This window comes from Coffea eugenioides, chromosome 2 (assembly GCF_003713205.1).
Source record: "Coffea eugenioides isolate CCC68of chromosome 2, Ceug_1.0, whole genome shotgun sequence".
Classification (NCBI taxonomy): Eukaryota; Viridiplantae; Streptophyta; class Magnoliopsida; order Gentianales; family Rubiaceae; genus Coffea; species Coffea eugenioides.
In genome coordinates, this window is record NC_040036.1 from 22,502,494 (window position 1) to 22,603,549 (window position 101,056).

At 36.4% G+C, this 101,056-nt stretch overlaps 13 protein-coding genes and 1 non-coding gene across 18 annotated transcripts; 3 read left to right on the forward strand and 11 right to left on the reverse strand.

Annotated features, from left to right (window-relative positions):
- Positions 1-913: 913 nt before the first annotated feature.
- Positions 914-7,263, reverse strand: LOC113763904 (BTB/POZ domain-containing protein POB1-like). Of its 2 annotated transcripts, none has more exons than XM_027307900.1 (6): positions 6,789-7,263; positions 4,149-4,274; positions 3,069-3,190; positions 2,920-2,983; positions 2,423-2,702; positions 914-2,013 (listed from the first exon to the last, which is right to left on the reverse strand). In XM_027307900.1, exons 1-6 carry the CDS (start codon positions 7,045-7,047, stop codon positions 1,200-1,202), a joined length of 1,665 nt encoding a protein of 554 aa, XP_027163701.1. In that variant the 5' UTR covers positions 7,048-7,263; the 3' UTR covers positions 914-1,199. The 2 variants fall into 2 exon arrangements, with proteins under 2 accessions (XP_027163701.1, XP_027163700.1); XM_027307899.1 differs by having other exon boundaries at positions 4,149-4,295.
- Positions 7,264-12,051: 4,788 nt separating this feature from the next.
- On the reverse strand, positions 12,052-16,110 carry LOC113758062 (uncharacterized protein At5g41620). The gene is made up of 3 exons (XM_027301096.1): positions 15,418-16,110; positions 14,740-14,862; positions 12,052-13,906 (listed from the first exon to the last, which is right to left on the reverse strand). The coding sequence occupies exons 1-3, from the start codon at positions 15,799-15,801 to the stop codon at positions 12,476-12,478; spliced, it is 1,938 nt and encodes a 645-aa protein (XP_027156897.1). The 5' UTR covers positions 15,802-16,110; the 3' UTR covers positions 12,052-12,475.
- Positions 16,111-22,302: 6,192 nt separating this feature from the next.
- On the reverse strand, positions 22,303-25,269 carry LOC113761407 (F-box/kelch-repeat protein At3g61590). The gene is made up of 2 exons (XM_027304381.1): positions 24,819-25,269; positions 22,303-23,732 (listed from the first exon to the last, which is right to left on the reverse strand). The coding sequence occupies exon 2, from the start codon at positions 23,714-23,716 to the stop codon at positions 22,502-22,504; it is 1,215 nt and encodes a 404-aa protein (XP_027160182.1). The 5' UTR covers positions 23,717-23,732; positions 24,819-25,269; the 3' UTR covers positions 22,303-22,501.
- A 10,835-nt stretch (positions 25,270-36,104) lies between these two features.
- LOC113762099 lies at positions 36,105-37,665 on the reverse strand. The gene has a single exon (XM_027305370.1). It carries the CDS (start codon positions 37,495-37,497, stop codon positions 36,607-36,609), a length of 891 nt encoding a protein of 296 aa, XP_027161171.1. The 5' UTR covers positions 37,498-37,665; the 3' UTR covers positions 36,105-36,606.
- Positions 37,666-41,218: 3,553 nt separating this feature from the next.
- On the reverse strand, positions 41,219-44,286 carry LOC113761597 (rRNA-processing protein FCF1 homolog). 2 transcript variants are annotated; one of them, XR_003467151.1, is made up of 10 exons: positions 44,032-44,286; positions 43,870-43,935; positions 43,645-43,750; positions 42,966-43,008; positions 42,731-42,803; positions 42,233-42,320; positions 41,924-41,980; positions 41,759-41,837; positions 41,538-41,655; positions 41,219-41,430 (listed from the first exon to the last, which is right to left on the reverse strand). XR_003467151.1 is itself a non-coding variant. In XM_027304665.1 (9 exons), the coding sequence occupies exons 1-9, from the start codon at positions 44,100-44,102 to the stop codon at positions 41,642-41,644; spliced, it is 597 nt and encodes a 198-aa protein (XP_027160466.1). In that variant the 5' UTR covers positions 44,103-44,286; the 3' UTR covers positions 41,219-41,641. The 2 variants fall into 2 exon arrangements, 1 of the variants encoding a protein (XP_027160466.1); XM_027304665.1 differs by having other exon boundaries at positions 41,219-41,655.
- A 2,028-nt stretch (positions 44,287-46,314) lies between these two features.
- LOC113759256 (BAG family molecular chaperone regulator 6) lies at positions 46,315-52,246 on the forward strand. Its single transcript, XM_027301823.1, is given in 4 exon segments — positions 46,315-46,335; positions 47,908-48,090; positions 48,093-49,751; positions 50,281-52,246. Coding segments are annotated over 4 exon segments (3,723 nt in total). The 3' UTR covers positions 52,141-52,246.
- Positions 52,247-52,660: 414 nt separating this feature from the next.
- LOC113759257 (mediator of RNA polymerase II transcription subunit 21-like) lies at positions 52,661-54,596 on the reverse strand. Its single transcript, XM_027301824.1, has 2 exons — positions 54,484-54,596; positions 52,661-53,306 (listed from the first exon to the last, which is right to left on the reverse strand). The coding sequence occupies exons 1-2, from the start codon at positions 54,594-54,596 to the stop codon at positions 52,835-52,837; spliced, it is 585 nt and encodes a 194-aa protein (XP_027157625.1). The 3' UTR covers positions 52,661-52,834.
- A 436-nt stretch (positions 54,597-55,032) lies between these two features.
- Positions 55,033-66,675, reverse strand: LOC113762029. Its single transcript, XM_027305265.1, has 14 exons — positions 65,732-66,675; positions 65,397-65,483; positions 63,280-63,389; positions 62,900-62,950; positions 61,949-62,120; positions 61,074-61,391; positions 60,736-60,939; positions 59,464-59,949; positions 59,157-59,366; positions 58,351-58,539; positions 57,470-57,633; positions 56,685-56,837; positions 56,475-56,553; positions 55,033-55,847 (listed from the first exon to the last, which is right to left on the reverse strand). Exons 1-14 carry the CDS (start codon positions 66,170-66,172, stop codon positions 55,395-55,397), a joined length of 3,117 nt encoding a protein of 1,038 aa, XP_027161066.1. The 5' UTR covers positions 66,173-66,675; the 3' UTR covers positions 55,033-55,394.
- A 3,629-nt stretch (positions 66,676-70,304) lies between these two features.
- Positions 70,305-70,376, forward strand: TRNAG-UCC. Its single transcript has one exon. It is a non-coding gene; the product is annotated as a tRNA-Gly (tRNA).
- Positions 70,377-70,783: 407 nt separating this feature from the next.
- On the reverse strand, positions 70,784-73,836 carry LOC113762128 (UDP-D-xylose:L-fucose alpha-1,3-D-xylosyltransferase MGP4). The gene is made up of 4 exons (XM_027305417.1): positions 73,139-73,836; positions 72,737-72,898; positions 71,757-71,972; positions 70,784-71,237 (listed from the first exon to the last, which is right to left on the reverse strand). Exons 1-4 carry the CDS (start codon positions 73,646-73,648, stop codon positions 71,028-71,030), a joined length of 1,098 nt encoding a protein of 365 aa, XP_027161218.1. The 5' UTR covers positions 73,649-73,836; the 3' UTR covers positions 70,784-71,027.
- Positions 73,837-75,470: 1,634 nt separating this feature from the next.
- Positions 75,471-79,124, reverse strand: LOC113761430 (protein ABIL1). The gene is made up of 9 exons (XM_027304414.1): positions 78,722-79,124; positions 77,731-77,813; positions 77,324-77,474; positions 77,112-77,211; positions 76,887-76,976; positions 76,709-76,793; positions 76,547-76,599; positions 76,347-76,453; positions 75,471-76,077 (listed from the first exon to the last, which is right to left on the reverse strand). The coding sequence occupies exons 1-9, from the start codon at positions 78,815-78,817 to the stop codon at positions 75,919-75,921; spliced, it is 924 nt and encodes a 307-aa protein (XP_027160215.1). The 5' UTR covers positions 78,818-79,124; the 3' UTR covers positions 75,471-75,918.
- Positions 79,125-86,981: 7,857 nt separating this feature from the next.
- LOC113761057 lies at positions 86,982-89,661 on the reverse strand. Its single transcript, XM_027303874.1, has 2 exons — positions 89,048-89,661; positions 86,982-87,972 (listed from the first exon to the last, which is right to left on the reverse strand). Exons 1-2 carry the CDS (start codon positions 89,416-89,418, stop codon positions 87,474-87,476), a joined length of 870 nt encoding a protein of 289 aa, XP_027159675.1. The 5' UTR covers positions 89,419-89,661; the 3' UTR covers positions 86,982-87,473.
- Positions 89,662-90,630: 969 nt separating this feature from the next.
- On the reverse strand, positions 90,631-94,419 carry LOC113761135 (delta(8)-fatty-acid desaturase-like). Of its 3 annotated transcripts, none has more exons than XM_027303991.1 (2): positions 94,138-94,419; positions 90,631-92,484 (listed from the first exon to the last, which is right to left on the reverse strand). In XM_027303991.1, the coding sequence occupies exon 2, from the start codon at positions 92,132-92,134 to the stop codon at positions 90,788-90,790; it is 1,347 nt and encodes a 448-aa protein (XP_027159792.1). In that variant the 5' UTR covers positions 92,135-92,484; positions 94,138-94,419; the 3' UTR covers positions 90,631-90,787. The 3 variants fall into 3 exon arrangements, with proteins under 3 accessions (XP_027159792.1, XP_027159791.1, XP_027159793.1); XM_027303990.1 differs by having other exon boundaries at positions 90,631-92,577; XM_027303992.1 differs by lacking the exon at positions 94,138-94,419 and adding an exon at positions 92,722-92,990.
- Positions 94,420-97,502: 3,083 nt separating this feature from the next.
- On the forward strand, positions 97,503-98,838 carry LOC113762499 (probable membrane-associated kinase regulator 6). The gene is made up of 2 exons (XM_027305970.1): positions 97,503-98,485; positions 98,597-98,838. The coding sequence occupies exons 1-2, from the start codon at positions 97,720-97,722 to the stop codon at positions 98,611-98,613; spliced, it is 783 nt and encodes a 260-aa protein (XP_027161771.1). The 5' UTR covers positions 97,503-97,719; the 3' UTR covers positions 98,614-98,838.
- Positions 98,839-101,056: the final 2,218 nt, after the last annotated feature.

Below are 101,056 nucleotides of genomic sequence, written 5' to 3' on the forward strand. Positions count from 1 at the left end.
GTATGAGGGGAGCGTTGGATTGGGTGGTAAGAAGAAAGAGATTGTAAATCAAAAGTTCTATAAATTTAAAACCTCTCACTTAAAAAAAAAAATTATGGAATATCCGTCATTAGTGACGGGAGGTTGGTGAAAACAAAAATGCATAATTTTGGTGGTCAAACATGTGTCTTAAAATACCTTCTAACATTTGTTCTTGCTTTCTATTTGTTGTTAAAGAATATTTCTATTGCTAATCATGTAAAAATCTACTACCTCTTTTTTTTTTTTTGGGTCAATCGTGAATTCCTAGCCCCATTCTTACTATCAGAATTACCTTTACTTCAAGATGAAAGAAACCAAGTGACACACGTCGAAACACAGTGGAGAAGGAAGGAAGAAGAAAGGATTCCTTCCAGCCAACGAACCATTAATAGTAGTTCAACCTCGACTAGACAGGCACAAAAGATTCCGCGCATGATACGTTGGAATATGCTACCCAATCTGAAGAATAAGATTCAAGGGCAACGAAATTTCCAATTTTGCATACCTTTCTTATATGCATCTGTCTCTCCGTTTTACTGAAGAGAAAAAAAAGAGGCACACCTAGTCAAGCACATTTGGACATAAAATGGCCACAATAATAATGTATAATATGTCTCCAATCATAATCTACGTACACCAAGTTTGAGGAGGGAGGAAATGAGCATCACCAGCAGCAGCCCTCAGCCTTAAAAGTCAAAGCTACTAAACGGCAATCATATACCAGGCCAGGCAAAGGACACTACTAGCATCAAGAAGAATGTTCCGGCCTCGGCGGCTGCTAGACAGAATATGTAAAAGCAAGCGATCCAAAAGCACCCTCTCTCTCTTAACATGTTTTATCAGCTTCGGCAAATAAAAAACAAAAACAAGAACGCATCACGCAAACGCAACCTAATCACAAAATTCACGGTTAGCCTGTATATTTCTTAAAAAGCGTTCTTAACAGGTCAGACGAGACATTCCCAGTTCCAGAAAGATCATTTACAACCTTCACCTATAGCCTGGCTTGGCTCATAACGAGTGCTTACAATAATGTCATCCAAAAACTGATTCAGAGAAATGTTAGTGGTGCCAGCTTTGCACAATCTTCTTTGCCCTCTCCAATCCTGACTAATTGAAGTCTAGATCGGCCTGAGAGGCAAAAGTGCAGCTCTTTCTTGAATGCATAGGATTAGGAGTCATCGCTTCATGGTAAGCTCAGCCCTAAGATGGAGTATACCATTGATAAAATAGAGACTGTCTTCGGCCATGAAAGAAGTCCATGGCACACCAAATAAATTCCGGTACCCAACAGCTTTTCCCCCAGTAAAAGTGTAATTACCCTTATATTTGCTCATGTACTCCTCTGTTGGTTTTAATCTTGCAGAAAATTCATAATCTACAGCGAATGTCACTGAACCTTTTTCTTGCATCCCCAGAAACAGACCAAAACAATGGAAAGAACTCTGTTGATCCATGTTGCAGTGTGCAGATAGAAAAAAACCTTGCCCACCCAAGTGAAATGCCTGTGAATATACTCGACCAGAAGGAAACAAGTTCGCGCACTCCTCCCGCTTAAGATCCAAGTAGACAACACACTGCTGGCGGGGAAGTTCAAACTCAACCAACTTTACAGGACGGTACTTGTAAGCCCGCTCCACATAACGACGATTACTTGAGGCGGAATCCTCTGCTGCCTGAATGCGCTGGCGATGTGGTGCCTCAGCCTTAAAAAAGAGGGCCTCAAGAACAAACTTGGAAGCAAGTTCATGCTCAAAGTCATAGCAATTCAGAACCTTCCTAAGCTTTCGGCAGGTCATGTAAGGGAAGCGGATGTAGCGGCTAAGACGAGAGCCAACAATTTCCTGCCGCTCCTCTAGCTTGGGATAATGAGCTCTAGCCCACTTCAATACAAAGTCATAAACAGCATCCTCTGATGCCACCTGGAGATCATCACTGGCCAAAATTGCCTCAATTCCAGCCAGAGGCAAGTTCATAACATCATCTTGAAACCTAACCAAGGTGATTCACGTCAAAAAATAAAAGTTAAAACCGGACAATTTACTTCATCAGTTTATTCATATGATGTCAGTCCACTATCTACGTTAAGAAACACAACTTAACAAATATATCCAGCTTATTTGACATGCAGGCAAGGAAACCCTTTTCTTTTTAGCCAACATATGTCAGTAAGCATTAGCTGCAATAGCAAACTCATATAGAGTGAAAATCCTCAAGTTTTGTGCTTAACATGGCTACAAAAGGAAACCACGTGAAAACGGTAGGAGATCACAAAAAGTCACAACGAAAGAACATGTTAAAAAGTGACACAAACATTTTTGTTCTTTTCTCCACTATTTCTTTTTCCCATTTGCCAGAGGCGCGGGAGGGAAGTTACAGGTGTATTGACCAGGTGACTTACTTTGTTATATCTTTGTAGCGAATAGCTAAGAACTGTTTTGCTGCATCAGTCAAGGGCTGTACTGCTTCAGCCATCAAGACACTAGATGGAAGCTCCAGATATAGCAATGCAGATTCCGGTGTCATCGGCAAATTACGCAAAAGACGGCCACAATACCTCATACATGACGCAACTTCAAATTTGTCGGCGGCCATCAGCACATCCAGCAAAGCAGGTGCTGTGGTTGTACTTAAGCTATTGCTATACATGAAATTCAGGAGCTCCATAAGGGCAGCTTCCTCTGCAACACAACATGGAGAAACAAATAGATGGTAGTATTAATCAGAAAATAGTCACAATCTATATATACTCCACTATATATACTCCATTCAAAACACATGCAGTTATCCTTTGCAACCATTTCAAAGAAAGCAAAAGGAATATGACTACTTTTACACTGATAAGAACCCAAAACAAACATGATTCAGCTATTAAAAATGCCCAAATTACAACAATACCTGAGGCATTAATTCGCAGGGTTACATGTCTCTGCTCCGACTCCCTCATCCCATTCGAAAAGAGCTACATGTACTCAAATGCAAATTACCGATCATCCACCAATTGTAAAGCAATAACAAATGCAGCAAAGAACAAAGGCAATGGTTACCTTATAGAAAAAAGGGCTTTTAGCAGCCAAAATGGGCGAGCTAATATGCAGTGTCTTAACTCTTAAAATTCTTGAAGAGTCCATGTCACAACTTGAATCATCACTATTTGCAGCCTCATCTCCTATACAAGCAGCATGAAGCTTCAGACTTAATGGGCAGACCACTTTGCAATACAGAACTATTCTAGCTACATGGACAGAGACTTCAGAACATTTTGCAAGTTAAAAATAGGTAGCACTTGCACCACTAAGAGAGCATTTTGCAAGTTAGAAATAAGTAGCACTTGCATCACTACGAGAACATTTTGCAACATTGAACAAAATATCCTAGCAAATGAGCAATGACATCTATTCAGGACAAATTTATTCTTATGAAAGTCTAACATGAACAGCAAATCTTAAAACCATTTTCTTGCATGTGATACCATTAGTTTTTGAATATACTGCAAGAAAAAGTAGAAACTTCTAACTCAAATACATCTTCAGAAAGCAGCCGTAAACTGCAGCTCTCCCTTCACTTGAGCAACAAGCTGCACCAAGTGCACAAAGCAACATCATTACAGTACCTAAAGACATATAAGTTGTTTCACAGAAGTGATAAAACTAGTATTTCTTCTTCCTCCTTAACATGAATTACATCTACAACGGATCCCAGCCAATTATCAGACTTACAGTGAAATTTCTAAGCAGGAAGACTGATGGATATTTCCTGGGGGTAACCCTTACTTGTGGTATGCCTTTCACTTAAAACAATAGGATTTGTGTGTGTGTATACATATATAAGCATACACGTGTATGCAAGTAAACCTCTGAAAAACAGCACTTAATACCAAACTCTCCACGGTCTGCCACAGGAACTATAGACAGGACAAGGCAGCAATTACTTAACTTACTATTATGTGTTCTAACTTCTATATTTGAAATTTAACAACTAAATGCAAGATTTCTGTCTCCATAAGTGGATAAAGAAGGTGAAAAACATAATTTAAAAAAAATCAAAATGTCATTTACTAAATGGAAAGAATAACAGTCCTAAGATATTAAGGAAAAGAAAATGTGGAATTTCAGTGCATGTAAGACCTGAGGGTGATTCTTCAATCATTGCAAATTCTTCTTCATCCTGATTTTCGCCTCGTATTACATCGTCAGTATCAGGCTCATCACAGTTAAGAACCTGCTCCTCAGGACACACGGTGATATCCAAAGCTGCAAATGAGTGGCACATGTCTGATTAAATCAGCAAAACCCATACCAGCATAAGAAACTGTGTAAGTCTAAGCAATCTTATGCAGAATTAAAACGAAACAAAAGCACATTCAAAACCCAATATCTGATGAATTAATGAGTCTATTTGTCTAAAGATTCCAACTGGAGACAAACAAGTCAAAGAAAAGATAATATAAGTTAAACATCCAAAACTTCTAGCTCTGATGCACTCACCAAGCAATCTAATGTTAATATCAATACCACATTCAGAAGGATAAGCATTCAACACGTGTTAGCAAAGAATCCAGCCATTAAGAGAAATAAGCAAACTGTATTTACATTATTGCCTCATACAGTCTTACATGTTCAACATCTGTCATCAAATCATTCAGCCACTGAAAGCAACAATGACATTCTTTGAATTAACACATTAAATAGTGTTAGACATGCATTCAATATATTTTATTAAATCATCCAACCTGGAAAAGGGGAAAAAGAAAAAGTTCTTCCTTTTATAGCATCAAACAGTGCCAGACATCAGTTTAATATGACCAAAGGATGTAGTGTACAACTCTTATTCAAAAGAAATACGTTATTCTCAATATCTTCATACTATCAAGTTTCTATACTTCAAATGCATTCTCGACAGAGTTTGGAGAATACATACATCTAGAAGGGGCAATTTGGATCCATATCCAGTTATCCATCCAATTAAACATAGCTTAAATGGATTTGGATGAGTAAGAAACCCTAAATGATTTTAAATGGATAACCATTTAAACCCACCTAAGTTAGTGGATTTAAATGGATTATACATGTCATCCATGTAAAACCAATAATCGAAAAAACAAACCCAGTAGCATAAAAGTCCTGCTACTCAGCCATGCTAGCACACACATTCACACACTCAAATACTAACCCACACACTACACACTCATTCACACAGTCAAACATGTAATAACCGCAACTGCTCAAATTTTAGCCATTCAACCCGTTTGGAAACCCGGGCCTTTGAAATTCCAATTGCTCCTGTGGGAATGTCTAAGCTGCTGCTCTTTTGGCCACTACAACCATGTACATGACTTTGCTAAGCTTTTATATCTGAATTTTACATTTGTTTTAGTTTTCAACTCCAATTCAGGAATTAATGAAGGCAAGTTTTTGAATCAGCTTGGATGAGGTATTAGCTTTGATGATGATGATAATTGTGAAGCTGAGGCTACATGAAGCTTGTAAGTTGCAAAACGAGTGCAATCAGTTGGGGGAATGCAAAGTTAACTTGATTTAGTCGGGTTTGTAATCCGCCTGAAAAAGTGTTTGGACATGGTCATTTTCATATGCCGCAATATAAGGGGAAGAAGATCTCTCAGAGGGGTGAATCAGAAATTAAATCATAGCCAGACGTGCAAAACAGAAAGAAGAAAGGGGCTTAATGGTGACGACCGGCGAGTGGCAAGAGAGAGGTGAGTTGGGTTGAGTTTGACTCGGTGAAAGAAGAAGTAAAGAGCTAAATAGGCAACACAGAAGCTAGAGCTTGTTGGTGAACAAGCAAGAAGAGGACCACACTTTGGCCGGCTTTTGAGTCATTGGACGCAAACTTGAGACTAAAACAGAAGCTGCAGGCAGAAATGATATGGATCACTTGACTGAGTTAAAAAAACTAAAGGCATCTAAATTGGTATGGCTGAAGGAGGATGAATAAATTTAGTTGTAAGAGAATAAAATGGTTAACTAGATCGCTTAGATCCATTTTTCAACGGGTTGTAATTGGATTGGATTGATTTCATCCACAATCCATTTAAGTAAAACCATTAACTAACCAGTTATCCATTTTGCCACCTCTACATATATCCAAAACACGGTAGTCCTGCACTCTTGCTAGTCTCTAGTTACAGCAGCCTCACAAGTCAAAGGTAACGTCCAACCATGTAAATATCTGGTGTCGTAACCACCAGTAAACATGAGCAACATCAAAATTTCACGAAATAGTTATTTATTCTTTGACACCAACAGATTAAAAGGTCAAAAAATAAAAAAGTTCAAAAAGAACGGTAACCCTTCTTTCAAGTCATTTAATAATCAGTTTGCGTGATGAGTGATCCCTCAATACAACCTTGCACAGTCATATTTTCACTCCAAAAATCGAGAACAGAACAGAGCATAACGAACGGTGAAAGGTCTGCTTCCTCGGCTTAAACAAGGATTCAATTGTAGCTTTCGCAATCCTCTTCCAGCTTCTTGTTCCACCCATCCCCTTCTTTTATTTATATATTTGAAAAAAAAAAGCCACAACGACCGAAACCATCATCCCAAACTTGCATTTCTGTGGTACTTTGGCTAAGTTTCTCAGAGCCAAAATCCCCTACTCGGAAGTCCACGGTATCATGAGCAAGTTTCAATAAGAAAAGCATAGTGTTAACTTAACCATCATCGCCAGCAACAAGACCCTAATTAATCAGAAAATACTAGATGTAAACACAATATATCTAGGGCAAAGACAACAAGAGAGAATACCATTTTGCCTTTTGATGTCTTCTCTAGGGCGCTTACGATAGCGAGCCCAATCGGCAAGACTCTGGCAGGCGGCGGCGGAGGAAAAAGAATCGGGTGAATCGTCGGCCAAGACCTCGATCCGGAGAATCCGGTCGGAAAAATTGCTGTCGTTGAAAGCGAACCCAAAATCCGGGTCGCGGCTGCTGCTGGTGGGAGAGTAAACGGAGCTGTCCATCACAGCCGTCCTTGGGTCAAATAAATCCAAATTCGCATCCCTCATGATAATCAAATGAGAACAATTACTGACCTTATGTTTTCTTACAAAATAATTAAATTTCTTAGCTAACTTGTCTCTCTCTCCCCCCCACCCCCAAAACCCTAGGTTTGGAAGAGATTTTTTGAACTATAAATATCAGGTGGTAATACACTAGGAAACTGGGGAGGAGGAGGAACAGGAACTGAATTGTGGAGATATGGAGAGGGAATGAGTCAAATGTAAGACTGCGTGTTCGGTATTCCATTTATTGGACTCTGATTTAAATAAGTAATTGAGATTACAACTTTACAAAGAAAATAAGGAATAGGGAATACAATTTGCCGAACTGGACATAGGGGAAAACACAGAATACCACTACAGAAATGTTTTGTTAATTGATATTGAGGAGCATACCCAATTTGAAATTGCTTTACTTCCCTTGAATTTTAAAAATTTTGCAGCTGGAGTTTTACATTTTTGTTAGCTTATGAGTAGAATTAGTAGTTTCACATTAGTTTGAGAGATATAGAAAGAGGTTATTAGGCTTTGCTTGGATTGCTATTTTCCGTAGAAAAATTTCGTCATTTTCCGTGAACACATTTCCCCATTACCTTTTTTCCTCACATACATCAAATCGCTACAGTAATTTTTCCATGAAAAATGACGGAAAATGCAATCCAAACGGGACCTTAGAGTGCAAAATTTACTAGTTTAAATTTTTGGATCAAAGTTCGATTATTGACTTCTATATTAAGTCTCTATGGCCTTTTGTTAGTAATATTGTTGCATTTTATGTATGCATCTCATCCCAATTTGAATTTGAATTAAATTTTATGTTATTCACAAGAAAATATGGATTGAGATTCATTTTATACATAAGCAGGTATAGATAAATGCCACCTAATTTCAATATAATAAATACTTAGGATGCATTTGATAAACACGAAGTTTGAAAACTGAAATTTGAAGTCTAAATTTACATTTGAGTGTACATCATATTAAACAATAAATAAATAGCATAGTATAACTTATTTTTTTGGAGTAACTTCTGCCTAAAAGATTCAGTGAGTGTTTATCACTAAACGATGAGTAAATAGTTTATTACTTATTCTTTGGAGTAAGTTGTGCCTAAAAAATTCAATGCTATTTAAACAATTCAGATATTTCATTTTTTGTTATTACATGCGTCCAAAGATGTTAAAATGTGCACGCATTAAATTTAAGTGCTGAATTGAGTTATTAAATCGAGGCTTATTAAACTCTGTATCGAAAAAATATATTTAAAAATACTTAAACAAGTGCTTTTATTAAAAATTCATTAGGTGAAGTACTTTTCAATAGTTACCACAACCTGAAACTGGCCCTAATTCATTTGAGAAATTGCTAAGTTGGATCTTTGGCCTTTCTTCTCAATTGATTATCAAGATTTAATTTAAAAAAGAAAAAAGAAAACTATTTTATTGTGTTCTTTTAGTACATTAATTTTGAATTTTTTGAGTAAAAAAAAAAGGTGAAAATAAAAAAAATATTTATTTTGAATTTTTGAATTTTGATTTTCTAAAATCTACTTTTATGCAACCAGAAGCAAGTTGAGAACAAGACAAAATATTTAAACGGTTCTGAAAACTCGACATAAGGGAAAAGAAAAGGGATCAACACGATGTCAACTCCAACTTACGTGTTTAATAGTGCAAACAAGAACTGAAAAATGGCTGATGAAATGAAAATGGCTTAGTTTCAAAGTGACAAAATTATATTAAATGACCAACGAAGAATTGAACCGACAAACCTTCACCCATTCTAGGTAAAAGTCAAGGTGATTTCGTCCCAGCAGCCAAAATTCAGTTCAATCTTCTCCTTGTTTTTCATTGTTTTTCGAAAGACAGCCAGGATTGGAAAAACTTTTTTTTTCTTTTTTTTTTTTGTGTTTGGGAGGGGGGCGGGGGTTGTGTGTGTGTGGTGTTGGTGTGTGCTGGGTATGAGGTAACGTGCAATTCTTGTGTGACTTCCAAACAAGATGGTTCCAAAATTCCAATTATGAAAAACAAAAGTGGCAGCGGAAATGACTATGAAAGAGGACCACATTCTCCACGAACAACTTTGGAATCAATCAAAGAGTGGCAGGCATGTTTAGCTGGCCGCCTCAACGTTGGAAGCATATGCTGGTAGTTCGCGTTGAGGATTCTAAACTAATCATTTATTGGTCTATTTTGCTACACATATCTTTTTGTCTATTTATTCGCAGCCAATTTTGCAATCTCGTGAAAGACTTTAAATCGTTGACCAGAACGTGATTACCTTAATTTAACTTCTATAAAAAAATAGAAAGCAAGAGGGCATTGTGAGTTGTGAAGGGAACGAGGAGCCTTGTAACACTTGAGAGTGGAGTATGAGTCACGGGTTACAATTTTTAACGAGTCGAATTGAATCTAATCGAATATTTGGTGTTTAGGTATTGGTTATATATTATATAAATAAGATTCAAATTTTACGTGAATATTAACTAACTATAAGTATTGTTCGAATTGGATTCATTTATTTGTATAAATATTTGAATTCGAGTTCGAATTTGAGTTTGGAGATGATTTAATTATATTTTAATAAATAACACATTATTCAGAATAAGGTCCGGTTTGGGGTTGCAATGCTTTTAGTACAAAAGTAATTTTATGTGCTAAAAGTACTTTTAAAGTGTTTGGTGAATATCATCTCATGAAATTAGGAGTAGAGCTTTTAGTATTAAAAGCACTTTTTTGTAAAAAGTTGAAATTTGATGCTTTTAGAGTAACTTTTGTGATTTAAAAAAATAAAATATCAAATTTAATCATTTTATCCTATATTATGAAACAAATAAAGAGATAAATACTTTTAAAAAATTTCAAACTATACATTATCTAATACAATAAGTACTTATTAAATTGTGCCTCCAAATAATAAATTTAAAAGTACTTAAAAAATTGATAAATATTTTTATTAAAAACTCTAGTAGGAAAGTACTTTTTAATAAACTATTGCAACCCCAAACGAGCCCTAAGTTTAATTGTATTTCTTAGTTTTCAAAAACTAGATAATACTAATTTATGTATAATTACTTATTTTTTAGTAAAATATAATATATGTATATTTAATAATACTAAATGTATTTATATTTATATTCATTTATTTTTATAATTATATATGTGTTCACAGACTATTCAAATACTTTGCAAACAAATTCGTGTTCTATTCGACTACTAAACTATTCTAATATCTATTCTAATATCGCGTTGAAACTTGACTCGTTTATTTAACAATAAAACCTTTTTCAAATTCGAATGAGCTGAACGCGAACATGTTCCGAATAGTTCGATTTATTAAAAGCTCTATCACGAATTGATGAGTGCTGATATCAGTAGTGTTTTCGATGCACTTTTTTTTTTAAAGCACCATTTAGTACATTATTATTTATTTAACAAAAAATAAAGACCTGTAACAGTGTACAAATGTCGCTTGGGAGTTGGGAGATTGGGTGGGTTGATGATCGGGGCCCAAGCCTAAAGTCAGCCGAGATTATGTTTGATTCTTCCATCAATTAATACCCTAGTTCCTATGTAACTATAAGAAGGCTCTCCTGCATTGTACAATTTCTGCGAAACTTCAATTTGTGTTTCTAGCAGCATGACCTGTTTTTACCCTCAGATCCGATGCTCTAATTTAAATAGTCCTAAGGTTCCGTTCCACGAGCTGAATCCAAAGGTACTTTGCCGTTGCAATAAAACGTGGGAAACCTTTTCTCTTCTTTTGAACAAAACTCTTGCTCTTTCTTTCGTGCAAGAAACCGACCAAACCACTTTCGATAATGCAAATTATATACCCAGAAATTGTGATTCGTAAGGATAGGAAATTGCATATCATACGGGTATGTTTTGATCAGCTAAAACTTTTCTCCAACAAATTTCGGCTCAATTTTCACGAGGGATTCGAAAACAACTACTACTCCTATCCACCTATATTAGAGTTTTTTTTTTTTTTGGCCTGATTGTGCTTAATCGGTCAACCAGCGCAAGCCACCTAATTAGCTGGTTTATTTGGTAACTATGAATGGAATCCGCCCACCGATAGAAGGGGGAAAAGTAAATAAGACTCATGACAAGATGTCTTCTTCTATTGTTTTATGATCATGCAGGGGGAATTATAAGTAAAATCAGCCATCAACAATGAGGAAGATGAAAATCCAGCACCCAAGAATAGCAGTGAAAATGAACAATTTGCAATTGTTGACAAACATGCAAATTGTTCTTTCGAGATGACCACTAAGTTAAGGCTACACAAAAGATTTTGCTCATCACCTGGTACTGGAGAAACTTTTAAAGGCAGATACAAAGCATTCAATATCTGAATTAGTGCTATCATTTATCTTAACCATAACCATGTTTAGTCTCTAAGGCTCATATAGGCTGGCTATCCCCAAGAAATTGTGCTATATCATCTAGCAGAAGTATCACGAGAAGAGAACTAAATGCTGCTCCAGTAGTATAAAATAAGACTACAAATTAACGAGTAAATCCATCCTTTAAAAGCAGGAAATTTGATCTCTAGATGTGAATTAAGGGACACTTTAAGCAGAAGAACAAGCAAAACATGAAGACAAAATGTATCAATAGTTTCAGTATCTAGAAGGGACGTTTTAAGCAAAAGAGCAAGCAAAACACGAAGAAGAATGTATGATAGCTTCAGGGATGTTTGGGTAGATACCGAAACATGGTGAACAACTCCGATGCTTCATGAGACTCGAGGTCAATATGCCTCAACACAAACCCCTTGCAACATGTAACAGGACGATGCCCTCCAAACAGACACCCCCTTTTCTCTTGATGCCAACAAGTTTTATACAGATTATAAGAACAAAGTCGAAAAGCACAAATTAAATCCAAGAACTCAAAATGCAGAAGTGAGTTTGTGGGCAGTTATAGTTGGATCACCAATTAAAAGAAGTTTCTAGTCAAATACTAGATAAAATGGTTACAGAAGCACTGAAATAGCTGTCTATAAGGTAAATATTTATTAACTTCAATGGAATTATAAAATCCACAATTATTCCTTACTGCTCTCCTAAATATAGGAAGAGGAACCTTCACAAGAGCAATAACCAATAGAAGTTAGAAGGTTCCTTGAAGTAAAAATTTTATGCTCGTTTCTAAGGATACAAGTTGCACATACATATCAGAAAGAACCATATCCAAAGTGGTCTGTCTAAGATCCACATATCACTTTATAATTAGTGGACAAGGTTTCTCACATATCTGCTAAAAGACATACATTTCCCATTTACATCACCGCAAACCCAAAGTTACAAAGTAACCAATGTACGAGCTGTGTCTAATATCTGCATCTAAAAGAAGGATGAACTCAATATTGATGATGAGACGTTTTAGGGTCAAAGTTCAATTTGTACCTTTCAAATTTTCATGAACTAAAGCACTTTGGAAGCTCTGGAGCGGGACTGGCGACTTTCGAGCCTTGCTTCAAGAAGCTTTGCCTTCAAAGTATTTTCTTTAATACCTTGATGCTGTGAAGAAGATTCAGGGGCTTCAAGATCTGCAGCTTGTGCTTTGGACGTCCACTTTTCCACTGGGCTGGCAGGACCAGTAAATAACGATGGATCAAAAGAATTTTCTGCATGATTATTCTCCTGGTGTTGTTTAGCATTGCAGGACAAGCAAGGTTCACTTGCCGCATTCATTTCAACAGGGTTCCCCATCCTTGTTGGTGCTGGTTCCTTGTTCACAGGTTGGGTCCCATTCTCGTTGCCTGACAAATCACCTAAACTTTGTTCTTTAGACTGTAGTTCTGGGTGTAAATGATCAGAATCATCCATATGTTCCTGTGACAGAAGCTTTTTCTTGATATGATTTGATTTGACAATCTTTGCAAGATGACCAGCTGGAGCATTTTCACTTTGTTTCTTGGAGGAGCTATTGCTCTCTTTCTTACTTGAACCTCTTTTCAATTGAGAACAATATAAACCACTATCAACATAATCTTCTTCATCCGCATTCAGAGGAGCACTTCCAGGCTCATTCAAGTGAAAGGACTCTAAAGAATACCTACGTAAGTGACTTCCAGCAGGCATCTTTGATGACAACATATCATCATTTGTAGAAGAAACAGATTTTTTAGTTTGAAGGAAGGTTTCAATTTCTATGCTTAGCTTATCCACAATTGTTCTCTTATCTGGAAGACCAGAGCGAGTTTCCACCAGCTTCATCTGCATTCGTTCATCAAGCCAAGCCTCAGAAATGTGAAGAATCAATCGATCAGCATGCTCCTGTAAGGTCCAATCCTTGTCAGATCTTTTCTTTATGAGTCGGATCTCTTGTTCGTAATCTCTTATTCCCTTGGCAAACTCATCACACAAGTCTTCCAGCAGTATCCGTGCTTTCCTTTCTCTTTCAAGTTCTTTCACAGCATTTGAGAAGGAAGACTTGACATCTGCTAACTCTCGAGTTGACTTACGATGAAGGCTTTCTGAATGCTTTCTCAATTTTCTTTCATCTTCAATTTCTTTTCTCATAGACTGGAAAGTATCTTCAACATCATCTTCCTCCTTATGTTTCCTTATCAATTTATCTTCAGTCAACTGTCTCATCATATCATCCATTTCCCTACGGTGTCTTTTCTTCTCCTGTAATAATTCTTTAATTTTTGCATGTGCATGATCAAGTTCCTTCTTCATTGCTCTTAGCAATGAAATATTTGAAGTGTGCTGTTCTTCAAGGCTCCAAATCCTATTGAGTACTTTAAGCAACTCTGTGGATGTCTTGAGGTTGTAGCTTGATTCTCTGAGTCTACCTTTAAGGTGCAGAGCACCAGTTGGGGTGATATCCGGTCTATAAGGAGTCATCTGGCGGAAGTAAACAAGAAACATTGAACAGCTTGGTGTTACCGTAATCAGGTGAAGAAGATCATACTCAATGAATATAAACATAAAGTTCAGCAATTGGTAGTAATGGTCTGACAAAAATTTAAAAAGAAAAGGAAGAAAAAAGCAAGTTCCCGAGAGAAACGGGAAGAATTTGTTTGTGCTGAAAACCATCTAAAAAAGACATCACGTACATATTTAACACAATCTTTTTCTCTTGAATATGCTCTAGACAGCTACTAAATTTTGCTTCATATCCTCAGACTATACACTTCCTGAGACACTGCATGAGAGGTGGTCCAGGAAAATAACCAAGTGGTTGAATTTTCAGTAATTATCACAAGATCAGCAGCAAATATGTGTGTGTGTGTGCACGCGCGAGAGAGAGTCATAGCTTAATTCAAGAAAAAGTTGCAACAACAAGAAACACAAGTCAAATGAACTGAGACTTTAAATACTGTACAAGGGTCTCAGTAATACTGTCAACATATTTGATTCTCAGTTGTAAATGTGGATTACATCAGTTGGTTGATTCCGATGACAGGATCCTATTTGAGAGGATTGTAATCCTTTCTTATAGTCATCTTGAGGGGTTAGGCGACATGCAGGAGCAAACTTGGCCTATGTTGTCGCTCTACTTCTATCCACTACAGATCTTAGTTGGATGTATAAAACCCTTCCTTTCCCTGATCACATTAAGTGAACGATTCCACTTAATTATATGTCTTTTTCCAGAGGTTTTGCCTTCAGAGCAATTGCAAGATAAAAAAATATGTAAAAACGTGCCAGAAGTAAAATGAAAATAAAAAAAATACCTCCATAGAGCTGCTACTTCCAGGAGTCTCTGGTGGTAAAGCACGCCCATTTCTTTCAGCTGAGTGATCGTGTTGCATCAATGCCTTTGTAAAACGTTTCTTTAGCTCACTTTCAGTTGGTGGCTGCCGGAATGCAGATGCGAGGACCAGAACTTAAGCATTAAACTCTTTAATATTTCTCAAGATCAGCATAATCACAGAATGGTGAATCCTAAACAATAATGTGCAAATATAGATGCATTTAAAAGTAAAACCTAGTTCCTCATAAAGCAAAATTTTCTAACGCCATTTCCTCTACTTAACCTGACCATGAACCTTGCTCTTGTCGAAACATTTGGATCTTTTAAGAGACACTTGAAAGAGAGATCACTGGTTAAGTGGCCTAATTAAACACTGCCTTAAATGATATTCTTCCGTGAACACCAAAGTTTCCAGTAAAGTACCGCATATGAGTAAAAGATCAATTTTTTCTCAAAGCAAATCCTAACTAGTATGGTAGTAGGCTTTAAGAAAAAGGATAATGTGGTAAAACTAAAAAAGCCCTAGCAAAAATAGCATGGACCCAAAAAATCTAAGAAAATCCAAGGGCATCATAACTGAAATAAACAGGAAAAGACGGAAGAAAAGGACGGGGGTTGGTTTTGGTTGGGGGGAGGGGGGGAGTGGGAGCAGTTTTACCTGATGTTGGGGGCTATGAGGAGGCTGATCAAAGTGGGTCTTGGGAAGCTCAAAGCCCTTGTCCTTAACCTTGTTTTTGTGACGTAGAAGAGGCCTAGCAGCAGCTTTACTCATCTCGACCACTTCCATATGAGGCTGGACTTCCCACAAGTTGGCACCAAGCTGTCTGGCAGAAATTTTGGCAGGGAAATTGGAGGGAAAGCTGAAATCTTGAAGTCTAGAACCCTCAGCAGCCTGAGATTGAGTCAAACCACCATATCTCCATGTAGGCGAAGGAGTAGTATTACCCCCTCTTTTCCCCACCAACATCCCGCGTTTCAACTTTAATCCTAAAAATTCTTCCTTTTTCACATCCCTCTCTCTACCTTTTTCCTCTTTCTCCATGCCCCTGTGTCTCTCTCTTTCTGTCGAATTTTCAAAATTTCGGTGCTTTGTCTCACTCACACATCTCTGTCTTTCTTACCCTCGATTCAAGCTGAAATTTCAAACTCATTCAATGCTCTGTCTGGAACCCATATGCTGTTTCTTGCCTTTCTTTTCAGCAAACACCACCCTTTCTCCTCTTCTTTTTCGGAGTAATAGAGAGTAGTACTAGTGTACCACTCACTCATCATTAACCTCGTTACTTTTCATGGTGTACAAGCTTAGTACTAGTATACTACTACTACTCTCCATTCTCTCTCTCCATATCTCTTTTAGCAGAGTGTGTTGGTAGTTGCATTGGTGGCAGCTGTCATTCATGCGCATCAGTTCAGGTATACTAGTTTACTGGACCAGGGGTTGTGGTTCCACAAAATTTTATAATGAATGCAATTCACGGATGAGAGGGTACATCGGATTTTATCAATAAAATATCGAATGCCAACATTAGACATATTTAGCAAGTGTTATGCATGTTTAATGTTAATAATTTAGAGCCCTTTTGAATTGCCATTTTTTCAAGTTTTTTTTGAAAAATATATTATAAAAATTTAGTGTATGTGATGTAAAAGGATAATTAAAAAATATGTTTACGAAAAACGTAAAAATTTTTTTTAAGAAAAATGGCAATTCATACGAGGCTTTAATGCTTTTTTTAAAAAAATTGTATGTACTAATCTTTCTTATACTATATGTGCTAACACGTCTAGATAACTTGTTCGTGTATACTCTGTCACAATTAATTATATTTCAATAATAATAATAATGCCGGTTGAGATTCCATTCCTACTTAATATCCTCTTCATTTTTTTCCCTCTTTAATAATAATGTAAGAGTTTGATTCTCATTACTTTAATTATTTATGCTTTCTAGCCTGAAGTAGATCGTTTTTGTCATATCTAACCTGTAGATCCAAAACACCAATACCATCGTGCTGGTTTCAGTTTCAGATATCAGTACTTTCTCTAGTCCTCAGAAGAGTCGGCTAGCATGTACCAGTAACTAAGAAAGGTGAGTCGGGGAGGATTTTGACGGAAGCTGCAGTATATTTGGGGAAGAATGAAAATCTTCAAAGAGATTAAACTTTTTTAATCATGCGGTTTATGGAAGAGTGTGACAACATCGATCGTACACTCTCAAATGGTTAGGGAAAATCACGCCACCATTCTTCTTTTAAGAACTAATTACATAAATAGATTCCGTGTCCAGGTTAAGAACGAGTGGCCCTTTAGCTTCTATTCTAAAATCTTGAAGTCTCCCTTCTTTCTTTACGCTCTAAATCAATTTTAATTAAAATGCAAAGCTGCTCTAGTAACTTCGCATTACTAAAAATTAATTAACACATGATACCTTCTTGACAAAACAAAAATAACTAATGATAATCAGCACCTATACTACAGTCTATCAATAAAAGAGGTTAATAGTTTGAGTAAATCTTATATACACTGACAGTCTATATACTATCACCGTTGGCTAAATAACATGTGTGTAAAAATTGAATTTCAAATTCAAATTTTGTATGGTTGTCATTCATCCAATACTGACAGTACATACACTGTCTGTCAGTGTAGAAAAGATTAATTCTAATAATTTTCCTTTTTCTTTTCAGAAAATCTTGCTTCGAGGTGTAATTGAGCCGTATGATCTATATGCATGAAAACACATGCGCACATACTGTGATAAATGATAACTCCCTTCTCCCGTGCCAAAAAATTAAGCCGTCTGCTGTCCTCCCCGTGACAAATGATATAAATGATAATGGACCATACGTATCCCCTAAATGACACTTGATGAGGAGTTTTTTTGGTACAACATTTTGAGTATTGCAGTGACACAATGCATGCATTTTAGCAACTAAATAACTAATCTATGTCCTCTTTATGATCATGATAGCTTGATGGGGTATTCATTATTATTGTAGAAAGGAGGGGCTGGGAATCAAAGGAGGAAACGGGGACCCGTTGGACTGGTTTGGAATCAGCCCACTGGTGGGCTACTGAGTGCCTGCTGTTCCTCGATGTAAGTTGAAACTTATGAATCTTTCTGTCTCTCTTCAAAACCTTTTTGCACTCTTCTTGTTCTTTTTAGCCAGTTTTAACTCATTGGAAGGTGAACTGCTTTTAAGTTAAAGCCAAAACTTGCATGTAAGGAACTAAAAGCTCAAAAAGAATATAGCTTGTGGTCCACAGCCTAAGGCAGTAGATGCAGTGTGGTCAGCATCATTGTTGCTCCTCAAGATACATTTGGCCAGAAACCCAAATCTTCTTCACCCAATTTAAGGGGGTGAGTGTTTTAATTGGTAGTAAAAAGTAGTTTAAGAAGAGAGGGTAATCACCTTACTTCTGTATCAAGACATGTCACGAATGCATCAGGCAACTTACAAATTGATTCTCACATGTTGCTTATCAATGGTGATTTAGCTGGCAACACTTGTATTTCATTTGGTTTGAGGAAGTAAGGGCTAAGGGTGATATGAGAGGAGAGAGAGAATTATAACTAAATCCACACAACAAATTACACTCTTTTTTTCCCCCCTTTTTAACTTTGCCTTTCATTTCAAGTTTATTTACTATCAAAAAAGAAAGAAAGTGTTGGTGGTCACCTGGGCATATTTGTCAAGACAATCACAGTCCACAAAATTGCATTCGATGTACACCTACTACTTTTCAGTACATTGTACGTTAAAAAATAAAGCTCTAACTAGGGGTGAAATCCAGTCAAATTGAGCTCGAGTAGTATGTTAAAAAACTTGGCCTCGAACTTATCGAACTCTTAAAAGTCAAGCTCGAGTTCGATTTTATTTTGTCTTACTCGAACTCGTGTAAATCGAGATCAACTGAGTTTAATCGAATTTACTCCCTCCGTCCCACTTTGATAGTCATGTTTTCCTTTTTCGTCTGTCCCAAATTGTAGTCCACTTTTCCATTAAGAAATGTAGTAATCTTTCAAATTGTCTAAAATACCCTTATTAAATATCTTGTTATTAATACATTGTTATTAAATACTAACCCACTACATTGAATACATTGAACTTTTCCAATACTAACCCATTAGCTGTAACCAATATTAATTGGCACTCTTCGTGATTAGCATAAGGGTATTTTAGGAAATTATTAATCTAAATTTATGTTTCCAACCAAATTAATTACACTTTCTTAATCTGTGTGAAAAAAAAACCAAGACTAACAAAACGGGACGGAGGGAGTAATAAATATAAATTTGTATTTTATATAATTTTAAATAACGGACAATATAGATATTTCATACTAATAAATAAACAAATTATATGTGTATGTATACGTGAAGTTCGAGCTTCACATATTATACTTAAGTTTCGAACTCTTTAAACAACTCGAGCTGTTCAAACTTAGTTAATTTTGACGAACCAAACTCGTGAGCGACTGGATTGAGTTCGACATGTTTGCAACCTTAACTCCGACCACGTCTCAGTTCCAATTGAGCTCTTAAGAATATTAATCAAGGATGATAAAAAAAGAGATTATTAGTCGAGTAGTTGTAAGGTCTTTAATACGATACTCAAACCTTTCCCTTTTCCTATCCGGAGCGTCCCTTGGGGGGAAAAACATCTCCGCTAACCTTTTGCTTTTGAATTTTTTGCGTTTAAGGTGGAGAATTTTGGATAGGGATGTTTGGAAATGCAACAGCGTTGAGATCTTTGGGTTTGCAACAGTGACTACCTGTTGTAGCTGAGGGCTCGAGGCCCATAGGCCCTCCTACGATTGGACTCTCAAAGGAAACAAATTGTCGTAATACAAACCGCTGCGCATAATGGTATGGCCTTTTTTCATTGTAAACATTGGACCCAACGATGGCCCATTTCTCTTGATATCTTAATGTAGTTACAAATTTTTTTTTTTTTAATGTAAGTAGAAGAACTTTAACCCGAAATTTCTTACTTATATTTCGTTCACCGAGGTATCCAATTCATCCCTCCCCAGTGTTGCTGCAACTATATACTTAAAATTATTCTGCAATTAGTTTTTCTTTTTCCAACAAAAGATGGTATCCCAGTTTAGCTACATTAATCTACCTCCGAGCTTGCAAGTACAATACCATAGCGGGATTCGAACCGGTGATTTATGGGATATTACTGCATGTGATTTATGGGAGCATAAATCTACAATTTGTGGGAAACAGTAAAGCAAAGTCCAGTAAAACTGCGCAACTCAATGTCATTTTTGGCATGTCATTTTTTTTTTCTTTTATTGATAAAACACAGGATAGTTTCAGTAACGAAATCTGCATCAATCTAAAATTGAGGTTGTTTTGCCTTGGTATTTTCATTAAAGTAATGGAAGATAAATGAAGTACTTCATTGTTACACAAGTCATTTCCCAATAATTTGCGAAAAGTCGGTAGAAACAAATAGAGAATCATATTCTCAAAGCCCGGCCGCTGAAGTTTACTGGGACAGAACCACAACTTTATCCACTAAATAAAGGGTGGTGAAAATTAATAACAAAGTACCGTTTTGTTCTAACTGCGCATCCTTAGCTTTTTTGACCACTTTTTAGCACATTATTATTTATTTATTTATATAGTTTCAATTACTGATATTATTAACAAAATTAACAAGATAAAAGATGATGCAAAATAATGGCAATGTATTGTTTTATTTTTGCTATGAAATCTCGACATCTTTTGACCACATTAGCCATATTATCATTGGGTCATCAATAATGTTGTTAACTTTGCTAAAGTTATCATTGACTGGATTTAAATGGGACAAATTAGAAAGTTTAGAATAATATAAAGCGTCCAAAATTAAAGTTTAAAGTGCAAAGTGAGAAAATGATACACGTTAGAGGGTGCAAAGTGAAGTTTGTCCTATAGATTACCTTCCAAAATTCTTGGTTTTAATGCAATGGAATACCCAATTTGTTAATCCTCTCCGTCGCTGAATTGATATGTAAGCTAACAACAATAGCCTTTGCAACTTGCAAGAGGCAAAATACATTCTAGTTACAAATTTACGCAAACCAAAATCACAAAAAAGAATGTATTTGTTAATCCGAGATTTTAAACCCAATTTATAAAAAAGTAATTGCGAAATGTGTTAGCAGAAAAGATAAAAATTTTTAGGGAAATGTCCTCTCTCTCTTCGCGCACATTTTCTAATTCATGCAAACCAACCAGACTGCTAGTTTTTCTTTATGCCTTTGAATAGGCTTTATGGCATGTATTCTCAGATACTTTTCTATTCAGCAGCCAACAACATGTGAAAAGAATCTTTTCTATTCATGAAGCAGTTTCAAAGTGAAACTAATGGTTTTTATCTACAATGACCTCTCTTTCTGTCTTGTCTCATTTTTATTATTTTATTACTCTTATTATAATTATTATTATCATTTGGGTCTAATAAGGTAATCCCGGAACTGAAAAAAAAAAGAAAAAGAGAGTAGTGTAATTAAATCCGTGCTCATCTGGTGTAGCAAATAAGACATTAAAGTGGGGAACTCAGGCTACTGATTCTGCAATTAACAAAGCCAGTGTAGGCATTAAACACGTACAGCCCATGAACCTGACTATCCAATGGGAACTAATGCAATCTTGGCGTAAAGCTACGGCAACAACTCAGACCATTCAATTCTCTATGTGGAATGTGTGCTGGCATATAAAACAATCTCAGTTTAGTTATAGCTGTGGTCCAAACCAAGCCACCCTTCAAAGAAAAGGGACATATGCTTTTCAAAGAAAAGGGATTAGCATTAGCATTAGCATTAGCATTAGCATGTCTCTCCCCCGCATGGAACCCCATCTTCTAACTTTTCACTCCAGGTCCTAATTTACAAAAGCATATCCCTGTCTAGGGAAAGAGAACAGCAGCCGTAATCCAGATTTTGGTATTCAATGACAGCAAGGGTTGCTAAATCAAGAAAGCGAACAGGAAATATATCATCCCACGCCTTACCCTGAAGAAAATTGAAAGAGACATCTATAGCCCAATTGCGGAATCGGTCGGACTCATTCATCTGGAGTTGAGTGATCTCAGACTAAAGATACACTACACAACCAGTAGTTAAACCTGGGACCTTCGACTTGGATCAGTAACAAATTTAAAGTTCCTAAAGGGATACACATACACATTGTTGTGTCGAAAACCAGTGTACTTCAATCCAACGACTGACTCCCAACAATTTTTTTGGAAACCACAAAAAGTTCTGTAGCAGTGAGGTATTATTAAAGCTATTAAGCCAGAGAAAGGAAATCTTTAAGCAGAAGGCTACTCATCCTAAAGCTAATAAATATAGAGCGCTACATACAAAGAGTGGTGCAACTTGCAGAGATCAATTTTCATGCTTAAGTAGTCTTTTAACCAATAATCCCTAACAGGATCAAAGATGTAAAACATTTTCTGTTCCAGTGACCAAATGCAAAAGGCAGTGATGATTGAGGCATAACTCAGTGAAAACAGAAGTATTATGACCGTACTAACTAGCAGGATAAAGAATAAGGATAATTCCATTTCAGTGAACAGCCTCTCTCGCTCGTGCATCTATAAACATTTCTGCATACAGAGATCTGCAGAATTTAGAGAAATGCCCATAGATTGAAACAAAAAAAAGTAGGGAAAACCAATATAAATGGCACATGAACAAAAGATTGCCCTTGAAGCTAGGCAATTCCTATCAGGATAACAAAATCAGGGCACAATTTCAAGCCTTGGTTCAAAACAAAAACCAGTAAAGAGCTGGAGCGGAAACCTTTTCGTCACAGGGCATTTCTGTGCCCATCTCCATTGTTTCTGGTTCACATCAAAGACAAGAAGAGCAGGGGCTCCATAACTCTGGATATATATGAGGTCATCCGTACCACTGCTGGCAAAAACATCATCAAACTCACCAAAACCTTGAAAGAACTTGTGTGGCATACGCGCAATTTCATGCCAACCCTTTCCCTCAAGAGCCCAAATTCCAATCCCTTTAATAATATCAGATCGATCTTGTTTCCCGATTCCACCCACCATTATCAACTTTTCCTTAATGTTCATGAGGCGTCCACACGTAAGAGAACATGGAGCTGGGATGAAACTCCTCATTAACAAACCATGAGACGATCGGCTACAGAGGTTATAGGTGATTAAGCCATGACGACTTTCAGAAGCACCACCCCCAGTAGAGTATATCAAGAAGTACAGAATCCCATCACAAATTATACTCTCATCACCACCTCTCCAACCAGTCAAAACCTCTGTCAATGGGGTAGCCCACATCATTGTCTCTGAATCATAGATGTGGACTGAGAGATCCCACTGGAAGAAGTTTCCCGGCACTTGTTTGGATTTGACAATCGAAACACTGTAATTGTGAGAAACCCGGTTTACAGAAATAGCCAGTGCACTATAATCAGAGAATTTCAGCCCTGGGGGCTCTAAAAGCTTCTTGCATTCCTTCATAATAGGGTTGCAAACATATAACTGACTTCTACTGTCGTTGTCCATGAAGCAAACCAAGCCACATGATGAAGCAATAAACCAATTGGATGTCTCAATGTATGGGAGTTCAATGCCATACCACTTGCGAAGAATAGGATCAAAAGCATACCCAACAGGTTCATCAGAGCTTGTAAACATGAAATACCAAGGCTTTTGTGTCAGGACGTGTGACAAGTTCCATATAAACCTTCTTGAACTTACAATCTCGTGCCACCTTCTACACACGGACCCTGCCCTGAAAATGCTAGCAATTGGTAGGTTGGACAATATTCGTTCTAACAGATCATCGGGGAGTATCAGGTCCAGAGAAACAGAAGCTGCTTCCCTATTGCCTTCATCAGCGACCTCAAAAAATGCATCAAACTCGAATCCTCGGTGGACGTTGTTGAGGCCGTGACTGACCCATGATGTTTCCCCTTCCATGAAGAGTTGCCCAAACCTGGATTTAAAACAGATAAATCATATCAGACTAGAGGTACAAAATTTCCTATCCATCTCATCAGACAGAATCTTTAGGAAACATCAGAAGAAAGCTGATTAATCTAAATATAAATTATAGTAACCGAGGAAAAAAAATAAACTAAAAAATGCATATAATCAGACAATATTACCAGCAGAAATTGAACATGAAAGAAATGGGGGAAAAGCAAGAATTTTTATACATCTGCACGTAACATAACCATTCTAATCTTATCATGCTACTGGGGTGCTTGATTTTCAATATTACTGAAGTTGTGTACATTCTGCTGTCCCATTTATGTTTCCACAAGGAATGTTCAAAACTATATCTTTGGACAACGATGAATACATGACTTGTGAGATCAGTTACCAAGAAGAAATAAAGCCGTTGACAATTCTGTTAAAGAATAACCTTCAGCAATTCATACCATTCGAAAGATAGTACCTGTAAATCTCAAAGTAGAATTGAATTAAAAAAATTAAAGCTTCAGAATTCAAAAAAAGAAATCAATGACCAGGAGGAGAAGCGGAAACTCAAAAAAAAATATACGAGACTAGCCAAATAAGCATCAACATACCCTTTTATGCATTCGAGACCTTCATTCTGTATACAAAGAACATTGGACTACCATTCAAAGCAAAATAGCAAAGAGCAAAATGCAAATAAGCTAGCTCTTACCACAAAAGGCTTTTACAGAAAATGCATAAAAATATGGCATTTCTAACCAAGGGAAATGTATGCATCAAGGTATTGGAGTAAATCGAGAGTAGGAAAAATGAAGAACAAAAGCCATTCTTTTCCTTCTTTTTTTTTTTTTTGGTTTTTACTTGGACAATAACCAATTGCAAACATTGGCACATCAAGCCTTAAATGAACCATCAGAGGAGAGATTTATAAAACTCAAATGTTAGGTAAAAACCCATTAAAAAATACACAAAAAAGACCAGATATAGCCATCAATCAAACATCAAACAAGCCCAACGGCTGACAGAAATCAATAGCAACACAAACAGAAAGTAGATCTTCAACGTCAAAATTCATATCTCAAATAGAAAAACATCATACCTTTATTACAAAAACCCCTTCTTCACTGAAACAGTGAACAAAAGGGCCTTTCCCAGATTGCTCAGAATCCGCAAGATTTAGCAGAGAAAATGTCCAAGGAAACGGACATAATTTATAAAAATGGATTGTTGAAACAGGGTTATTGTTGCTTGATGGGAAGGGGGAAAAAATTGGCTTTTGGGTATGGGATTATTGGGTGACTTAAAACTACTACTACTAATAAATAAGGCGCATGTTACAAAGACGGAGAGGCTAAGAACTAAGAAAAAGAAGAGGAAGAAGAGAGTGACAGGTGGGGTGGATGAATTGTAATTTGGAGGGGTGGTTTCCTTCCCCCCTTTTTTTTTTCTTTTTTCTTTTATGTTTTTTAGCTTTTGGGGGGGTTTCTTTAGCTTGACGTTCTCTCGATGCCAGGAAGAAACGACAGGCAAGAGAAGAAGGAAGGGGAGGAGAAGGGCGCTTTTTTAATATGAACAGGGCTTTGTTAGAATACTGCTACTACTAATATACCACTACTAGTTGGTGCTTGGTACTACTCTTCTTCTCCCACAAAGATAAAAGGAAGAGGTTTTTAATTGAGAGATTTTTATCGTGGTGAAGGAAAAAACATGGGATTTTGGCCACAATAAAAAAGGATAGGAAAATTTGTCAAATTGGTCCCTAATATTTTCACAAAAAATTTTTTTAGTCCCTACCATTTAAAATCAGCAAGAATAGTTTCTAACATATAAATTATGAGCAAGTTTGATCCTAATGATCGTATTTGCTCTTTTTTCCAACTAAAAATAGCATATCGGCATAATCTCAATGGCAAAATTGGAAACATTCGTTAATCCATAATTTTCCACCATTCTCTTTCTTTCTGATGGTTTTCCATAATTTAGAATGGAATAATGGGGTCTTTTTATTTTTTATTTTTTTGGTTGGTTAAAAAGGCATTTCCTCCTCCAATAGGGCTGCTTTACCTAACTTATACTATATGTGGTGTTTGTGGGTTTTATTTTAATCTTTTTATTATTATTATTATACTTATAACAGCTGAAAAGCAGGTTTTGCATTTTATATTAAGTGACGTACAATGAGGTCTTGAAACCTTCTACATATTTATAAGACAATAATAGGCAAAATCAATTAATCTTCAATCACATATCCAAGCTCTCTGAAAAGAAGGACGAAAAATCATTTTCAACAACTGTTTCATATCGACTTTTGCCTTTTCTTTAGACACCAAGTGCACAGCACAAAGATGTGTAGTTTAATCGGGGTGTTTTTTGATCTTTCTAACTTTTGATGTGATGTCTTAACTTGCCCAAGCACTTCTTCTTCTTTTTTTTAAAAAAAAAAAATTCGCCTTCAATATTCGATCATATTTTAAGCAAGATATACATGCAATTAAGCTTATTGAATTTTTTACCATAAATCCAAATTTTACATTTTTTTTATTATCTTTTTATCTCACGGACATCACATTATAGCAAATGCTACAGTGATTATTTCAAATAATTTCCCATCCAAGCACACATATTACATCAAAATGGATCTGTAAAATCTTTTAATATGTCTACCTCACTTGAATTGACTTTGCTAGATTATATTTAATGTAGAAATTAACTCTTTATTAAACTCGCTGATGCATCATCTTGTCTGCAGTTTCAGAGCAAAGAATAGCAGTAGCAGCAGTCTCATTGAAAGCAACAATTAATGGGAGGGCATGTTAAGTTATAGTCCTCTAGGGTTGGACAGCAATAGAAAATGTCCAAGTGCAGGTGAAATTGTACACTTGATGATGCTGCAACTAGCTTACATAAAAGTGACAGTACTCGTACTGGGGATTGTGCGGTTGTTTTCCCCTTCTGAATCCCATAGATGCACAAGTACGATAGTCAGTAGCACAGCCATCTTAAAAGAAGGTCCTCTCTGATCATCTGGCTGGCTGGCTGCTGCTTAAACATATAATTTTATGCAGTTCAATGCCTAATTGCAAGCTAAAGCTACTGCAGAAAGATTCGGTATTGGAAACCATTGGGTATTTGATCTAATGGCATGGCAGCCTCTAAGAGCTTTTTTGTGCACCAGATCGGAGTTTTAAATCCCGCCTCCTGATGCATTATTAAGGGGAAGTATAGTACTTCTTATCGTAAAAAAATTCACCCCGTAGCATAGAAGTAGAGTATATTGTTGACGTTAGACCCAAAAAAAAAAATTGATTCAGTATTGTGTAATTGACCGGTAGGAGTTCAAGGTTAAAGATGTTGTGGGGGATGATTTTTCTTTCCTTTTTTGTGGGAAATATAATAAAAGGTTTTCTAAGTTAGGTGTGAATTGGAATTGCTAAAAGAGAGAAAGGTAAGACTTTTGGTATTATTAAATAAAAATTAAACATTGTCATAACGAGTAGGTTTCAGTACAAAAATTAAACTTTAAGAGTAAAGAGGGAAAAGGAGCCGGTGCGGTTGCAATTCCATTCAATTTGGTCCGATTATTGTACTTTTTACATTATTTAGTAGATAATTATATTATATTATTGTACCCGTGAAAAAAGCGATATACATAAATAAAATATTTAACTTATATTCAGTACAATATTATTATGTAGTTATACATCACAAATTTAAATATGTACAACAACTATACCAACCGCATAGATTCCAATCGTGTTGAACCCGGTCCGAGTCAAGAGTAAACTTGTAACGGCATATCACGATACAAAAGCATTGAATTTTACGTTACAGACCTGTGTACAAATCTCACATTAATTACCCCCAACCCCTCCCAAAATTCTTCTAAAAACTCCATACGTGTATAGTTTATAACTAAAATTAATCACTTTGCTCCCCCACCCACCCCATATATGTCACTTTCCCCTCGCAATATTATTATTATTGGTTATTTTATTATCCCTTTAATTTCTCCCTATAAAAGTATCCTACAATAAACTAATGCTTGGTTTTCGTATATCATTATACTACACAATTAGTATAACTCTCATGTTGTATATAACTTTTAACAACTTGGTTAACCGGTGCTAATTGGGCACTCAATAAGACGGGGGGTTCAAATATTGATTTTTTTGTATATAACTTTCGAGACAGTATCATAATTCAGGGCTACAATAAATGTAAGTGCGTATTTATATAAAAACTCAGGTGTAATTTAGGTGTGTTAATGAGTGTGAAAAATTAGAAAAAATGAACTTTTAAATAGCAATTAAGAAAATATCTGTGGAAGTGTTGTATGACAAACTAACTCTTATCTTCCTCTGTATTAGTTATGATTAGTCAGTAATGTAACTTTAAAATAACAATTAAGAAAACACATACAAGTATTTAGTTAACAACAACTATTACAATCATCAACTGTTGTTGTTTATTTGATCAAACACTGAACCTTCCCTAATTCCATTAAACTTATTTCAAACATCAACTATTCTTTAACTCCATTGGACCTACATCATTTTTTTTCCAACAACGGTAACAATCTATCATACTCTTCCACTAACCTACACTACAGGGGAGGGGGAGTCCAGTTCTCGTACAAGCCGTTTCGAGCTCCCCCTCCCCTACATCGTCCTCTTCCTTAAGGTAAAATGTTGGGGTCCGTCCCTAAATGTGACTGAGGCAAGGCACATAGGAGGGTCTGTTTTTGTTTCAACATGCTACATGTTAGAAAGTGAGTAATGTGGACTCACCTACTTCATTTTAAGGATTTTAAACACCGGGGTATGCATGTGAAGCCATATCGATTTGGTGGAAAATTTTCACATCAATTCCACAATCACTGTGTGTATGGCTTGTTCGATTTAAGGTCTGCATTGATACGCATGCAGGTTTGCAAGTTCCAATATGAGAAAATATTTAGCCATCCATACCATCATGTTGTTTAGATAGGAAAATTTAAATTTGACCTTAAACTTTAAAATTTTGAGCATATGACAGAGCTATTAGTATATAAACTGTATCAATGTAGAAAAAATTAATTAGAAAAGAATCTCATGTAACATCACAAATACGCTATTTGGTGTTCGGGCAAAGTAGAAGGGGAGGAGATACAAGTGCTTATAAAATTTAATACAGAGAACTAAGTAGTGTGTAAGTCAGTGCCGACTTCAAACATTTCCTTCCCATTTAAGACTAGTGATATGTCGACCATCATTAGATAGGCACAAATCATGATGCTCAACATCACAAAGTTAAAAAAGTAATGTCTACGCAATGCAACATTACTTATTCCTTTTTCTTTTTTCTTTTTCCCCGTTAGTTTTTTTTTTTTTTCCTGCAACGATGGATGTTCTATAATCTAATCTAGTCTAATCTAGGAAAAGGGGTAAAGAGAGATAGAGTTGAACCTCTGACCTCCAGCATCACCAAATATGGTGATGACCACTGGACCAATTGGCCAGTGGCCCCCGTTAGTAGTTCTTCTTCTTTTGTTGTTTGCAGTATCCCTTTCTCCCCTATGTTTAGTTTACCCGGCGTCTCCTTGTTTCTGTCTTCTCTGTTTCTCTTTCTTGGAATTTCTGTCTTCTCTGTTTCTCTTTCTTGGAAGGTCGGATGAAAGGGGAAAAAAGAAACAAGAAAGAAAGGTAAAAAAAAGAACCCCCTCTTGGCAACAAAACAAGGAAGGAATAGAACATACGGTGCGGTTTTGGGCTGGAATATGCGATCCAATGCCAGTCTTGATAAGCACACGTATCACCAATATAATATACATAGAAGCCATGACGTAATTACATGCTTTCCTATGTGCAATCAAAAGACGACAATGTTTAATCGATTTGAATCATGCATTACCAGAAAAGCAAGTAAAATACACTACTATGGTTTCTACTTTCTTGCTTGTCGCTAGTGGAATTGAGAATATGGCGTATGACTTGTGGTTGTGTGGTCGACAAAAAAAAAACCTGTGGACGTCGTCTAGAAAATGTGAAGAGCAAATTGCAATTTTACTTTAGGTGAATTAATTATTATTTTGTAACATGTCGAACTAATTTTCGTCTGGCGGTGGTTATGGTTGAAATTTTAAAAATTGAAGATTTCAATTTCAATTCTCACTTTTCTCTCGTCACTTCTTAAATCTCATCGTTCCCGTGTAATAGTCTATAAGATATTAAAAGAAGTGTAATTTATTTGCAAGAGTAATTTGTGCCCAACAACAGCTAAACAGCTGAGTCAACACATCACATGAGACGCCCATTGAATAAAGGTCGAACGATCATATTCACGGGGCATTGACCTTACAAGCTTTACTTTTGCATCAATGTGTAATTATTTATGCACAAAAAGGAAGAGCTTGGTAGTGAGTGGAAAAGCCACTAGGCAGCCACAACACTAAAACCCCTCTCTTTCCAGCCAGTCATGACTCATGTGTCACTTCTAAATATTTTGTTTATAAATTCAAGTGTTGTAAAGTGTTGTTCCCTCCCAAGCAACTTCAAAATATTGCATCACGCCTTGTCTTGTTATAGTATGTACTAACTAATAACAAGTCTTTGCTACAGAAGGTCTACTATTCACACATTTCTCTTTTCTTGATGATACAGTAGTGCTTGCTGATATATATATATATATATATATATACTTTACTATTGGTTGGTTTTGACTTAGAAGTTGAAGGTGACACACTTGATGAACCCTTTAATTATTCTCCCCCGGTCCAGGGTTGGATTGGTTCAACAGCTTGGCTAGGTTTAGATGAACTCTCAATTTCGGGTTTTAACTTTCAAGATGGTTTTTCTCGGGATGTTTGACAATAATACATGATTAAGCTTTTGTTAAGCATAAATGTTGAACCTAAACCATGTTTTGCCATGTGCTCCATCACTTAAAAGGGTTCCATTAATTACTTATTTTCCCTTAATAACTAAGGGTGCGTTTGATAAAACTGAAGTCTGAAATCTGAAATTTGAATATATTAAGTTATTGAATTATTAAGTATTAAATCTAATACTAAATTTTGGAAACAAGTTTTGCCTAGAAAATTCAGTGACACTTAATTAATTCAGATGTTCAATTTTTGGTTATCAAATGATTTGAATATATTAAGATTTGAATCCATTAAATTTAAGTGCTGAACTGGGTTTTCAGACAGAGCCCAAGCGAAACAATTCTAGTACTTCATACGAAACTAGACGGGGTCTTAAGTCGAGTGACAGTGCCATCAAACAAATTGCACATATAAAATTCTGTGTCGTTGGTTAATTAGCCTCTTTTCCCCTAGTTGTACTAATTTTCAAAAATTTTGAAAAAAAAAAAAAACTGACCCAAACTGACATTGATGATGTTCTTAAAACGGACCAAAATGCTTACCGGGCAAGGTCCCTCGATAATTTTCTGTCACGACTTGTCAGAAGGTCCTACTAATTGCCAGAGCGATTGAAAAAAAAAACAAATACATTTGTTCTTAGACAAAAATCTGAAACTTCAATTAGAATGGACCTCTCATGTCTGCTTATTCTTTAACTAATACCTGTCCAAGTCCAAGTAAAATTGCTTATCGGTGTAGTCTTTTAAATATTTTGCATGCAGCTGTCAAGATTTTGTAGACAAAAAACCTTGAATATGGCTTCGTATATAGTCGTAAATTAATCCACTCCATCTCCATCCTAATTGAAAATGACGAGATTAGTTTATAATTAGTGTCGACGGCAATCATGGGGAGACGGACGGACAATGCAATGGCTGAATACCTGAAGACAGAAGCCAATTTTAATTTGATTACACAATCAGATGGTATTATGAGTTGTTATTGGATAGATATGTGCAGAACCTTGCCACGGGAGAGTCTTTTCCCAAATGAGAATTTAAACAACTGATTGAAAGAAATCACTTCTCAACCTCCCCTAAGATACATAATTGCATTTATTATTTATCCGAACACAAATTAAGTCAGCAAGTATCTGGAGAACCCAAATGTTTGTATAATTTTGAGCAGCATCTGTGAAGGAATGGAAAGAGACCCAAAAAAAAAAAATGTAGAGAAAATACAAACCTAAATATGGGCCAGTTTGGCAAACAAGTTTTTGACTAAGTTTGTTTACTATAAGTTTTTTTAACAACTTTAGCCACAGTAATTTCAAAAAACTTCTTAAAAATTTTTCCTACAACTTCTACAGTAAGTTACAGTAATGTTTTAAACAAATACCCAAAAAATTCAATTGCCAAACGGGAACTATAGCGAAAATACGAGTACTCGTGTACAAAGTGTAGGCTAATGCTGTACAAAACAATTGTCATGGCAATATACCAAAGGATAAAAAAGGTAGCAGACGGTGGTTGCGATTTGCGGGGTCTATGTAAAGATTCACCACATCCAAATTAGAGTAGTATTATCACAATTTGTGCTTTTTGGTACCCATTCGAATCAATTCGTTTCTTTCTTCTTCAGATGATGCTCCACAAGCATTTGTGCCTCGTCTCTGTACTTGTTCCTGATGTGGTTTGTCTCCTGTTGCTTCACTTTTCTTTTTCCCCTTCTCAAAAAGTTATATTTTCTTGGATTCGACAAGTTGCTTCTAGTTGAAGTAGTTTTAAAAGAATGATGGATGGATCTCGACAAATAAAAAGGATTATTATTAGAGGACCGATTACACCAAAAAGTTTACCGATTTGTATCAAAATGATACTACTGTCAATTTACATAATTGAACAAAAGTCCAAATACAAAGGCCCGAGATCCTTAAGCAGATGTTCCAGGAATCTTGCGGGCTTATAGAAATGAATGTACATCACCAAACTCTTATCATGATTTTGTATTTTATTTTTTTTTTTCAACCCACACACCACCTTGTATTTTTACTTGGGGGAGTTGAATTTCAATTAAAAGCTTATAAAAGACCAAGATAGTTTCTGTTGGATACGTATAACTGGTGATGCATGTAATCAATAATATTGCAATATCTATGCTTACGTTTAGAAGTTCTTATATTCTTCTCATTTGGTTAAAAGAAAGGGGAAAAAAAGGAGGAGGAGGAAGAAGAAGAAGAATATCCATATGGTTCTTTCCGTCTGGATATTGATTATAGAAATTTTTAGTTATTGCCTTATTTGGATGTGCGTTTGGATTACATATTATTTTTATCTTATTTTTTAATCATCTTTTTATTTCGCATACATCACATCAAAAAAGTGCTACGGTATTTTTTTACAAAATTATCTCAAATAATTTACTATCCAAACACAGACTTTTGGTAGCAGATTTCACTAGGGCCTTTATCATTAGAACGAATAACAAGCAACTTTCCCATCTTTAGTCCTCATCTTGCTTTTTTCTTTTTATCTAACAGCCCTGCATCTTTCCAGGCCTACATGTTTTCGATTCTAAAGGTATTCGAGGGTAATTGACGATACAAGAAAAGTACATCGTATCATAAAATACCAGAGCAGATAACCGTAGCCAATTCAGATAAATGTAAAGCCAATAAAAAGTTTGAGGGGTTAATAAAATTGTAGACCTTTGTGCTTAAAAAGTGTCGAGTTAATGCCAAGACATGAAGACGACACCAACTCATCAGTAGTTTCATCTTTTGATGAGTTAGAAGAGTCGGCAGCAGTAACCTGCAGTACTACTAACTTCCTACTAAGGTGGAAGGAGTATTTACTTGGCAGGAAAGGCAAATAAGTGGATAGCCAATCCTGGATGATAATATGGGAAGTGGAGCCTGTGCCAACTGCCAACTGCCAAGTCGAGGATCGAAGCAGTAACCAGCAAATAAAACAGATGCAGATTTGCATTTGATCCGATCAGACATAAAATCCAAATCACAACAGCAGGGTTCAAGTCAAACAGATGCAGACTTGCATTTGATCTGATCCAGATTTAAATCACAGCAGCAGGCTTCAAAGTCTTGAATAGACTAAAGAATTGGCCCCTCTCCATTGTTGTGCTACTTCCTAGAAGTCTTAGATGTAGTGTATAATTCGCGCCCCGCCCCTTGATTCTTGATGGATGGATGGGAGTTGTCGGGATTGGTTTCCTTTTGTATTGTGTTTAACGTTTGCTCCATCTGCGTCACACAGTACTCTATCACAGACGTGTCTAAATTCCATTGAAGTCCTGAAATTTTGACCCCTAGGGTCTGGACATGTGCCGAAGACTCATCATCATATCTACTTTTGCTCGAGCACATTTGGAATTTCGGATTTTCAGTTTTGTGATAAAGGTCATGTCAAATGTCAAAGACGAGCCACTAGCAGTAGCAGGAGTAGTAAATCCGCAGCATTAGATTAGGTTGGAACTCGGCTCCAGTCCACAGTGCATGCATACTAAAAGGATGCTATGGGGTGGGGGGAAACAAATAGACCGCCGTGCCACCGGCATATAGCGTTAGGTCATGATTTATTTTAACCAATTTAACCCTCCGAATAAGTTTTCCACTTTCAACGTAGGTTTTCAGTTCCTCTCTGCCATTTTCAACTGAATAAAAGAATTATAGATAGAGATCAGTCACAGAGATCATCGTGAGCAGAATTCACAAATTAGGTGCCAAATATGGCTTCAACTTTTCAAGTTTCGGAATTCACCTTCGAAAGAGAATGACAGAAGAAATTCATAAGGAAGTCACCTTTGAAAGAAATCCATCCCAGGCAAGTTTATAATTGATATCCTGGTGATCCAGGGGAACCACCCTCTCATCCAACCAAATTTGCGGAAGTTTTGATCTGTTGCATCTCTTAATTGCACAAGTTTAGCCTCTTATGATGATTATGCCCTTGCCCGGCCACGCGACGAAATGTATAAACTGTGGTGGCGCCACCACATAAGTCCTATACTGGAAGTAGGGCTGCAAACGAGCCGAGCCGAGTCGAGCTTTGAGCTAATCGAGCCGAGCCTCGACTAAATTTTACCAAGCTCGAGCTCGAGCTCGAGCTCGACGAGCCGGCAAATTTCGAGCTCGAGCTCGACTCGAATCAAGTCGAGCCGAACTCGTCTCGAGCTCGAAAAAAAATAAAAAATAATTATTTTATTTTAAAAAAAATAAATAAAATAATATTTTTTTCTTAATAAATAATAAAATATTAAGGATATATACGTAATTTTACTATAAAAATAAAAAATAAAAAAATATATATATATAATATACGTAATTTTATTATTAAAAAAAATAAAAAAAAAATATATATATATATATACCCAAGCTCGCGAGCCGGCTCGCGAGCTAACGAGCTTGACTCGAGCGGCTCGATTCGTTTGCAGCCCTAACTGGAAGTAAAGAACTTGTTCGAGGTCTAAATTGATCAAAATAAATCATGAAAAGCAAGATTGGTTTTGATGAAATTATTTAGGGACCAAAACGGCAAAATTCCCTATTCATGAGAACCAAAGAAAAAATATAACGAGAAACCAAAGACCTCAACCGCTCAACAAATGAAGAGAAAATGTCATGCATGCCTTCACACGGTGAATTGTATACAAACACCTGTAATTTTCAGCTGTTATTAATCAACAAATCTTTCTCGTGTCAATCACTTATTTCAAATTTAATCACTGCACCCTTAGATAACTAGCGATCCAAACATCACTTTAGTGTGGCTTATACTGTGTAATTGTTGAAATCTTGCGGCATAGTCCAACAGTTTTAATAAATTATAACCTTCAACAAAATTTGACTTTGTCAATTGACTAGACCAGGGCATTGAAAAAATGACACTTTCAAAACTGTGATCCTCGTGAAAGAAATGCTGCAGCGATGGCACGTCTAATATTCTATTACTGACTATTGTTGAAGCGGCTTTTGGCTAACATTTATTACTACTAAGTACGTAAAAAGGGACAAGCATGACTACTGTCTTTTCATTAGCGGTTAAGTTTCTAAAATTGCTAATGTAATTGAGCTCCTTAGATCAGCGTATTCTGAATGGATGTGCCCATTCGGCCATTTCTAAAACCACACAAAGCTTATGGCATAGCAGCAGATGCTGTAAATTAACTGTGGCTAAATTGGATTGTTAAAAGTGATGCATGCTGTTCTCAGAGTAATTAATGTCCACTCTAAGGCTGCAGCTACATTCTCTTCTCTTGGGGCATCATATCACATGCAAAGCTGCAGCACGAGTTCGGGTAGCAACTACCACAATCTAATTAGAAGAGAGCTTCTTCTTCTTGTGGCCATGGGTCAAGAAGTAATAAGAGCCTTGTAAGAAGTAATCCTGCATCAAGCCCATAACAAATCCCTGGACAAATTTTAAGGTCACACCTATTAAAGATCCCCGTATACAGGCACAAAAGCCCAAGAACTTTAATCTCAATCCCTCCCCACGGCCTCCCAAAAAGCTGAAAAATGAACAAAGAGACAGATAAAGCCAAGATCAGCATGGCATCTCAATTATACTATAGCATATCAGGTGAATCGAAAATTGCAGGTCTGACATCTAAGCTCCTCCCATGGAAAATTCGTCTGCGGTGTATCTTTCTGAACTCTAATGCGAATGTCCAAACGAGATGAACTAAACAACACTGCTACTACTACTATTGCTACTAATTTTCTTTATGCCAAGGAAAAAAATTCTAGTTCCAGTCAAAAAAGTTCCCTAATTTCGCCATTATCCCGCTTAATACTGCTCCCAGGAAAACTCCAGACCACCCACCTATCAAAATTTCCCCAACAAATCGGCAACAGGAGGTGAGAACTGGCAAAAGCTTTTTTTTTTTTTTTTTTTTTTGTGGAAAAAGAACTAGCAAAAGCTCAAGTTGATTTATCTGCCAAAAAAAGAAAGGGGATCTTCTGCAAAATCGTAGCCATCAAAATTCAAAACCAACAGCCCACCAGAAATCCACCGCATCATCAGGCTTCCTAACTTTCCAACGACTCTTCCCAGAAACGCAAATTTTGATCCGACTGGCAAAAACGAACCCTCCTCTGAAGCATAAGTCCACATAGTAATCCTTCTCCACCACCCTTATTTTTCATTTCCTTGACTTTCTGGGCCACCTCCGTCCTCACTCCATTCCATTCTTTCAAAGCATTAGAAGCCGTCGATGAAGACGACGTCGTTGATTCAGCACCGTCCGACGACAAGTCCAACGAAGAAAAGTCAAAGTCACAAGATTCTCCGCCGGATGACCGCACGCTATTACTCGACCCTATGCGGCTCAGCCTTCGCCGCTGCCGGCGGTCAACCTCCTTTTCTTTCTCAAGCTCAGCACCCACGAGATCACGGAAACTAATTGCCGACGCGCCGCTGAATATTTCAAAATCGGAACAGGCGCTGCTGCAAACCGAAGCGGCGATGTTGAGGACTCCGTGAAACCTACCGGAAGGACGCTGGATTTGGACCGCAGTGAACGCCGGAGTACCAATTGCGATTGCGTCGGCTGAAGAGGGGAATTTGCCGAGGCAACTACTCAGCAGAAAACGCACGGTGCCGATGAGATAATCTCTGATATAGCCGACGGCGTAGATCTCGACAGTGACGCCGGAGGTTTCGCAGGCAAGGAAGTGGGAAGAAACGCGAAACAGGAACTTATCATTCCAAGTAGGGTTTTCGGCTCCGACACGGTCGGTTCGGGTCCGGAGCTTGGCTGTCGGGTCAACCCAAGCGAGTGCGTAGGTGTGCATCCGGCGACGACTTCCGGACGGCGTCTTTAAACCTTGGGCCGAGATCAAGTTAATCTCCAGAATCTGATCCCCCTCTTGGCCCTCCCCCTCCATAGATGAATTTCTCTTTTCTCTCTCTCTATACATTGCTTGTTTCTCTCTCTACAATCGATTGGCTCGGCTGTCAGGAATTCCTCTTTACTATTTTGGTTAACTTTTACTGGGAATAAATCATCTCAGAAACTCAAAACCCAAGCAAGAAGAAGGGGGAGGGAGATCGATCGTGAGAGAGAGAGGGTTTCTAAATTTCTTGGAACGAACGAACGAACCGGTGGCGTTTATAAAAAGACCATCGTAACCTTATAAGAATCAAGCTGGTTTTAGGCTCTCCATCTGGGCCAATTTGGTTATGGGCCAGTTTCTAGTGTATGGGAAACGGGAATGGTTAGGGCTTGGAATTGTAGCGTTCTCGGACTTCCTCCCAATTAGGTTAAAAAGATGAAGAGGGCCGCTGAACTTTTATTTATTTCTTTCCCTGCTTTAGCTACTAAATTAAAAAAAAGAAAGAAAAAAAGAAAAGGTCTGTTCCTTCACATATTGGGAGGATCAACAATTCAGCCCTTCAAATAAATAGTGGATATGCTCGTACACCAATACACAATATTGTTTTTCTTCTCTGTACAGTAAATCTCAACTAATAAGTACGAGTGTATTTGGGTAGAAGATTATTTGAAAGAATATTAAAAAAAATATTATTGTAGCATTGTCTTTGATATAGCGTATATCAGATACAAAGATGATTAAAAAGATAAAACAGTTATCTTCGAATGCACATGTATTCTTACATGATATTTGTTAGGTTGAGGGATGGTTTTTGCATATGTTAGTAGACAAGGAAATCTCATTGGTCATGGTGTGGCAAAGTTTACCATATATGGCTTGAATCAAAAGTCAGGGATGATCTAAGGGAACTTGCTCTGTAATGATGATGTGTTTCTTTCTTCCTAATCCAGGGTACTGTGGGAGGCACAGGCAAAACACATCCCCAGTGATCCTTTTTGGCGGCTTCTCACCTTCTCGCAGCTGCATCCTGAATTCTTCAATTCCATAGCTAAATTTCGCCACTTAACCTTACCAACGAATGTTACACACTTTTCCTGCTTGGCTTTCTGCAAAATCATACTTCCAACTTTCTTGGAATCTCTACGAATCGAATAAGACTTGCTCGCTCTCCCACAGAGGTTCACCTGATGCGGGTAGTACTTTTCCCATGCAACTATAGAGACATTCAGCGTTCCAACCACGGACGAGTCTTTGAGAATCGGGATACCGGCCGACGCTTTTAATTCGTAGGTCTCCTTTACTCGTAGTTCAGCCTCTGCTCCATCATCATCATCATCATCCGTATCAATGTAATAATCGACGATGTCCTCAAGGTCATCATGGTTTTCTTCCTCGCACTCATCAACCGGGAAAAGAGCCCTCATCTCGCCAGTGGCCTTTCCAATTGGGACGTCCGGTAAATATTTGCGGGCTTTGAAGACGGTGAAGGAAACGGTGGACTTGTCATCGAAGACGAAGTGCTGTGGAACCGAAAAAACGAATTTGCAGTAGTAAGAAAACCCTTGGTGAACTTGACCAACCTTGTTCGAAGCTCTTGGCTTTCGCTGATCGATACACGAACGTCGTACAGGCTGATCCCTGCCTTAATGGAACTTAGCTTAGCGGATTTGACTTCTACTTCTATAATCCTAGAATTTTTTCCTGACGAAGATGCCATGATACGATCAATCTAATGCATGCATCGCCTTAATGATTGGGCCAAGCTGATTAGGGCCACATTATCACCGCGCTTAACTCGAAAAAAAATTATATAGAAAAATACAAATTTAATACTCCTAGTTTAGATTGGATCGAATTGATGTAGCTTAAATTTAAATCATAGCTCGGACCTAACAATTATCACATGCTCAAAATACAACATATTAATATTCGTAGACGTAACAGCCATTCAAGTAGTAATTGTGATGACCGTTTATCTTTAAAGGACAATGGTATCCCTAGTAAAATAATGGATAGACAAAACTGTGCTTATGGGTTTGGATGGGGCAATATATTTTTTTTTTCCAAAAATACCTTTCTTGGAGAGAAAGACCTGCTCTTGCTAATGTATTTTGCAAAGAGAAAACAAGAAAATCATATGCTTAACGATTCTAGGAAAAAATATTTTTTTTTTTCAAATTATTTTGTCCAAAAGTTAAAAAGATATTGATTTATCGTACAAATCTTATCTTATAATTTGAGCATCCAATAAATCTCCTTTTGAGATTTTTCAATGTTCATGATCTTCTTGAGGGTGCTATTTTATTACATCCATAGGTTTCTTGATTTAGTTCTTTTAGATGCTGTGATGGACAACGTTTGAAGGAAGAGTAATGAAATGAATTTGATAAAGTTTGGGACATTTTTTTCCTATTTGGGCTGCAAATGTAGGACTTGGAAGTTTAAAGGTTTTGATGAATGAAATGATAACAAAATATTTTTGGATTTGAAGGGAAACGTTTCTTTATAAATAATACATGGGGGCATTTTCATCTGAAATTTTAACAGTTTAAATGAGAGGCATATTCGTCTAATTTATTTAATGTTTCAACGGATCATTTGTTGAGGTGGACTAACAGAGGAGAAAAAGTGCAAAAAAAAAAAAAAAAAAACATTAGGAGGTAAAGTACAAAACACCACAAAACTTAGGGGAACTTTTCGTGATTTTCCCTTTCTTATATGGATCGTTCTTGCCATTGTATAATTGTTAGTAAAGATTGTTATTTTCTCAATTCAGGGTTTTCATGGTCTTGGAACTTAGATGAAGAAGCTTAATATGTAAGTGGAAAAAAAAAAAAAAAGGAAGAGGGAATGGGAAAACATGGAATCGTCGTGTGCTCTGCTGAAAACCTTCTCTAGTGGTGGCAAATTATGGCGGTAAATAAGAGCTGCCATAGTGATGGATTTGCGTTGTTCTGTTAAATCATGTTGTAGAGGGAGTGCGATCAAATTGATTGATCCGCCAATCTGTGGTAATTTGCTGGTATCTGCCAATCTATTTATGTCCTTTTTGTTTTCTTTCAAGTTTCTACTTCAAATCAAATATGCTTATGAGGATGCCTCTGATTCTTTCTTCCAGCTATCAATAATAGGTGTTGTGTGACCTTTCTCTCAGTTGTTAATGTGATCAAGGATGAAATACCTAGCTGATTGAATTCAATATCAAGGTGTACTGAAATTGGGAAACGCTGGTTTAGCTTGAACTCACAAGTTGCCAATCAACGGTAGAATTGCAGGTTGTAGAATTTAAGATTTCTTCTTAGGGTGCCCAGAAACTTACAAACTGGCGAGATTCCGATGAAGGGACCTTGTTGGAAGCTTGCCAGTCCGACAACTACACATATATATCAACATTGCTCAATTTGGAGGCACAGAAAGGTTGAGGGTGGACTTTGACAACCATTGTCACCCTAACAACAGTACCCGTATTTAATGAAATCAGGCTTCAGATTTCATATTTCAATTTTATCAAATGCCATGCTCTGGAACAGGAAGTACGAAGCAGAGACTTCACAGAGCTCCGCCATCAAACGTTATGTTTGACCCCATCCCTGGGTTTCATTGCTCTTTGGTTGTGGTTTCTCCCCAGAGTGTAACGTCTGCCCCGCAGCCAATAAAAATGCTTTAGGTAATATTTAGCGGATCCCATCGTCAACTTTCTCTGGTAATAACTGAAAGATGGCTCCCCTTAGTGTCAGTTTCTTTTATCTTTCCAGTGTCATGCATTCTATCAGAATTGACTTCATGAAAATCTCAACCAAGGATGTACTAAAATTCACTTCTTCGATGGCTCAGAAGAAGAGAACGCCTTTTCATTAGCTTACTGTTCAACCTTCAAACACACTGGCAACATCTAGTATGGAATTTAAGCTATAGAAGCTACGTTTTTGTTAACATCACCGTAGCTGTTCTTCAAGTTCGCTCCTCAAATATCCTTGCATCACTGATATAAAATTTGTTTTGCAAGTACATGGAAACCTAAAAACAACATTTCAAAAGTAAATTAAGCAACATAAAAGGAGAAACATTTACAAAAGTTCTGACAGGCGACATAAATAACTTGGATCAGCCACAAACAGGACCACCTCAGAGAGAGATTACAGAATGACTTCAACAGAACCTTGTCCCAATGCCATGGACGAGAAACTCCACATTCTGGGAGCAAGTTCCAATTAACTCAACTGTTGCATCAAATTCGTGGAGCTGCATTGCCATTCAACAGATTCAAATATTAGGACAGAAGGCAATCACAAAAACACAAATTATAATTAGCCTGGGACTAATTTCAGCAATATAATTAGCTTACCTCCACCAATTGTAGCTTCAGGCAGCCGTTCAATGGAGTACTTGTGCTGTGTAATATACATGATCGGAACACCAGGGACCTACTTGTAAACCAAATCCATCAGTCACATTCCAATTATGAAATGTACAAAAATGAATTGAAATTGAATGATCAGGCGTATCACACCTTTCGTATCCTTCGCTTTAAATCTCGATCACATGTTGCAACAATGTAACACTTGTGCTGTTATTAAGAGAATTTATAACCAAGAACAATGAGAAATAAGCCAACAGCTTAATCGCCAGATTATGCACAATATTCCACTTACACGAAGTACGTATCAGACAGCATGACCATTTTGGAGATAAATCTATGCTTAGGAAGTTATTCATTGTGCGACAAAATTTTTTTGAGGAAATTAAAAAAAAAAAATCAGACTATTCTTACTTGGGAAGCTCCATAAATGACAAAATGCAACATATATCCAGAAGATACCTGGGTGACCCTGTCTACGATGCAATCATCAGCATAGGTTCCTTTATGTGTACATGGCAGCCTTTCAAATCGAGCATCCTTAGCAATTCTGGTTAAAGGGAAAAGGAAAAAAGAACAGGTGCTGAAGTATGAAAATCTAATTATGCATAAAACAAGCAGGAATCTCAAAGTGAGCATATCTTACTTAGAAAGTTTGCATACTCTTCTGTTACCTTTACAAAATCAGCAAGGACCTAATTATTACCCTTACTGTAGTGGCAAACAGACTATCGGGACTATACAACTTGCATTAAACCAGATTACACAAAATAAATGGTATTATTCATTTAAGACTTCCTTTCGTGAAAACCATATAAGTTGTACTACAATCTATGACGTTCTTGCCCAAAAACATATGTAATGACTTTTTGTTCCCTTTCAGCCTATTCAAACAACAAAAGAACAGAGAAAGTTATCAGAACGTAAGTCCAGTAAAAACTAAAAAAGGAAGAACTATACCTTAAAGCGACCCGATATTTTTGACCCAATTTCTCAAGCTCAGCCATTACACAGTCTGTGACACAAGGAGTACCTGTACAAAGGTAAACAAGCAAAATCATAAGCAGGATGAGTTGTGGCTAGTAATTGATACAACATATGGCATAAGAGAGCAGTCATAGATGTGCAGCACAGATCCAACCAACTTAATAAAACGGCAAAATGGCTGAAGCGGCAGTAATTTACTTCGACTTACATTTTGCATACAAGCAATCCATCATTCCTTTCTGCAAATCCAACTACAAACAAAGTTTCAAAACATAGACAAAAGTCAGTATCCTACTTGATATGTCGTCAAAAAAAGGAGATGATCGTATCTCTTCTGATATGACAAAATAAAGCCAGAAAAAGTAATCATCTTGATATGTCGTCAACTTGATATGTCGTCAAAAAAGGGAGATGATCGTATCTCTTCTGATATAACAAAATAAAGCCAGAAAGAGTAATCATCTTCCAATAAGAATGAAAACCAAAGAATGTGGATCAAAATGTGGCAGAAAATTGACCTATTTCTAAAGACAAATTTTGAAACGTCTGGTACACATTGTGCCGATTTAGCAACCAATTATGACTAGTATAGAAGGTCTCAAAGGAGAGAAGAGAATAAGGTTCCACAACAACCAGCTACTTGAGTTTCATCTATCTGATTCAACCACATCCTAATGATGATAACTTTCCAAAGGTTAGAAACGGGAAGGAAGAAGTAGGCATGGGGTTGGGGACAATTAGAATTAAACTCCATTCTAAGACTAGGAAGAAGAAAAAGCCTTACTCACTAGTCTGTGTCTGATCATTCAAAAAACCATGAGAAAAAGGGGTAGACAAGTTCAGAAGGATAAATGAAAACACCAAGCAACTAATTTACAAGAGCACACCTTATTTTGAATAGAGAAGTTGATAAAGTTAGTATCAACCAATATCATATATGGCGGACCCAAAGCAGTATTGTGCTTGAAGAAAAGTGCAGACGATACATTTGGCCTGAAATCAGTTAGGAGGGAAAAAAGACAAAAGGCACAGAATTATGTGAATAAAACACTTCACGAGTTACAGACAAATTCATGTAGAACAATACAAGAATACAGTGATTAGTAACATACACGTTTCTAGGGAGCTTCTCTTTAGTTAAATCTTTTTTGTTAGGATTCAAAACCTCCTCTTTATGCCTGAAAGTACCCCAAGGAAAAAAAAAATCAACACAATGAAGAGTGTATAAATTAATGAACTAACAGGTGGGAACAAGAAGAGAAGAGGGGCCATACTGTTTAATGGCTTTGGAAGTGACCATTTTCTTCATTACTGCGAATTTAGGAGCTTTTTTGGCTTTACCCATTGTGCTTTCGATCGGGGATTGATTGTACAAGGGAACAATTAAGTAGCAGAGGATGTATGGAATCCAAATTCTTCACCTACGGAACCTGGAAATTAACTAAAACCCTTGTATAAACCCTTCCAATATTTGACAATTTTAGGACGGTGAAGATGAAGACCGCTCCTCTGCCACATTCGGAAAGAGGCGGTCGCGCCGCGTTGGGAATATATTACTCCATACCAGTTGCGTAATCGGGTTTCCCATGATAGGCTCTTGTGGGCTTATTAGCGGCCCGTATGATACAGTATGCCTCTTGACGGGCTCCTTGTCCGTGACATGGGCCTAGTTTGTGTAGGAAACTAGGAATATAAGATTTGGTGAAAGGAAAAATCGTTCAAATCAAAACGCCCTCATATTTTATAAAATAATTTTTTTCGTTCCTCACTTTTAAAAGTATAATTTTATATCCCTTATAAATTTACATTAGTTAAATTTGATCCCTACCTAAATTTTAAACTATTTTTTTTGTCGAAATCCTCTATGTGCCTAATATGTGATCATTTTTTAGGGGTAAATTTCTCAAATCAAATTTTACATAATTCGATTCATAATTTTTCACATTTTCACAAAATGAATTTTTTATCTCTCACATTTCATAAAATGAATTTTTTCATTCTTCATTAATCATGTGTATGAATAGCATTTTTTAAATCCATGTATATATCTATTTAATTTCACTTGAACAGTACGAATAGCATATAATATATTTTTATTTTTTTAGTGTAACCTGAAACCTTTCACTTACATTATCTCTTCTGTACCACCCAACCAGTTTATTCAAATGAAATCAAATAGAGATATATTACATGCTATTTGTATTATTCAGGTGAAATCAAATAGATATTTATATGAGTTTTCATAAAATGAGAAAAAGCATATTCACTCGCATGACACAAAATAAATTTTTCATTTATGTACGAGTAATTTTTTTTCTAAACTCATGTATATATTTATTTGATTTCACCTGAACAGTATGAATAACATATAATATATCTCTATTTAATTCACCTACAACTACAATTAACTTGTTCAAGTGAAATCAAGTAGAGATATATTACTTGTTATTATACTGTTCAGATGAAACCAAATAAACATGTATATGGATTTTCAAAAACAAGAAAAAGCTATTTGTACACACGATCAATAAGAAATGAAATTTTTTATTTTGTAAAATATGAGGGATAAAAAAATTCATTTTATGAAATACGATGGACAAAAAAAATTCATTTTGTGAAATGTGAGGTACTATGGATCAAATTATGTAAATGTAATTTGATAATTTTGCCCCCTTAAAAATGATCACGTGCACGGCACATGGTGAATTTCGGCAAAAAACTAGTCAAAAACCCAAATATGGATCAAATTTGATTAATGTGAATTTGTAAGAGACGTAAAATTACATTTTTAAAAGCGAGGGACAAAAAAAGTCGTTTTGTAAAATATGAGGGATGTTTTGAATGATTTTTTCTTGATGAAATGTCATTTTGCACAAAATATTCCATGCAGCATAGGCAAAATTTCTTCAAGTGACACCGCAAAAAAAATTTGTCACAAAATAAAGAGTGTTTGTGGATTATCCCTACTTAAAGTCACCGCATTGGCGACTATGTAAATTCTGTCAGTCGCCAAAACCAGTTTTTTTTTTTTTTTAAAGAATTTGTGGCGGCGCCAACAAAACAAATTTTTTTTCAGTCAGGCTATTGACAGCGCCTTCAATTCTGTTACTTTTTCTCATTCTTTCTACCAATTCTATTATATTTTTACTTACACAAAAAAAGTTAATTAGACACAAAAAATTAGTCCATGCACGTCGTTTGGTCCTATTTTTATTTATAAATAATAAGTCTTCAACTGAGATGACAAACTACATGCAAAAGCAAAAAATTCGAGAAAACATGTATTCTTGCCTTAACTATCCGTGAGCGGATTCAAAGGGATCTATCTATGAATTTATATCATGGATCTGATTCATGAATAATCCAATCTAGTCGTCCGTTAAAAAAAATTCCCCAGGAAAAATAATATGAGTCTATACTTCGATAATCTGGGTCGAAGCATCTATTAAAAAAAAATTTCTAATAAATTCAAATCTGTGTCACTACAAAATAAATTTGCTTTGTGTCACAAATTTAGGGAAAAAAAAAATCATCTGTCATTATTAAGCTATCCCTAGATGAATGAAGGTCAACCTCAGGTACATGACTAAGCTGGTCTAAGCTCTCCCACATCCGATCATTACTCCTGTCCCTTGACCATGCATCTATTAAAACACGTGGCAGAGAAACATCCGGAAGTTCCGACAAAGCCAACCGTTGAGGAAACGCGCGAAACCTCTCGAAAGCCGTAGAATTTTAGTTTTTCAAGTCTTACCTAAATCGTTGGGACTATAAATACTCATGGAATTTAAAGACACTATCCACTCAAAAGACTAGACTGATAAGCGTTCATCAAGAGATCTCCGCTCTCTAAGCTTTAATTATCGTTTCTTATTGGGCTGGTGGATCGATCTGCTCCCTTTGGAGAGTGTCTTTTTCTTCTGTATTTTCGTCTAAAAATTGTAAGTGCCATTTCCAAAGCCTCTGTCATATCTTTAGTATATGAAATGCATCTTGTTTGAATTTGGTAGTTTCTGGTAGTGGGTTCTAGTTATTGATATTTCCCTGTTCTTGGTTGGCATTGAAATAGGCTTCTGCAGAAATGCTTGTGAATCCATTGCTAGTATAAGCAAATTCTTTACCTGCTGCGTTGCTGCTGCCTTGCTTTTGTAAAACAATGACATTTGGCCGCACGGGGCGCTGCGGTTGTTTTCAGTCTAGAACTTTCTGAACCCGATTATTTTCTTTTCAAGTTTAAAATCTTTTGTCACCTGGGTTTCGGATTTTTTTTCTGGTGTTTTTACTTTAGTTCTTCTAGCTCTAGATTAATTTTCACGTTCTTGGTGATCAGCATTAAGTAGGGAACAAAGAATACTAGTTGCAGACCTGTGATTAGTGGTATCGAATTTAGTATGTTTTGTTATATGAAGCATTTAATGTTGATCTTACTTGGATTACAACGTCTTATTGTTTGCTGATGGAAGTGGCATTCCCCATTATTTTAGATATGGCCTCTACTATACACCTAATTAAACCCTTTTAGACCAGAGAAGATTTACAACAGTTCACAGCTTGCTATTGACGGAACACAGACTTTCAAGATACAGTTGTTGTACCCATATCTTGAATTATGTAGTCACCGTATGTTCACTAAATACTTGACAGAGGGATGAAGTAAGTGATAATTACAGAACAGGATATTTGATTATTTCTGCTTGACTTGATTGATGCTTTAAGTAGTGGCTTTACCCTTGAGGCCTCGCAGCTTTATTTTTCAGTTTTTTTAAGGAGTAAACCTTCTGTCTCTTTGGTAGACTGATCTTGTTTCATTTTAAGTTTGCGTCAGTTGATATGTAATGGCGTTGTCTTACATTTCTTTTCTGGAAGCACTTTCTGTCTTTGCTTCTTCTTCTTAATTGATTCCTGATTAGAGCTGCCATCCTTGTAGGGTTTATCGGCCAAGTGCATTATTTGCAACCAAATCTGGTTGTTCATTCTGGGATTAAGAGATTTCGGAACTAGGCGACCAGGTTGTTTTTCTTGGATAAGTATGTATCCTGTTTATCCGTTCATGGACTGTTACCCTTATCTGACGAATCAAATGCCTTCTCCACCCCATCATAGTCATCATCATCACCCAAGATTTGAGCCTATTCCTGGTCACATGAAAGCAGATTTTGAAAAATTGTCCTCCACACTATCAATCTTGGCTTTCTGGGGGAAACTATGCGTACCCATATCCTGCACAATGTCACAGCTGCTGTGACCATAACTACTTTCCAGCCTACTGTGCTCTGAGGCCTCCTTATGCCCATGCTCCACCTCTTTACTGCCATGGCAATTATACTATATATCTCCAGCGTCCTATCCTGGTCACTACATTCCTCCTCCTAATAATACAATGGAACCACCACGTTATAAGTACCATAGTGAGATGCCTGGAGAGAGTCGTTGCTGCGGTTGTCCAAATCATACACACAATTCAACACCAGGAAAGAATGTCAAGATTGAGGAAGAAGATCCTGATATAGAAAAGATGGCAAATAATGCCGTGGTTCCTTTTGACTTGAAGAGTTATCCATATCCAGTTATGTGGATTCCACCAAGTTATATGATGAATGAAGCAATTAATAAGGCAAATGAAGCACAACCTGAAGTGAAGGAAAAGTATTCTGGTGTTGCTAGAGCTGATGAGTCATCAAAACCTTCAGACCAGCAGCAAAAGTGGCTAAATGGATGGTTCCCTTTTGACATGGAAAACTCTAAATTGGCAAAGCAAGGCAATGACTCAACCTGGAAGCAACAACATCAAGATGAAAGTAAGCGTCAATTGTCTTTTCCTTTGTTCTGGATGCCTTGGAGTCCAGAAGAAATGAAAAGGAAGGACAGTGGCAAAACCAATTTTGGTGAAGAATCTGCAGAGGGAGTATCTCCCCGGTTGGAGGTCAGTCCAGTGATGATTCCTGATGCTGATGAGAAGGCAAGTAAACCGGATGTCACTAAGGAGATTCATAATCGTGAATGCTCAAAAGCTCCAGGGAAAAACAGTGGTCAAAAGACGGTTCCGGTCAAGTCAGCAGAACCTACTGAGGAAAAGAAAAACCTGGAAAACAATAAGGAGAAAGTAAAAAGTTCATTGGCAAAAAATCTGAATGTTGCTGATGAAAGAATATCGTCTCAAACTTCTCCTACAAGCGAGTCATCTTCTCCGATGAAGTCATCAAAATTACCTCCTATTTGCCTGAGAGTCGATCCTTTGCGTAAGAAGAATAAAAATAATGGAGGTTCAGGGTCCCCTAGTCCTCCTGGTGACGAAGGGAAATTGCGCAAGTTGTCTAAGGACAGCACTCAGCTACCTAGCTCATCCACTACGAAGGAAAGTACTGAAAAAGACATGACAGTCGGAAAGAGTATACCAGAAACAGCCAAGAATCTGGAGCAAAGTAAGCAGAAAGTGAAAATGATTGAAGTAACTGACAGACAAAACAGACAAGAACCGGCTGAATATTTGAGCATCTCTGATCCTCATGGGAGAAGTTTGTCAGCTAATTCCCATGATGCAGAACTGGTACACCAAACCAATGATAATTCTGAAGAACTATTCCCTGATGTGGCTGCCAGTGAGGTGGATTTGAAGAGTTCAGCTGAGAGCAAAAATGATCTAGGAGCAGTACAGGTTAAATCATTTGATTCCATATGTCAGTCGGATGAGGATAAAGAAAACTCCAAGGTGCATGAGAGTTCTGCTGACGAACCAAAGGGGTTTGCAAAAATTAGGTTGTCAGAAGTTGAAGCAGCTCTTATTATACAGTCAGCTTATCGTGGGTATGAAGTGCGTAGACGGGAACCATTAAAAAAGTTGAAACAAATTGCCAATATCAAGGAGGAGGTTTTTACTTTGAACAATCGCATAAAGGCCTTGGAGTCGTGTTCTTATACTGGGGAAAATGACAAGTTGAGAACCATGCTTGGAGAGACTATAATGAACCTTCTGCTAAAGCTAGATGCAATTCAGGTAAGCATAAAAACTGTGCAAGTTATATATTAATAGGTTTACAACATTTGCTTGCTGTGCAATTTATATCGGGTTTTCTGTCTAAATGTCATTTTGTGACGTCTTGGACATTTTCCAGAAATGTCTATATGTTGAAGTTTCATTGACATTTTCTTAAGGTATTGGCGCTGATTTTTATTCGTAATGCTGCATGTTTTGCACAAGTATAAAGGGGCCCAGGCCGCCTTAAGCTGGTACAGAAGGGGTGAGGCAAATCCTTGATAAGATAATAAGCTTTATGGTTACATAAGCACTGTCATTGGATATGTGTGTCAAGAAATGTATGCTGACATGATTGCTTTGTGAAAAGTTGTAGGAATAAGTGAACGAGTCTAGATTTTTTGGTTAGGTAATTTTTAGTTCTCCTTGGAGATTCATCCATTTCACACCATTTTACCTTGCTACTCACACCTTGTTTCCTGGTTGTCCATTAGTTATTAATGTGGTTGAATTTTGTAAATCAGTAACTCACTTAATCTTTCTATTTCAGGGCTTGCACCCAAGCATTAGAGATGTTAGGAAATCAGTGGTGCGAGAACTTGTGAGCCTACAGGAGAAGCTTGATCATGTAAGCCTCGAGAGATCTGAAAGTGCACATAAGCTAAGTTCAAGTGCTCACCCTCATGAAGATATGCAATTAATTGATAATCGATGCTTCCAAGAAGGAGAAGAAGCAGAAAAAGCTTTCCTCGAAAGTAGTCTATCCAAAGCTGAAGATGTGCATGAGATTTATCCAGAAGAGCTCTGTAAAGGTGTGGCCCCTCCAGTGATGGACATTGCATCCGACACTAGAAATTTGGAGATCCCAGAGACGGTAATGAATAAGGAGGATTTGAACAATGGTGCGCAGGTACCCAGTACAGATTTATTAAAGATTGATACAACACAAAAAAGTGAAACAGGATGCCTACCAGACAATAGGGCTAGAGATGATTCGCTGAATCTGGTATGCAATGACGGTGAAAGATGGTCCTCTGAGTTTCAACCTCAACCTTTTTCCGAAGAGGTGAACCATCCTTGGGTTGGAGGAGGAGGAGCCTTCATGACAGATGAGGTTCCCAATATCAAGCAACTAGCAGAGTTGCCGAAAGGAGTACTCGAGTCTGATACTAAGTCACAAGACGATAGTCTTCTGTTGTCCGAAGCAGTGGATGACAAAGCTCTGCAAGATGGAGAGGTAATGGAGGATAATTTACATGTAAAGGAGTTAACAGAGTTGCCACAAGCAGTGCCTGATGATGACGTTGACAAGTCCCGAAAGCACGTGATTCTTGACAAGGAGGATGACAAATTCGTGAAAGATGACGTGACCAGGGATATTAATGCAGAGGTACCTGATGAGGAGGTTCTAAATATGGATCAAGCAGAGCAGTGGCAGGAGCCTATGGTCAAGAAGACGGTCACTTCCAAATCTAATGTAACTTTGGCATGTCATGAAAATCTGGACAACAACATGGAGCTCTGTAAGAAGGTGGATTTGAAATCACAGGAATTTCCAGTGCAAGCTCTAGAAGAGGACAAGAGCTGTGTTTCTGAACTGGGGGATATCTCTGAGATGCATGATCAAGTTGTACTAGAGATGGATGCCAATGTTTTAGGTAGTTACATGAATGACTTGCACACGTGCTCTGCAGAGATGGAAAGGGAAGAGCTCACTACTTCAACTAAGCCTGTAGAAGTTTATAAAGCTGAGGAAGAGGTTCTGCAGGAGCTTGCTGCCATGGAAACTGAAGCTGAAACTGAAAATGAGTCTTCAAAGGAAAATGGGGTTGCTGAAAACTACTACTCTTCAAGTTGCGAAGATGCAATAGCTGTAGCTCAAGCGTGTGATGCTCCTAAGGTACTTACCAAATCATGGAATGATGTAAGTACTGAACAGAAGCTGCTAGATGAGAGAATTGGTGTGGAGGCATCTGGATTAGGTATGGTAGATAACAAATTCTTTGCGCAGGATTGTGACTCTGCTGTTTTGGAACAAGATCTTGTAGATCAGATGATGTCTGTTCCACCGGATGCAAAGGAAACAGAGGAAGGAGAGGTTCCTCCATCATCGCCAACTGCCAGCCAGATTTCTCTTGGGAGTAATGGATCCACAGAACATGAAAGAAAGCTGGTTGAAGAAAATGACAAGCTGCGGGAGATGATGCAGAAACTAATTGAAGCAGGACAACAGCAATTGACTGCAATTTCCAACCTTTCTGGAAGAGTCAAAGATCTGGAGAAGAAATTGTCTAGGAAAAAGAAATTGAAGATGAGACGACATGGTACAACTCGATATACATCTGGACCGTCTTGTTTGAAACCATATAATGATCCTTTGAATGAGAAAGCTGTCCCGCTTGCAATGTAGATGTGGTTCATGCCAAGTCAGTAGAGTGGCAATTACTGTATTTGAATTCTGTGTAAAAGTTCATATGTCAAGTACAACAAAGCCTGTGTTTTGCTTTTTCTACTAATCTTGAAGTCTATACTATGATACCACCCAATTCCCTGGTGCTGAAGTTTTCAGGTTCTCTTAGTAGCAAGTTTTTTCCAAGGTCAATTCTAGTTCTAATTCACACACACAATAGAAATCGAATTGTAATTTTACTTGCAATTTCTACTGCCATGGGAAACAGAAACACCTTAAGAAACAAATTAGTAACTCAGCGCGTTGGGGCTGGTTAAGGAGGAGGAAGATTCTGGGATAATGTTCTTTAAGCTCATGATTGAAGAAAAAGAATATTATCAAATTTGGCATGCAATTGCCTTAAGTTCCTCGTATCAAATTTAATCAAAGTAACAGAGACAACGGATAAGATCTAAAAGCTGAAATAAATCGCTTATGAAGCAATGAAATTACGTATTGAAATATCTGTAAATAACCCATCTTCCATTCCTTCATATACTGAACCTCAAAATTATCAGCAAGATACTAGGAAACGGCTTCTCGGACGAGATTTTGCAGTGCGAAAAGCATCTATTCGAGCACGTTACCAAACATATTACGGCAACATACTCATCAAAATTATGCTAAAAAATTGCCTAGCCTTCAATCCGGTTTCTTAAAAGTTCAGGCAGTCGTCTGTTGCTTGCCTGAACAACTCCTGCACTTGCTTTAATTCCTTTTCCGCAGCTTCCAGTTGTTTTAGTAGTTCTTGGCCTACGACATCATTTTCAGCCAGAAGTTTGGCAATTCTTTTCAGCTGAGCTTCTTTGCCTCCCTCAGCCACCGGAAGGGCAGCTACCAATGAATCAAACTGCTTGGCAGCCTTGACAAGTCCTGCGCTCGTGTTCTTTGGCTGCTCAGCAAGATTAGTAGCATCCTCTGCAGTACTAGCAGGAGTAGCAGGAGGTTCTGGAAAATTAGTAGACAACCTAACTGGAGGAGCATCCCTCTGAGTCTGAAGCAACCCAAAGGTATTAAATGCAAGACCTGCAATTGTATTCACCTGTTCTTGTAGTTGGGATATTATATCCACAAGAATGACCAGGTCCTTGTTAACGGTGCTAGAAGAGTTGCAACAGGATGATGATTACCCATAATTCTGTATGGCTGGATGTTAATTCCAGTTGTATTATCCCACTTTCAGTATTTTTAGCTGCTTTTACATGTCATCTCATGGAGAAATGCAGTACACAGAAGGAGATATGGTGGACAAGCAAAATAATTTTTTTAAAAAAAAAAATTAAAGTAGGAGGTTAAAGAAGCTTAAACTAAAGAAAGAGCCCAGACTCGGCACTTAGGCTGAGTTCGCTTCATTATTTGATCCATTCGACTACATAAACACATGCACTTAGGCTTGGGCATAATAACTAGACCAGAGCATCAGACCCCCATATTCTGCAGAATCTTTGATGGATGGTAGAAAAGAAATTTAGATCATTGGGTTCAACTAGGGGTGTTTCGCGACTCGAGCTCGTCAATATCGAGCTCGAGTTGAGCTCGAGCTAATTAAGTCGATCTCGAGCTCAAAAACATTAAGTTCGTTGGCTCGCGAGCGGCTCGCGAGCTCAATTATATATATTTTTTTATTTTTTATTTTTTATTTTAATAGTAAAATTACATATATATCCCTAATATTTTATTATTTGTTAAAAAAATTATTGTTTTATTCATTTTTTTTAAAAAAATTATTTTTTATTTTTTAAAAATAAAATAATAATATTATTTTTTTTATTTTTTAAGCTCGAGCTCGAGCTTGATATTTTGAGCTAGTCGAGCTCGAGCTCGAGTTCGAGCTTCACAAAATTAACTCGAGCTCGGCTCGATTAGCCAAAATTCGACTCGAGCTCGGCTCGTTTGCACCCCTAGGTTCAACAAAGCCACTCTCAGCTGACATAGGCGATGCAGGCAATCCCAAATACATCTTGGGGACGAATATGTTTGCCGCCCATAATCGCTACAATTTCCTTATATTTTTCCAGTTCTCAAAATACTCACAAGATTTATCGTTGTAAAATCGAACCCCAAACATAATCAAAGTAAACATTTTGAAGAGTGGCACTCAGCCATTGATCTGGCCATGGAAAAGCAATATAAAATTGAATGAGACATTGAGAAACGAAATAGATTCAACCCTTAGCTAGTTTGCTAGTGTATCTTCCGTAAACTCTATCTTGATAAAGTTTCAGAAGTAAAATGGTGGCAAATAGTTGGTGTAATTAGTGGTATCGTAGTATGTGTTGTGGTTTAAAGTTGATTCAAGCTTGCCTGGCATTGTCAGCAGAGTAAAGATAGTAGCCATCTCCAGGGCCGCCAATTGGTATGGCAAGAAGGAAGAAGCTCGTGAAGACGGACAGTATCAGCAATGTTTGATGAGCCATAGTGCATTGTGACTTCGAATTTGAAGTTTTAATTTATGATAGTGGTGAAAATGGCTCAACTTTCCTATTTGAATCCATGAAAAGGGTAGATCAAATGAGATACAAGTATCAAAACCAACTTCAGGAATTCAACCAGTCTTATATGTTGTCCGAGGAATTTCATTCCAGTTATCATCAAAACCAACTTTCTGATGTCAGAATGAATTGACTAGCAACTGAAGAAAAGTGCTCGGTTGTTTTTTTACTGTAAAAGTGGGAATGTTGCGATTCTGTGATAGATAATGCAATCACATACAAACCAAACAAAAAGTGATAAATGAGAGATTTATTCCTCCATAAGACATCCGTTCTGAAAAGAAGCAACAGCATATTTATCTGTCATTGCAATTTTGTACTCAACTCGCCGCGCTTTCTATAACAAAGTACTCTCTCTATAGATCACTTCTGAAGTTACAATGATATCATCATTCACAGATGCTCAGCACATTGTTGCCAGTTAGATTACAAGGAAATGTGCTTGCTTCCCTTATCAATGTCTCAAAGAAAGAAGTCAGGAAGACAAGACACCAAAAAGGTGGGGGAAGTACGAAAACAAATGAATTTGTATACATTTTCAGGACCTGAGCGGCAAATATCAGAAGGATGCCATATACATACAAGACCTCAAATGAAATACATGAAACCTAGGCACCCTTTCTAAACAAAAATGAAACAATGGTAGGGTGAATTTTGAGGCAAAATAATTGTAATATACCAAACTAAACTACTCTTACAGACACTAAGTACACTAAGAGAATGCTACCTTAAGAGCTTGGTTTTCATTGTTGTTGAGTTTGACTTCTCCATTTCTTCTGGTGGAGGCTTTACATATTTTCCTATTGTCTTCTGACGAGTCCTTCTCCGAATTCGAGAAATTTTATCCTTACTTTGTTGCCTCCTCTTTTCTTTCTCTCGATTTCTTAGATTCCTCTCCTTTTCATATACACCTTGCCAGAAAACCTCACCTGTCAATGGCCACAGCCATCGTCTTTTTGGGTGGTCTGAATCTGCCTCCTCAGCTAGGTCCTCATCCATGCTCTTGAGAGTGTTATATTGGAACCACTTGACCCACATTTGACCTCTTCGGTTCTTAAGCCTGTGCAGCTCTTGCATCACGCCGGTCTCTGGATTCACATAAACCATTCGCCTTGCACTATGATAGGCCCAAACATTTACAAGTAACTCAAGCACCCGTGAATAGCAATGTTTGTCCTGCAAAGATGGAAAGAGTGAAGAAACGGTCAATCACCTCATCCCAAAGGAAAGACCAATGATTGAATGAAATCCAATGAAAAAGATGTAATTCTACATGTTGGCAGATTTACTTAAGACCTGGGCTAGGTTTTGCTTCCTTCCTTTCCTTTTTTAATACCCCCAGGGCATGATATCTAAATTGCCCTGGTCCATATGTACATCACCCAAAAGCCTTTATTTTCTCTTGATGCATAAGGAAAGATGATAGCATCTTATACGTGCTGGGATATTTATAGATATTTGGATATCTGGTCTCATTGCCCCTCACCCTTCTTGATGGTTAGAAACCATTTAAATGTCGAGTCTTTGTTCGACGAAATATGTGCCAAATTGTCCTGATGCACAATTTCGGCAAAATAAAACCTTTGGTGACAATATTGACTACACATGACCAACTCATTGTTTCGTCAAGGAAGATGCGCCAACTGGTCACCCAATTCAAACAGTTACAGAAGTCAATGTACACCAAAAAATTAATGTATATGCTTCAATTTCAAGCCCTACTGAAATTAGGTTGGAAATAATGTTGTGCACGAACCAGTTCCTATCACAAGCAGGTTGGAAATTAATGACTGCAAGACTTACTTTTGTTAAACTCAAATAACAATGTCCATTTCGATGGTGCTCCTCATAAAATTGTTCATCAAGCGCATCTACAAACATCCTGCATTTACAAAAGCAATTACATTGGTATATCAATTCCCATACTCAGGAAAGGGAATAGCAGGAAAATGGAAAATAAGAAAGATATTGAATATTGGGTGCATATTAATCATAGAAAATAATTGTTCAAACCTTGAGAACATAACAAACTCCAAAAAGGACCTAGTTGGCAAAATCCAACTATGCATGACAGACCATGTATCTCCATCTGTAGGCATTGGAGGTAGAGAACTCAAGTTATGCTTTACGCCGTACATCTTCTTTAGAGCCTCAGAGAATGCAAACCTTCAAATTGGTACAGAAGTAAGAGAAAATTCAAGTCCATGGAGAGAATCTAGAACAAAAGTACATAAGAAAATTGGCTATGAGTCCTATTGGAGTATTAGGGAACATCAAGTCCCATAAAACATTTTTCTTTTCCTTTCATTATGACAATTACATACTATATCTTTCAAATAGCCAGAAAAGTCCTAAAACTAGTAATAGGAACTGATTGGCTATTGACCCTTCCACGCTTAAATTATCTTTCTTCATATCTTTATGATGATATAAGGGTCTATTTGTTGGAGAATACAGGTCCAGTAATTGGAAACCAGCCTTGTGCATTCAAGAGAACAATTTGTGCTATAAAATCAGCAATTGACGTTCAAAGGATGTGGAAGAGAAAAATTATCAACCTTATATATGTAGATTTAACCCTATGCTAAATCATCAACCTTAATTTTTAAAGACAAAATAGAAGGAAAGGCTGCATAGACTTAAGATGCTTACCACTTGACGTGTTTCAATATCTATGTGCGTAGTATGTATTATGTGTAGTCAGTTTGCACGTCTATATGCACGAGTTTATGTAACGTGAATATATATATATATATATATATATTCATGGAAGAGAAGCTACTAAGAAGCAGCCTTACCGGCAATTCCCAGCATTTATAGCATCACAAAATGTCCAAAAATCATGTTTCAGAGGGTTTCTCGGATCCATGTCCATGCAAGCCCAAAAGTACAGTGCATCACCATGTCTTCGAGTTTGGATGGCATCTAACAGTGAAATTTCTGCAGTCCTTGACAGAGATTCCTGTGAAGCCTGTTCTAAGTACTCAAGCACAAGATGGAAAGACCATATATTGTACTCATTATAGTATAGGAAAACAATGACAGGAAATCAGGTTGACTGCAGAATTCAGATTTTCTTTTCTTTTCTATTTTTGTTTTTGGAATTTCATTAATACATTACCGAACACACTAACAAAGATATACAAATTCAATTTTGAACTTAGTAACAGAAATAAGATGCAACCAAAGAACAGAAATCAATTTCGGTGAAATTTAAGGGTTTTTGCATGTCCGACACTAGATGAGTAGATTGTAATTATTGAGATGCAAGCTCCAACAAGTTACTGAAGCACTGTAAGGCGATCGAATCAACTTCATTTCATGTATCTAAAGAAAAGAAGATAAGAGTAGTTTCGGAAAGCTATAGCTGCCTACCAGATATTGAATAATCAAATTTCATCCACCATGTTAAGATATAATCAAATCCTGATTGCAGCTATAGTGGAACAGACTTCTTCAACATTTTAACAACCAAATTAATTTCATTCACCATGTTAAGATATAGTTGCACGTCAAGAAACAGAGAGGACTGTAGAGATCACTTTTGAAGAATTAGTATCCAAAACTGTTCCATCAGCAAGCAAATGAACCCCTTTCCTAAAAGATTGACGAAATAAGACACCATGAGACATTCAAATGGACTATCATCAAGAAGACAGAATCAGAATCAAGAAAGTACCTTCCTTGCAGTTACTCTCCAAGACTGGAAGCCTATCCAAGCATTTTTATGTAGGCGATCAATCCGGTTTGCAATTGCAAAATAGGCTCCATATTCACCAAGCACATCTCGATAATACGGGTTATGTAGAAGAGGAAGCCGAGAAGGTGCATCAACATCATCAGCCCCGCTTCGCCGACCTCTAGTAGACTACAATCATCAATTCCATGTGTCAAATCAGATATGAAAAATTAGTGTCCATTATATAACAAATTAGGCAGCATACTACTCACAATACCTCCCAAGTTCTAAAACATTTAACTTAAAGCTGATTAACAAATTGACAGTCACACCTTATGCTGGCATGTAATTCTAGAATCAGGCAACTAAAATAAAGCCTAAGACTTCTCAAATGCAGCTGGATCAACTAACTTCTAGCCAACAAGGGAAACAAATTTTTGTGAACTAGGCTGTAATATCACCCTCCATTCTACCCACACCAGGATTCTCCTAGCAATAATTAGCTTTCACTTATTAGAACAACAACATTAAAACAAAAGAAAAAAAAAACAACAACAGCAGACAATGTACATGGCTGTATACAGATTAAAAATCTAAATCCCACGAGCATATGAACTCATTGGCATATGCAGTTAACATTCTGCACTTTGGACAGAAACCACAAGTCAGGAAGTTACTATAATTAAGAATAAAAAGAAAAATGTTCTTGGGATTTACTAACATTGAGTAAGTTTTCAGCTCAAATAAAATAGACGGTAAAAAATGGAAAAAATATGTCATTTTAATGTGTAATCACAAAAAATTACCATTCCAACGCCCCGATAGAGTGAAGTGCGATGCAGAAAAGGCCAAGTTCCTTCCCCAAAATATGGTTCATAGATAGTTAATGGCTGTCCTGTCCTTTCAAGCTCTCCTTCATCCCTTTCATGCAATTCATTCTTAATGCGATCAGCCTTTCTAGCATTACGATATACATCCTCCCAAGTCCCCCGAGGTTGATCAGTTCTATCCTTTAACTGTATCAAATTCCAAAGGGTGTAAGGATCCTTCGAGAAGTAGCTGGCTAGATTTCAGAAAATGCAAAAGCAAGACTATGTTAAACATGTTGCTTACCTCAGCGTCTTCTCTCCTCTTCCTCATGTAAGCAACCTGAATAGATTTTTCTTCTTCCCAGATACTGTAAACAAAATTTTCACCTGTCAGAGCTGCAGGTAGAGAACCATCTCTTTGAGTATGATTCCACTGCCTTTCAAACTTGTCTAAGAATCTATTAATCCTCTTTGTTTTATTGTGCTCACTTAAATTTCTGATATGTTCAAAAGGATGCCATAGCCATGAAGCTTTCAGATTGGAAGGTATCTCAAGAACAGACTGTACACTTGCAACCTCAGATGGAAATTTGAGAACATTTTCCAATAGTGAAATATAGCCGTCAATGCTTTCTGAAACCATAAGGTTCTTTGCAGTTTGTCTTCCAATCGCAGCAGCATTTAAAGCTAGAAGAGATAATTTCCCATTTGAGACCACTTGCATTACTATTTGTGACAGCACTCTGATATTCTCTTTTGGAAACAAAAAGCCATTCACTCTGTCATCAACCTAACAAGTTTTCAAAAGCCAGCAAGCAGTAAACACAGAGGAAAACAGAATTAACAAGAAATAAAGGTAGCTTTAGAAGTCATCAAAGGAAATTTATAACCTCATATAAGACATCTCCACTTACCTAATCTACCATTGAGACTTCTAATGAACAAATTTTTGGTAAAGGCTCAAATTTCAAGGATACCAGACAGATTAACAAGTTCTAGTTTTCCTTCCACTTTTATGAACTACAATATTTTTCTTTGAAAATTTTCCAGTTCCACAAGCTTATGTAGCATTAAAGCATTTAGATCTCCATATGAGCTTATTCTTAAGCTTGAATTATGTAAATTAAGTAGGAAAAATTAATGTTGATTTAAACTAAATGTAAATTAAGTAGGAAAAATTACGCTTGATTTAAACTAAGTAATGTTCTACCCAAAAACTAAATTTCTGCATAAATCATCTACGTCATTAGTTCATATCTTCCAATTACATACCCTACTGTCAAAGAAAAGGATAAAGGCCGCAAATTTTATCACTGAAAAAAGTTTCAAAACCATGACTTTCAATAATTTGAAATCAGCAGAGACATCAAGCACGCAAACATGAGAACTCACATCCTTTCCTAAGCCCATTAGTCTGGGATATTCAACCAGTATGGTGAACAAATGAGATTAGTATTAGGTAAGCTGAACCAATCAAAGAATAAAGGAAGCTTTACAACATAAATCATGATATAAGTTGAGAATGTAAATGCAGGACATGGAAGCTTTGAATAGATTGTAGAGTTTGAATGCCTACATATTTCCTGATGATAAATATATCTGGTGCTATTACTGGTTTCTCAAAGCACATGGCTCTTAGCAATATGTTTGGAAAAGATGGCTCATCACGGAAGGATGCATATATGACAAGATCAGCTGTACTAAGAATTTTGTCTGCATTTTCATCAAATGCCACGTGCTTCACCATTCCATCTGGGTAAGTCAAATTTGCAGCAATGGTCTGTAAAACAAACAGTATCAAAAATGTATTTGTAGAGAAACTACAAGCATCACGAACTTTTAATAATAATCTTGATAAATTTGTCTTACTTTACAAAATTACTAAGAACAAATATGGGATACCAGGCCCATTACCTCCACAACCGCACTGTAGTTGCTATTCGAATCCCCAACTACGAAAATGATCTTAAAATGAGTATCTATACTGCTATTACTGCGAAATTCCTTAACGACTGGTAGTAATGCCTTTAATACCAGGGCATGTTCCAGCCATAGACCTTTATACAAAAGTTGACATCCCACAATCAAAATATTGAAGTCACTGGACCTCTTTTCGATCTTTACATGCATGTTACTTTTGTCAACAGTAAGCATATTAGCTGCATCCCATGCTTCTTCAGGAGTACCCGGAATGACGAAGTAGTTTCCAGCATCACATGCCGAATAAATCATCTACAAGATGAATCCATAAGAAAACTAGCCTTTAGGAAAGTCTATTAATCTTTAGCCATACATATGGTTTAAACATGGCATTTAAAATGTCAATCAGAGTTTAAACAAGTCAAAATCTCTATAGACAAGATAATTTCAACTCTCAGTATTCATTACAAGCAGAAGCATAGAAAGAAAAAGTGAAGAAGGTAGACTCAAGGTTATCAGATAAAAAATGTTAGGATTAAGAATTGAAAGCAACATCATTGTTTTACTTCATGATTTTCCAATTATTCCTCAAGGAAAAGAAATCAAAGGGATAGCATAACAATACACATTTGTACAGCAAAATCATATGCACAATGCACAAATTACTCCAAAAAGAGCTACTAAAATCTGTGTGGGTTGGAATTAAATTTGTGGAGGCTATACCCAACTTTAATTGCAATATAGATTCGAATACTTAGGAAGATCTAGAAACCATTTCCCAAGTCTCTTTAGCAAGTTCATATAAGATAAGACAGATAACTTTGATTTGACCAGGGGGTTTGGTGAGTCAAGAAGCAAAGAAAAAATACCGGCAGAGCATAGTTATGGAAGACAACCACTGTCGCACGGCTGAAGACTTTTCTCCAACTTTCAACAATCTCATTCTGCCCAGTAAGAGCATAGTTTCTCAAACGATCAGCAAGTGTTTGTTCATGGATGGTCCATATAAGGGGAACATATTTAAAAGGTTCCTGCATTAGGCTGACACAAGTAAAATCATTCATTTCTCTTTGAGAATAATCATAAGATGTAATAATGGGCCAGCACTCGAGGGGAACAAGATGTATTCAAGAAATATAAATCATGTCTATTTGTATCTTTGTTTCATGAATTAAATGCATTTAAAGATGCATCTCCCATGAAAATTCAAAAAAAAAACATCAGGAGAGGCAAGAAAAGGAAAATTAACCAGAATGTTGTAATTTAAACTTATACATGAGATTCAAGATTCTACGGTGCACTTTATGTACCCGTAGGTCAACTAAAACATTAAATATTTGATTGAACTATTAATGGAATGCCAAAAATAGCTTCTAGTCTAGGATCTACACTAAAAGTAATTATACGACAGTAGAACCAGATGCTTTCTTTCTTGACTGGAGAAAACATAAAAGTAAAGGATAACAAACATATAACATATATTTCTACAAGCAGGAGCTCAAACAAGGTTCAAGATTATGTCTTATTGAAGTTGCAAAACATGTCTATAGCAAATTGCAACTGATCCCAATTGATTTATGAACCACGGCAAAATCGTAATAATCATCAAAAAGTTCCAAAAGTGTATCAAAGCTACTGATCAACAGATGTTATTATTGATAAATCTTTATAGGACTTTGAAGAGTAAATTTTTGAGCATCATGAAATTGATTCTTCATCTGTGACAGCCAGCAAAGTACGCAACCACAGAGCAAAAGAACAAAAGAGAACAGAAGATATAGAAATTGAGAATTTGTGCTTTACAAGATTATGATGCTTACCAAGAGAAAATCCCCAACGATTCAAGAGAGTTCAAAAGTATCCCATCGTAGCTGCAGCCAAACACACAGTCAAAATCAAAGAAATTTCGATATTTCATCATTTACTAGTACATCCAAGTGTTTGACAAAGTTGGAGAATTGTTTTATCTTTATTAGGAAGGAATCTGCAAGCCAGCTGAACAAAAGCCATGAAAAAAATTGACCTCAACTAATCAAAACCACATCCTATGTAGTAAATAAGGTAAAAATCAGAAAATAAAAGGTATTTTTTGCACTAACCACAGGGAAAATCATCACCTAACAAATAACTTACACCAGCTCAAGTCTTATAATCACTTAAATTTCACATAATCTCAAAGAAATTGAAATAACAAGCATACTTCAACCAATCAACAGCTATCTTCATGGTCTCATTGACTTCAATGACATGGAGTGGAAAGCCATAATCTCTCCAAATAGCATGTACAGGACCATCATCAAGGGAGAACACCTGCAAATGTTTAAGACAAACACCGGTAAGGCCATCAGACATGTGATTAAAAGGTAAAGCTTCAAATAAGACATTCCTTATTTTTCAGAAGAAAGTTTAAAATTGACATCTAACAAGAAGAAAACTAATGCCTGCCCGAAATTTTTTCTTTTTTTTCGTGTGTGTGGAGGGGGGGGGGGGGGGAGTGGGTCCATTTGAGATTGCTTCAAATGCACGCATTTGGGCTTAGAAAATCAAGATGGAATTGAAATACTGAAGCCTACAAGTGGGTATAGGGGAGTGTCCTTTTAGGATAGCTTCAAATGCACATTCGGGCTTGGAAAATCAAGACAAAATTGAAATGTTGAAGCCTGCATCTAAACTTCCACTCACATCCTACCGTACATGCAGTTGTGTTGCTCAACTGATATTCGGATTCTGTAGTAGGTTAGTTGAGAAAGATTCTCAAATAACATACCGAAGCTTAATAGCAAAGGACGATGGAAAAATTTAAGGAAAGAGAACATAAGGAATGGAAGTACTTTATGCTCTCATTTTGTTGAACTATGTTGGCAATGGGGTTAAGGTGATAGAGAATCAGTCTCTGTACAGGCTAATAGACAGGTTGTTGGAAAAAAGTGCCCAAATATAATGAATAAAGCTTCAGGAAAAAGCAGTCTACTAAAGGAAATTAGTCATATAAGCATGGAAAGAGAGCCAAATATAATGAATGAAGCCCCAGGAAAGCAGTCAACTACAGGAGATTAGTTATGCATTTTGAGAAAAGGTTCAAACTCAAAGGTCTTGAAAAGGATTGCTCATCATAAAGACCACACTAGCACTCATTCCCATTTAGGTTCTCCTGTAGCATTGGGGTTCTGCATGATTGTAGAGGTGCACAATGTCAGCATTTTTGTTGTCTAAAGTTGACTGGTAATAACAAGTGGATAACTACTCAAAATGGAATCCAGGTTTCAGTTAGAGAGAATATTTAATTAACAGTAAAGGGTATGAGTACAGCTTTTCATGTTTTTTTACGAACTTACAGGCTTGAGAGCTGAAATAAAAGCACTCAAGTATTGGATCCATCCATCATTCCGAGGGCTTTCAAAAACTTATTATTCAGCCTAACTCTTGAAGTCTGGTCTCCATTTACAAGTTAGTAACAGCCACCCTTGGGCGAGGATAATGACTATCACAAATTTACACAGCGATTTTAGAGAAGAAAATTTAACGTGTTGATGCTTGGTCCATAGATGCTGGAGGGATGGCAAAACTCAGGCATAACCTAGTATTATAGAACTGCCAAGAAATGTAAGAAGTCTTTGTCTTTCAAATTTACACTGGTAAAGTTTTCAGTCTTTCTAGTCAATTAAATTTCTATTGTTAAAACTGGTAGAGTCCATGTCCAATCTTCTGCCACACCAAGATAGCTTGCAAGAGAGATTAGCAAACCATTCTTTTTTTTTTTGGGGTTCAAGAGGACATTGAAAACCTTACAAGGGAGAATGGGCGATTAGCAATTAGCAAATGTCGAACTAGGGACCATGGTCACTGGCTAATGTCCCTACCAGCTAAGCTGGGTCCTGGGGACAATTAGCAAATCATTCTGTTAGACCGTGCCAAATAAAAACAACTTACAATTGTTAAGATTAAATTTGTCTCATACCGTCGGTGGGTAACAAATTATTATTTCATAGGGCTGCCCCTAGCTTAGAAAGTGACTGACAAACTGAAGTTAAACAAAGTAAACCATGATGCAGGAGTTTCTGCTGCTACCGTACCAAGAGTAAGGTAGTAAATGGTGCTCAATTTCCCAGGGAAAATCCATGCTTTGAAGTAGAAGATGAGCAGATTGTTTAGATGAACCAAAATGATAATATAAAATGACATTCAGAAATTCAAGCAGCAGGAAAGCTAAACCCTGAACTTGTTACATGAATTAACCAAACTGGTTATCTGTGCATCATGGACGAAATGAAATTCAGAACATGCTATACATTTCATTTGCGAAGTCAGCATATTTACCTCAATTTCATATCCTACTCTCCGCAATACAGCTGCAATAGTAACCATTTGTATTTGATAGGGATCAACCAAAAGATTGGCAAAGACCTATGTGGACAAGTCAAAATAAGAAAAGAGTATTATGCAACTAAGAGAAGGCCCCAAGACAGAAGGAGCAACAACTAACGAGCTATTTATCCCCCCAAAAAAAAACACTTGAAACAGGAAAATCCTTAAAGTGTGTAACGATCTGCAGCTGATAACAACTAACTAAATAATTGAATCTATTGTAAAGAACGTTGAGATTATAACTTAAATTCTTCAGAAGTTAAAACAATACAAGAAAGAGCTCTCACCACAGCAAGCTTGGGTTTTCTATAACCAAATGTCAGATGATTCCTTGAAACAACAGTTCGATTAGCCAGTATAGCATCATTCCGAAACTTGGCCAATAGCTTTGATGGCTCAAACTTGATATCTTCACCAAAATCCAATCCACCAAACCCTTTCAACAATGCCAAATCTACATCACCAACTCCGTCATTCACTCTCAAGAAAGTCTCTGATTTCTCCATAATTGAGCCGAGCAAGAACATTTGGAAAAGTACAAGAAAGAAAAGAAACACAGCTACCGTACAAATCCATATTAGATAATCAAACTTCTTGAAGAAAAACAATCTTGCAAATCTTGATCTAGCAGCCTGCTGCCTCTGATTAAAGCTCCTCCCTGTAGTAGATGAAGACCGAAGTAAATGCTGATCTCTCTTCAATTGAAGCCCACTTTCAAGAGAACCCATTTACAATCCCATCAATTCAATGCCAAAAAGGTACTTCAACCACTAGTTTCGACCCTTCAATCCCGTACAAGCATTAAGAAAGAGAAAAAGGATGGGTTTCTTGAGATGCCTGGAGCAATGCGATTCTTTAATATACTTACTTATGATCAAGGGAACCCTTTTCGAATCCCAAAAATCCAAGCCCGAAAAGTACTTAAAACAATAGTTTTCCGCACTTCAAATATCCATTAAACTAAGCACTGATCGATAGAAAAAGAAAAAATAACAAAAAAGAAAGCTATCTTGAGGAGTCTGGCCGGAGTAGAGGGATTTACTGGTATCTAATACTTGAATGTAAGTACCAGACGAGAGAAAGAGAGCAAAGGTGATGATGATGGAACAAGTGGATTGATAAGATTAACAGAGTTTGTCTGGTTCTTACACCATTAAAGAAATCAATTAGCAGCAGGATAAGATGGCTTGTGAGACGTTTCTCCTTTTATTTATAAGCTGCTCAAGACAGCTCAATATTCCGTACGCAGCTAAAAAGGTAAGAGAGGAGGAATTGGAAAGAGCTTAAAAAAGGGGAAAAAAAAAAAGAAAATTTGAATAATTAGAGGGGATGGACTATGGAGAGATGCCAGCGGCAGAGCATGCCGCGAGGTGTCCTCTTTCGTCAATAAGGTAGCAATGGTCGTCATCCAGTATGATGAGTCAACGACATCTACAGTGTATTATTTACTGCTACTACTTACAAAATACTGCAAATAGTTTCGAAAAAAAAAAATACAAACTACTATGTGTTGTGTGTGAAAAGGAGTCAGACTTGAAAAGACGCGAGATTTTTGGTGGGGGATCGTGAGATATTGGGACTTATGAGACTACGAGAGTAGGAAAATCGTTCAAAGATTTTTCACATTTTATAAAGTAAATTTTTTCATCTCCCACTTTGGAAAAGTATAATTTTATGTCTCTTACAGATTTACATTGATCAAATTTAGTTTCTATCTAATTTTTTGACTAGTTTTTCATTGGAATCCATCACGTGCGTTGAACGTGATCAAATTAATTTTTTTCATCCCTAACATCTTACAAAATGAATCTTTTCATCCCTCATTGATCATGTGTATGAATGTCTTATTCGTACACATGATCAATATGGGATAAAAAATTTTATTTTGTGAAATGTGAGAGATTATGGATCGAATTATGTGAAATATAATTTGACAAATTTGCTCCTAAAAAATGATCACATGTAAGGCATGTCGTAGATTTCGATAAAAAAAATTAGTCGAAAATCTAGATAGGAATCAAATTTAACTAATATAAATTTGTAAGAAACATAAAATTACACATTTAAAATATAAGAGATGAAAAAAAAATTATTTACAAAATGTGAGAGACGTTTCGAACGATTTTTCCTCATGAGAATCTAATTAATGAATGGATTTCCTCATTAATGTCAAAAAGGGTTTGTTTGTCAAAATTAAAGTTTGAATGTTTTATCTTGTGACAATTTTGGTGTGGGATCGTGAGATATTGGGAGTTATGAGACTATGAGAGAAGAGAGAGGGAAAATCGTTCAAAAAATCTCTCGCATTTTACAAAATAACTTTTTTTATTTTTCATTTTTAAAAATGTAATTTTACGTCTCTTACAAATTTATATTGATCAAATTTAATCCCTATCTAGTTTTCGATTAGTTTTTTTTGTTGAAATCCATCACATGCGTTGAACATGATCATTTTTTATGACACAAAATATATAATATATAAATAATATTCGATTAACCTTGTTGAATACTCTAGTATTTACTTCTGATACTCAAACTTGAATCGTTACATATAACAAGCAACTCGAATTTGAACTCGATCAAATCAAGTTCGATCCAAGTCGCTCGCAAACTACTCGCGAGTGATTTGACTTGATAGTACCCCTAGTTCTCATATTTTACAAAATAATTTTTTTTATCCCCCGCATCTCACAAAATAATTTTTTTTATCCCTCATATCTCATAAAATAAATTTTTTCATCCCTCATTGATTATGTATATGAATAGTTTTTTTCGTACACCTGATCAATGAGTAATGAAAAAATTCATTTCGTGAAATGTAAGGGATTATGGATCGAATTATGTGAAATATAATTGGACAAATTTGCTCATAAAAAATAATTTCGGGTAGGGCACGTGGTGGATTCCGATAAAAAACTAATTGAAAATCTAAGTAGAAACCAAATTTGACTATATATGAATTTATAAAAAATGTAAAATTACACTTTTAAAAATAAGAAATAAAAAATAAAATCATTTTACAAAATATGAAGAACATTTTGAATGATCTTCCCTCGTGAAAATCTAATTAATGAATGGATTTCCTCGTTAATGTCAAAAGGGTTTGTTTGTCAAAATTTGTCTAGTAAATTTTGAATGTTTATCTCGCGACAATTTTGAAGGTTGATGGTGATTTAGGTAACCTTGGCTTAAAGGGTTTTGACTTTGGTGCCCAGCCAAATACGCATTGGAGGCTTCGGCTATTTCCATGTTTCTTCCTTCTCTTTTTTTTTTTTTTTAATTTTATTTCCTCTTTTTGTTGCAATATCACCAATGAAAGTGCTGAGATTTTGCGTGGGACAAATAAACAATCCTCTAGTATACCAAACAAGTCAAGCATTAAATCAGGAGTAAAATATCTTGAAAATGGTTTAAATCAGCAGTATGCCTAAAATTGTTTGATTATTCAATTTCGTCCGTGATTGATAATATGAGAATAATAATGCTTTACTAGATAACTAGAAATAGAAGACATCGAGGAAAAAAAAAAAAAACGGATGACTTGGCATAGAAAGTTGTCGGTCAATTAATAATTGCATTTCGCATTACTTAGAACAGAAATCTCATGCTTGATATCTTCACCAAAATATCCCTATTTAGTGACATATTTACCCTTAGATCTTGACAGGTGATTTACACTTGATTTATTCTTTAGATTAAGAGCAAAATTTGACAAATAGCCACAGGTGTACTAATTAATTAGTGTTTTTTTTTTATCAATTAGTACTTGTCTATTTTACGCCTACTCCTACTCTATTCTATACTAAGGAGGATGACTCAACTGGGTCAAGGGATTGAATCACCATCGGACCAGACGGGTACATTACGTACTACTCCTATTCTATTTTACTAATTAGTTAGATGAGTGGCTGAATTGAAACGATAAATAGTTTGATAAATTTGACAAATAGCCATAGGTGTACTAATTAATTAGTGTTTTTTTTTTTATCAACGAGCACTTGTCTATTTTACGCCTACTCCTACTCTATTCTATACTAAGAAGGAGGATTCTGGGTCAAGGGACTGAACTATCGGACCAGACAGGTACACTACGTACTACTCCTATTCTATTTTACTAATTAGTTAGATGAGTGGCTGAATTGAAAGGATAAATAGTTTGATCTTTCAAAAGTAGATGCGAAATATAGTTTAATGGCCACTAAGATTTTTTATCCAAAATAAGAAGCAGATAGAAGTTGAAAAAATAAAAAAGAAGAAAAAGAGGAGAGAGTGAAAAATTTTTCCAATCAAGTCAGTATGCTAATAATGGAGAATAAAGTTAATCCAATCAAAATTTTCTACTTCCTGGAAGCTAAATGTTTATTCTTTCTCCTCCATGATGATATTAGTCAGACGTTTGCGCATATCAATCAGCAATAAATATATGTGGGCTCACGCTCCCCGTGAGGAGCTTGATTCTTTAATACGGTCACGAAAAGCATTTTGGTCAAAGCAAGATTCACAAGGATATTTATCTATTCCGTGTTCAAGAATCAATTACTAACAATTTCACTCTTCTGTCAAGGTAAAAGAGGGAAACTATTAGTTAGAGATGAATCTGTTTACTAGAATATAGTGGACCTTCTTTTTTTTTTTTTAATAAATGTATTGTATTTTTTTTCTGGATTATTTACCTTCTTATTGTCTTTTTTAAAAAAAAAAAATTCTTACTGGTTTTGTTAGCAAAAGACATTCATCATCATCTGGGAGTGCAGTCGGTCAGAATAAATACTGTGATGGAAGGATATTTTGGTGTAGTGGACGTGCCGACACTATCTGCCTTAATAGTAGGAAAAAAATGGTCAGCGCCTTTCACAACTAGCGTTTGTAGTCCAACGGTTAGGATAATTGCCTTCCAAGCAATAGACCCGGGTTCGACTCCCGGCAAACGCAGTTGAAGTATTTTTGTTTCGTTGGCTTGCTGTTCTAATTAGTTTTTAATTTTATATCATTCCATTCCCTTCTCATTGAAATTGAAATTCGAATTGATGGATTTTTTTTTATAATTTCGAGAAACGTAAGGATATATGAAACGGACAGAATTTAGTTATCGTACTGGAAAATTAAGTCATCAAGTAAGAAAAAATTGCCAGTAATTGCTGTATTTCACAGTACCTTTAACATATTGCTGTAATTAAGTCATCCTTTTTGGATACAGCATCATCTTTGAAAGTTACAGGTATATAGCACGAGCGAGTTAATCTGAGTCATGACTAATAGAAAACAAAACTGCAAAGAATTCCTCTGGACAAGAAATTAAGAATCATCGACCCGCTAGGAAACATTAGGTGAGCGCTTCATAGCAGTAATTCTCAAACTTGCATGGAAGACAATCTGAGAGCCGCCGGTGCTGTTTACTGCAAGTTAGCTGCAGTAAAGGGCTAACTGCAATAAAGGGCTTTTCTCTTTCATATTAGTCGCTTAGACTCAATAAAGGGCTAACTGCAAGTTAGCTGAAATGTACCATCCGGGTTGTTGTTGAAGGAGATGGGTATAAACAATTTGAGCTTATCCCTTGCCAACAAGCACAATCCTCAAATCACATCATAATCTCCCAAGCGGTGACTCCAAGGAATGATCATCTTCCAACCAGAGACCATAATCACGAAATCGCTTTATCTTCTTTTCAAAACCAGTAATATAGTTATTGTGAATAATGACATGCATTCCCTTAGTTTCCTGTACCCATGTCGGGTTCTTGAAGTACAAACCGCCCGTTGGGAATGCAGCCTGAGGAAGCAAATACAAGTCTACCTGCAGTTATTTTAAAACAGAGAGTCAGTTGTTTCCCCAGTCGATAAGCAGTGACAAAGCCCGAGTTATTAACGTCAATATAACACGTCCAATGAAAACCATCCACTGCAAATATTTAAAAATCGAAGCTTTCATAGATTAAAGGTGCAGCAAACATCATCGTCAAAGTACAATGAACTATGTAAATAAAGCTAAAACAAAAACGAGTCCAAAACGGGAGTAAGCTAAGGCAAAACATCAAAGAACATGTCAAAGAGGCACTTTCGTACCTCAACTGGTCCAGGCAAGGGGTTCAAGCTGAAATCTCCTGGCCAGACAATATGCGTGTGCATGTGTCTAACTCAGGCATAATTCAACTATAATTGTATTTTGATCAATATGCTTCTGGTGTGCAAAGGTTTCCGATACTGAATAAAATGGAATGCTGGTAATTTTGACTCATAAATGTTATTTTTATTCTGGACATGAGTGCCTAATAGGTCATCCAAGGAGGGGCCAAAATCAACAAGGAGCCCATACCTGTCCAGCAGTTTTGTTCAGTGCCCAGTTGAATGCAGGCTGGTCGTTGGCTTTTTTGGCCTTGGACCATGGCTGAGCCTGAAGCTCTTCAATCCACTTCTTCATGACTAGTTTTGCTCCACCAGTGGGTCGCAGAAAAATCATACAGCTACAGATGTAAGTACGACCTTTTTTTCCTGGAGGTGGCAAATCATGGGAATGGTTCAGAGGTTTCACCTGTTCAAGAAACATAGAGAATAGCAGAAAACTGTAATTTGTCATATCTTGTCAAGAACATAATACACAACCTGCTAAAAGCAGAAGCAAGAATTAGTTATGCATAGCTCTTGATCGTCTGCAAGCAGGACTAGATTTTGACCAAACAAATTTAATAATCATGCTCTGGAATGTTAACATACAATGTCAGGAGTTATGCACAATCAGAGATAATTAAATGTCCAACTTCACTATGGTATACATACGTACTTCTCCAGACTTAAAATATACCCATTCCTACGTTGTTTTAGCATATGTTCTTTTGACATAAATTTGAAGTCATAACATTTACTTTATGATAGTAAACAACATTTTAGGAAATATAGTCTTCAGCAAGGAAATTTAAGTTGTTCTTTGCAATGAGGAAATAAAGATAAATCATAAAAATTTCAACACGAGCCATTTATTCATTGTAAACATAACATCTAATTGACTTATAACGAACTAAGAGAATTTAGAATCCAAAGGAATTCCAAATTCCAGGAAATTGTTAAACAGTTTGGATTAATGAACTTCTTTAAATAGAGCAGCAGTTCCATTATACTTACCAAGTGCTAAAAACTTCTTAAGAGTGAGATGATATTTAGAGAAAATTATCATGCATTCTTCAGCAGATTCTTGCCAAACCCATTAATGTTGACAAATGATGTACAATTCCCGTGGTTTTGACCAAAACCTAATAATTTATTGGAATGGGATACAACATCACTTTTCAGGACACTTACAGCAGCCATGTCATCAGTGAAGTACACATCATGCTCCCCTTGCAGATGAGGAAATGGATCTGCTAACCAAACCATATCAACATCATTGTACATAACATTATAGCCAAGCTCCAAAATTTGCAGCAGATGGCGGGGCCTTCTCGATGTAAAATTGAAGAACCCCTGTGAAGTAGAACTCACACGGTTAATTCAAAATGGGAAATCAGTTAGACAGTGCAGTGTCAAATTAATTCAATAGGGATTACTAATAAATTAGTTCCTATCTCAAGAAGTACTAGTATAATTTAACACCTCAAGATCAAATTTCAAAAACAACTTCCAAATCCTAAAATCTAAAAAACCCAACATTAAGAGGAAAAATTTAAGGTCAAAATCATCCCAACAGTGGATAAAGTATACAACCTGAGAACCAAACTTATGAGCAGCTTGAGATTCCAGTGCAGGAGGGATGAGCACAGCATGGCCAGGCCACTTCTGATTGACCTTAAACAACGTCGGATAATCCTCTGCAATCACCAGCACTTGATCATGGTGCTTCTGCCTGACAATACTAATCAACCAGTTGTTCAAGAATGGCAAATAAGCCTCACTGACGGCACAAACAATAAGAGTATTGTTCTTTGCCACATTGGCAGCTGCCTCAGAGAGCGTGTAGGCACGCCACTTTGATTCAGAAAAGTTAGGATTACCGCTGCGGGAACTACTAATGCTGCTGCTAAAGAGGCCTCCTTGTGGGATTTGAATCCAGGGGAAGAGGATACCAAGTACTATGAGGAGAGAAAGGAGGAGGACGAGAGAAGTGCGGTTGAAAAGAATGCTGGGTTTTTGAGAATTTTGGGGAGATCGAGGGGATAATGGATACTGGTCTGTGAGAATGTTGTGAAGTGGCCTTTGGTGCAGAAAAGATGACATTTTTATGCTTGATTTCAATGCTTGATTTCTATTTTGGTTTCTGTTGATAGACAGAAGAAGGATTACAGGGCCAAGAATTTGAGGTTTTTCTGTTATTTTTTCCTTTATAATTTCTCTGAAGAATGCAATGATCAAAAGACAGATCTCAATTCTCTAGCAATGAAGGACGTGGAGATTGGGAGAATCTGGAAAAGGGCTGGGAAGGGAGGGAGGAATCGTGTCCCGGTTCCGACATAAACAGGGCTTTGATAATTGTTCTTAACTCTCTGCATCTTAAGGCCCGACTAGTAGCAGCCCGTCCATCTAACTCTTGGGCCAGCCTCGTCTCCTTCCAGACACAACTAGTACTTATTTTGTATGCTTGCCTCTTCATACTAAATTGGGATGGCTACATGCTTCTCATCTAGGTTTATACCGAACAGCCCGTAATTATATTGGCTCTAGGGGTGTCAACGGGTCGGGGTCGGGCCTGAATTGAAAATTCCGGACTTAGACCCGTTTTTATGCAGTAGATCCGGACAAGACCCGTATATCCGACGGGTCTTGACCTTAGAGTCGTGAAACCAGGTCCGACGGGTCAAGATCGATTCCGGGTCTAAAAGGTCCAAATTTAAATATTTAAAATTAAATTCAAAACCAATCACAAATTCAATCTCCAAATTTAAACAAATCAAATTACAAAACTAAATCACAAATAACTTGCAATAGTCAATCCGAAACTAGTCACAAATCAATCTACAAAGTCATTACTAAATTGTTAATTTGGTAAAAGAATGTATTTATAAATATTTATATTTTATAATTATTAATATATTGTTTGGATCCGAGTCGAATACAGAACGAATCCTATATTCCGTATTCCACCCCTTTTTTTATTAGAGTAAACGGATCCGGATCCGGATCCGGATTCGGGTATTAGAATTATTTTTAACCCAAATTCAGAAAAATTTATCAGATCTGAGTCGGGTCCGAATTCAAACCCAACCCGTTGGCACCCCTAATTGGCTCAACCAAGTCTAATAACACGACCAAATGGCAATTACTTACTTTCTGCCAGGTGATTTCTTTGGGTTTTATTATGCGCCAATACCTGTTCTATAGTAATACCTGATGAACAAAGCACTTGGATGCCCAGAAAAACAAGAGGGGGGAGTATTTAGTTGAGTAGTACACTTAAAAAAATTATAAGTAGAAGGTCCTGAATTCAAAATCTTCCACTTATAAAAAAAAAAAAAATTTGGATGAGAAGACAAGCATGTTACATCACTACAGAAGCGAGTATCAACCTTAACTGCATCTCCATTTTGTAAGTCCCCTATAAAGATAAGTTCCTCCTCTTCCTCAGTCTCCAAATATCCCATTAGAAAAGAACTCAACATGAATTAATGATCATAAAATCTCTTATTTCTCGGACTTTTGGGACCCTAGCTCATTTGAAACCTACCGAACCACATTTAACGACTGATTGGAAATAAATGATCCTCTTTGACAAAGGAAGGGGGACTACTGTGCGGGCAATGGTTTGAATTCATGATTATTCGTTCAGAAGTTTTTCCTTTTCCACCGTTATTGACCTGCAATAGTTGGAATTTATTTGACTACATTTGACCTTTTTGCCATTCCCTTTTTCTCTATTTTAATCAGCGAATAGCAAGTCACTACAAGAACTGTAAATGCTAGACATGAGTTGCATCCAAGCAAATCTTTAAACCAGCAGAGGCTGTTCGACCCCAACACAACTTCAGCATATGACACAATGGGGCCTAAATCCTGTGACAAGTTCGCAAAATCGAAATACAGAAATCCAAACAAGACCTCGAAGTGTTCAAATTTGCTTGACATTCAGTGTATTTAAGCAGCCTTTCATATTTTTCCCGTAAGATATGATCCACTGTAACATCGGTATCTTTAGTAAGTCTTCAAAATAACAAGGACAACTAACAAGGGACAAAATGAATGCGTGTGAATATAGAAGATAACAGAGATTATTTGCAAGCCACCGTGCAGCATTCAGCACCAAGCTTCATTAATCTGCAAGCATCAGGTATACAACGATCGTTCCGGGCCATTTGCTTGCTAAGCAGAAAATCAACATTTCCCTCCTAAAAATATACACCTTTCAGCTTGAAACAAAGGTTTGGACGACAAAAGGTAAATGGTCTGGTTAGTCAATAAATGGTCAGGGGAGAACCCAATCACCATGAAGTATAGGAGATGATGCACGACTTCCTGTGGTTTGTATACTTCATTTTAACTCCTTATGTACAAATTTATGACATAGCACTGGCCTTCAGTTTCTGCGTCTTCTGCTTGACAAAGAAGGCCGATAGTACACTCTTGCTCCGAGCAGGCACCCGAACAATCTCCTGCCGAGTTGTGTTACCAAAAGATCTAAATGGAGTCATAGGTTTTGAGCCTTCCACGGCATCCTGCAATAGAGTCATTAGATTAACCATTAGTAAACAGATTTGTCTACATTGCTACTAATTGCCTATGCCACAGGGCTTAGGCATATTAAGCCCAAAAATTATGATTTATGGAAAGAATGAAGCAAAAGAACTTGCTCAACAATAACCAAGAACATCTGCAGTAGTCATAGAAGTTCAAGCATGCCAGGAATTCAAAAGCTCCAATCCCATAAGATAATAAAATATCCACTCAAAGAAAAGTGTTAAGCTCCATGGATTTCCTCAATTACCAGCCGTGAGATGCCTAGCGTTTTTATAGCTACAGTTGAAGCAGGTCCCACACTCGGCAATTGAGAATGAGGTTTTGGGGACTTTATCCTGCCACTCTGTTCAGCATCTGCTAAAACAGAGAGGAAACAATAGCAATGCATTTATCTAATGGAAGATGTAATGTCTGCAAAGAGTAATTTTTACTGGATGCTTCGCATACCTAACAAATTGAACCCAATGGAACTTTTCCCAGAACTTTTTGAGTCCTCAGAACTGCAGATTAAGCAAATACCATTTAATCTCCAATGAAATCATCAGTTGGAAATTTGATGCACGGTAGCCAATTTTTGGCCTGATTACAAGATGAACTCCACAGACTAACCTTAAAGATGCTCGATGAGTTCCTTTCAAGGAAGACTTGGTTTCTGAAGCTAAATGCCATGAAAGAGTTTTTGCTGCAGGTGTACCTGAAGTTGAATGTGATTAATAACCAAAAAATTGTTCTCAAAGGCCTTGCTGAGACTGATAGAATGAACATTGCTAACCTAGAAAACAGCTACCTGAAGGATAAAGACGCGGTTTTACATGAACTTGTTGTCTCGGATCCATCCGAATTTGTGGGCTGAAGTGTACCTTTTTGTTAACAGCATCTACCGAAGAAACCAACAGGAGAACAAACATACAACAAGCAAACAGAATGGATTTAAATTGTAGAAAATGGTAAGTGTTTCTTGAGTACTTAATCATGATCATTATTTGGTAAACTTAATTGTGACTATTCATACTTGGCAAAGTGTAATGCTTGTGATGCCTTGGAATGATTGCTAATAACTGCTGCTGCCTGAGGCCTTCTTTCTCCGTGAATGTTTGGCATGTAAGAAGTTGCTTACAGAATAAATTAATTTTTTTTTTAAAAAAAAGAAGACTAAAATCAGCCTCTATGATATCACAGTTCTCTTAAAGTAGCTAATTCACAAGCACGGGAATAAAATTTTACCTGATTTATACATGTGATTTTTAGCTCCATTGATGAAATATCCATGGCATGTTGATCAAGGAGGTCAGTCAATTTATAAGCAACAGTCCCCAAGTGATCAACAGCATTCACAAGAGCTCGTACAGCATAATCTTTCAGGTTATCCAGTACCCTGATGCAGAAGTCAAATTTATTTCATAGAAAAAAAAAAAGCACTCAGAGATGATGCCATAGGAAGAATCTTTGGCTAAATCTTGAAAAGAACTTACACTAGCAAGTGATTATTATTTTTCCTTTTTTCATAAGCTCAAAGAGACTTTCACATATGAACTACAAAATACATGAAATCTGAAAAGCATGAAGGGCTTCAATTAAAATAAACCGCAATGGAGTTGCAATGGCAATTTGATAGCAGCAATGTATCATACATTTGCTTCTGCTCACTATGAAAATAAGACTTTTCACAATATTCTGCAGCAGAATATAGTTGAGGCCTCAGGTTTTTGAGTTCCTGCAATAGCCAGAACAGCAAAACCATAGTTATATTAAGACACAACATGATCAGCCAAATTATGCAGAAGAATCAACTTGAAAAAGACATATCAAGACAACCAATGAAGTTATTTTAAGACAAATCATATGATGAATGTATGATCTAAACAAGCACCCAACGCATGTTATCATTTGGTGACTGCTCCATATAGCATTGGACATAGTAAGCTCTTTATTTATTAAAAAAAAAAAAAAGACATGTCGACCCAAAAAAAAGAAAAAAGAAAAAGAGTACTCCAAAATGGCACTATTTGATTTCAGGTAAATACTCCAAATACAGTTAAGCTATTAAACCAAACTCCAACTACGTAACATCTACTTCCAAGGCCTGTCAGGGCTTTAGTAATCAAGACATGGGAAATCAGCTCTATCAAAATGCTACTAACTGAGCTATAGTTCTCATCTTTAGAGTTCCGTAGTTTAGCAAATATGTCCCATGATGCCAAAGACACATTATACTTAAGGTTGAGACCAACAGACCTAGTCCTGAAAGCAAAATCCGCACTTTAATATCTAATAGTTCAATCAGAATGCCGCGTAATAAATAACCCAATTGATTCCCAGGGGCTAAATAATCAACCAAAGAACCAAAACAAAATTTCTAAATTAAAAACGACAAATTGCAGGTGGAAAGCTCAAAACTCCAACGGCCTTTGTTGCATTACCTCCATTTGAGCTTACTTTCAATCAAAAAACCAGACAAAGATTATCAAACGTAAAAGTCAACTACCTACAAGAAGAATCAACTCCAAGTCTTTGCGAACAACTTAATGTGCATGCATAAAACCAGATCTGCTTGGGAACTATCTAGAATCAATGATACTAAATAATCCCAAATAAAAAAGGAAAAATCATAAATCCGTGGACCTGTAAAGCCTTGACGAAGCTCTTGCTACGCTCCATTGACGCCTCATCGTAGGTCATCGGCCGGGGCTTCTCCGCCCCAATTTGCTCCAGTTCCATCTTCTTCTATATTTCTTTTTTTAAAAAAATTTTTAGTCAAACACTGCCACAGCAAGTAACGAATTTCAGGTGAGAGATCAAATGGGACTCCTGCAGAGACCCTAAGAACATTTAGATTTGAATATTAATGCCGATGATGTAAGTATCTGTATATATAGAGCAGTGTGGCTTTCTTTTTTTTTTTTTTAAAGGGCGGTGGATTGGTTTGTACTAATAGTTAGATTTTTCGGTTAAGGTTGGTTTGGTAGCATTTGATTTTGGTGGTGGGAAGAATTTATGAGTGTGTGTAGCGGAAGCAAACCCCCGGGAAGTGCGAATTTCTCTCTTAGTCTCGTTGTTATGATGAGCTTTGGAGTTATTTCCAAGTGAAAATGACGTCTGTGTTTATTTATGTAATATTACTAATGTATCCATCCCAACCGAAAAAAGACTACTATTAGCTCAGGTGCTCAACTAATTAACCCATCTTCTTAGATTATTATTAATAGATCAAAGTAAAGTGGATATCTATCTAAATCTATGTAAATTTTAGAAGGTTTTCGGAACAAGTTTCCTCGCAACTTCAAACTCCCAATTTCTTTTCTTTAGCATTTTACATTTAATTTAATTTATAAAATATATTCCTCTCGACTCCCACATTACTCTTCACATTTAAGACCCGTTTGAAATTGAGGTTATTTTGATAAAAAAAAAAATGCATTTTTAAGTGTTAAAAGTACTTTTAAAGTATTTGGTAAATATCATTTCAGAAAATTAGAAATAGAGTTTTTGGTGTTAAAAGTACTATTAGCGAAAACTCAAATTTAGTGCTTTTAGAGTAGTTTTGGTGATTTAAAAAATAAAACATCAAATTTAATCATTTTATCATATATTACGCACCAAATGAAGAGATAAATATTTTTTAAAAAAATTAAAATTACATATTATCCAATACTATAAGTACTTATTGAACTATATCTCTAAATAATATATTTAAAAGTATTTAAATGTTGTAAAACTAATAAAATAAACCACTATAATATCAAGTGAAATATTGGAGATATTAGAGAAAGAAGTAGAGAAATAGAGAGTGATTATCTTATTATTCCAACTAATATAAAAGTTCTCACAAATGATGTCAATGTACCTCTATATATAGGTATTACAATATTAAAGGTACATTAATCCTATTAAACACCCACCACTACAAAAATATGAAAAAACCTATGAAACGGTTTCTCCATTACATGAATAGATTTATGAATTGTAACTTCTATACATAATGTAGCCATAAATCAGGAATTAATCCTATTGAGAATATAAAAGGACATCCGCATTTTAGTTATTTCATAACACTCACCCTTGGATGTCCATTACACAAAGAATATGCCTCGTTAAAACCTTGCTAGGAAAAAATCCATCGCGACAAAAATCCTAGTGAAGGAAAAAGAGTACATTATTCCTGTATATTAATTTCTCCCCCTGATGCAAATATCATTTGAGATCTTTTAATCGTCGCATTCCAATATTCTTCGCTAATTGCACTGAGATATGGTACTTCAGGACTAAGTATCTCTTCATTTTCCTCTCGCGGCCTAAAAGGATCCTTATTAGGATCTAATGATCTGACAACCATTGGAGTACTTAATGTATGTGCTTTATCCATATAAAACCGCTTTAATACCTTTCGGGTATAAGCAGTTTGGTGGACAAAAATTTCACTTTTCAAATGCTCAATTTGTAAATCAAGGTAGAATTTTGTTTTTCCAAAATTCTTGATCTCAAAATCCTTCTTCAAATATTCAACATTATTTTGAATCTCTCCAGGAGTTCCAATCAAATTTAGATCATCAACATATACAGCAATTATCACAAAATTTGATCCATTTTTCTTGATAAAAACACATGGACATATTGGATCATTGGTATAACCTTTTTTAGTTAAACATTCATTGAGGCGGTTATACCACATACGTCCAGATTGTTTGAGGCCATACAAAGACCTTTGTAATTTAATAGAATAAATATCTTTAGGATTTGATTTGCATGCTTCAGGCATGTTGAATTCTTCGAAAATTCTCATATAAATATCATTTTCAAGATTTCCATATAAATATGTAGTAACGACGTCCATTAGACGCATATCTAATTTTTCATGTACTGCAAAACTCATAAAATATCTAAATGTGATAGCATCCACTACAGGTGATTACGTTTCATCATAATTAAATCCAGACCTTTGTGAAAATTCTTGGATTACAAGTCTTACTTTATACTTCACAATTTATTTTTTCTCATTACTCTTTATCACAAATATCCATTTATATCCTATTGACTTTACACCTTCAGGTATTTGGACTACAAGTCCAAAACTTTTCTTTTAACCAGTGAGTCTAATTCAGATTGGATCACATCTTTCCATTTTGGCCGATCATTTCTATACCAACATTCATCAATCGATTTAGATTCATAATTCTCATCAACTTCTATAATATCAAGTGCTACATTTTATTAGGCTCCAATTAAATTGTCTATGATTTCATTCTCTTCGGGAGCGATCTCTTCAAGATGTTGAATTTTGTCATGACATTTATTTAATCTCCGAAGTTATTCGAAATCAATTTATACCTTATTTAGGTAGGTCGGTCTTAAATTTATTTGTATCACTTGTGCATATCCTTCAGGGACATCAATTTTAACCAGAGTATTTCCTGCAGGAATAGTTGATTTAATGACTCTTCTGGAGTCGATAAATATAACTTTCTACAAATGAAGAATTTCTTGAACTTCTAATTCACATTATTTTGTATGAGAATCGAGGAAATTCAATTTTTCAGGTGATTTCCTTTCGGTTGATTTTTTCCTCCCCCTAATGTCGGGAATCGTAGTTCATCAGAATAAATAAATCATTCAATTGATCACTCATCAATATTTTACGATATTTAATCGTAAAAGATGATTCATACCCGACATAAATTTTAAATTTCTTTTAGAGTCGTATATAATATAAAGGGGTATGTATAAATACTTGTCGACTCTCAAATATTCTCACATTTGTCAAATCATATATCCATTGGGATCAGTAAACTTCTGGTTTACTGCAGGTGATAATTATAAATCAAATAAGAATGAAGACAACTAGATCGATAACCATTTCTCTCTTGAATGGTTATTATGATATAATTAACCTTTATCTCATTTGATTTCTAAACATGATCTCTATTATTGTCTCAATTAGATATCCATTTCAACGGATATTCAAATTCAATAAATTTTTCGAGACATGGTAAAAAGTAGTGCTTGATTTATGATAAACTTTTCTCCTACAGGGAGAAATATAGTAGTGGCTCTTCTGGAGTTTTCAATCACTTAAACACTACAACTGATTGTGTTTGTCTCTCTCATTAGAATATAGTGTATATAGTAGCACTTATTAATGAGACACATATCATTGTCACCATAATTCTTATGGGACAAATATCGTCACCATAATCCTTTGATTTTCAAATATTTAACATCAATTTCTTCTTCAGGAAGAAAAGTCAATTACTATCATAAATTAAATCAAGCATCATACACTTTCAGGGTGTTTAAAGAAATTGGCCATGTGAAGATGCTATTACAATTTTGATTCCTCATATGTATTTCGAGACATTTATTTTCAGGATCTTTACTTTCTTGTCCTCATCATTATTATCCCATTTCAAGTGATAATTTTTTCTCTTGTCATGGTAAAATATATATTTACCAAAATCATAGTCATGGCAACAACCATAACTAATAAATTGAAATTTAGTCGCATTCACTTCTAGGAATGAACTAGAACTAGTATGCAATAAGTACAAAATATTTCTCAAATTTTCTCTCAATATTGCTACTACAGTAGCATATTTGAGAAATATGTAGAGAATATTATTTTCAACTAAGAAATAATTCTAAACATAGCAGAATTATGTACTTGCAACCATAAGTAAATTTATCATACCAGACTTTAAAATAATGACCATATTTTTCTTTTAGTATTTCAAAGAACAAGTGGATCCTCAAGCATAATTGATTTTCTATAATAGCATCTCCAAAACTCAATGCATCAGAATATAAGTATTTATAACAAATAATTCTAAAGATAAATAAGTAGAATTAAAAAATGAAATATTACCTCAAAGATGTCAAAGAATATATGTTCTTGTTTAGTAGTTGCTCAGTAGTAGACACTTGTATTTTGCAATCATTCAAAGGTTAACCATAATAAATTGAAATAAATTGAAATAATTTATAGGTTACCTCAATAAATAAACAGATGTTGGCGAAAAAAAAACATGGGCAGAATCTCGTGTTTCACTTTTATTCAAAGTAAAGCCTCCGTTTTCACCTTTTACTCAAAAATAGAGACTCGTGCTGATAACGTATTGTAAAACTAATAAAATAAACCACTATAATATCAAGTGAAATATTGGAGATATTAGAAAAAGAAGTAGAGAAATAGAGAGTGATTATCTTATTATTCCAACTAATACAAAAGTTCTCACAAAGGGTGTCAATGTACCTCTATATATAGGTACTACAAGATTAAAGATACATTAATCCTATTAAATACCCACTACTACAAGAATATGAAAAAACCTATGAAACGGTTTCTCCACTACATGAATAGATTTATGGATTGTAACTTCTATACATAATGTAGCCATAAATCATGAATTAATCCTCTTGAGAATACAAAAGGACATCCACATTTTAGTTGTTTCATAACATTAAACAGTTGATATGTGCTTTTATTAAAAATTTTACTAGAGAAGTATTTTTTAATCAGCTACCGCAACTCCAAATGAGCCCTTAAAATCGTTAATTATTTCTTAAAATAATTTCATTTCAAATTGTTAGTTGTTGTGCATATGCATGTTATCCTTTACAATTGACAGTAAAGAAATTAGCTGAACGCGGACTCTTCACATGGTCGAACATGTCATCCTTCAGAGGAAAAAAAACATGGTTGAACACGGATTTCGTTGTCTTATCTAGATACCAATGCATGTTTTACTTTTAACATACGAGATTACTCCAAGTTTGTTATGCACGATGCTAAGCAATTCAAGTGACTCGACCAAACATGTTCATCAAACATTTTATCTGGATACATGTATATATATATATTTTTACTATTTAATTGCACTTAACCTAAACATATTATAAATATCATCCAAAAAACTAGATATTCATATAACACAAATGTATTAAAAAGTACATATAAACAAAAGTGCATATACATATATAAATAAAGAAATGGGTGCTTTGATGGTTATTTTTTGGAAGAAGCCTTTTTTTTTAAAAGTTTTTTTTTACTACAAATATTTATTTAAAAACCATTTCAGAATGTTTGTTCATAGAAAAATATCAAGAGGTAGTAAAAATTTCACAAAATTTACACTTCAAATTCAAATTTTCTCTATAATCAAAATTCCATCTTTTGATTTGGTAAAAAAATGCTTGAAAATGAGAAAGCGAGTTGTGAACAACGAAAAGGTTGAAACGTATGACCATAAAATTGGGAAAGGGCACACTATAATCAAGACAAAGTTTTAGCTACAAGATATATGAGAGAAAGAATGGTAGAATAAGACATGAATAAGGCTACGGGAATGGGTAGGCGAGAGTGCTATTCGCCAATTAATGACAAGAAATATAAGGGGTTATCATACAGGATAAATGGAAAGGTGGTGTAGGAGGTAATTACGGATAGAGCTGTAGGGTAGGAAAAATGGTGAGAATACGAAGGAGTTAGAGAGATGGTGATTATGTATTTTTTTAGTGTGCTTTAATTTTGGGTGTTTCTTAAAGTACTTTTGTGCATTTTTTAGTATCTTTCAATCTATTTAGGAGTTTTAACGTAAAATACTTTGATACAAATTTATATTAATACGAAATTCTATTATATATTTTAAAATTTTATGTTCACATAGCTTTTTTTTTTTTTGTAAAATAGCATTATTATTTAACTTTCAAAATGAAGATGCACGGGCCGAATTTCTTGTGTGATAACTTCTAAACTTTGAATTTGATATATACTATATGATTTGAAATTTATATATTTATTTTTTAGAAGGGGAAGGTAGATTTAAAAAACCAATAAGAAAGGAGGAGAGGAGAATTGAATCGACAATTTTTAATTTTTTGAAGTTTCAAACTTAGTGCGAACATCAAGACTTCTTAAACAAGAGACAAGCAAATATAATTTCACAAAGGGATAATTTCATAAACCTCCCTTGATATTTTTAACAATTTTATTTAGTTTCCTTGAGATTTTTAAAATTACAGATACCTCTCATATCATTTAAAATGATAATACTACACTTATATATTTTAATGAAATTCTCATGTGTAATACACTTGTACTTAGAATGACTTTTAAAATTATTTTTTCATTCTTTTTCCTTCTTATTCATTTTTATTTTAATTTTTTGCCAATAAAATTATAGAACTACCGCTATTACCTCTAGTTTATATTGTAACAAAATGTTGAGCTGGTGATTTTTTTTGTGAGTTAACTTTATATGTAATCCAATATTTTTTGCTAATATTTGTTTCTATTTTTTGGTATTAAAATTAATAATAAATAAAAAAGAAATAGTCCAAAACCACTACTAAATTATAATAATCTCACTACTTGACAAATTTATAAACTCTAAATTAATTATTTTAACATTTTTTTTCTATCTCATAAATCTAAATGCATAATAAAATACCATCAAAAGTATCATATCATAGTGATAAAATTATTATTATAGTTGTTTATCAAATAGTATGTATAGACATGAAAAATTTGGCACATTTTCCTTATAATTACACTAGATAATCTTATAATTGTATAAAGAAATAAATTAAAACTCATTCACAAAATAATCAAAACTGGACTTGAATCAGTTTACCACGTATGATGCACCTGTCCTTAAATTTTTGTGCATGTGTAGTACAGCAGTATTTATTGTTACGGTGGGAAGATAACACAGAACAGATGGTTGAACCGAGCAGAGACCCGCAGGCCACCCAGACTCCACCAGTGCAAAGACGGTGGACCGGGAAGGATGGATATTAAACTAACTACGGCGACTTGTCCCGTCCCGCATTATTTGCTGGCTGACATGTGCCTCCGCGACGACCGCGACCCAGTTATCACTTGTCAGTCTCACAACCAATTTTAAATTTGACCCTCTTCCCATTTTCTTTTCCTCTCATTTGGAAAATGCATTTTACCTCGTCTTCTTTCCCACCTACCCCTACCCCCTCCCCCAAAATAAAAAAGAAAAAAAAAGTTGTCTTACGTTTGGCTTGAAGGCCACTCAAATCGATTAAGACTAATTCTTGATGTCATCTAACTATTGAGGTGGGTTCTTTCAAGGTTTATATCAATGGTTGCCGTAGCTATGCATCCCTCCTAATTGGAATCTTGGGGGATGGGTGAAATGAAATCTCCAGCATCAAGATAAAATAGGCTAGTACAAAGCCAACTTGTATAAGTAGGCACGGGGCTTCAGAGCATAGCAATTTGTCATGTTTCAGTTGCAAGGTATAAGACTTGAATTCCACGTTGGAAGCATAGGATTAGTGATCTGTCTGAATGACGTGAATGCAAGATCATTGGATTCTTGGATATAGATTTTATATATATAATGCCAGAGAATCAACTATGTGCTTCTTTCGTAACTAAGCCACGCAGGAAAATATGACTTCCACCTGCATCATTAACTTGGTTAACGGCAAATGTCGCCAAACCATAACCAATGCAATTATATTCTCTCCCAGTAAATATGAAGGAACATACCCAAAAGGGCCTAGTTAGGTGTAGAATATCTTCTCTAAATGGGAGATTCCTTTGCCTCCGGTAACTAGAGTTTTACAATCAGAGTGAACTAAGATTGATGTCCAGGGCCATAATCAGTGCAGTCCTAATTGTTCGTTGTTGCGATAGCCCACGTAGTGACAATTCCGCAAAGCTTCTTATATGGTTTCGGTCCTTTTCAGATTAACAGCAAGCTTTTGAAACTCAATATTCATATCATTTTCCACCATAGACAATGTGATTAATTCATCCTTCTTTGAATCACAACGAGAATCCTTGATGTTTACTTCATATAGCAAATTCACCATATTGTTGAAATGCAAAACACAATACACAACAGAACACGAATCAACTAAAACACAAACACCATACATAACAGAATAGGAATCAACCAAAGGCTATTAGCCTTTTAGTAATAGGTCGGATTGACCTTGTTGATCAATACTCAGAGGGAAGCATCAAGGTATACCAGTTTAAAAGTCATACACCAACTTTACATTATATGTTTCTACAACTAACTAGTACAAACAGACAGCTAAAGTAGTACACTCTTGTACTATATACACGAGATTTACAGTCACACAATACGCGCCAGAGGCTACATCCGCAGGAATCCACTCCAACTCAAGTAATATAATATTACAAAGGCTATGCAGCTGCAGCTCACAGAAGCGTTTGATCAGACATCATGAGGTATAATCTGAGTTTCCAATAATGAGTTCAACTCCCTGGCCGTCTCATGGCTAAACTGAATTTTTCCACTCACAGCAGATAAACTGATATAAGACATCAGAGAGTAGGCGGACAAAATTGATCAAAATTCTAGGACTACATCCATATTTAAGATTTCCTCAACCATTCTGAATCAGATCCATGAACACCAGTTAAGATGGAAGATACATAATGCTCGACTCCTTTGAATTTCACTGGTTCTACAATATTTCCGATGGAAGAAGATGAGCTCTCAAAACAAGTTGGCTTTGGAGTCGAGGGACAGCCAACAGACAGAATCATTTCCTCAACAGCAAGCACACGGAACTTCGGGGGTGTGTGCAAAGCAATGTTGTGCACATGGTGCTCGTATATCTTCCCATTTTTGTCGAGTTTGTACTCAGATGTACCATCAAATCGACCATGGCTCTCCCATGGAACTCGAGGAATGCCATGAACAGTCCAACGGACCATTATCATGTTATCCACAGGCTGCCATACACTGATAATGTCAATCCACAAGGCTCTGAAAAATATTCTGCCATGGAACCTTAAACCCCAGAATATTGATTTATAGTTTTCAATCCCAGCAAATGTGTTGAGGGGATCCTTAAACACTATATCATCCCTACACAGAAGAAGAAAGGAGGCAATCAACAATAGCTCAAAAATTAACAATTAAGCAATTACAACAAAATTTGAAGTTCAAAGATGTACAAGCCAAGATAAAGTTCGCAATTTGCAGAGCCAGATTACATCAGACCTTCGATTATGCATGAAATAAGCAAGATATATCATGTAATTCATCAACACACAAGAAGATTGACATACAACGCGAAATTACAATCAAGTAGTTTACTATATCCATGGAACTTATCTGCTGAACAGAAGTCGTCATTGATCAGATAAGATTATGTGAAAATATATCTTTTGGAGGAACCACAATAGCTAACATATTATGATCCAAAGAGAACTTGAAACTTTCCAAATGAAAATCCTGTCAACATATCACATAGTAGTATTTTTGCGAGTTTGTCTTCATTGATCAAATATCTACGAAATGGCAATCATGTAGCTGACCCTGATCATAGAGAAGGACCACGGTTGAGTTAAGTGGATTTTCAGTTGGAGTTAAATGATAGAAGGACAAGTTATAATCACATGCTACACTCACCAGAATAGCCAGAGCATTCAAGAATTCAACACTGCCTGAAAGGGTATTAACAAACTTAATCGAACCAAAATATCATAGAGTTCAAGTTTGATACTAATTTAACGAGCTCAAATTGAATGAGCTTCTAGCAAGGCAACATTTACTCGAGCTCAAGTAGCTTCATTCATTTACACGTACATATCAGGCTTTGAGTTTATTGAGCGATCTGAGATTGGATAGTTCATGAAAACTAAATCCTGTTCATGCTTGATTTGTTTGTTGATGAGCCAATCTTATGCGCTCAGAGATCGAGCTGCTCTCGTCTTAAATACTAAGTAGCTTGGTAAATCATTCCATCGGACTAACAATATTACATAATCAAATTAGAGGCCAGACGAAATCCTCCATTCTAACTCAATAGCCATAAATTAAAATGCACAGATCTCGATACAATAAGGAATATATCAAAAAATCTTAAACCAACCAAAAAGGACAATCACGTCTAACACGATAAAATCAGAAACACAAATTTGAAAAATAAGATTATAACCTGTAAATATCAAAAGTGAGTTCCTTATAAAACAGGGCAGGGAACTCCTCCCGGAGGGTCCGAATAGCATAACCCGTATTCAGATAATAATTTCGCTTCTCCTCCTCCTCCTTGCTCGGCTTCGGAGACGGCACAGTGACTGCCTGCTTCACCGGAGCAGAGAAATGGCCGATACCGCATAACAAACCCACATTTCTCCCCAAATTCAAAACATTAGCCTCCTCCAAAGAAACCCTAACCCTAACGGCTCTCTTTCCACCATTAGAAACCGCAACCACATTTTTCCGGTTGGTGTAAGAGAGAACCCTGGCCGGAGTTTCACAACGCCGGCCGCAGATAGAGGCCACTTCCGGCGATACGAGAAGTGCCATTGGACGTCAAGATTTAGGTAATAAAAAATGGGAGAAATTTGCAAAGGGCATTTTTTTTTTCTTTTTTGCTTCTATTCTCCAAAGGAATTTGCGATTTCTTTTTTCCTATGCGAATATTCGGGATTGAGTAGTAATTTCCTCGGAAATGGCAGAAAGAAGAAAAAAAAAAAGAAAAAGAAAAAGGAAGGGAGGAAAACAAGGGAGAGAGAGAAGGGGAGGAGGGCCAAATTTGGATAAGTGTTGTTTTAGATAATTCGAAAAATTATGAATTAGCGATTAATTATTAAGACAAAAAGAAATTGTGACTGGTGGATGTGATACACTTCTGAACGGACTGGTGGAACGCGCAAGGTGACTTTTTGATAAGATAGATATTTTATATAATGGCCTTATACTGGGCTAACCCATTATTTTTTTGATGAGAGGCTAGCCCATTGGGCCTGTAGAAACTCTTCCTAAAAGCATCGGCAAATTCGCAACTTGGCATGGATTTGTATTTTGTTGAATCAACAACCGGACTCAGTTCAGTGTCTTTGCCATCAGTTTAGCCCACTCCTCGCCTTTTGTCCAATGATGGCAATTGAATTAATCTTATATATAATCATGCACTGATGACGTTATATATACTTTCAATCTTGACGTTTATTTTTGTTTATAAAAATAAATTGATGACCATAGGTTTAGAGTCCAAACGGGAAAAAAAAATGGAGTACAAACTCTGAATAATTATTTTTTCTTAATTAAATGGGAAAAATATTATTAATTGCAACCTAGAATAACCTTAAATTTGTACACTTTTTGGCATTATTTATAATTCTCAAGGCTTAACTAACTCCTGTAGGCAATGCTTGATAATGATGTTCAAGAAAAACAAATAAAATGAAATTAAGAAGAAGAAGAAGAAAGAGTCATCAAGTACTAAATCTTTCATTTGCATCAAGAACTTCCTGCTAACTCCCCTGCATTGCATGTAAGTGTGAATTTGATGTATAACCAGTACGGTTAGCCTCTGAATCACAAGAACAGAATGCCAAAGTGCATGCAAACTTTTACCTCTTTATTTTTCTTTCCTAAAATTTATTTTACTAGTTCTAGTGTTTTCTAGCATAAACTATTGCATTTGGATAGGAGATTATTTGGAATAATATTTTAAAAAATTATTACATATCACTTTTTGTAACGTGATATATATGAAATAAGAAGATAGTTGGAAAGATAACAAGGTAATTTGAAGATGCGTTCACGATACAATCAGATAATTTTTTGCAAATAAAATCAAATCCAAACAATGCTAAGAAGACAAATAACTGACCTACTCGGACTAAATAACGAAAAAAGAAAGGACAGATTTGATGCATCCGTGAAATCCTCAGCCATGAGTGTTGAAAGCTTCCCAGAGCAAATTCTGCGGAACAGGGTTGGTGAGATCACGAGCCTGTAATGCTGCAGCCCTAAGAGTCCTGATTGTTGTCAAATTGGCCTGATAGAAGCCATAACTTCTGTAAGGCAAATTATGCTTCTTGCAGAGGTCCTGGACCAGGGGCGAAATTCTCCTGAGATGGCACCTGGGCAACCTGGGGAACAAATGATGCTCAAGCTGGAATTGCAATCCGCCATAGACCCAGTCCATCCAAGAAGGGCAAGAGATGTCAATGGTGCCACTGGTCTGTTTCTGAAACCAATCATTCCCTTGAGGTGCTCCAACGTAGGTATTTGCAGCGAAATGGTTCAAACAGAACTGAATATGTTGGAAAGCAGACACGAAAAAGCTTGCCAGAACAAACAATATCCTTTCATGCCAATTGGGAAGGCATGAGATCAGCAGAGGGAACCATGTCCAGAAAACACAGACGCCCAAAATGTTCAGTGCCCTGTCTGGCACTTTTCTTTTCGAGAACAACAGCAAGAGCGTCTGCAGATAAAGATTTATTCTTGCAACTACCATTACTGGGTAAAACGTGAAATGCTGATAACTCACAAGAAATCTCGCCATTGAATCAAATGTCAGCTTTCTTCCATAAAATTTGGAAGTAAGCGATTTAAAAAAGTTTGTGGAGACTGCAAAAACAGGCAAATGCTGCAGATCGGGGTCATGATCAAGGCTGTTGCATGCGACATGGTGGGCGTTATGCGTCCATTTCCACCAGGCAATGCTGATTCCAGTGAGGCAGTTACCGGTGAGGATTTGGGCTAACTTATTGAATCCTCTGGTACTCATGATCTGATAATGTCCAGAATCATGACCCAAGAAAGTCACTTGCACCCACGAGAACCCCAACAGGGCACCACAAAACATATGCATCCAGAAACTGTTGCTACATAACACACCATAAACGGAAATTGAAAACAACAATGAAACCAGGCCAAGGGAACAAACCACCCCGTGGCCTTTTTTCTCGAACATACCAGCTTTCGTAAATTCTGTAGCAATTCTCCGGTAATCTTTGGAAACCTCTGAAACCTGGAAATCTTTCAGATAATAACCTGTAAAAAATCTGTCAAGATACTTCCATGCGCTGCCGGGATGGAAAGCAATGAACGCATCGGTTGCGTCTTGGCCAGCCAAATCCAGGATGGGAACATCTCCGCCGGGATGGTCTTTTACCCAATCTGTGACATCGTAGACTTTCCCATGGATAGAAATCCACAAATCATCAGACCTGTTATGCTTCTTCAGCTCTTCATCCGTGATGTACTTCTTGTTATCCTTCTCCATTGTTGACACCAATGAAGAAGAAAATTGAAAATTGCAAGCCAAACCGGCCCCTGAGATATTCAAGGGGGCGGTAAACCCAAAAACAAAAGGGCTGGTAGTATTTACCTAACAAAAAGGGGATCGGGATTTGGTATTGCACTGCTTGTTTCTTGATGTTCTTTCAAAATGAAATAATTTGTAGGAGCGTTAATGTAGAAATAAAATTGGTGTCACAGCGACGCCTGCGGAGAGAAGCCGCAAAAAGATAGCGCGGTTGATCAAGGCTGGGACTCCAAACGCGTAACATTAACTGCAAGTTTAAGCTGATTCTTTTTCTACCCTCGATTAGATGTGGATCTCTGGTTCAGCACCTGTGATACAACAACAGCTGTCGTATCGTAGTGTACAAAATTGTCTAGCAACCAATCTATCATCATCCAAGACAACTAGATCCATATCAGGACCTACCAAAAAGATTCAAAGGAAAGTAAGGGAAAAAAAAAAAAGTCATGGTTCGATTTTCGCTATAACGTGTAGTGATATCAGGACCTACCTAGTTATAATAACGCAATTATCAAATAAATTTTGTGAACAGCAATCGTCCATACCTTCCCAAAAACCATGGTTCGAATTTTAGATTTTTGTGATTTGTACGCATCAAGGAAAGGAATTAAATAGAGAGGTTTTGGGTTCGAATCCCTCTTCTCCCTTCCTACTCTTAAATCTCAAATCCTCTCCTGTTGAAAAAATAAAAAATAAAAGAAAAAATGAAAAGGCCAAAAAAGAAAAAAAACAACTGTCATCAACTCATCATATCCCTGGTTGAGTCTGGATCTTTTTTTACGCTGTAAGGATTTAAAATGGGTATTAAAAAGGAAATCTCTAATCATGTTCCAATAGTGGTATGGAAAGGGATTAATCATGCAATAATAGATTTAAAGAATTATTCTTTAAGATTTCCTTCCTATTAAAAAGGTAATATGGTTTTGATTTTTTTTTTTTAAAGTATTAGCTGAAACTTAGCATTGACCTCCTTCATTTTTTAAGCCTTCTTCTTGACAAATTCTACATTTTAAAGCTCATTATCTAAGGTTTGATTTGGAAATGAAAGATTTTTTTTTGTAGGCTTTTTAGACTTGTTTTCGTATAGAATTTTTTTCCCTTTTCTGTGCAAGGTAAGTATACAAATAACACAAGATAAGTCCACAAATAAAATAAGCCACTACTTTTTTCATCTTCCTTCTTCCCAGTTCATTTCATGCAGCAAGGTTCACTACATTATGCCTAACAAGAATCTCTAGATTAAATACCAAATATTCTGTTAAATTACCTAATTATCTAAAAAGTAATAATTCGAATTTACCTAATTATTCTCTTTCATTTATCCCAAAAGTTTAGGGATATCAAGCAGACACTCATGGATTACCTAATTATCTGAGGAGTGATAATTTGGATTTACATATGCGTTTGAACCTTTTAGGATCAGGATAAAATAAATTTATACCACATCGCTAATGAATGTGACTATATGTATGTATAGGTCTGTCAACGGGTTGTTGGATTCGGCCGAAATTCATTATTTCGGATCCGGACCTGTCATACTTTTATCGGATTCGGATTTCAAACGGGTTCCGGAACCAAATCCGACTGATCTCGGATCCGGGTCGGGTCTATCCGGAAAAATCGAGAAAGATAGACGGAAAAATCGAGGAGAGCAGGAAGCAGAAATGATGAAGGAAGCGGCCGCAGGAATGAAGAATGAAGAATGAAGAATGAAGAATGAAGAATGGATGATGATTATATCCCACGGTCCCCACCAATCCAGTCCACTGCAGACTGCATTTAAACCAACTAAACAACAATTGCTCTCTCACTTCTCTTTCTTCTGCATCTTTTTCTTTTGCTCCATCTATCCATCTATGTAGTAGTGTATTTACATTTCAGAGAAGAGAATCTCCCTCTCCCTTCTATTTCCTTAACAGTTAACAGACCCAGATATAGAAAAAAGCAAAACAAAACCCAACCTGGCTTCTTCCACTGCAAATAGATCCTTTCAGATTTTTTTTTTTTTAAAAATTGGTTTGGGCACTGCAACTGCTTCTTTCCTTCCTTCCTTCCTTTTAACTAATTGCCCGGGGCCGAAGAGAAAGAGAGGCGGTGGACTGGAAGCTCAGATTTTGTCTTGCTCCTCTTTGAAGCTTGGAAAGGGGACGGCTAAAATTGGGGACAGCAAAAGAGAAGAGAGAGTGAGAGAGACATGCGGCGCTTGTCTAAAATTGGGGTATTAGGGCAGTATGTTTTATTCCTTCGGATTTGTACCTTGACTAAACTTAGTCAAATATTGTGGGCGAGACTTTCTTCTTTCGTTGTTGCAGCTTGCAAGACTCTTATCTTCTTCTACTGGTGGAGACTTTAGGCGGCAGCGGAGTAATCAATACAACACCAAAACTAGTACTATTAGCCAAAGGAAAGGAAATTAGTAAGCAAAAATGATTGCACTAAGCATACGTTAGCTTACATTTTTTAGACTATATAGAAAAATAGAAGTTAGCCTATACTAGCGAGAAGGATGCAACAATCAGATTGAAGTAAATTTGGAGTATTATAGTGATAAATATATATATTTTAAATTATTAATCAATTTATATTCGGATTCGGAATAACGGAATTATATTCCTATCCGTACCCGAAATTATTTGACGGATTCGGACCCAGACCGTTGGCAGGTCTATGTATGTAGTCATGATCTAAAGAATAATTAGATAGAGTATTATTTGAAATAATTATTGTAGCATTTTCATAATGTGATGTATGTGAAATAGAAAGATGATTGAAAATATAAAAAGATGAATTGAAAAATGTGTTTATGATACATGCGAAATATTATTGTTTAAAAAATTTAGTTATCCAAACACATACACTAGTATTACTTACCCTGTAACCTGGGATCTAAAAAGTAAGAACTTGGCTGTATATGACTAAACTGGTATAGAAGAAACTAGTTTGCTACACTCTCTTGTAGCTATTAGAGATTGAAGGAGGGGATTTCAATAAAACTTGGTTCAATTGCACACCTGATCTTTTCTTTGTCCGTCAATATTTCATTCATTTCCTTCTCCCAAACTGCAAAGGACCCTTTGTTCTTTTTTCAAAAAAAAAAAATTACTATTTTAACTAAGTACATTTGATACTGATAATTTACAATCAAAATTTTAACTAGGTACATTTGATACTGATAATTGATAGTCAAAATATTTGATCGAGTTTAAGTTTTTTTAACTCAAGTCGAATTCAAATAGTGACTTGACTTGATTACACCTCTAATTAAAAGTTGGAAATTACTGAATCCTAAAACTTTAATAGGTATAGACCGATTTTGTTTGTCATTATATACATAAATATTCGTTTATCAGTGATCACAAATCCCATTTGTTTTTGAAATAGTACTTCAATGGGATTGTAACTAACATGAAGATAGACAAACTCACATTAATAAGTGAGGTTTCAATCCAGAATTTTTAACTGTTGAGACTTGAGACCTTAATCTTGACCACTAGGCCAAGGCACCATTGACAATTAAATGCAACTAAATGCGTAGGAATCTAGATGTATAGGCCTCCAATTGGTGGGAAAAAGAAAAGACACTGTTACATTATGTATACTAGTGATTAAGGCACGCTTAATAAAATTTTAAAAATATTGTAGATTTTTTCCAAACTGATCCAATTTGATGCATAAATTTGAAGAATGTCAATAGCAATAAACATGAAAAAAAAGTTGTGCAAAAGTATGAAAAAGTTTAAAACGTAAAAGAAGGAAAAATTAGAAGAGACCTTTTTTTTTTTGAAAAATAATCGAACCATTTTATAAACAAAATGACTTAATAAGAGACCTCAAACTTTATATACAGTGAAGACATAATATATTAATTGAATGGCTCAACAGAGGCCAGTAAATCTTATATACACTGATAGTATATACACCATCATGATTTTGATAGTATATATACTGTCATGATTAGATGGATGTCACATATGTAAAATTTAAATTTGAAAATTCAAATTCAACATACGTGGTATTTATCTAAATATAAGCATGGTAATATATATACTGCCAATATATAGAAAATTAATTAATATAATTAATGCCTTGTCGTGAATGGCGTTCTTGCCCGTCAGCATTTATAGCTACGACCGTCTCATGTCACATTCTCTGTGTAAATTTTGGTAGCCGTGGAAGTTTGACATTCAAATTGCTCACCATCAAAGACTTTGTTGCCACCAACTGGGGTTGGGCCAAGTGGTAAGCAGCTTGGTTCCGCTTAAGCAAGTCTCGGGTTCGAAACCTGGCGTATGCAGCTACCCTTGTTGGGAGACTCACCCACCACAGCCAGGTGTGCGACCCGGGTCGACCAACGGATTAGTCAGGGCAGAGCCCTGGATACCGTGGTAGGCAACAAAAAAAAAAGACTTTGTTGCCGGAAGGCAAAAGTCACTAACTATACCGTACAGTACCAATAGACTTTGCTTCTTGCTTAACCACTAAGCCTGTGGCTATGGATTTCCTTCTGCTAACGAACAGCCCTTTACTTTCACTATTCTCGTGGCTGCAGAATGGGGTAAAAGGAATTGAAACACGGAACAGAAACGACCTCAGACTTTGACTGATTGCTATTTGCCGTTGCTAAAAAATCTCCGGGAAAGTAACAGACGATGAATTCTAGGAAGGGTTCTGGTTGAAGCATGCTATTGGCAACTGCATGCATATTAAAATGTTCAAAGAGGCACCAAACACCCCTTTCTGAGGCATCATGCTATTACAACTTGCTAAACTAATGATTATGCGCATTATGGTCGGTCCAAAGAATTTCTGCTAAAAGCAATATCCTTGATTACCAAACATATATTTATACAGACCCATTTCCTTTTATAATCAAGCTTCTACAGCACCAGCCTAGTTTATTATATGTGGCGCCATTTGTATCCGAAATTTGAGTGTCTTTGACGGCCGCTCGTGAACTTTTCGTCTTATATCACTAAAGACAGTAGTAAATTGCCGAGTGCTTTGATTTTGATGAAAGAAGTTAAGAATTGCCCTGATGTTGTTTGATTGTTTTCATCTCCTGGGCCTATTTGCTGCATTAAAAGATAACGCTGTAATTGTCAAAAAACAAAACAGCCTATTTTCTTAAATCGATTTAGATGGTGAGTGTCAGTTAGAGATGTTAACTTGAGGTCCACTGGTCCAGCATTTTGTAATTACTTGCTAATGGTAAGTACTTACAAAAGTTAAATGTAGAGGCCTGCTGAAAGTCAGGTAGTGAAAAATAACTGTGAGGTGGATATTAATGCTGCATGAACTTGTTCTTGGCAGCTGTATATATGGACCATGATATTGTGTTGTAGTCAATGTAAAATGTTCAGGCATGGTGGCGTACTCTTTCCCATCTTTGCTGAGTATAAAAGCATTTCTTTCTCATTTGTGCCTCAGACGAGACTTGCTATAAAACCATGGAAAACTCTCAGCCTCTAGCCACTGCTAGTTAATTTCTGAGCAATTCTTTCCAATTGCCTCCTCAGATAAGACTCAAGGGTCTCCTTAAAACCATGGACAACTCCCAACCCCTTGCAACAGATAGTTTTTCTTATAGTTGGTTGATAAACCAGAAGCCTTCTTTGGATGGCCTTCTTGAATCTCTCCGGCCATCAGTTGATCTTTCCAGCGAAACAGTACCTATGGTTCATCACCTGAACAAAATCTTCAAAGATGATCAAGAGTTTGATTTTAATGTTACTCCAGGCTCTAGATCTTCTCTTGCTCTTGTTGATGCTGATGAAATATTTGCTGAAGGATGCATCAAGCCAATTTTTCCTAATCGTAATCGGACAAAGATGCAGCCCTCATTATCAGTTCCTGCTACGCCTCTCTCTTCAGTTTCTTCCAGAACTTTATCTGTTTCTTCAGCTTATCAGGGTGAATATTATTCAAGCAGAAAATGGACGAAATCATCCAACAAAGTCTTGCAGAGATGTTTTTCACTTCTCAAGCCCTTCTGCCAGGGATTTGGATGGTCAAGAAAAAGCATTAGGGTAGATGATTTAGACAGGAAAGTTTTGGAAGTTCAAAGTAGGAGCAATTCACAGCAGGCATCTCCAGATCGACGAACTGCTTATTCTGCTGCCAATTGGGCCGCTGTGAAGCAAACAAGCAATACACTTGATGCTTGTAGGAGACTGCAGAACTCAGAAACTAAAATCTTGAGCAATTCACCACAGGCCTCTCCACCGCGAAGTCCATCACATTATACCGACTCTAGGCTTGATATTGAAAGCTCAATTCATGAAGCAATTCTCCACTGCAAAAGATCATTTGGTATGTAATCCTTGCACATAGCTAGCTTGCAATGAAAGTCCAACTAATTACACTACTAAACAAGCCTATGATATCTAATTATTTGTCATCTTTTGTGGTTCTTGTTTCCAGCAAACCAAGAGACGTAGCTGTTACATGAGAGAAAGTGGAAAGGATCAAGGAGCAAGGAGTGCTAGAAGTATATGCATGCCAAAAGTTACGCCATGATGCTTAAAGATGTTCATCTTTTCTCCTTCTTCTTCTTCCTTTTGTAAGATTGTACATCCAAATTTTTGTTTTTAGAAGTTCATAAGCATTGTGAACAATCTTGATTTGTTAACTTTGACACAGAAAGAGTAAAATTTTCATACTTATTTTCGTTTTCCATTTATGGGATTGATATTTGGGAGGAGAGAATAATGAAGATTCTTGGAGACGGTAGAAATATGAATATTGTCTTTGCTTAGGGAAGATGAGGAAGTTTTGGCAGACAATGATATTGCAATACTTTTATGGTGAGGAAAGGGATTTCGGGGGCCCTCACATGGTCTCTCGTTTTCACTTTTTGTTCTTTTCTGGAAATTGTTGTGCCATTTTGCGAAGCTCCTCCACAACATTGATACCAGGTCCACCACTAGGCATTGGCACGGCAATATGATGTTTTATATTATGGATCGGAGTGGTGATATCTTTATCTCTGTTGTGCTGGATTCTTAAAAAGATCCAGACTTAAATTTGGAGTCCATAATTATAATACAGCTTAAGAAACAGAAAATCTGATTCCATCTCAAGGAAATATATATATATATAGTTGGGTGAAGAAGGGGACAAACGCAAATGTTTAAAATTTCTTTAAGCAAACACTCTATCTATAGAATATCTAACAACCAGCAATCTACACAAACACCCAAAAGAAAATTTCAGATTTTTGTCCGAGGCCTTCAGCAATAAGCTAAGGAATGAGACAACTAAACAAAACCCCCCATCTCCAAGAAGTCCTGCACTGGAAACAAAATTTTGGACTTGATACATATATGAATACTCAAAAAATGATTGAGGCAAACAGAAATTCTGAGTGGCTAAGTGCTGCAAATAAAAACCAGCACATGGTATGGTAACTAGAGAAGAAAGGAAGCATTTTGGGACATGGTGAGGACCTACTACCTAATTTCCTATGGATTTGAACCTCTCCATAAGACAATTATTACCCCTAGATTTTAGTCGAAGTAATCTCCTCAATAATGCAAGTACACTGCTTTTTCCCATGATCTGTTCATGACTGTTACCGTATGTTGAAGTTCAATGCAGAGTCTTTGGCTAAAACTCTACCAATGCAATGCATATTTTGCGCTTCACAAATCACAAAGAAACAAGAGTACATTAATAAGACGAACATAATGCATATTTCCTGCATGATTGCTAGCCAAATACTGTGTTCCGTGTGAATTAAGGAGGCATCAGATATCATGGAACTGTCTTTTCTTGGTTCAATGACTCTTGCTGATGCATTCTTGAAGCAGAATGTCTATATAAAGAAGGGAAGACATCAGGGGTCCAGGTAGGACATTTTCCAGGATAAAAGCCATGAGTAATGCCAATCAAAGTTTTGTTGTGTTAGATACTGTTCTCTATGTGATCTCGTGTCTATCCAATCACAAAGAATCACCACAAATAAGGGTCAATACACTTAAATTGGTTGCTCTTCTATCCAAAAAATGAGGGTAGTTTGAGGGGACCAACCTTCGAGACATCCTATTTTGTCTCCGCTAAATGTTAGTCCATCCTTGTCTCAACCAACACCGTCTTGACTCAATCAACCAATTGCATCTTAAAGCACAGTGACCGAACATGGAGGACTTGCATAGACCCTTTCACACTTCAAAATTGCAACTTCAATATGAGAGGCGTACTAAGTTACACCCAACCAATTATGTGAAATACCCAAGTTTTTGTTCTGTTAATCAATCAGTCATAGTTGGTTGAGTTATGGAAATGTATAGAATTTTGAGGCTCAACGGACGGTTCAGACCTGGAATAGTACTTCCTTCCTCAGGTTGCAACTTCGGACCCAATTTGTGTCTATATCATTTTAGGGTAAGGTAAACTATCGGAGACACAAAAGAATGTAGTTCCAATTTCTGATGTTTCTTACGGGAGATTTCTCAATATTGCTTTTGGATTAATAGTAGCAGATGCTAGAAAAGCACTTCTTGTCCCTCGAAAACTCGGAAAAAGTAGACAAAAATCAACACAAACATATAGACCAAAAGCAAACCACCAAATTAGTAATTTATATGGTGATTGGGCCAAACTTCAAAAGCTTATTAATCTAGATAGTATGACAGCTCTTTGCCTGCAAATTTTCGAGCCTTGGCAAGGACCCTTAGCAAGTCAAGAACATGGGTTGCATGCACAAACCTTGTCTTCAGCAGTTCAGTCTCTCCATACTAAGTCCAAGTCTAACAAACTAATTCACATCATGAGTTTGTCCTTCCCTCCAAGCAGTTAAAAATTGTTCTCCAAAGATGAGGGGACCATAGACATTGCTATGTGATACATGTTGAAATTGTCGGGCCACAGGTTGCTGTTTGT

Coding starts and splice junctions, on each gene's coding strand:
- LOC113761430 (XM_027304414.1), bottom strand. CDS start 78,817: ATGGAACTGGAGCAAATTGGGGCGGAGAAGCCCCGGCCGATGACCTAC. Junction 77,814..78,721: donor GCTTCGTCAAGGCTTTACAG/GTCCACGGATTT, acceptor TGGCTATTGCAG/GAACTCAAAAACCTGAGGCC. Junction 76,794..76,886: donor ACCGCGTCTTTATCCTTCAG/GTAGCTGTTTTC, acceptor ATTCAACTTCAG/GTACACCTGCAGCAAAAACT.
- LOC113762099 (XM_027305370.1), bottom strand. CDS start 37,497: ATGTATAGAGAGAGAGAAAAGAGAAATTCATCTATGGAGGGGGAGGGC.
- LOC113761407 (XM_027304381.1), bottom strand. CDS start 23,716: ATGGAAGGGGAAACATCATGGGTCAGTCACGGCCTCAACAACGTCCAC.
- LOC113762499 (XM_027305970.1), top strand. CDS start 97,720: ATGGACAACTCCCAACCCCTTGCAACAGATAGTTTTTCTTATAGTTGG.
- LOC113758062 (XM_027301096.1), bottom strand. CDS start 15,801: ATGGAGAAAGAGGAAAAAGGTAGAGAGAGGGATGTGAAAAAGGAAGAA. Junction 14,863..15,417: donor CTCATAGCCCCCAACATCAG/GTAAAACTGCTC, acceptor GCATTCCGGCAG/CCACCAACTGAAAGTGAGCT. Junction 13,907..14,739: donor GAAGTAGCAGCTCTATGGAG/GTATTTTTTTTA, acceptor TACTTCCGCCAG/ATGACTCCTTATAGACCGGA.
- LOC113762128 (XM_027305417.1), bottom strand. CDS start 73,648: ATGTCATCTTTTCTGCACCAAAGGCCACTTCACAACATTCTCACAGAC. Junction 72,899..73,138: donor CTCATAAGTTTGGTTCTCAG/GTTGTATACTTT, acceptor TCTACTTCACAG/GGGTTCTTCAATTTTACATC. Junction 71,238..71,756: donor TGAACAAAACTGCTGGACAG/GTATGGGCTCCT, acceptor AAATAACTGCAG/GTAGACTTGTATTTGCTTCC.
- LOC113759257 (XM_027301824.1), bottom strand. CDS start 54,596: ATGGCTCATCAAACATTGCTGATACTGTCCGTCTTCACGAGCTTCTTC. Junction 53,307..54,483: donor TACTCTGCTGACAATGCCAG/GCAAGCTTGAAT, acceptor GAATTATGGGTA/ATCATCATCCTGTTGCAACT.
- LOC113762029 (XM_027305265.1), bottom strand. CDS start 66,172: ATGGGTTCTCTTGAAAGTGGGCTTCAATTGAAGAGAGATCAGCATTTA. Junction 62,121..62,899: donor TCGTTGGGGATTTTCTCTTG/GTAAGCATCATA, acceptor TACTTGTGTCAG/CCTAATGCAGGAACCTTTTA. Junction 59,367..59,463: donor AGAGGAGAGAAGACGCTGAG/GTAAGCAACATG, acceptor AATTTGATACAG/TTAAAGGATAGAACTGATCA.
- LOC113761597 (XM_027304665.1), bottom strand. CDS start 44,102: ATGGGTAAAGCCAAAAAAGCTCCTAAATTCGCAGTAATGAAGAAAATG. Junction 43,936..44,031: donor ACTTCCAAAGCCATTAAACA/GTATGGCCCCTC, acceptor GGGTACTTTCAG/GCATAAAGAGGAGGTTTTGA. Junction 41,981..42,232: donor TCGTAGACAGGGTCACCCAG/GTATCTTCTGGA, acceptor TCTTAATAACAG/CACAAGTGTTACATTGTTGC.
- LOC113761057 (XM_027303874.1), bottom strand. CDS start 89,418: ATGGCACTTCTCGTATCGCCGGAAGTGGCCTCTATCTGCGGCCGGCGT. Junction 87,973..89,047: donor CTCACTTTTGATATTTACAG/GTTATAATCTTA, acceptor TCTTCTGTGTAG/GGATGATATAGTGTTTAAGG.
- LOC113761135 (XM_027303991.1), bottom strand. CDS start 92,134: ATGGAGAAGGATAACAAGAAGTACATCACGGATGAAGAGCTGAAGAAG.
- LOC113763904 (XM_027307899.1), bottom strand. CDS start 7,047: ATGAGGGATGCGAATTTGGATTTATTTGACCCAAGGACGGCTGTGATG. Junction 2,984..3,068: donor AAAGCCCTTTTTTCTATAAG/GTAACCATTGCC, acceptor GAGTACATGTAG/CTCTTTTCGAATGGGATGAG. Junction 2,014..2,422: donor CGCTACAAAGATATAACAAA/GTAAGTCACCTG, acceptor CACCTTGGTTAG/GTTTCAAGATGATGTTATGA.